This window comes from Pinus tabuliformis, chromosome 7 (assembly GCF_031772625.1).
Source record: "Pinus tabuliformis cultivar Carrire ecotype Pingquan chromosome 7, CPIR1, whole genome shotgun sequence".
Lineage (NCBI taxonomy): Eukaryota > Viridiplantae > Streptophyta > Pinopsida > Pinales > Pinaceae > Pinus > Pinus tabuliformis.
In genome coordinates, this window is record NC_142293.1 from 11,709,515 (window position 1) to 11,853,693 (window position 144,179).

At 38.3% G+C, this 144,179-nt stretch overlaps 1 pseudogene; it reads right to left on the reverse strand.

Moving 5' to 3' along the window:
* Positions 1 to 125,419: 125,419 nt before the first annotated feature.
* On the reverse strand, positions 125,420 to 127,466 carry LOC149244885 (cytochrome P450 86B1 pseudogene; annotated as a pseudogene).
* Positions 127,467 to 144,179: the final 16,713 nt, after the last annotated feature.

Consider the following 144,179-nt stretch of genomic DNA (forward strand, 5'->3'; position numbering starts at 1 on the left):
TGGCAGTGACGTGGCGGGGTGAGTTGGCAGTATGGTGGCAGGAGGCCGACGCAGGCAGATGACGTCAGCAGGTGACGTGGTGCTGACGCAGGAGGGCGGAAGCGGTTTTCGGTTTTGGGCGCACCGCCTTTGGGCAGACGGCGGTATCGGAGGAGGGGCTCTGCCATGGTCGAGAGGGTGACGCGTGGCAGGAGTATGGCGGCAAAACTGCCCATCTCCCGGACGCTAACCATCGGCAGGTTGGGGAATGGGAAGGCCCGCCCACCGTTGATCTCGGGCGCATCAGATCGGACGGCTGGCGGAATGGACGAGTCGGCGGAGGGTTAAAGCTTGGGCTTGCGCGAATATTCGAATCTTCATATAGCGCGGCAGGGTTTCAAACTATGGTTTTTGCGGGTTTTGGGGGTTTATTAGCGAACTGGTTAGGTGTTTTGTGGGCAAGACTTTAGGGTAAAGGCAAAGAAGTGGGTTTTGTAGGGTTAGGGCTAGGGGGAAAGGTTGTTAGCATGACCAGGTGTCAGACTAACCCTTGTAAGGACACAGATGGGCTAATAACAACCCCAGATGGACTGCTATTTCCCAGACTTTAAGAATAGGGCTATAGTGCCAGGGAGGGGGTATTATTATATTTTTGGGATTTTTATATATAGTTTTAGTAGGGGAAGGGGAAACCGATAGAGAACTAGATAATAGAGTTAGGAGTTAATATGGAGATGACAAGAAAGCGCTAAGGTAAGGGACCTTAGGCTACAGAGGGAAAATAGAACTTGTAGAAAAGATATGAGTGCCTCTAAGTAAAGCAGATCTGTTCTTAGGCAAATGTTATGAAACATGATGAGACTAAGAGGCTCAAGCAGATCTTGACCTCTTCAGGGAAATTAGTAAGTGTTTTGGGGATAAGGAAGAATGGGGAAGTTAGAGATGTCCAGCTTGAGCTCCTGCAGATGAAAACTGCCTCCAACTTGTGATCTTAATAAATATGACACTTGACAACATGAAATGGATCACAAGCCATGATTCTGCAACCACACAGCTACCTACCTAGCCTACCTTCCTAACATTTTTTCTTCTTTTTGGGTGGGTGCACTTAGACTTGCAGACCCTGATTATCCTTTTTTTTTTCTTTTTGACTGCCCTCCTATCTAAATCTACCCTTATTTCTGCCAAGGGCCCAGATTAAGCAGTTGGGCTCCTTTGATTCTCTACCTATCTACAAATCTGCCAAGATTAAGCTGCTTGGACAGATATCATTCTCTATATTCTAAAACAAGAAATTGAAACCTAGGGAGGCCAAGATTAAACGGTTTGGCCTTCCCTTTTATAGAAAATTCTTCAAAAATGGTTAAGTCATCAAAATTGGAATACAGCAGTGGCACTTGGACTGGCACACTTTCATGGCCTTTTCTTTGACCTCTTTTGGAAATATGAAACCTTGCAGCATGAAAGATGACATATTTGGCATGTAAAAATGTCAATCATGAAAGATGAACACCTGTTGCAACAGGAGGCTAACAGTGGCTCTACTTGGGGATGGCTTTTCCTTGTGAAAAGCCAAGAACAACAAGTCAGACTGCCTGATCTTCTGTTGTTGTTGTAGATTGAAAAACTTCTTTATGCTGGCTGTTAGATAATTGAAACTTTGTAATATGAACAACCTTCTCCTCAACTGAAATATTGTGAAATGCATAGCACTGCCTGCTTTCTTCTGTGTGCTTGCTATTATGTAGAATGTTTCTTGAGCATTGTGCCTTTGAAACAGTGTCAGAACATGGATGAAAACTAATGTGTTTGCCTTAGCCTCGGTCTAGAAACAGCTGCTGATATCAAACTTAAGACTGCAAGACTACAAACAACTTCTTTTTGCCATGAATTGTTGTGATGTGTCAGTGTTACTCTTTCTGTTTTGTTGAATTTAGTGCAGAGACAGAGCTTTTTAAAACTGGAATACTTGCATTGGCTGTGTTTTCACAAAATTTACTGCTGCTCCTCCACCATTCGGAAAAATAAACAAAGTGCTGATATATACAAATATTACTGTACAAGAAATATATACAGAGCTGCATCGTATCAATTAGAATGGATCATGGTAATGTTTCAGCATACGACCATTAACAGGGCCTTCTTCATCGGAGTTGCCCTCTACAGATTTGAGAAAATATGTGTTATTTCCCTGAACAACAGAAATAACGAATGGCCCTTTCCATAAAAAATCAAACTTGGCATGTTTGCCCTTGTCTTCTCTTCATGAGTCCCACCTTAGAACTTTGTCACCAATGTAGAAATCCTCAGCCTTAACTCTCTTATCAAATATCTTTTTGAGCTTTTCTTGCAAAATTTGAGCTCTGTCATAAACTTGTTCTCTGGTTTGCTGAAGATGAATGGTTTGATTAATCCTTCTTTGAATGTCATTTGGTTCAGCTTGAATTTCCTATAACAGTCTGATAGTAGGGATGCCCAAGGATGAAGGAAATCTGGCCTCCATGCCATATACTAGCTGATAAGGGCTCATCCCAATGGATCTATTTGTTGAAAGTCTGTCTGCCCATAGGGCATTTACCAGCTTTTTGTGCCAGTTCTTCTTGTTTTCTTCTAGCACTTTCTTTATGATGTTGATGAGGCTCTTATTGGATGATTCGGCCAAGCCATTACCTTAGGGGTAATAGGCTGTAGAGTGGCCCAAGGTAATATGAAATTGGTGGCAAAAATTGATCATATTTTTGGATTTGAAGGCAGCGACATTGTCAGTGATGATCTTCTCAGGGCAGCCAAATCTAGAAAGGATATTGCACTCAAGGAATTGGATAATGATGGTGCCATTGGCTTGCCTACAGGGGATGGCTTCAACCCACTTGGTGAAATAGTCAGTGGCTGTTAAAATCCATTTGTGCTGGCCTGAGGAAGAGGGATGGATTTCTCCAATGAAGTCAAGCCCCCATTGTTGAAAAGGTTTCTCGGTTGAGATGGGTTTTAGGGGTAGGGGCAACAACTTTCTTTTTCCCTCAAAGATTTGGCATTTGTGACATGACATGGCAAACTTCTTTACATCTGCAAAAAGAGAGGGCCAGTAGAAACCAACCCTTAAAATTTTATCAGCAATGGACTTCCAATATAGATGTCCTCCACAGTCACCTGCATGGAATTCTTTCATGATATTGTTAGTTTCACTCATGTTTAAACAATTAAGCAATATATCTTCATGATTTCTCCAAAATAATGCACCATCTATGACACAAAACTTTAAAGCCTTCATTTTCAAAAATCTTTTCTTGGTTCTGGACAATCCTGGGGGAGCAAACAGGTTTAACAGTACAAAACATATATCAGCATACCATGGGGATTGCAAAAAGGTTTCACTGATCTGTGGAGTCGCCAGCTCCTGTTCATTGTCCAGTTGGTTAATGTCCAAGGCTTGAAAGTTTGTTTCGGACATAAGTTTGGCTAAAACTTGTCCCTTTATCAGTTTGGTTGGTTTTATTTCTATGTCATACTCAAGGATGTTTGCAATCCACTTGTCTCTTTTTCCTTCTAATCCCTCTTTAGTCAATATGTTTTTTACAACTGCGTTTGGGACATAGGCAATCACATGTGAATATAAAATGTACACTCGGAAATCCTTGATGGCCTTAACAAGTGCATAGGCCTGCTTCTCCATGATTGGGTACTTCAAAGGGGCATCTCTTAAGGCTCGGCTGAAAAAAGCAATTGGCTTTTCAGCTCCCTGTTCATCCTTTTGCAGAAGGACAACAGCTATAGTATGATCAGATGCAAATGAAAATATGATAAAATCTTTGTCAAACTGTGGGCTGGTGAGGACAGGGGTTTGGGTTAAGGCAGATTTTATACTCTCAAAGGCCTGCTTGGTTTCAAGAGACCATTTTACCTTGGCATCCTTTTTTAACATGTTGCTTAATAATCTTATCAGCTCGGCTAGATTTGGAATAAATCTCCTTAGGAAATTGATCTTTCCAAGGAATGCTTGCAGCTCTTTTATGTTTCTTGGATATGGGATTTGGAGGATGGCTTGGATTCTTTCGGGATCAATTCTAATCCCATCTTTTGATATGATGTGGCCAAGTAATTTGCCTTCTTCAAGGCCAAAGAGAGACTTCTTGGGATTCAGGGAAATGCCATACTTCCTACATGTCATGAATATTTGCCTTAAGTGTTTGAGGTGCTCTTGATCAGATTTGGAAAATGGGGTCAAGTCATCAAGGTAGACAACTAGGAAATCATGTATTTCTTTGGCAAATGCAATATCCATTGCTCTTTGAAAGGTAGCACCAGTGTTTTTAAGTCCGAATGGCATCTTTACATACTTAAATGTTCCCCACGGTGTAGTAAAGGCTGTCTTGTCTTGGTCATCCGGGTGAACAAGTATTTGATTGAAACCTAAAAAGCCATCTAGCAAAGAGATTCTAGATGACCCCACTACTCTTTGTAGGATGTGATCCATCTTGGGCAAAGGATAGTGGTCTTTTAGGGAGACTTGGTTTAAATTTCTCAGATCTACACAAAGTCTAATCTCACATGTTTTCTTTCTTGTGGGAACAAGATTGGATACCCATTCAGAAAATCTGATGGGTGCTATGATACCTGCTTCAAACATTCTTTTCACTTCCTTTTCAATCAAAGGGAGAAGCACAGGATTGATTCTCCTCAGTTTTTGTTTGAAGGGCTTTTGGTTTGGTTTTAAGGGAATGGTGTGTTGAATTACTGAGGTTTCATAAGACTTCAAGTCCTCATAACTCTAAGCAAATACATCTTGGAACTCTTTAAATAAATCAATATACTTGGGCTTTTGATCAGGTGGCAAATTTTTGGATAGTTTGATCATTTTTGGCTTCTCTGCTATCCCAATATTGTGTTCCTCTATATCAGAATTCAATGGTTGCATTTTTGGTTTTTTAGGAACATCATTTGCATCAAACATGTCTTCTAACGGAGTTAGGCCGGCAGGCAGAAAGTTATCTTTTAAGTCAATGACTTCGGCCTCTGTTTTGGCTATTTCCTCCAAATGCATTTGTTTCAGCTGTTCTATGTTTGTTTTGTTAAAAACAGTTGGGTTCAGGATTTGTTTGGCTGTTGCAGCTGTTACAGCCCGCTGGTTTTCATTTGTTTGCTGTTGGGCATCGTTCATAGCATCCATGTCAATGTTAATATTTGCAAATTCATGCTCAAGAGTGAGGAAATTATTAATCTGGGCATCATTTTCGAACACTTGCCAATCTTTAACGTTATTTGGGACAGCAGGCCTATGTTTTATTTCAGCTGTAAAATGATGATTTGGCTCAAAGGGAAGCTTGCATGTACTAGCAAAAGTGGCTAGGCTGTGTGCATGAATGTTATGCTCTCTTGAGATCTTGGCCAGCTTGATTTCAGTGAATGCATTGAGTATATTAGTGGCAGCAGTCCTATAGGCCCTCATTCTATTGTCATTGGTAACAAAGTTACCTTTCATCTGTTGTATGATTAAGTCAGAGTCACCTAAAATGGACACTTTTGCAGCTCCTAAAGCTTTGAGCAGTTTAAGGCCTAAAAGCAGAGCCTCATACTCTGCCATGTTGTTGGTGCATTTAAAGTTTTGTTTGTAGGCATGGCCTTCTGCATGATTGTTATGTGTATTGTGAATCCATACACCTGCCCCTGCTCCTAACTTGTTAACAGAGCCATCAAACTCTAAATACCATGTGATTTCTTGCTTGTGGTTAGTACTAAGAGTTTCAGCCCTTTTAGGATTTGGCAGATTTGCAGTTTCTGCTTGGGGAGTTTCTTCTTGTATGATGGTTGCATTAATTGTTCTGACAGCTTCATCAGTATGTGCAACCGATTCTTCATTGATGTGTGCTTGTTGTTCTAGAGCCAAAGGCTCATCATCAGTTGGAGAATTTGTATCATCATTAAACAAAATAAAAGAATCCATATCAGAATGGATTGAGTAAATGGGAAAAATTTCAGGCTTGCTCTCACTACTTACCACATATTTCATGAGTGTTTCTCTGTACAGTCTCTTTGGTTGCCCAAAGACTGAAATAGTGGCATAGGAGAGGTCTAACTGAAGGGATCCTTGGAGCTTTGCTCCCCATGAGATTGATAGGAGCATACCGTACTTTGGTGGGATGTCAGCCACCACCACATCCATGAGGATGGACTTGTTGGGATATTGGACTAAGGAGACACACAAGTCTTTGATGAGGCCTAAACACTTGACTTGACTTGAGTCAAAGAAAAATAGATCTTTTTAGGGTCTTGTGATATCAAGGTTCAGCTTTTCCATAACTGCTTTGGGCATAAGATTGTGCGATGCTCCTGAATCAAACATAGCGTTGTGCAAAACTTTGTCATGTATATGCAAACTAACATAGAAGGGTGAAATAGGTCCATATGTTGACTTTCCATTAACTTCTGGACCAAACAACAGTTCAGGGGTATCATCCAAAACATTTACATCGTCTTTATTCTTTGGGATTTGAAGTGACCTTTGAATTTGTTGCCTATATACATCGTGTTTGGCAAGTTTTGAGAGGGGGATAGATATCTTAAGTTTTCCAATCTCTGCTTCTAAGTTAAATGGCTTTTCCAATGGAGTCTTGGTGTTGATAATGGCAGGTTTTTTTTCTTTTTTTGAATTACCAGCGATTTGCTCTTGTTCACCAGCGTTATGGGAATTGATTGCTTGCAGTTTTTCTGTTTTAGGAGAGCTTTTTGGAATACTGGTCGAATTTTTCTCAGAGGAAGAAGGTGGTAGAGGCTGATCAATAGAAGGCTGCATTTCTGTTATGTCTTCTACAGTCACTTGATGCGGGTTTGGGACAGGTATATCAGCTGGTTCTATTATGAAAACCTTGCTTTTAATCTTGTTGGGCTGTTTGCCATCCTTTGGTTTGCTAGGTTCATAAATGTCAATGGTCCTAGTTCTCAGCTTATATTGTTTGTGGACCTCATACACAGCAGTATCATAACCTTATTTAAAATCAAAAGACTCACCAGACTTAGTCTGGAATTGACTATAGTCATGCTCATCTTGGTCTTCTTGGCTCAGAAAAGTTTGATGCTCACCCTTTAGATCCATCAGATTCATGTGAGTGTCTTCTATGGGTTCACTAGAAGTGGATGCCTCAGCATAGTTTTCTTGGAAAGGGGGTCTTATGTCATGATCTGGGCTTGACCTACCAACATTTGTGTTCTGCGTTTTCCTAAAATTTGGGTTCCTTATGGTATTGGACTGTTGTCCTTCCCATGATGACTTCCTCTCAACACTCTCTACTCTGTCTCCCAGCCTTTGCATGCCACTGATGATAGCATCAAGCTTTTGTTCTAAGGCTGAGGGTTCTTCCTTAAAGGTGGTTCTTCTTTCCATTCTAGCTCTGTTTCTTTTGGCAATTAGGTTGGCCTCTACGCTAACAGCAACATTTTGCATGTCTGCAAGGGTCTGAGGGGCTCTTTCTTTTAACTGGTATGCCATATCCGGGTCGAATCCATCAGGGAATTTATACAAGGCAAGGTCAGGTGGTGGTCTTAAGTTCTGTGGTATTGCATTATAGACATTATTGAATCTTGCACAGTACTCCAAAACAGTCTCTTGAGGACCTCTTTTAATTGTATCATATTCAGCTAGTATGTGCAAGGGGTCTTTCTTTTTCTCCCATCTGTTGGTAAAGGATTGGTAAAGCTCATCCGGAGTGGTTATAGAATTTGTAGCAAGTGATCTGAACCAAGTTCTTACATCACCTGTTAGACTTTGAACAAAAATTTTCATTCTCACGCTATCATCATCTATTTCGTAGTTTTCAAAATAGTCCTGCATCTTCTTGGTATGCTGAAGTGCAGTGAAAGGACCAGTACTATCAAAATATGTAATTTTGGATTGGTAATCTTGAGGCAAGGCCCCAGGATTAGCAGGAAATTGCAGGGGTGCATATCTATTAGCCATATTCACAGGGATAAATGGAACAGCTGGGATAACAGGAACAGCTGGGACAACAGGGATAATAGGAGTAACTGGAACAACAGTAGTGGTAGTTGTAGTATGTGCAGTGAATGGAGGTGTGGATGGAGTGCTTTGAGATGTGGATGATGAACAAGGGGAAGTAGGGGTTGAACGAAATAAAACCTTAACTGGGGTAGGAACACTGCTAGGGTGAACTGTTTCAGGACTCAGATCAGCAAAATCTTCTCTTTGCTCTTGCTTCCTAAGGATCTTTGGGATTAGGTTCGGATTTTCAAAAGCAGCTGGGGGATTTGGGTCTGGATTTGCCCTTGTGTATCGTGGATTCTTCTTGGGAGCCAGCTTCCGAATTGTTTTTGGTATTTTTCTGGGAATACTTTTAGAATTAGCAAGGAACTGATCAAAATTTGGGAACAACTATCTGCAGCTTAAAAATAGCATGAAGATTGACTGAAGCAGCTTTTATTTACTCCTGAAAATGCAAAGCAAGAACAGTTTCAAAGGCTTCCTGGCTGATATTCAGACTTCATATGTAGTTTTAAGGAGCAGACAACACTTGAACAACTGATTGTTCCCCAGTGGAGTTGCCATTATGTTAGCACTCAGGTTGTCCTTTTGATCAGCACAAAAGGATACGACCGCGGTAACCACAGACCAATCTTTGGACTGCAGGTTCTAGCCCACCTACGGCTCTCTCTTTCTGATTTAGCTTTGTTGGAGATGATTTTAGGCTAGTTATTGAGTTCAAGGGGGTTTTGTTTAAGTTTTGGTGGGAAGGATGATACTTTCAGGTAAAGAGGCAGGGATAGCACGAAAGTTTTAGAACCATTGGGCTTGGAGTCAAGGAGTAAGACTGCTGGTGCGTTTTCTTGGTCACAAGAAAAAATATGGAGCAAGATAGCTGCATATGAAACAATCATTCAAGGTAAAAAGATGGATTAAAGGCTAAGGAATGAGAGGCAATTAAGAATCTCTCAGTCAGGTTAGCAGAAAGGAGATAAATGAGCCCTATCTAGGAGCAGTTAAGAATTCCTAGATAACAGTCATTCATATGTGAAATAGATCAAACATGAGCCATAAAGGAATTCATATTTATGCCTAAATCAAGAGGAAAAAATTAATAAGCCACAGAAACTGAGCATAGAGTGTGGCTAAGCAAATTCTAAACCAATCCTTTGTTCTGTAACTTAAGCATATGTGAAATTGGAATAACAGAGGTAAGAAACACTTATTGATTCATACTGCAGCACAAGAATTCCACATTCATTTCTTCAGACCATTAGACATAGAGTAGACAGTCATTGCTCCAAGCTTTTCAGCAATCTTTGATTAAGTAAAACATCTCAGATATCCAGTGCGAGTCTCTAATGAAGACTATCAACCAACCAACCCTTAAAACAATATAGAGGGTGGTATATATAGGGAAAAATATCAAAAACTTGTCTATTACAGCTTGACCTAAACAGGTCCTAAAGAAAAATGATCACTTTAACCTAATCCTATCCAGCAATAAATGCAAGAAAATATCTTTGAGCTGTGCTGAGGGCAGCCGTATCAAAACTGAGTTAATGTGTTGTCCTCGATGGCTTGGTGCAGTGTTTCTGCAATAACTGTGCATGGGTCTTTGGTCCATTGCTGTTCGGCGGCCTTAAATGCTTTAACTGTGATTTGAGAGATTTAATGGGCCTACACCGCTCTATTTGACTTTGTTGGGGGCCATTAAATGTTAACCTGCTTTGGGAACTGCAGATTTCGTTTAAAAATATTCAACTGATACTCTTTGCCACTTCTTCGATGTGCTGTGGTGCTGAAATTGTCAAATCAATATTTAATGGCCGTTGTTCGGCCCTCTGTTTCCTTTAGAACTGTTTTTTGCTCCTTTCTGAATACCTCGCAAAGAAAAACGAGTCATTTTGCGCCTTTCGGGCTTACTGGGGGTTGCGCAATGAGGGTCTTTCCATTTTGGCCCATTTCCCGTAGCCATGCGCGATTAGCGCTAATCGCGCATGAAAAACTGCCTCAGAATTTGAATCCGGGCTTCCTAAGCACGATTTTCGCCTTCGCGCCTTTTTTGCTGATGACGTCAGCATGACATCAGCGGGTGGGACCCAGTACGGCGGATTACGTCAGCAGGGTGACGTTAGCATGTACGACGGGTGATGTGGCAATGACACGGTGGCAGTGACGTGGCGGGGTGAGTTGGCAGTATGGTGGCAGGAGGCCGACGCAAGCAGATGATGTCAGCGGGTGACGTGGTGCTGATGCAGGAGGGCGGAAGCGGTTTTCGGTTTTGGGCGCACCGCCTTTGGGCAGACGGCAGTACTGGAGGAGGGGCTCCACCATGGCCGAGAGGGTGACGCGTGGCGGGAGTACGGCGGCAAAACCGCCCATCTCCCGGACGCTAACCATTGGCAGGTTGGGGAATGGGAAGGCCCGCCCACCGTTGATCTCGGGCGCATCAGATCAGACGGCTGGTGGAATGGACGAGGCGGTGGAGGGTTAAAGCTTGGGCTCGCGCGAATATTCAAATCTTAATATAGCGCGACGAGGGTTCAAACTATGGTTTTTGCGGGTTTATTAGCGAGCGGGTTAGGTGTTTTGTGGGCAAGACTTTAGGGTAAAGGCGAAGAAGTGGGTTTTGTAGGGTTAGGGCTAGGGGGAAAGGTTGTTAGCATGACCAGGTGTCAGACTAACCCCTGTAAGGACACGAATGGGCTAATAACAGCCCCAGATGGACTGCTATTTCCCAGACTTTAAGAATAGGGCTATAGTGCCAGGGAGGGGGTATTATTATATTTTTGGGATTTTTATATATAGTTTTAGTAGGGGAAGGGGAAACCGATAGGGAGCTAGATAATAGAGTTAGGAGTTAATATGGAGATGACAAGAAAGCGCTAAGGTAAGGGACCTTAGACTACAAAGGGAAAATAGAACTTGTAGAAAAGATATGAGTGCCTCTAAGTAAAGCAGATCTGTTCTTAGGCAAATGTTATGAAACATGATGAGACTAAGAGGCTCAAGCAGATCTTGACCTCTTCAGGGAAATTAGTAAGTGTTTTTGGGGATAAGGAAAAATGGGGAAGTTAGAGATGTCCAGCTTGAGCTCCTGCAGATGAAAACTGCCTCCAACTTGTGATCTTAATAAATATGACACTTGACAACATGAAATGGATCACAAGCCATGATTTTGCAACCACACAGCTACCTACCCAGCCTACCTTCCTAACATTTTTTCTTCTTTTTGGGTGGGTGCACTTAGACTTGCAGACCTTGATTATCCTTTTTTTTCTTTTTGACTGCCCTCCTATCTAAATCTACCCTTATTTCTGCCAAGGGCCCAGATTAAGCAGCTAGGCTCCTTTAATTCTCTACCTATCTACAAATCTGCTAAGATTAAGCTGTTTGGACAGATATCATTCTCTATATTCTAAAACAAGAAATTGAAACCCAGGGAGGCCAAGATTAAACTGTTTCTCCCTCCCTTTTATAGAACATTCTTCAAAAATGGTTAAGTCATCAAAATTGGAATACGGTAGTGGCACTTGGACTAGCACACTTTCATGGCCTTTTCTTTGACCTCTTTTGGAAATATGGAACCTTGCAGCATGAAAGATGACATATTTGGCATGTAAAAATGTCAATCATGAAAGATGAACACCTGTTGCAACAGGATGCTAATAGCAGGTTTGTCATCTTGCAAATTAACAGAGTCAGTGGAGGTTTGTTTGGTTTCTAGCTCAAGGGCCTCAAGGATAGGCTTCCTAAATAATTCACTCTTCACCAACTCAACCAGAGGCACATATATTTTCAATTTTTGGACCTCTGACTCAAAGCTGAAAGAAGAAGGTGACTTATTAGAACTTTTTACCTCTTGAACTGGAGCTTTGAGGATGACTGGATCAGCTGTTGGTCTTCTTTGCTTGCCATTTTGAGGTTCTATTTGGACAACAGCTCTTTGTGCAGGATTTTCTTTGACATTCTTTGCATTGGATCTCAGATTATATCTTTGCTGGTCACCAGTTTGTAGAACAGCTCCTCTGTCCCACTCCTGACTGTTTTGTTCTTGCAGCAATGATTCTTCATACTCAGCCAATGTCAAAAATGCAGCACTGCCTTTATCTTCCATGCAGTGAATTTCATCCTCATCTTCTTCAAATTGTTCCTCCTCCATGACTACATTTTGGAAAGGATCTTTTACTTTCTGATCTTCCTTTGTTTCTTCACTCCTTTGCATAATCTGTAACTGCTCATTTGATCTTCTGAAAGGCTTTGGATTTCTAGGAGCAAATGTGTTTTGCTACCTTGTTTTTTCTGAATTCTGCTCAACCTTTAGCTTAGAAATTTCAGCAGCCAATGACTCTATCATCTTAGTCATTTTGTATAATTTAGGCTCTGAAGATGATGCAGAAGAAGTAGAAGCCTGATTTCTCTGTCTTCTTCTGTCTGCTTGACTCTTTAGTTTCTCTGCAGCCATAATATTGGATTCTACGTCTAGGGCTGCATCCTACATGTCTGCTAGCGTAGCGCATCTCCTTTCTCTCAATAACAGGTAGAAATCTGAGTCAAAGGCATTAGCATAAGTGAGTTTGGTAGAGGTGAGGGTAGATTTTACCTTAGCTCGTATCTTGCTATACATTCGATTGAATCTTTTGTTAAAATCAGGTATTGACTCCCCATTTTCCCTCTTCAGATTACCAAACTTAGTATGGTAATACAACAAGTCCTTTTTATCTCCCCATTGCTTCAAAAATGTATCATCTAATGCTTCAATATGTGTTATAGATCTCTGGGGTAATTCTCTGAACCACTTCCTAGCCTCTCCATCAAGGCTCTGAACAGAAACTCTCATCCATACATCATTCTCACTTATATCTAAATTATCAGCATAACTGTAAAAAGCTTCTAGATGTTCTTCTGCTGTTACTCCATCTGTTCCAGTAAATTTAGGCATATATTAGATATCATTTTTTTGGGATTCAACTGCGTTAAGTAAGTCATTCAAACGTATGACCATTTCCATGAGAGGTAGTCGTAACTGACTAATTTCTCATGATTTTTGAATAGTTCACTTAGCAGTCATTGCATATATTTTTTATATTCTCCCACAGGCATAGGATTTAGAGGAACAGGAAACACCAATGGTCCATATCTAGTAGCAACAATTCTTTCTATCCTTGTAGGTGCTTGTTGTCCTGCCATGATTGGAATATTTGGAAGAATAGTAGCAGATGGAGCAGTAGGAAGTAATGTGATGGATGGCAGAGATAAAGGGATGTTTTGGACTGAATGGGAAGCTTTCTTTGGACTGAGATTCAAAGGGGAACTAACTGCACAAGGGGCTAAACTAATCTCTGAAGGTTTTTCTTTATTAATAGTGTTGATTTCTAAATCTTCAATCTGCATATCTTTAGTTACAACTTTATCTTTCAGAGATGAATTAGATTTCTTAGGCTTACTTGATCCTGGTGCCCCTTTCTATGAAGCTTTCTTCGATTTAACAGTCCTCTTAGGTTCAAGCACTGGTTCAACTGGTAGCTTCTGAGGATTTCTTCGAGTGTGTCTCACAAATTGAGCTAGAACTTCGATGTGGAGTCGCCAAAATAAGGTTTTCCACTAGAGGAGTCGCCAAACAGATGATTACAACTAGAAACTGTGTTCAAAACTTGTTTATCATCAAAGCTTGAAGCTATGTCATTCTCCCAGGGAAGCTGAGCTTCAATTCTCCTTTCCCCGGCAATGGCACCAATTAATGTTATCACCCCAAGAAACTCACCTAGGTTGTATATTAGTGATTCTCAGGAACATTACAAACTCAACAAAAATGTTGGATAAATGGTGGATGAATGAAATAAATGCTGCATATTCAAGCCAGATAACCACTTCTACTATGATCGACCCCAGACATGGGTGAACACCCTCAGATTACAAGGATTTTAACCACCAATTACTCACAGTTTTAAAGAAAATGTGATGATGGAGAATGCTAATCACACCAGCAGATGCACAGGACCCTGTGATGGCCAGCTGCAATTATAAAAGAGGTCTGTAAATCTATTCTCTAATACACAGACAGGATGACATCTCTCTGGCATTAAAACAATAGAAACCTGCATACAAATTCAATAATACTAACTAGATTCTAATAGAGAGGTGGGATGACAGCCCCTCTACTGCTAAACATCTAGAGTAAAAGAAAAATGCACACAAGCACAAACTGGAACAAAGAAGAAGTGGAAAGTGAGCAATTAACAACAAAATAAGCTTGTATTAGTTGGAAATGAAGATAGGAGCTGCAGGTTTCACAGTAGTTACAGTCTCCAGAAGTTGAAGCTTACAACAAAATAACACTCATCTAACATTCATCAACCTGATTACATCGTTTTTTTGAGTATATATAGAATCTGTTTACAAAAATCTCTGCTAGGGTATACGTGGAGGTGTCTTAATTGACCACCAACTGCATTTACAAACTATTATGGGCTTCTAATACATTCTGACTGTTTTAATTAACAAATTTGACAATCTCTGGTACTTTGGTGTACTGCTTGAATAGGTGGAATGTTTCTTGCAAAATGTTCATAACTGTTGCATGAATTCTACTGCTCGAGGCAGTACTTTCTCGTCCTTTACCGTGTTGTTCTTGAATGCAGGTAGCTAAAGGTTTGAATACATAGGTTGCTGGATCGATCTCTTCCTTCTTCACGCACGCAAAACAGGCTCAAATCATGAAAAATTCCCGAAAATGGACAATAACTTGGGAATAAATGATGGTCGTTGGATGATTGACATGGACGGCCTGGATCAATTGGCGAGTATCATTGGGAGAAAACAGGGGCGCGATTAAATATTAGCCGTGGATGCAACGAATCAGACGGCAGAGATCGGCCTATGGAAGCCATCGAGGGAAAACAGGAATGGAGGGACAAGGGCCGCCGATCGCGAGTTTGATGATCGCACGGTTGACGGGCAATAGTTAATGCGTGGGGAGCCCAATATGGAGGCAGGAAGCGATGTTATTGCACCGCTTTACGAGGAAGGCGGTAATAGTACATGGAGGGGCGATGTAATAATATGGCGCCGCATGGCAGATGCAATGGCGGGGAAACCACTTTCCCCGAGAGCTAACGGGTGTGCAGGTCTGTGGAGCGGGGAAAGAGACTATCGTCAAATAATGAGATGGGCACAATCGGACGGCGTGGAATCAACATGCATTTTGGAGTGATGTGACATGTAAAGTTGTGGGCCCGGGCTCTATCAAAACTAAGGGTAATGAATTATACTATATGCGCGGTGCTATAAGGGTTAAAACTGTAATGCCGAGGTAAAACAAATAATAAGCTTACATATGGGTATTAATGGAAATAAAACAAAAATGCCCAAAAGCCGTGAGAAATGGGTTAATGCGGGGCCTTTGTAATGTTTAAAACAAAATGCGCGGGCATTTTAGGAAAAAGATTTAAAGGGGTTTAAACGCGTTTTGTGAAGAGATTAAGGGGTAATGAAGGAGCAAAAGGAGGATGAAAGGGAAGAAGAAATCCACTACTGCGAACCTCTTGAAAGCATGACCAACACTGCCAAACCTACTTTTAACCCATCAAACGCTGCAAACTGTAGTAGAGCTAACAATGATGTCTTCTTGGGGGATGACAGTAAGGCTAGAATCATTGGTCGCGGAAAAGTAAAGTTGAACTTGCAAGGTGGAAGGGTTAGAACACTTCCGAGTGTTTTGCATATTCCTGCATTAGGCAGAAACCTGATTTCTATAAGAAAGCTGGATGATGCAGGTGTAAAAACAGTGTTCGAGAAGGATACCTGCAAGATGGTTCGTGGAGCATTGGTATTGATGCGAGGAGTTCAAATTGGAACTCTGTATAAGTTGCAAGGTAGCACTGTTGTTGATGGGTGCAACAGTTCCATGGTTCATGAAAGTGGAGCAGAAAATCTAGTGGTCTCTGGAGAGAAGACCATGTTGTGGCATCAAAGGCTTGGACATATTGGAGAGAAGGGCCTTTGAATACTTCACGGTAAAGGTATGGTAGAAGGTATGAGTAATAACTTTCTGGATTTTGATTTCTGTGAAAATTGTGTATATGGAAAGCAAAATCGGGTGAGTTTCCCCTCAGGTGGTAAGAGGGCGAAACAGATATTAGAGCTTGTGCACAGTGATGTGTTTGGACCTGTGAAGGTTCCATCACTGGGTAAGTCTATGTACTATGTATCCTTTATAGATGACTTCTCAAGGAATACATGGATATATTTCCTTAAGAATAAATCTAAAGACTTTGACAGGTTTAAAGAATTTAAGGCTCTAGTGGAAAGCCAGACAGAGAAGAAGATAATAGTGTTGAGGACAGATAACAGTGGAGAGTTTTATAGTAAGGAATTCAAAAAATTCTGTAAGAAGTGTGGTATAGCATGATAGAAGACTACTCCATACACACTTGAGAAAAATGGAGTTGCAGAAAGAATGAACAAGACGTTGATGGAAAGGGAAAGAAGCATGCTCAGTGGTGCTGGGTTAGGACATGAATTCTGGGCAGAGGCGGTGGAGACAGCATGTTACCTAGTCAACAGATCACCTTCATCAATGTTGGAGGATAAGACTCCACAAGAGGTATGGATTGGTAAGAAACCCTCTTTTTCACATCTGAGGGTATTTGGATGTGATGCATATGTACATGTTCCAAAGGAGAAACAAACCAAGTTAGATAATAAATCTGAAAAGTGCATCTTTATTGGGTATAAGGATGGTTCAAAGGGTTATAAGCTTTGGAACCCAGTAACAAGGAAAGTTGTGTATAACCGAGATGTGGTGTTCAGAGAGGTGAAAGATGTTATTAAACATGAAGTCCAATCAAAGGAACCTAAGAAGATAGAGTTTGAGCTTAAGGAGGAAGAATCAAACTCTATAGCAGAGGAGGAATCATAAGATGACGAGCCACAAAATCCGAGTGTGAGATGATCAGTTCGATAAACAAGATAGCTGGAAAGGTATAGTTCATCTGCTTTTTGTTCAAATTTTTCTTTATCTGTTACTGATGATGATCCCAGAACTGTGAAGGAAGGAGTAGATTCAGAGGATGGAAAACTCTGGAAAGAGGCCATGGTTGATGAAATGGCATCTTTGCACAAAAATGAGGCTTGGGATCTGGTGGAGTTGCCAGCTGGAAGGAAACCCATTGGCAGCAAATAGGTGTTTAAGAAGAAGACAAATGCAGAAGGAAAGGTGGAGAAATACAAAGGTCCGTTGGTAGCAAAAGGTTATTCCCAGGTGCCGGGAATTGATTTTGGTGATCTTTTTTCTCCTGTTGCCAAGGTAACTTCTATTAGATTACTTTTATTTGTTGTTGCTGCTTTTGATTTTGAGATAGAACAGATGGATGTGAAGACAACATTTCTTCACAGGGATCTGGAAGAGGAGATCTACATGAAGCAACCTAAAGGCGTTGCGGTGAAAGGTAAGAAAGAACTGGTATGCAAGTTAAAGAAGTCTCTATATGGGTTAAAACAGTCACCAAGGATGTGGTATCAAAAATTTGATACATTTATACGGGGACTTGGCTTCACCATAAGCAAAGAAGATCACTGTGTGTATTTTAAATTAATTGGTGACCGTGTTATTTATCTGGTCTTGTATGTGGATGATATGTTGCTGGTTGGAAATGACAAAGAAATTATCCAGGATTTGAAGACACATTTGTCCTTCAAATTTGACATGAAAGATCTTGGTGCTGCAAACTATATTTTGGGCATGGAAATTAAAAGAGATCGGACAAAGAGGAAGCTATGGTTAAACCAAAGGAAGTATGTCGAGACAATATTGCAGAGGTTTAATATGCAAGATAGTAAACCGGTGGAGGTTCCTATTCCTTTAGGTGTAAATTTATCTGCTGAATAGTGTCCCAAGACACAAGAAGAGGAAGAGGACATGTCCCGTGTTCCATATGCAAGTGCAGTCGATAGCCTGATGTATGCGATGGTCTGTACTAGACCAGACATTGCACATGTAGTGTGAGTATTGAGTAGGTTTATGTCAAAAACAGGGAAGGAGCATTGGACAACAATGAAGCGGTTTTTCAAGTATTTGCGTGGCACTAGTGATTATGGTTTCTGCTACCAAGGAAGACCAGGATTGGAAAAAGTGTTGGACATTCGTGGCTTTGTTGATGTAGACTAGGCTAGAGATCTGTATCAGAGAAGATCTACAAGTGGGTATGTGTTTAACCTATTTGGAGGTGTAGTTAGTTGGATGAGTAAGAAACAATCTATAGTGGCATTATCAACTACAAAGGTAGAATACATGGCAACCACTCATGCAAGCAAGGAAGCAGTTTGGTTTCAGAGATTGTGTTCAAGTATGGGGTTAGTACAAGGAGCTATAAGGATAGATTGTGACAGCCAAATTGCAATATTCTTGGCAAAGAACCCTGCATATAATTGAAATACAAAGCACATTGATGTTCAGTATCACTTTGTGAGGGATATGATAGAAGACAAAAAGGTGTTGCTGGTAAAGGTGGACACTTTGAAGAATACTGCAGATGCATTGAAAAAATCTGTGAGCTCTGAGAAGTTCTCTTGGTGTAGAGAAATAATGGGCGTTGAAGGGCTGGATAAATGACTAAGCTCTCTTGTGGCCCCCTGTGGAAAGAAAACAACAAGTGGGAGAATGTTGGGTTGTGTTATATTCTTTCCATGACTAGCCCACATAGTTAACTTGGGGGTTAGAAGGGGGGAGGATCCCCTCCTTCGTTGCACCGATTGCGTAGTGGAGGGAGTCACAGGGGGTTTGAGGGGTGCAGGTAACCCCACTCTATGGGGTCCGAGGCAGTGCCCCGGAAAATTTTGGTTTTAGACCCTATTTTAGGTTGGGCGGACCTACCTATGGTTTTGTGCATGTTTTTCACACATGGTTTTGGATGCGATGGTTTTTTGGTCCATGGTTTTGGACGCGATGGTTTTTGGTCCATGGTATTGGATGCTTCGGCATGTATAAATGTGTATTGTAACATTGAAAGGAACATAATGAAAAATCAAGCTGGTAGTCCCGGTTTTGGGATCCAGGGGAAAATCTCTGTGTATATGTGTTTTATGCTCTCACATTGTTTATTTTCTGTGTTTTAGAATTCATATGCAGGTAATTTATGTACGGGGTTAAAAACTACAAATGTGAATAGAAATGAATGGGACCTTAGAATTCCAGTAGTTTTATGGGCTTATAGGACCACATGTAAAAAAATTGACAGGTCAGACACCCTTTAGGTTAGTTTATGGGAAAGAAGCTGTGATTCCCATGGAGTACATCGTGCCTAGCTTGAGGATTGCAACTTTTACAGATATGGCAAACCCTGATATAATGAAGGAAAGAATATTAAAGAGTTCAGGCTTCTGTGATCCATATCAAGATTGTGAGAGATTTTTTAGCGAAAATCACAGTTGCTTGCTTTGAAGGAAGATAGATTTATAGCAGGATTCCATCAGTAGGTACAAAAAGCAAGAGAAAAGTCCTGGCATGACATACATATTAAGCAGAAGAAGTTCCAGGTAGGGGACCTTGTTCTCCTTTATGATAGTAAGTTTATAAAATTTCCAAGAAAATTTAAGATGCATTGGTTGGGCCCATACATTATCAAGCATATTACTTATGGAGGTGCAGTTCAATTAGAAAAGTTAAATGGAGAATTGGTTGAAGGAAGAGTAAATGGAAGCATGTTGAAGTTTTATAGGGACAACCCTACCCCTACAACTTCACTCTGAAAATAAAGGAGAAAAGTCTTAGTGCCATTAAGAGTTGAAATTTGACACTAGACTATAAACTACATTGTAGAAAGAGCTTCGATGTAGGAATTTACTTCGCTACATTTTGGATTATGTCAAATTTTGTAGGAGCCTCAACATAAGAAGGGTTACTTCTTTACAATATGGGATGCGTCGAAGTTTTTCGAGAAAAATATGATCGTTAAAAGGGAAATTTGTCAATGAAACATGCAAAAAGTTACATTTATGAGGACAGATTGACTGAATCTAACGAGAGATATACAATTAATGAACACACTCTGAGCTAATTATGGGGTTAGAAAATTAGTTGCTTGCTTGCCTACCCACACCCCCTGGTAACAGTAGACTAATCGGCAAGGAAGGTCTCGATGCATGAACAAATTCCTTCCGGAGAAACAGTTGGTGCGTGTTGGGCAGTTGCGTATCATCCAGATTTGGCACTTTACTATCTATGGCGCAGAAGTTGCAGAAATTTTCGCTTGAATACCCTGACACCTAAAGAATTTATTCATATATTTAGTAAGAAGGGCTTAGCCGAAATCATGGAAGTAACATTTGATATGCCTGCAGCAACATCACCACCCACAACATCATCATCATGCATGCAATGGATATCCCCACGAAAGAAAATGACTAAAGAGGAGAGAACAAAGAAGAAACAAGACAAGAGACCTATTGAGCCTCAAAAAGAGCCCAAACAAGTGAGAGATAGTGAGGAAGAAGCAGAGAAAGTGAAAATGGAAATGGATGTTGCAACGTTTCCATCACCTCTCCCACCATATATTCCACCAAGAAAACCAGATTCAAAACCAATGAAAGAGTCGAAGGACGCGAAGTATGGCACCTTCACACCTTTATTACCGAAGTCAGTGCGATTTATTGGAGAAACCCTTGGGAAGATTCTGCAGCTGAAGTTCGAAGACAATGATTTCAACAATAGAAATAAATATCTACAGTTCACACCAAAAAAGTATTTAAAACAAGTGCACTACCATGAGAGTGGTGTGACAAGGTTAGAACTGAATCAGTGGGTGGTTGGATTAGCACAATGAGGCTTGATGAATATGTTGAATGTGCCGCACTTTGACAGAAGTCTAGGGAGCACAGCTTATGTGAGAGAAATGCTCTTGATGGTGCATGATGGATGCTTGTGGATGGTTAAGAGGGTCCCTATTGACCTAATATTAATATGGAGAATGACAAGACTGCCTTATTAAGGGTTGAACCCCACAAAGGAGTTTTTTGGGAAATATTAGGATAAAGCCATAAAAGAAAACATGAAGAAGAAGTTTGGATTGACAAAAGGGAAGCGAGGTTATGATATCAACTCAATCAATGACCAGGGAGTTCACTTTGCAACACATATATTGGTTGGAAAAATCATGAGGAAGTGTCGGGCTAATAAAATCCATGCACTTGTGGTTTTATTAGTTGCACAGTGTGCTAATGGGGTTCAGTACAACTGAGCCGCATATCTATGCCAAAAATTTGTGGACAGCTGCTGCGAGTCTCAGGAGAAAGGTACTTTGTTTTATTACACATGGTTAATTTTGATAATTCTGATGTTTGCACGGAGAGAGCTAGAATATTCGCAGTTCCCTCTAATTTCCTTGGGTGTTTGTGAAGTCGCATGATATACCTCGTTGTGGTATACCACTAAACCTGCACAAGCACGGGATAATCGAATGTTTTTCGTATGATACCATATGGACTTACACATGCTGGTGAACCAACAACCCTGCCTTTCACCGAGCCTATACAAGAAGTATAGCTTGGTCGCGAAGTTTAAGGATGACTTCCACAAGATTTACATACAGGCTCGCAGGGACAAAAGGAAGATATGGAATCCCCTACCATATTTAGTGATAGAAGATGATCTCATAGCATAGGTATAGTGGTGGTCTACAGAGTGGATCACTACGCTGGAGACACAAACAAAGGATACTTCGTCAAAGGAGGACACTGGGTGGCACGGGGAAGTGAGTGGGGAGGATAAGGATGAGTTAGAGTCAGAATAGGAGGAGCAACACGATGAGGGTCACCAGGATCCTCGTAAAGGTGATGAGCATAACAAAGAGTCTCAAAAGACAGAGACAAACCCAACTATTGCAAGGAAGAGGAAGGCGCACATCGAAGCAACCACAAGAAGTAAAAGGAAGCATAAGGCAGAAAAGACAAAGGACATAATGACAGTGGTCCTTACTGATGGGGACTTGGACTAGATTGGGGATAGAATTCAAGAAGCAACGACAGAATCATGGAACAAGCTAGAGGATTGCTATGACACACTTCTAACATGTGTCAAGGAGCGCATTGCAGAATTGAAAATATTGGCATAGACAATCAGAAAACCAGTGCAGGCAGAGGAGAAGCTTGGAGAGGAAATACTAGTAGAACCTACACTTGGAGTGTGGATAGTGTTGATACCTATTGGAGCCCTACAGTTTGACTCCACTGAGGTAAAACATCAAGCCAAAGAGTGGAGGTATGTGAACATGAACATCACAGCAGTAAGACTGCAAATATTTCACAAGCTACATCAAGAGATCATAGATGAACTGAATCAATGCAAACAACTTACATCGCAGTTAAACATTCAGGTAGAGAGAGAACGAGTTGCACTGAAGCAGAAGCTCGAACATGTGATCCAAGAAAGGGATCAGGTAGTACAACGACAACATAAGTTGAAGGTGTTAGTGCCTAGATTTACCTCAGGCTGAAAAGGTAGGATCCAAGGCCAACATCAAACCACGCTCAGCCTCGTAGCTAGCCCTACGAGGACAGGAGAGGGCTCTCTCCAGGTCAATCTCAGCAAAAGATAATCGATGGGGCTTGAGATGACAGAAATAAAAACTGCTTTTAGGTTAGGTATGAAGTACAAGGATTTTATTTTATTTTTGGGGATTTTTGTTGGAATCAAGGGAAAGGCATATTTTGGGGTGCGGGGATTGAGCTCAGTTCTGCAGAGATCTCGATGGGGCAAGGTAGGCAATCTTTTTGGCACTTAAATTTTAATGAGATGGAGGGAAAAGACAGGTGAGGTGTTGAAGAGGGCAAGGGAAATCATGAATCCTCCCCAAACAGGTGAAAACATCAAACAACTAAAGCAAAATTCAAGTAGAGCATTGAATTTTCAATGAATTCTACTTACACTCTTGTTTGTTTAGTTCAGAAGAAATAAGATAGATGATGGCATGCATAAAAAAAATCCACAATTACAAAGAGAAGCATTGTACCAATACAAATTGCCACATGAATCAAAAAGAGTGCTGCAAATCTTGGTCTCAATTCCTTAGCCAAAATACTGAAAGTGAATGTACAATGAAGCTCAAGGCTTTCACAAGAGTCCAACCATGCTAATGACTAAAAAAACATAAGATATAGGCAAATAACAACTCATCCTAGCCTCTAGGGGTCGAGATCATGATTTTAGGAGCTGTTCCAACTAATTCTAAACTGAGAATTACAAATTAGGCAGTGGAACATCTTGCCTCTAGAAACTAGGGAACTGATTCATTCAGTTGCAAACTAACATTTTATGGATGAATCTACCTCCATGAGTGAAAATTTGACATAATTACATCAAGATCCATGACTAGCCACTTTTGGAGGCCTTCTCGATGTCCAAATGAGCTCCAGATGTGCTTGTTGGAAATTTCTTCCTGTCTACTTTCCAACTGAAGTGGAATTTTTCAATTTGGCCCCCATTTGCCCCTCCAAAAGTCCATTCCAACATTGCTTCCTGTGTGTCAAAATAGGGATAGTGAGGTCATTTTTTGAGTGTTTTTGACCTCTTTGAGGGCTCAAAACCTACCCAAATTTCTTGGCCATAGGTAGGAAAGCATAATTTTGCATGAAAAATCCAAAAATTCCGAGTTTTTGAGATTTGGAGGCCTCTAGCAAAACAAGCGCCACGTGGCGCGGCGCATAGAGCAGAAAAACCTGTGTTAAAAATTTCTGTGCATAGTGCCTTTTTACAGACCAATTTTGAGGGCCTTCCTGGTGTCCAAATTGAGTGCAAAATAGCTCATTGGAAATATTATTGAGTATAATTTCTAACCCAACTTAAATTGTTCAATTTTGAGTTCATTTGCCCCGTCAAAAGTCAAATCTCCCAAGACTGGTCAAAATATGCAAAATGAGGCTGCCTAGAGGGAGAGTGTTGTTGCAGTCAACTTTTGAAGGTCTTCCTCAACCCCAAATTGAGCTCATGATAGCTCATTGGAAAGCTATTTGTGTCTAATTATCATTTGAATCATCAAGAAAGTCATTTGGCCAACCAAGCTAGGATAAAACTTGATTTTCCCAAGGTCACGTCAGAGGTGCATCAATTCTCCCGAGGCAGCTATATTTTTGACATTTCTCTAAAACCATGACACCTGTGTAAAAAGTGGAGGAGGTTTTTCTTCCTTGGCCTATTTTGAACAAAAAAATCTCTAATTTTTCCCAAATTCATCTTTTATTGCTCAAAAACATCATTTGAATAAAACTTACCCCGATATGTGGAATAGGGGATTTGTTGAAATGAAGCGAAATGAAGGGGATAAGGGGCTTCTAAATTCTTGGGAAAATTCTTGGAAGTAGGGAGGGATGTTAAGAAGTAGGGGAAAGTGGAATTTCAAATATTGACTGAGGGGAAGGGGTCCAAAAGAGCAAAACACAGGCCTAGCCAGAAAATTGTCAAGTTGTAGCAAGAAACTAGGATTTGTGCGAAAATGAGGAATTTGAGAGATATCAGTGATGGGAAGTGTCTAATTAGGTACATTAAGGATAGGGGAAGGTGTATGAACATCAGGAGACAAATTTTGCTGATGATTTGACCATCCAAGAGAAATTACCTTCAAAAACCTAGGAGAGGGAAATGAACCTTACCTAGGCACAACTAAAGTATGAAAAAGGTGTAAAATGACCCATTGGAACCTGACATGATGATGACAACCCTCTGAGTGATGGTACACTCAGCTGAATGGTGACATGAAGCTCTTAGGATAGGTATTAGGGTTTGGGAATTTACACTTGGGATTTTGGGAAAGGGAACTTGGGATAGGGGATTAGTGAATTTAGGGGGTAAGGGAACTTAGGGAATAATGAAATAAATGGACAAATAGGATAAGGGAGTGATGGAGGGATGATAGACTTGGTAACAAAATAGTTAAATACAAAACCCTAGTAGCAATCTCCTTTGAAAATGTTGAAAAAGTAGGGTTTGATTTTTTAAACACTCACCATTCATCAATCACCATGACATATACACCAAACTTGGATAAAAACAGAGATGGAGGCTCTACCTACTTGTATCAAGACCAATTCATGCGATTTGGGGCGATGAGAACGATTTTGGTTAGTTTTTGGGCTCTTTGGTTGTGTGCGCTGCGCCCAGCATATGCACCCGCCCGTGTTGTTTTACACTGCGAAATGCGGCCCAATGCATCGCGCCTCTTGTATGCGCCGCGCCTTTGGATTTGCACAGTTTTGCTTCAAACTTGCTTCCTTTCTCCAACACGACCTTCGCTTGATTAATATGTCTTCTTTGAATGAAAATGAGCTCTTTGAACATGACCAATGAGTTATATACAGGAGATTTTAAGTTTTCACTTATCAACAACCCACTTTGTAATGTTTGCATTTGACTTGCTTTTTAGACTCTATTTTTGGGCAGTTTGCTTTATTTTTGCCTGTGATGAACTAAATGCTTTGATTTTTTGTTTTCCTTGCAGGTGATGGAGCAGCTGAAGCTTAGCAAGGTGACCAAGGTTGCTACTGAAGTGATTTACATACAAGAGAACTGAAATTACATGAATTTATACAACAAAAACCTAGAATACTCTGTTTTTCCTCAAAATAGAGTTTTGAGGAAAAATACATTTTTGAGCAATTGATTATGAATTTTATTAGTACTGGAAACTCCTCATGCACCTTCTGGTTGTTATTGGACCTTTTGAAACTCTTTTTGACAAAACCCTAATGAAACCCTAGACCAAAATGACAACGAAACCCTAGAGACAACTTTTGCAGTTTTCGAGATAAAAGAAAAACTGTATATGTTTTTAAATGAACAAACATGAGCCAGCAGGTAGATAACATGAGGGAAACTATAAGAATGCCACTGCTGTCAGATTATATATGCACCTAATGGAATGCAAATGACTGGGTGAGAAACCTAATATGAAATGCAACAAGAGGATTTGATCTCTGACGGAGGGATGAAAATACCGACTCTAACAAAAGGAGGTGATCAAAGAAGCATGGCACAAGATTATGAACATTGATGTCTGAGAAGAGGAATCAGTGGAGGACAATGTTACGAAGCTCAACCTCGTAATAAAAGGATACAAATATAAGATTGCGGACGTACAATTCACATATGAGATGAATATTAGCGAGATACAGATGAGGCTATAGCCAACCACACCAACAATAGTGCGAGAGCAGAGGGAGGTTGACTTGAAGGCTGCAATTTCCAACATCTCCGCAGCAGTGGCAGATTGTGGGAAGCTATTGGATGAGAGCTTACAGATATGGACTTCGTTGCAAGAAGATCCAAATGCGCAGAAACTACCAGAGGATATTCAGTAGAAGCACCAGCAACTGGAGGAGATTCGGGAAACTGTGAAGACCTTACCAATCTCATAGAAGTTCACAAAGGTCAATGATGGAAATTCCCTCTAGAAGAAGATAAAGGAGTTGAGGAAGGAAGAGAAGACTTTGACAAAGAGAACTCAACCATGGCAGGATGAGGCTCTCTAACTATCCCAAGAAGTGGATGAGAAGCTTCAAGAGGTTTGACAAAGAGAGACAACAATGATGTAGAAGGCTACAAAACCTGTGATACAAGCACTGCCGGAGAGGTGCATAGTGAAGAGAAGTAGGTCACAAACATTATGTAGCAGTTCAATAGTGCCTACAATAGCATTGAAAAAAAGATCAAAGGCAAATCGACTGAGTGACGTGGATGAGTCACATGTGAGTGTTGGGTGCCTATTGGGCGCAATCCAACTTGGCCTAGATTTTGGCAAAGGGTCTGCATTTTGTGGGGTGGAGCGTGCAGTAGAGCACGAAGTGGACTGGATAGTGGAGCATTTTGGATATACCACGTGGTTTCATAAGGGCTTCGGGTGGGTCGAAGCCCCTCCTTTTGTAAAAATGCGTGATTTTTGTAAAGGATCAATGGGTTTTGGGGCCATAGTTGCTTGTTTTAGGGAGTCCATGGTATTTGGATCATGGTATTTTGATGATGTAACCCTTCGACGTAATAGTATATATAAAGTAAAATAATAAGAATAGAGGCATCAAATCAATCTTTGATTCAGATTAGTGTTATGGGTGAGTTATTGTGATTTGTACATTGGTAGCAAAGGAAAGGCTCTATAGCTGAGTGCACAGAGGCCTAAGTCTGCAGCTTAGTGCATAGGCCAAGAACTAGTCGTTGTTCAAAGATTCATTATATTAAGCAAAAATTCTTGTATTGGTGTTTTGATGTGTATATTTGCTTATTATCTATTGTAAAGTAGTAGTTATTATAGTTATATTTTTCTTCAGCACAGTGATGGTTTATGGTTTTATATGGTATGTTTAAGTGATTAATATAATATGGTGAAGTGATTTATAAATACAAAGAATAGAAAACATAATAATACCGCACCCCCTAGTCATTCAAGGCTACAGAAACCTAGTTTTGCATCCTCTCGTAGTCACCTTGTGTGAGACTGTGATCTGCTTGCAGGTTGTTGCTGAAAGGGCTAGTGATTGAGGGTTTTGTTGGTGCGCAGTAAATATTGAACCTAGGTGAGGCGAAACTAAGACAACACCTTCAACCCCACTATGTGTTTACCATTGACATAAGCATACAATAAGGAAGCACACGCATTTACATTCAGATAGAATTATAAAAAATGCTTGAACAATTTTAACATTGTTTTGGAGGCTTCCTGTTGTCATCAAACATGACTTTAATGGGTTGTGGAGCATAATGTTGTGGAGTATAATGTTGTTGTCATCAAACATGATTTTGATGTTTTGTGGAGCATAATGTTGTGGAGTATAATGTATTATAAAATAAACTTACCTAGAATGAGTTTAGTAATATATTTATTAGTAGAATTGTCTATGTGTTATAAATCCATCACCAAATAATATTTGCTCAAAAGGGAATATAAATAATGATATTTAAAAATGAGACTTAAGTTGGAGACAAGAATAACATTTACTTGAAGTTAGAAACAAGAGTAACATTTAATTGGAGACAAGAATAAAATTGAGGCTTTGAAGTTGGCAACGATTTATAATTGAGCATAATTATTAAGTGCCTTACACTTTGGAATGGATAGCATTAGCATTTGATGAGAAGTTGTTGGAAAATAGGTCCTTTTACTCTTCAATCAATTTGTTTAGTTCATTCTTAGAAAAGTTAGCCCAGCCTTAAGTTTTACTTCCTATCAACTACATTTGGATTGACTCAAACTCATAAACAATGTCAAGACATAAGTCACTGATCTGATATTCACCCTATGAGTGACATCAGTTAAAGATTTATTAAACTAAGGTATTACACACTCATGTGCTGGTGCGTGTGTTCTATGTTATTGAAGCAACAGATCGATCAGATTGCCAATACACAGACAATAAAATGGAAAGACAGCAGAGAAATACAGTAAGCAACACAAAGACACAAGAAATTTTAATAAGGAGTTCACCCTATTCTCCAGGGCTACGTCTCTGGTCGAGCTTTTCAATGGTGGCCTTATTTTTATTGTGCCTTTAAGCAGAGAAATTACAATGCAGGGACTCAATGTGAGTTCTCCTGAAGCAGGTTTTTCTTGGTAGGGTGGTTCTTGGATTCCCTAAGCCACTTGAGTACACAGACTTCTTCTTCCTACCAGCTCTGTGACCTTCTGGTCTACAGGGGAGAGCCCAATGTGGTGCTCAGCCTGGACAAATTCCTCTATGGGAAGGCTTGAATCTTCAAGCTCTTTGGTGCTTGATTCTGCCTCTGGTCAACTCAGCCCTCTGTCTCTTTTGCTTTGCTTTATTGTTCTCTGTGTTCAGTCCTCCTCTCTGGGTTCACTATTCCACTTCTTCATCTCTTGACTTTTTGCTGTCTTCCTTCCCTTCTGATTTGACTGTCTTTGTTCATGGATTTAGCCATTTGAACTCTATCTCTGTTCGGTTCCTCTTCCGCCTCTGTCTCTTCACCTTTTGCAGCTGCGCTTGGAAATCCTGGTTCGGCGTCATCATGAATGCTCAGGGAGTGGCCACTTGTCCTCCTATAAACAACGCCAGCACACGTCATCGATTCATTTCTTCAGTTACGTTGTGGATGAATCTTTCCTCCATCATGGTGGTTGAAATAGATTCCAAATCCCTTCTAATATGCGGCGTATTCCCTTTTCGATTCCGCTTCCTCCATCGGGTGGGATCTCAGTCATCTGATTTGGGCCCTCCAGATCCGACACCATATGTACGTTTCGCACGGTTGACTTGCTCGACCGATAGCGTGCCATCAACGATGGTTTTCTCTCACCTCCGCCTGCCACGCGTCAATCATTGTATGGGATCGCTCCACTCTCATCCAAAACCTCTTACCGTTCATGGGCACCTTGATCAAAACCGCCGGTTTCCAGAGTGTGGGTCACGTTGTTTGTACGTTTAGCACTTTTACCTTTTCATCCTGCGGTTCTCCGGCTCTCGATGCAACCAATTGCTCGAGCTTCCCCCATTTCAGCACTGTTCGCCCAACAATGCGTGATTAGCGCTAATCGCGCAACAAAAATCACCTCTTTTTCCCATTTCGGGGCTCCCAGGGGCTACTTTGGCCTCCTACGCGGTCTCCATGGGCCTCGGTCAACGCGCTTTGACCAAGGTCCTCATCATTCCACGCTGGCTGCCATTGCCATTGGTTCAGGGTTTTTTTTATTATTGTTTTGGATTTCTTTAGAGATTTGTTCGACCTGATACAGTCATGGTTCTTTGACAGTCTTCTATGGATCCGATTCAGATCACGACCTTCCCACTGAAAAAGCTTTTGGACTACCAAAAGTTGGTTTTCAAGCATTGACTAAGTGAGTATACTGTTTCTTCACTTGTCCAATCTCAATCCACTTTGCGCTGCTCAGATTTGAACCTTTGAGCCCAATCCTGGGGTACTCCACAATTCCTTGTGCGTCATCCTTACCTTCCTGTCCAACATTGTGTCTTCCTGCAACTCATTAAGATACGCAGGTAGCAGGTCATCGATAGAAGGCAATTGACTTTGCTCTTCAGGGTCCTCAATCAGTGAAGGTTCAAACAATCTCAAGAAATCTGCATTTATGACTGAGTAGATGTGCATGTAAGCTGGTAAATCAAGACGAAAAGCATTTTCCCCAATCTTCTCAAGTATCATAAAAGGTCCATACTTGATGGGCTTTAGCTTTTTACCTTCACCTTGCATCTTGTCCTTGCTGATATACAGCCAGACTTGGTCTCCAACCTGAAAACTATGCTCCATCCGATGCTTGTCATGCCTAGCCTTGTACTTGGCCTGGCTCTTTTCTAGTTGTTCCTGTACTTCCTGGTGGATCTCCTGGATCTGTTCAATGAACCTAGTTGCCTTGTCCACATCACTGTGTCCATCAACCATGGTATCTTTACCAAAGACAAAATCCAAAGGAGACCTTGGTGTGAAACCAAAACAAGTCTCAAAAGGAGATCTCTATGTAGAAGAGTGCTTGGCTCTGTTGTAAGCATGCTGCACATAACACAAATGTTCATCCCAAACCTTAAGATGTTTGCCGCAATAACCTCTCAGTAACTAGATCACTGTCCTGTTTACTACTTCTATCTGGCCATCTGTTTATGGATGAAAAGCTGTGCTTTTCTTCAACTTGGTGTCCATCGATTCCCACAGACTCGACCAAAACTTCCCTACAAATCGGGTGTCTCAATTAGATACAATGGAAGTGGGTAATCCAAAATGAACCCATACATGTTCAAAGAACAATTCTGCAGTCTATTAAATTGTGATCTGTTTACTACAAGGTATCAAAATACACATTTTGTTTAACCTATCCACAAAAACATATAGATAATCATGACCTTTCCTAGATTTAGGCAATCCTCCAACAAAATCCATGGAAACACTTTCCCAAGGGTGAGAGGGAACTGGCAATGGAGTGTACAAGCCTAGTTTTTGTCGCTGGGCTTGCTTTTAGCACACATCGCACACCCTCTTACATATCTAGAAACTGTCTCGTTCATTTTCGGCCAATAACAGAACCTTTGCAGCTGTGCAATTGTTTTACTTACCCCATAGTGACTTGATATCAGAGAAGTGTGTGCTTCCCTAATTATCTTTACTCTCTCAGTTTGTGGAATGCAGAGTTTCCCACAATGGTATAAGAGTCGCTCCTTCATATGACAGTCCAATTCTTCTACTCTTTTGCCTTGACTCAAAGATACATATACATATTTAAAGTCCATATCCTGAGCATATTGTTCTATGTAGCTTTCTTGTAGCACAGAATTATGCTTAAGTATGGTGGATGCATTTATAATGGGTCTAGATAACATGTTTGCAACCTTGTTATGTATGCCCTTTTTATATCTGATGACCAAATGAAACTATTGTAGAAACCCCATCCATCTGTAATGTCTTGATTGCTGCAACTTAGTTTGGGAGTGTAGATATTGGAGTGGCTGATGATCAGTATGTATTACTATCTCTTTTCCCATTAAGTAATGTTTCCACTTTTTCACACTCTGAACTAATGCATACAATTCTTTATCATATGTAGGATAGTTAACTACTGCAGGATTAAAAGTCTCAGAATGATAACATATGGGTTTAATGTGCTGTGTCAACACTGCTCCCATGGCATAGTCACTGGCATTAGTTTGGATCTCAAATGGTCTTTGCAAATCTGGCAATGCTAGTATAGGTGCTGTACTAATTCTCTCTTTCAAGGTGTCGAAGGCTTTTTGATGTTTGCCTCCCCACTGAAACACCTTATTCAATCCTGTTAAAGCATGTAAGGGAGCTGCAATCGAGGAGAAGTTAGAAATGAACTTCCTCCAATATTGTGCTTCTTCTAAGAAGCTTCTCACTTCTGTAGCAGACCTGGGTTTAGGCCAGTTCACAGTGATTGCCACTTTAGAGGGATCTATTTTCAATTCACCTCCCCCTACTATATGACCCAAGTAGTTTAGAGATGTTTTGCCAAATTCACATTTTGAGAGTTTAACATAAAGTTTTTCTCTTTTCAAAACATCTAATGTCTACTTAACATGCTTTAAATTTTCTTCCCACGTTTTACTAAAAATCAGAATGTCATCCAGATACACAATAACAAAATCATCAAGAAAAGGTCTGAGTACATCATTCATTAATCTCATGAAAGTAGCAGGAGCATTAGTTAAGCCAAAAGGCATAACTATCCATTCATACAATCCCTGCTTTGTCTTGAAAGCAGTCTTCCATGCATCTTGCTCTGCAACTCTGACCTGATGGTATCCACTGTGCAAATCCAGCTTGGTGAAATAAGCAACTTCTTTTAATTTATCTAAAAGATCATCTATGCGAGGAAGGGGATAAATATTTTTTTATTGTTATCTTATTCAGTTCTCATTAATCAATGCACATTCTCCAAGAGCCATCTTTCTTTCTCACCAAAACGATTGGTGACCCACATGGTGATATGCTAGGCCTGATGAAGCCCTTCTCGAGCAACTCCTGCACCTGCTTCTTGATTTCAGCATTCTCTAAAGCAGACAACCTGTACATCCCAATGTTAGGCAAAGGAACATCTTGCTGCAAAATAATATCATGTACTATTCCCTTTTTGGGTGGCAGACCTTTAGGTTCTTGAGACAAGACATCATACTCTAAAACAAGCTTTTCTATATCAGCTTTCTGTTCAACATTACAACACTCAAATACATTGGTTTTATCAGGTTTCTTTTCCTTTACAACCATCGGTAAGAATTGTTTGCATGAATTAATCATTCTTTTCATCTGTCCTGAGTTTATGAGAGTATAATTATTCTTGAGCTTATGAGCTCTTACAAAGTATTTGATTCCATCTTTAACAAGTAGATACTTGTTGTCGGCTCTATAGAAAATAGCCTTTCTATCATACAAGTAAGGACTTCCCAAAACAATTCCAAATATATCCAAAGGAATTATGTCTAACTTAACCTCATCTACAAATGCTGACCCAAAAGAAAACTTGAGTTTTCACTGTCTAGTCACTTGTAGTTGTGCTTTATCATTCAACCATCCTAATGGGTATGGTTTCTTGTGAGGTGTAGTTGCTAATCCCAATTTCTTTACAATTGCTTCAGAAATAAAATTTACTTGTGAGCCACTATCAAACAAAGTATCAATCTTTTGATTTTTGGAAATAACTCGAATATGGAAAAGCTCATGTCTTTTTCTCTCATTTTCTTCATCAATAACAGATTGAGCATAATTACTAGTAGATGCTTCAGAATTCTTACCTTTTATACCTGTGGCTGCTATAGTTGTTTCATCTCCTGAGTCTGACCCCAAATCTTTCTGAATAGCTGCAGCTGTCTTCTTCTTCTTGCCCTTGGACTTCTTAGGTCTCAGCTCTAGATGCAGAATCCAACAATGCTCATCATCATGCCCCTCCTTTTTACAGTGAGTGTGTTATCACTTAAGAAGAATTTCAAATTCTGAGCATCAGTTTTTTCCAAAAGAGTGGTGTCAATCTTGGTTTGGTTTTTCTGTGATGTTTTAGAGTCTAAGGTTTTGAATAAGAGTCTTGTTGGTATGTCAAAAGGGGTCAATTATCTGTTCTTGAATATTATTGGTCTCATATCTCACATTAACTCCACACGTCGAAGCTTGTTTCAAGGTTCTTATGTGCTACGAAACTGTCTAGGAGTTTTCATAGCGCAAAACCCAGTCTAGGTGTTTTCATAGCGCAAAACCCAAAATTTACATTGGCTGCGCTACGAAATCGGGGATTCGTGGAGATCCATAGCAAATCTCATCCAGCTGTCAAATCTATCAAAAATCAGTTATCCTTACATCATTAGCGGTCAGTCCATGCACTTTTCCTATCACATTCAACCGCTTATCCTCATCATTAGGGTCGTTAAATGTCTTGGTACGCTCAGATTGCAAGTTTCAAAAAGATAGTCATAACTATGTTTGGGTTCACGCATGAGGAGAAAATTGGCAAGCGTTCAATTTGAATTCAGTGATCAAGCGAGGCAGTGATCGAAGATTGAGACAGTGCCAGTCTTTCAAATTCTCATTCCGCTGGAATTTCATGGAGGGGTCTGCAGAAAGAAAAGAGCATAGGTCAGGCAGATGCCTGAGGAATGAACCTGAGGGTTTAGATGTCATCCTGAAGAACGATGAGGTTGAACAAGCTTTCAAACAGGTTGGCTGTTGGAGGTTTTGCAAAAAACTTCAAGGAGGTCATATGCAATTCACCAAGGAATTTGCCTTAAATTTCACAGGACTGAATTTGAAAGTTGGGGTACTTGAATTGCAAATCTCTCCAGAGATTATATCCACAATCACTTAGATTCCAAGAGGACAGGAACAATGTTTTAAAAATTTTAAGTTTGATATGACCCCCTGCAAGGAATTTCTGAAACCAGAGTTCATTGATTCAAACTTAAACAAGTCAGTACCAAGAAGTTTTGTCAAAGATTCATATGCTAACCTACTTACTTGCATACAAAGGTACTTCACCTGCGAAGGGAGGTATCATAAGGTATATTCTTATCACTTCAAGCTTCTGCTCCATTTCACTGGGAAGATATCACTTGATTTTCCTTTCTACTTGTTTCGTAGCCTAGGCAAAATGTGTGACAAGGTTCAGTTAAAGAAGGAAGCTTGTGAGACCTCGTTGTTTCATCACGGCTTAGTCAAATTGATCGTTTTGCATGAGATCCAGAAAATAGATAGGGAATGGTCCGTGTTCATGTTCATGTCTAGCTTCAAGAATGAAACCGGTCTCAGCCCTCAAGCTACAAAGAGTTCTCCACCAGCAGTTAGTCATCGTGCAGAAACAAGATCTAGGAGATTTGTAAAATCGAAGGCTAGGAAATAGGCAAAGGAACCCACCAGACCACTGGTAATCCAAGACACACCCCAACAGTCATAGAAAGAAAAAACTCAGATCAAAGAGGGTGTACATGAACCATCTACAGGTGAAGCAGTCCAGAGAAGAATAACCAGGAGCCATTTAGCTAATGAAAAAGGCAAGATAGTGGTTACTGAGGAAAGCCCAGTTTCAAAGGGAAGTCTAAATGACTTGCTGCAAGCTATTGATATTGAAGAATCTCCTCTGGTTCGAGCAAACTTGATAGAATTAGGTAAAAAAAAAACCAAAAAGATCAAAGCCTTGAAAAAGCTCAAATTTGATGATCAAGTTTCTAATTTTGTCTTTAATCCAAGAAGACCTGTGACGAGGCGTTCAAAGGAGGTACAAGTGCCAGAAGCAAGTGAAAAAAAGGAGGTATAAAAATTTCATGAAGGACCAATGAATTCATCAAAAACGTCATCTCAGTTGCGTAGAAATGATAGAGGTAATGCAGCTATCTCTCAAAAGGAATGTAGTGTTGAAGAGTTAAAAAAGAAATTAGAATTAGCAAATCTTGAAATTGCCAAACTGAAGAGAACCTCAAGGAAACATGCCATCAAGGAAGCTCATTTTAATAAAATGGAGGCTATGTGGGAAGACAAAACTATTTCAATACCCGAGGTGGTTGACTGTCATGCTCAATACTACACCTGGTCAGTCCCTGCAATAAAGGAAGCCAAATACATCAGAAAAGTCAATACAAGACTGAGAGCTGGGATCAGAATCATGAAGAGGCAAATCGAGGATTTGAAGATACAACTAAGCCTGCGAGAAGGACTTCCTTAGTTAAGGAAAATCACACAGCAAGAAAGGCTAAGTCCAAAATTTTGATAATCTACCTTTTTGAAGTTTTCCTTAAAGAATGGTATCTTTGAATTTAATTTTGAACAGCTTCAGGGCAGATGAAAAAGACATTTAAGGAAAATAAAGCTCAAGATAATCAAATTTTGGCATAAAAACTGTGTTTTTGTGATTACATAGCAGTTTCGTAGCGCGCTACGAAACTGCTGTAGCTGCATGTTATAACTCGAGTAACCAATTTTGAGTAACTAAAGGGAAATATTTTTGAATGGGAATTTCAGAAAAGGATCAATTACAAAATGCAAGCATCCAACAAGGATAAAACAAGCAGGGGAAAGATATATATGAACTATAAGCTATTTGTTATAAAAAATGATCACAGCTAGTGTTGTTCATGATATTTTCAGGCAGCATTAAGAAGGTTTTGTTTTCACACGTGTATATGGAAAAGATCTACAGCGCATGAAAAACATGGCAGTCCAATACATGTTTGTGTTATTTAAGAGAGACAATAGGGATAATTGATATCGAAGACCCTTGTGGACACCAAAAGCAGGAAAACAGGGGCAGTTTCCTAGTTTCCAGGAGCAGTAAAGGGATGAGGCATTAAGGTCCAGCAAAGAATTTCAAACCTCCACCAAATCTAAACTAAAGAAGGCCACTTGTCAGAGAATGAGTTTGAATTGTAATAAATGCTACTACCAACATGATGAGGAGTTATTCTCCTAATTGTACTAGGTCTCTAGAACTGCCAGTTTACAGTCAGTTGTATTTAATAGTTAGTTAAAAGTGTCAATAGGTTTCATAATAGGAAGAATTCGAGTTCCCCTCATGCTGGAGGAGGAATCTTAGTTCTGTAAAGAGCTCTATATATAGCAAAAGATCTGATGTACAAAGGGTTGAAGATTTTTCAAAGAAACTCTCATATTGAGCTTTGTGTAATACTCTGTTTTCAGTAATACAGTACTTGGCTTTACTTCTCAGGAATTAGAAAGAATTCATTGTTCTAGAATGTTTTGTGTTGTCTTCCTCTCATTATCTACAGTGGTATGAATGTGTGATTACTTAGAAATCACTGATTGTGCTCTAACTTCCTTCATGCATTTATAAACTGTGTGGCTCTATATTTTCTGATAAATTCTCTATACGTTGAATTCTTATGCCCTGACTTCTATGTAAAGCTAGCATTACAGACAATACTGAAGCATGTTTGACTCCATAAGCCCAATGGATATTTTCTAAATTGTGTTTCAACCTTCTACAATTTTCATTTGTTTCGTAGAGTTAGCCATCTTATTCATTATCAGAAATCTTTAACTTTGTGAGAGAGCCCTCTCAGGTTGAGGAGGCTAAGCCTCAGCCTAAAGTAGGTTTGAAATAGTTACTCAAGGTCTTCCTGGTCAGCAACCTTCCAGAGACTATTTTTGAGATAACAGAGTGCATGAAGCTTTGGCTTTCTGTGCAGTGTTAGCCTTCCTTGCTTTCCACTTCTATTTTCTTTTCTCCTTGCTCTTGCTTACAGTGGGTTGGGATGGTCCCCCAACTTCTGGATTCCCATTCTTTCCTCTAGCTTCTAGATGAGTAGCTTGTACAGATACCTCATCTATACTAGTGGGATTAAACATGAGGATGTTATGTCTCATGTAGCTGTGTAGACCACCAATGTACTTCAAAAGAGTCTCTGGTGAGTCTAATGAGATACCCAACATCAATGCTCTTTTTCTGAATTCTTGAGTATAGCCTTGCACACTTTGCCCCTTCAACTGTCAAAGAGTTTGCCAACTCATCATGGCTTGTTGCATGTAGGCCAATGGATAGAACTTCTTTTTTATTGCAGAAACAAAGTCACTCTAGACAGAGATGGTCTTACCATGTATTTTCATATCAGCTTGGGTTCTACCTTCCCACCAAACCAAAGTAGTGCCTCCTAGGCATAGGCTTGCCAGCTAAATCTTACTCTTGTCTGAGTTATGTTCTATACCCTGCAATACACATCAATTTGTCTAATCCAATTGTCCAACTTTTCAGCATTTAGCTCTCCATCACATATAAGCAAATCAAATTTAACATCTAACTTAATCAAATATGCTTTCTTATTATGCACAGGGCTGTTAGGAGGTGTGAGAAAGCTTTCCTCTTTCCCCTTTCCTTTGGGGTGGTCATGGCAGTGAGACTCATCTTCTTCTTTCTCTTGCTTAGAGCCTGATGCATCTTCCACCTTTTGCTTTCTATAGTCTATGTACATTTCTTCTACCATAGACTTTATAGCTAGGAAACTCTCTATGAATTGAGGGTCTGGCCCAACAAAACCTTCCTCTGACATTGTCTTTCGAGAACAGACTCTCCCAATTTCAGGATTAGTTTCCACCAACTCTCCTTCTCCTAATTTGAGCTTTAATCTTGTGACCATTCACAGTGAAACCAACACAAGCTTGTCTAACCTTACAGCCTAGTGCTTTGATACTTGATCTGATATTCTCCCTATGAGTGACATCAGTTAAAGATTTATTAAACTAAGGTATTACAGACTCATGTGTTGGTGTGTGTGTTCTGTGTTATTGAAGCAACGGATTGATCAGATTGCCAATACACAGACAATAAAATTGAAAGACAACAGAGAAATAAAGTAAACAACACAAAGACACAAGAAATTTTAATAAGGAGTTCACTATTCTTCAGGGCTACGTCTTCGGTCCAGCTTTTCAGTGGTGGCCTTATTTTTATTATGCCTTTAAGCAGAGAAATTACAATGCAGGGACTCAATGTGAGTTCTCCTGAACCAGGTTTTGCTTAGCAAGGTGGTTCTTGGATTCCCCAAGCCACTTGAGTACATAAACTTCTTCTTCCTACCAGCTCTGTGACCTTCTGGTCTACAGGGGAGAGCCCAATGTGGTGCTCAGCCCAGATAGATTCCTTTATGGGAAGGCTTGAATCTTCAAGCTCTCTGGTGCTCGATGTTGCCTCTGGTCAGCTCAGCCCTCTATCTCTTCTGCTTTGCATCATTGTTCTCTGTGTTCAGTCCTCCTCTCTGTGTTCATTGTTCCACTTCTTCGTCTCTCAAATTTTTGCTGTCTTCCTTCCCTTCTGATTTGACTGTTTCTGTTCATGGCTTTAGCCATTCGAACTCTATGCATGTTTGGTTCCTCTTCCGCTTCTATCTCTTCACCTTCTGTAGCTGCGCTTGGAGTTCCTGGTTCGGCGTCATCATGAATGCTCAGGGAGTGGCCACTTGTCCTCCTATAAACGGTACCAGCGCACTTCATCAATTCATTTCTTCAGTTACGTCATGGATGAACCTTTCCTCTATCGTAGTGGTCAAAACAGATTCCAAATCCCTTCTAAAACACGACGTATTCCCTTGTCGATTCCGCTTCCTCCATCAGGCGCGATCTCAGCTGTCTGATTTGGGCCCTCCAGATCCGACGCCATACACACGTTTCGCGCGGTTGACTTGCTCGACCGATAGTGCACGATCAACGACAGGTTTATCTCACCTCCGCTTGCCACGCGTCGATCGTTGTATGGGATCACTCCGCTCTCATCCAAAACCTCTTACCATTCATGGGCGCCCTAATCAAAACCGCCAGTTTCCAGAGCGCGGGTCCCGCCGTTTGTACGTTTAGCACTTTTACATTTTCAACCCGCTGTTCTCAGCTCCCGATGTGACTGAGTGCTCGGGCTTCCCACATTTCAACCTTGTTCGCCCAGCGATGCGTGATTAGCGCTAATTGCGCATCAAAAATCACCTCTTTTTCTCATTCTGGGGCTCCCAAGGGCTACTTTGGCCTCTCGCGCGGTCTCCATGGGCCTCGGTCAGTGCTCTTTGACCAAGGTCCTTGTTGTTCCATGTTGGCTTCCATTGCCACTGGTTCAGGGTGTTTTTGATCGTTGTTTTGGATTTCTTTAGAGATTTGTTCGACCTGATACAATCATGGTTCTTTGACAGTCTTCTATGGATCTGATTCGGATCGGTCACTAACTAATTGATTTAACTCTTGATAATAAAATGAATTTTCAAATAATTTTTCCATTATATACACAATTTCATAAAATTAATCACAATATTGTATAATATATTAAGTAAATGTCTCAAATTTCACATTCTTACATTTATATTTTATATTTTATTTTTGTTACTTTTAATTTTGACAAGAAAATTAACCACAAGATAACTTTACATATTATGACATTGACCCTATTATTTTCATTTTTCCTTGCTATCAATTTTTAATAAAGAAATCTAATTTTATTTAATTAATCTCTTTTGAGACAAATTAAAATACTTTTTAAATTAATATATAAAAAGTTAAATATATATAGTTTCTGAGAAATCTTTGTCGGTGATAATCACATTAAGATTCATTTGTTGACCCATTTCAAACCAACAAGTGTGGTTCATCGTTAGGACAAGAAGAAGAATCAGATCATGGCAATGAGTTAAATAGAGAGATGAATCATTCCAATGACTAAAATGAAACAACTATGTTTGACTGGGTTATAAATTAAGAGAAGGATTATTTACTTAATAATTTAATTAATCACATAAAATATATCTTAAATGTTATTTTTATGTATAAATCGGAAGTTACTATAATATTCTACCCAATCCATAAAAGGAGGTTGCATTTGACTTGGACTAAGGATTAGGAAAAGCATAATTTCCAATTATAATAAATAAATAACTAAATAATATATATATAATTTAAGATAATTTGGAATAAGGATGAGATTTTACCCATCCTTACTATGAGGCCTAGGATACTTTATTTTAGATAAATTATAAATTGTAAAATAAATTATAGATAATGTGACATAATTATACAACTTGAGTGGACCTAATGGTTAGAGCATATGTTTCCTCGTAAGAGGTCATAGGTTCAAAACCAGAGGGGGGTAGAGTATGTATGTCTTCGTAGACTTAGCAGTCAAATCGTTACACAAAGGTGGGTCCATTGTCCCACAAACAAGGGGGGTCTCATACACCAAAATGTTGGTTGTGACCTTAAATTGGATAATAATTATAATTATAATTGCAAAAATTAACAACTAGAAATCCCAAAAATTAAAAATACAAAATTCCAAAGTCAAAAAGTTGAAAATACGAATAAAAATAACTAAAGTTAGATAATAAAAATAAAAGGAAAAACAACTAAAGGGACAAAATAAATTAACAAAAGGAAAGGGGACCAATGAGGGGTCAATAAACACCAGGGGGATATATATATATGTATATGTATATGTATATGTATATGTATATGTATATATATATATATATATATATATATATATATATATATATATATAAGAATCAAAGATTAAATTTAAAAACAAAAATACAAAGGAAAAACAAAGAAATTGACAAACCACAGGGATAAATAAAGAAAAAAGGCTAAGAGGAAAGGGCATGGATCCAACAGTTGTTGATTTTCCAGTCATCATCCCTGTTGAGATTACTTGGCCTTCTTTCAATTTCAATGGCCTCCCTAAAATTACGGTGATGAAAGAGAGCAATCTTCGTAATAACTTGGGTCTCCTCAATGCATATGTGATGCTTCGTCTTATCGGCATGTTTCACTCTTCAGCTTTGGTGGAACATGCGGATAAGATTAAGCATCACACATGCATTGAGAAGGCCGAGGTTATTTCGAATATTGCTCCCTTTCATCACCGCAAGTTTAGGGAGGTCATTGAAGTTGAAAGAAGGCCAAGTAATCTCAACAAGGATGACAGTTGGAAAATCAGTAGCTGTTGGATTCCTGCTCTTTCCTCTTAGCCTTTTTTCTTTCTTTATCCATGTGGTTGTGTCGATTTCTTTGTTTTTCCTTTGTATTTTTATTATTATTTTTAATCTTTGATTCTTCAAAAAAAAAAAATCTCCCCCTAGGGTTTCTTGACTCCTCTTTGGTCCCCTTTCCTTTTGTTAATTTATTTTGTCTCTTTAGTTGTTTTTCCTTTTATTTTTATTATTTAACTTAATTGATTTTTATTCGTATTTTAAACCTTTTGACTTTGGAAGAAAGAAACAAAAATATATATATTTTTGGGATTTCTTTTTATTAATCTTTGCAATTATAATAATTATGTGACGTTATCTATAATTTATTTTACAATTTATGATTTATCTATAATAAAGTATCCTAGGTCTCATATTGAGGATTGGGTAAAATCCCATCAATATTCCAAAAAATCTTAAATTATATATAATTTATTTAGTTATTTATTTATTATAATTGGGAATTAGTTTTTTCCTAATCCTTAGTCCAAGTCAAACATAACCTCCTTGTATGGATTGGGTAAAATTTTATCGTATTTTCCAATTTATATATAAAAATAATATTGTAGATATATTTTATTCGATTAATTAAAGTATTAAGTAAATAATACTTCTCTTAATTTCTGACCTAATCAAAATTAGTTGTTTCATTTTAGTCTTTGGAATGATTCGTTTCTCTACTCGTTGCCGTGATCCAATTCTTCATCTTGTCCTGACGATGAACCACACTGGTTGGTTTGAAATGTGTCCACCAATAAATCTTGATGTGATTATCGTTGAACTTTTTTTCTCAGAAACTAGATATGGATCACAGAAGCCTAAATTCGATAAATATATTATCTGTTACTAACTAAAAACATATATATAATTTTTTTAAAATTTATTGCTTTATCTATATATATATATATATATATAGCAATACTTATAGCAATACATTTAAAAAAATATATATATATATATATATATATATATATATATATATATATAATGAAGATAAAACCTCTTATATTAATGAGAGTTACAATCGAACTATTCAATATATTAATACAAAATTTCTTAAACATATTCTCTGAAAATTATAAAGTTCTTTAAAATTTCAATAAAATTATTATCTTCCTAAATTATTTTCAGAGTTAGTAATAGAGCCCATTTTAGTTATACATAACTTAATATATTTTCATATCATCACAAAATGTATAAATTTCAAAGATTATTGGATCTATATCCATTGGGGGTATTTTGTTTGCTTCCAACCTTTGAGAAGAGATTGGTTCAAATATGCTTCCTCATTACTATTATTTGGTCCATTCCAATAAAACCAATAGAAAGAATAAGGGCTAGTCATTTCATTAATTCCTTATATCCCAATGAAATGAATAAGGGCTAGTAATTTCATTAATACCTCATATCGCAACCCTTGTTTCAATTCTAGTTTTGGAATTCTAACATCGAACACTCATTTTCTCCTTAACTTCCTTTAGTGTCTCAATGCCATTGTCCTTCCTAATTTCCAACTACAACTACTTCTAAACTTTTCAATATGTGTAGTTGTGTTAATTTTGTCTTTGCATCGTCTACATGGCGCCTTATTTTTTCTGCCACTATATTTCTTCCATCCCTCTCATTTTTCCTCTCATACAAAGAAAGTCATTCTTGGGCTTTATCACAATAACTTGCACTTTTGTGAATTCCTTTACAAAAGTTAGAATTTTCACAAACCCCTGGAAAAACAAAAAAAAAACTATGGCAACTCAAATCTCATGCCCTTTAGAAGTCTCATATTTAGTGAAGTAGAACAACAAAGATTGTAAGAGAATTGAGCTCCAAATTGCTATATACATAAAACCACAAACTTTCAACCATGTCATCTTACCAAAATAAGATGACAAAATTAAAATGCATTCAAACTTGTCACAATGTATATGAGAGTGCATAGAGACTCTAAATTATTAATATCTCATTAACCATCTTCCAAGAATTAGGCCTTTGCAAAAATAAAAATAAAAACTCACAATCTAACAAGTAAAACAACAAAGAATGTGTCTGATAGGGCAATTCAATTGGTGCTCGAAGTAATGTGAAATTTGTGAAAACTAAGAGATCCAAGGTTCAAATCCTCTCGATTGCAACCCGATTTAAGGACAAGAAGACATGTCGTAGAGCCCCACACGTTTACTAATAAATTGCTATATACATAAAATTATATACTTTACACCATGTCGCTTACATAATCATAATTATTAATGTAACATTAACCATCTTCCAAAACTTGATTTCTGGCCCATGTAGGAAAAAATCCATTAATTCCTAATTCACGATTTTGGATTATTCTATGGTATTAACCATGTTCGAAAAATTTAGCCTTTGCAAAAGCGAAAAAAATCCTAACTTTATATATATATTAAACATTTCATTATTCATATAATAGATTTAATACAAAAGCATATAATAAGAATCATACGTTAAACCTTAATAATCTCACATATTAGAACAGAATATATAACAAAAAAATATAATTAATATCTTCAGTGACGTTTCTTTGAAAAAATTGGTGTGAGGCAGCACCACAAACGCACCAAGAAGTTGGCCACTAAGCACCCGGCTAAGAATGACAATACGACCGCGGCTAATCTCCTAAGCACCCGGCTTAGGAGATTTACTAAGCTCCGATTTTTCGGCCTCAACCTGGACTTCCAAAAATTGGAGTTGCGGGGAATAATTTCTAAAAGTACCATGCATTCCTAAACTTTTGAACCTGGCAAAACAAAACAATAAATAGATAAATGTTAAAAGAGATGAAAAGCAGATAATTTTCAGCTTGATCCATTTTAAAAAGAGACACTTTTAGTGTAATTAGATAGTTGAATTTTGGTAAATATTAATATTGTATTTGATATATTTAGATGGAGGGTATTTGTAGTTTTAGATCCATCTTAACTATGGATCTACCAAAAGTTTAGAGGGATCAATTTTTTTTGAAATGCAAACTTCGTTTAGAGTGAAAAGAGTTTTGATTTTTCTCGACACTTGTGGAAGAGGAGTTAAGATGAATCTAGGTTTATTTAATTTCCACATGAATACCATGGGTTCTCATACCATGGGCCAATACCATGAAGTTAGTTTTATTTTAACATTACTTTGTTTTATTAATTTTATTTTACACTCATCTAGTAAAAAAGATTTGGGGAAAGTTTATTATTATTTTATTTTATTTTCACCAAGTTAAAAAATGAATAATTTTATTAAAAAATAAAAAGTATTATATTAAAGAATATTATATTATTTTTTAAAACAAAAATATTACATTTTAAAATATTATATTCAAAATCCGACTCTAGAAACTGTCAATTATAAATTGATTATATTACTTTAACCTTATTTTAATTTATAATTATATATATAAATCCAAAAATCCTATAAACCAACCTAGATCCATGTTAAGCCCAAAATCAAAAGGGATCAAATCTCTTTTGAGTTAACATGGATCGAGGCTAGTTTAATTCACCCATTTAAATAGGTTATATTCCACATGAATACCATGGGCGGATACCATGAAGTTATTATTATTTTTATTTTTATTTTTTATTTTTTAATTTTTTTTTTTTAATTTTGACCAAGTAAAAATGTTTGCATGTTATTATTTTTATTTTTATTTTTATGTAATTTGACTGAGTAAATATATTTACAGGATAGGACATTACAACATCTCTTCCACGCTGAGCTAGCTATCCAATTAGTACGATAACAATCACATTAGTAAATGTAGTTGGGAGTATAACCAAATATAAATTAAATAGTTAATGTTTGGTAACATAGACAATAAGGTCGTGGAGGCGGCGTAGTGGTAAAGTCGGCCTCGTTATGACGGACCAGTTTTGTGTTCAAACCTGAGCAAGGTCGTAGCTCGTCGTGCGAGTAGTTAGTCTAAACTGGGCCAAGCCCACTACCTTTTGAACAGAGGTCTAGGAGGAAGAATGGCGTGCTCTGCTAGGTTCTCCTTGTGTTCCAATGTTTCCCTGGACGGCGCAGCTCGGGCAAGTCTCATCCCTTTCGTGCTTGGATTCCCTGGCTCCGGTTTCGATGTGGCTCTGTTCACTACTCTGGATCCGCTCAGCTCAGAGGCAACAGAAGTCATTTCCAGCGGAAGAGCAGATTTTGGTATCCACGATTTATTTCAGGTTTGCTTAACGAGTGAAGGTGCTTCCCAAGAACCCCACAGGACCATTTCTGACGGCACGAATGGATACGCCTTCTGGTTACAGGGGGAACAACAGCTGCTTGAGATATCGCTTTTAAAGTCTGTGGATACCCTACGCTCTCTCCCAAACCGCTTATGGGCGGGGAGATGGGTCATAGAACATGTATGGTTTCCTCTGGAACAATCCACGTCCCTGCGGTATGCTAGGATGTGGGGATTGGAGGAAAAAAATTCTCCGGGAAACCTTAGTCTCAAAAAATATGCAAAATGCCGAAGCAGGGAGGATGCGCGGCAAGTGTTTGACGAAAGGAAATACAAAGATTTGGTCTCACGGAGGACCCTGATCTCAAGCCACATGCAGAATGGTTTTTCTTAAGAGGCTTTGAGAAACCTTCGTGGGTTGTAATGTTCAGCCACAGTCTGCGCTCAGCTAGGCCCTGAAAAAGATGGCGCGGCGAAGGGAAAAAAGAATCAGACACAGATTGGGCTCTCAGCAAGCAGTGCATGCACCAGATTCCTCTCATCCCAGATCTGCAGAGGAAAGTAGAAAACGGATCAAGCAGCATTCCAAATCCTGATCAGGCTCATCTCTGGCAAAACTCTGCTACAGTGGGTGAGCTCGTCGGATCTTGTGCTGGACCTCAAACATGCTCTGGATATCAAGCTGGGTATACCCTTTGCAGCTCAACGACTTCTCCATGAAGGTAAACAACTCGAGGATCATCTCCCCCTGTCTTTTTACAGTATTAAGAGAAATGCACCCATTATTTTTACCCTACGTCTGAGAGGGGGAGTTGCAAGACAGTCATCCTCAGCTAAGTCGTTTTCTTACAAAGAAGGTGTCCATGCTCAGATGCCTAAGAAAACAGCTCCACCAGCTCAGGCTCCCAAGCCCTTTCTGGTGGACAAACTGGAGGAAACCTCCTCCATCGAAATCATGCACCCAACGCTGGATGAGCTAACCCAAAATCTTGCAGATCACGCCATCATTTGTAGGTTCAATGGGCTATGGCCACGCACAGCAGACCTCTACCAATGGCTTCACTCTAACTGGACCAACGATTGCCAGGTGTTGTTATGCTCAAAGGGCTTCTTCATCGTAGTGTTTGCTCTTGACGTGGATTACCAAAAAGCTTTAACTGCAGGCCCATGGTTCTGGGCCTCAGCAGGTTTATTCCTCACCCCCTGGTTCCCAGATTTCGATCCCGCTACAGCAATCATCACCAAGCTCCCTATCTGGGTCAGACTTCCAAATCTTCCGGCACACCTATGGCATTTTGCTGTATTCCAAGGGATCGGCAATTCTCTAGGACGCTTTCTAGACACAGACGTCTCTAGAGGGGAAAAGGGCCTATACACCTTTGCCAGAATCTGTGCAGAAATAGATATAAGCAAAGGTCTCCCTGACCAGATCAATCTCAAAATCGGAGACTTCCATTGGACTCAGAACTTGGATTACGAGAACACAGCCTTTCGCTGCCGAAACTGCCATCTCACAGGGCACCTTCAGAGTTCTTGTCCCATGATGGCGGCCCAAAAGAAGAAAGTAAAGCCTAAGTAGAAATCCAAAAGTTGGAAGCCTCATGATCCTCCCCCCATGGATGACTTTGATTTCAGCTCAGATGAAGAGGAAGAGGAAGTGGAAGGAATGGAAGCGAAGCCAGCTCAGGATCCGCCTTCGACTGATCCTAAGGATTTATCCGTCCCATCAATCTCATAGAAAAGAATTCATGAATCCTCCACCTCGGATTCAGACAAGGAGCCTTCCCCGACAGCTCAGCTCAGTTTGCAAATCATGCCGGTTCATCAGTCTCCCCCTGATTGGGTCAAAGTTGGGAAAAAGAAAGGGAAAAAATGCTGAATAGTTGATTCTACACATGTTGGGTAGAATCCTCTGTTTTGTTCTCGCTCTTCTGTTCTTCTTGTTTCTCCCTTGCTCAGTTCAACTCTCTTCTCTTCTTCGTTTAGGGGCCGAGGTGGATAGCATATCCTTACCGGCAGCCTGTGTTCTTGCCTCTCTTGGATGTAACTTCTTATTGTACAATATTTCCTCTTAATAGAATTAGTTTTTACAGAGAAAAAAAAAAAAAAAACATAGACAATGTGTTTGTTAACAATCATATTAGTAAATGTAGTTGGGAGTATAACCAAATATAAATTAAATAGTTCATGTTTGGCAACATAGACAATGTGTTTGTTAACAATCACATTAACAAATGTAGTTGGGAGTATAACCAAATATAAATTAAATAGTTAATGTCTGGTAACATAGACAATGTGTTTGTTAATAATCACATTAGTAAATGTAGTTTGGAGTATAACCAAATATAAATTAAATAGTTAATGTTTGGTAACATAGACAATGTGTTTGTTACATGGAGATGGGGGTATCATTAACAAAATCATATAAATTGGCACAACCACATTAATAAATGCAGTTACATAAATAGTATTTTCAACATTTTGTGGGGTATAAAAATGACGTCCAATATATTAACCACATTTGCTAATGTGATTATATTAGTCTATAACTATTAATGTATTATTATAAAATTTTAAAATTTTAAAAAATATTATAAAATTATTAGCATTATTAATAAAGCTAATAAACCTTAAATTTCTTTAATAAATTTTTTTATTAAACTTTCGTAATAACCTTAACCTTCACTATTATTATTAAATTAATAATATTATATTATAAATACTTTTGCTTTATTGAATATTTAAAATTAAATATTTACATTTAAATAATTTTTTAGCTAATTAATTTAAATATAAAGTAAAATTATTAAAATTAAAATTATATTGAAATTGTGCGCCATTAGGTGGTGAAGTATGTGTCAACAAAGGAGAGTGGGGGAGCTTTCCACCTTGACACCTCCCATTGCATTTAAGAGGGGATGGTGTGGTTACCCCACCCCATGTAACCAAACATCTTAACTGTCATAATTCTCATTGTATTAAGATGGGAGTCCTTATTCCATTTGCAAGCTCTTGGCTTGTATGTTGTGGTTCTTGGTTGTTTTTATATCTCTGTGACATTCCCCCAATGCAGATGGGATATTCCCCCCACAACGTTGTCTTTGTGGAAATGTTGTCCATCTATCATGGCTCTGTGTTCTTTCGAAATTTCTATGGTACATGGGCCTGCTACAACTTGGATATCTCTCCCATGGCAATGCCTTTGTGAGAATTCAATTGCTTTAAGGTCTTGGTTCTCTGGAATCCAACTTTCAATTAATGTACCTAATGTCGATCTTGCAAGCACAAAGTAAGATGAGAGCAACTGAAGTGACAACGTATGGGATGTTATACATGGTGACAATAAGGGACAACGCTGCAATGGGAAGTGACTGGAAAAGATTTAGACCTCTTCTACAACATTTCCATGCCTTGTGGGAAAACAACTCTAGGGTAATTTCCTCTATGTCCAATCTTTGTATCCTTTTCATTTTGTTAGTCTCTGAATGGTGGAATCCAGTTCATGGTCTGCAGGGTGTCTTGGTGGTGCATGTGTTTGTTGGTGTGCTTGGGATTTTATGGCAATTGGACCTTTCCTAGAGTTTATTTTTGTTTTTTCAACCCTTGTCACAACTTGCCAATATGAGTTTTAAACCTTTTTGGCAGTTGAGTTTTAACTCTATGCTAATATTGTCCTAGATATTTTCAACTTGTTTCATTAGTTTTCCCTTCTTCTAGGGATCAAATGTAATCGGATCTCTCTTAACTCTAGGTACCATGCCTCGCTAGTGAATGTGGTGTTTCCTAAGGTATGGAGGCAGAGGCCCTCAAGGTTGGCATAAGGCTTAATCCCATGTTTAACACACCATAGCCATATTCCATTCATCCACCCCTCCAAAAATACAAGAGGATGTTCATGAACTAGAGGCCTTAACTACAAACGACCGCCAAGCATACTAAGATTTAGAAATCCAACACAAAGTAGTCAATTGGATTCCCGACCCTAGTCATACCAGGGACTACTGAGCCAATATCTCAACTCCATTACCCTCCATTGGAAAATGAAGACACTCCTAGGTAGTGTCCTAAAGGAAATGCATGCAAAAATTTCACTACTCAAATTCTATTGCAACAACTGGAATTAATTGTTCTAATTGTAAATTAATTTAATAGTTTATTGTTACAACAACAACGAATTAATCACACTACAATATTCACAAAAAAATATCGCAGAAGATAAACCAAAAACTAAGAAAATACTGGCACACACAAAAATATAATATCGTTATTTTTGGACAAATGTCCCCGGAAAAACCCAATGTGGGAAAATCGGTGCAATGACTGAGGGATTTATTATTAAGTAGCACTGAGAAAATTCTGATTACAATAAATGTCGCCAAATTGGTGAATCTATCCAAGAGAAACACTGGAAAAAATTTACAAAGGGATTTTATCTTCTCTTTGATAAATCATGACATTGTCTGACCTCTGAAAGGCTAGTCTTCTAAGTGATCTATGCAGGCTCTGCATCACCCTAGAGTTTCTTGCCACACGTACTGCCTGAAACATCTGTCAATATAGAAATATTGTTTATTGTTGATTGGGAAAATGCTTCTCCATCCCTTTGGAATTGAAAACATCTTCCTCTTCAGCCAAATCAAATTGCTCACGTGAGGCTTTGTGCTACCTCTACGCAACGTCTAGTAGAAAATTTTCGACCTCCTCTTTATGACTCTCTTCAACTGGAAAAATTCCTCTAGACGCAATGTCTTTGCTCCTCTTTGTCTCTACATTCCCTCTCTAGCTCGAACTCTTCTGACAGAATATTGTTGCTCTCTGAAAAATCAAACTGCCCAAGAAAATTGATCTGAAGTGTGTACCTCCATCTACAAATCAACTTCTTCTTTTAATCTCACCGTGGGACTCCAATGGCCAAGATTAAATATTAATAAATGGCTAAGATTATTTCCTAGTCCACCCGTGTGAGTTTCTAGAGAAATATCACCTTCCTCAATTAATTCTATTAATTAATCATTTTCCCTAAGTTAGACTTAGGAAAAATTTAATTACTGATTAATTAATTTAATTAAGGTATTTTTAGGTGGATTTTCCTAAAACCTTGTTTAGGTTATAGAGTCCTCGTGTTTTTTAGCTTCTTTGACAACTGTTGAGACTAGAACACCATACGATGCTACAAAAACTAACACTCCCTCTTAGCGAGGAAGGTGTTCTAGTGTTGAACTCCTCCAACGCCCTGTCTATGCATCACCTTCTGTACACTTTTGATATCTGGTCACTGTGACTACCTCTCACTACCCACCAACCACTATTCAGCTCTAATGTTGCATCTGTGTTGCTTCTGACACTGCTATATTGTTGCCAACTCTGCATCTACACTGCAACTCCCTCTCAACTGTTGTTGCTTCTACTACTACTACTGCAAATGAGAAGCATATGAAATCCTGAATCAACTATGTCTTTGTGCTACATCTGACTCTTGAGCATATGACTGTTACTAGCATCTGCACTGTGCATTCAGAATCTGTGTTGTTGTTAACTCTGCTACTGAGCCTCTGCTCTACTATCAACACTGCTTTGTGTTCCTCAACATCTGACTACCACTAGTCTACAATTGTCACTCTGGAATTTGACAGCATCTACTAACACTAATCTATCCTGCTATTGAATAACGTGGCCCCCTATAGAAGTCTAATGATCTATGAGTAAGACACCTCAATGGACCTTTCCCATACCTCTCTACTACTCTAGATTGTAGCTCCATATCACCCTACCTCAATCCTAGAGGTATAGATGCAAACATGGAAAAATATTCCTCCATCCTAGAGGATAACTTGTTTATCTATGTGGATGGTACCAACTGGTCCTGCTTCTCCTACTTGTTGATCCAAGTCGATGTTGGTGGCCACCCACCTATCCTAATTGGACCCCCACAACTGTCTCTTTCAGTTTTTCAGTTTCCGTAATTGTAGCACACTTTACTATTTTTAGCAGTTTTTCGGGTCCTGAACTTCCGAAGTCGTTTTGAGGCCCTAAACAAAGGTTTTTGGGAAATATGGGAGCAACATGGGTCCATGGATAGATGTTTCTCTTCCCAAAGTTGTAGTGCTCAGATAAATCTTTCTAACGAGCTATTGTACGCATCAAACGAAGATCGGGTGCCAAAGTTACAACCCCAGGAAGTTGATTTACCAACTTACCCAAAACGAGGCCCACAATTTGGCATTTCATCTTCTAGGGTTATGTTTGGGATGTTAAGGGTTTTCCATTGTTTCTCAACAATAAATAGGCCTTCGAGCCTCAATGTAACATAGTTTAGAGGCTTGTAGCCGCCACATCTCTTCTCAGAGATAAGCTATCATCGCCCTAGCTGGTTTATTTCCATTGTTGTTTGTAAGCATATTTCAATATTTTACATTAATGAAATGAAGTATTATTTCTGCTGCATCTCTGTGTTTATGTTTATCTCTGTAATTTGTTGCATTCTTGTTTAAATCCAGATCACTTGTCCTTCTTCCTTTAAGGACACTAGGTACTGTAGTGGCCAAACTTGCCACAACTGAAGCACTCCACCTTGTTAAGAAATTTACTGCATAACATAAATAATTATCGAGAGAAATATATATAATAAAATAACTAGCAACAACCATAAACACATAAACACAAATGTTTATCCAAGAAAACCCCAAATCCAGGGAAAAACCCAGCCTAATAAGATCTCATTAGCATTGGCCAAAACCCTGGCCAATCCAACCAAGTGAGCCTTCACCGCTCACCTCCAGGTCTTGCATTACAATGAAGTCCTTCCAGCCTTTTATAAGCTCCATTACATATAATACCACGGGCAGAATACTATGGGTGCACAATACCATGTGCCCCAAAACCATCACTGTTTCATCTGGTCAACTTTGACTCTATCCCGAGTCAAGTTTATCTAACACACCTTAGATAGGTCCTTATTTTTCTTCTTCTCCACCTATCCTTGATTTGGACCCTTTGATGCAATGGCCACGTTCTCTTCCTCCTCCTCACCCTTTGAACCCTTACTGTTGCTTTCACTAATGGAGGTTTTCACAAGTGTTCGCTTCATCTCCTCCTACTATAGGTGTGACCTCATCTTGTCCCTCCTAGGTAGAGTATCTCATCCCAATATTCCTTGGAAGAAGATCTCCTAGTCCTTTGAGACACTATTTAGTGTTGAACGTACAAGCAATGTGTCTTGAGACGCCTCTCCAACTGTTGTAATTAGATCCATATTTCCTAAGGTCCGGTGAGAAAGGGATCAATGCCTTCACCATTATACATCCTTATGTTTCTCATATTTTCTTTTAGGTGCATCTTCTGTTGCTCGAAAGGATAATGATATATTTGAGTGAGAGTATCCCACATCTCCTTTGCAGTGTTCTTGCCAAATATTTGCGAGACTATATGGTCTCGAAAACCATCCAAGATCATTTGCTTCGCCTTGCCCATCTCTTTCATGTACCCTTTCAATTGATCTACATCAATTGGGACTGCCACAACACTCTCTACAACGGTCTTCAGGCTATGCTCATCTAAAATGAAGGACATCCTAACCTTCTAGATGACATAGTTGGAGGCTCCCTCCAACCTAACCGAATATCTAAGCTTCGTTATGGTCATCTCTGTAGAAACTCGAAACTGGGATGGAAATCTCCCTATTTCTCCTACTTAGATGTTGAATTTTCTATTTGCACTCCCTTCTGGAGTGAGAAAATATGCTTGCAGCTACTATCAGTTGCAACTAGAAATTTGGATTTATAAATTAGAAACCATTTGATAGAAAATATCTTGATGTGTGTGCACTTTCTCTTCCACCTGGTGTTGATTGTGCTACTGCAAAATGCTGCAAAACCTTCTTGTTCCCAAACAAAGAATTTGTTCAACAAAAATTTGAGCTACTAGTGCTCCCTCTTCCTGCTGGAATCACTGAATTTGGCAAGCTGAAGTTTTCGGCAACCCTACACTGAAAAATCGAACAACCTGACAATTTGCACTGCTTGGCCAGGCATTGCATAGCCCTAGAAATATTGTCCTGCTACTTTGTATGAATAGCGAATTTTATTCTTCCACCACTGAGCTTCATCATCTGATCAAGATTGCTCTAATACCATGTGAAACTTGCACTACTAAAATTCTATTGTAGCAACTGGAATTAATTCTTCTAATTGTAAATTAATTTAACAATATATTTCTATGGCACCAGCGAATTAATCACACTGCAATCTTCACAAAAAAAAAATTGTGGAAGGTAAATTAGAAACTAATAAAATACTGGCACACAAAAATATAACACCGTCATTTTTGGACAAATGTACCCAGAAAAACCCAATGTGGGAAAACTGGTGTAGTAGCTGAGGGCTTTTATTATTAAGCAACAATGAGAAAATTCTGAGTACGATAAATGTCACCAAACTGCTAAATCTATACAAGAGAAATACTGGAAAAAGTTTACGTTTCAAAAAGTTGAAATCTATATAAGTCGAAATGATATGTGTCAAAAATATACAATTGAATAATATGGTACAAGAGGTTGTGAAAATGATACATATGATAGTAACCATGAACATAGGCATCATAATAATACATAAAAAAATGATCCATAATGCGGTCTATATGATCATGAATGTCATTAGTCACTATCAACAACTTCCTCGTGATCCTCATCACCATTGTGATCATCATCATCGTCATCTTCTTTTGTATCAACATCGGCCTTTTTTCATCTGTATCCATGTCATCATGACTATCATCTACCATCTCGGCATCAGAGCCAATGTGCCATGGATTTATGTGATTAGGATCATTAGGATCTTTTGGAAGATCCTTGCTCTGCAAAAAAAGCATTTAGAATGAAAATTATTATTTATTTCATGCAATAATTAATTTCTCTGTTATATATCTAATATTACAACATATGAAATGAAACAATAATCATATTACATCATATCAAAGTGTACATATGATAATATGATTTCAAATAAGTTAAAACTAAGATGTTGTAACAACGGATGTTATAACATTAGATGTTGTAACAACAAACCATTTCATCTTGCTTTTCAGAGCTTGAAAGTGGGCAAACAAAGAGGTGTTTTTGCCACCAAACACTACACTAGCACTTGGGGGATCAAGAAAACAAATTGAGAAGCACAAACATAGGTAACAACGGATTGATAAGAATATGTTATAAAAGTAGATGTTGTAACTACAGATGCCATAACAACATGTCAATGTTAAATTTGCTGAAAATGCTATAACACCCATTACTGTTGAAAATGTTGAAACTTCTATAAAAGTTGATGCTATAATAACTGCTACTATTGAAACTACTGAACCAGCTACCATTAGAGTGGATTTGTAACAACAAATGTTGTAACAATTGAGGGGGTATAAAGCCATTTCATTGTGCTTATCAAGCTTTAAAGTGGGTAGCCAAAGAGGAGTTTCTACCAACCAACACTAAACCAACACTTGGGGGATCAAGAAAACAAATTGAGAAGCACAAACATAGGTAACAACGAATTGAGAAGTAGATGTTGTACAATAGATCTTGTAACAACAGATGTTGTAACAAAAATGCCATGAGATATGTTGTAACAATGAATGCTGTAACAACGAGCCATTCCATCTTGCTTGTCAAAGCTTTAAAGTGGACAACCAAAAAGGTGTTTCTACCACTGTTGTGAAGGAAAATCCTCTCTGTGGATAGAGGCGATCTCTCTAGCCCAATGAGCGGGTCTAGAAACAAACTAAACAAACTATTATACACTTTCCTAGCTCAATCCTTTGGAGATGACTTTGATTCCTTTGCTTCTAGGCTCGCTCATTACTTGTTCTTCACGTTTGAGTACCTACAAGAAAGATCAAAGAGAAATACAAGGTACAAGAGAATATATGGCATATATAAAACACAACCTACTTAATAGATCAAGGAGTATTAAGCTCAAATCATAAACATTTACATAATTATGGAAAGTGAACATCAGATATATATATTAATAAGGTAAAAAGGGAATCATACAACCTATGCTTTGATGCTGGAGACCTCCTTTTGGTGGATGCCCAAGTCCAAGCAAATACTCTTCAAACACTCCTTCTCCAAGTTAGAATCGGGAGCATTTGGACATAATCGCAGTATAGGAATGTAGGCAATCAATGATCAACCATTTGAGGATGGAAGGGAGTTGATTTATAGGAAGGGAGAGGGATTTAGGGGTCCAAAAAAGAGGGATGAAGGTTCAAATCTCAAGGGGAAGGCCCATAATGATAAGATCAAGAGCTCCAAATGGGAGAGATCGACCATATCTACAACTGTTGTGAAGGAAAATCCCCTCTGCGGATAGAGGTGATCCCTCTAGCCCAATGAGTGGGTATAGCAACTAACCAAACAATCTAATACACAAATTTCCTAGCTTATGCTGGAAAAATGCAATAAGAAAGAGGAACCTACTTCATTTTGATGCTAATCGCTCGATCCTCAGAGATGGCTTTGAATATTTCTCTCCAGGCCTCGCTGCTAAGTCGTTCTTCACGTTTGAAAACCTTCAATGGAGATCAAATTACTATAAAATACACAAGAGCATATATAACATACATCAAGCATAAACTACTTAACAGATCAAGGAACATTAAGTTAATCACATAAATATTTACACAGTTATGGAAAGTGAACATCAGATGTATATATTAAGAAACTAAAAAGGGAATCATATAAACTATGCCTTGATGTTGAAGCCTTCCTTTGGGTGGATGTCCAAGTCCAAGAAAAGACTCTTTAAGCACTCCTTCTCCAAGCTAGAATGGGAATCATGTAAGCACAATCTCAACATAGGGATGTAGGAATCAATGACCAACCATTTGGGAATGTAAGGGGGTGAATTTATAGGAAGGGAGATGGAGTTAGGGATCCACAAAAGAGGGAGGAAGGTCCACATATCAAGGGGAAATCCCATGATGATAAGATCAAGAGGCCCAAATGAGAGAGCTCAACCATATCAACAACAACCAATATCCAGATCGTTGTTCGCAAAGGCTCTAATGAGCGAAGCTTCTCCTCCAGTTTGGGAAATCTTGCTAGAAGGCGTTCAACACGAGTTTTTCTATGAAAAACCGTGCTAGTAGGCTGAGTGTCCAATCGAGAAACCTGCCATCAACACGGGCAGGCAATGGAGAAAAATGTGTTGATGCCAAAAACTAGGTTTTAAGGCAACTTTCTCTAGAATGATTTTAGGGCAACTTTCCTTTGATTCTTCAAGGAGGTTTTGGTCTGTATATCATGATGGATATTCTACACAGTAGTCAATGTTTTGGTACTCTAGGATATGGCATGGGAAGTGAATAGGAGACATGACAAAATACTTTGTAACAGATTCCCCCTAAAGCATGAAGTCCGAACAAGGAATGATGGCTGAGATTCTTTACAAGTCGGTGCAAGGACGAGAAAAATACCGTCGGGAGACCTTCAAATCGAGCATATACATATACATATCTTAAAACTCTCATGATCATGCCTAACAATACAGGAATAATCATCTAATAATACATGAATCTGCGGTATGGACGCAACCATCTGAATAGGAGAGATCATGTTCAAATATTCTTAGTATGATCACGGCCATCCAAATGAAAAAGGATCATGAATATGGACCCATGGTATGGTCACAACCACCCGTCAAGAGGAAACATGTATTCAATCATGAATGACTCATAACTCAACACAACCTGGATTCTATCAGACAAAATCCAGGGTCTTTCACTCCATCTCGACCCGGTCAATGTACAAATTCTAACATGTGAATAGATGTGTTGAAGTCAAACATGATAGAAAACCACCTGATTGCTAGTCAATGATGTAAACCGTAAATAGGAACGAGAGAAACCACCAGTAATGACAATGGATCTCAAGGTACAATCAATACAATCCATGAAGTGAATAATGGAATTGAATTCGAATACCCATGAAGTCATCCGATCGAAGGTCAATGATGTAAACATGTCATCGAATGCAAAGAACTTTCCATTGAGGCATGGAAGCTCTAAGGTAATGGAAGGGAGTTTCTAGATCATCTTCCTAGATAACGAGTTGAAGTTGACGGGAAGTGATCAGTCGAAGGAGGGCCATAATGATTCCCACATCACCGACATGAACAAAGGATGTAGTAGAGTAAATAAGTATGATTCAGGACTGTGGCAGAAAGTCAGATAATGTACATGCGGAAAATCACTACAGATAGGACTTCTCTTGAACATATCGGTGACACGACTTCGGATTTTGGTAGCATCTGAATCAACATGGGATCAGAGGTCATGATGACAGAATGTTATGATTAGATTTTTTCCAAACCCAGGAAGGCAAGTGACAAAGTGAGGATATCCCAAACTCACATGAGTAACAGATGAGTGTCATTTTCAAGAGCGACATGTTGCCTTTATAAGATACAAAAGATGGACACTTTCACTTTTTCCCCCACCATTTCTGGTGAGTACCCCATATATTTTTTATCACAAGCTTGAAGGGGATAGCATATGCTTTCCATATAAGTTCACCCTTCAGATGAATCCATCCTAGTAAGTTTTACGAGCCCTAGGAAAGAGGAAATCAGTCTCGTCATGGTGACAAGTCCTACATCATTTAAGTTTTATGAGTCCGATGAAGGTGAAACTCGACATCTTTTTCCTCTTTAGAGAGTTTGAAAAAGAAGCGGAAAATAAAACTCCAAAGGACCCTTTTCGTAAATTGTCTCTTGAACCCAAAAAGGTAGAAAACAATATCCAAGAGAACCTGCTAGCCATGTTCGACTAAGGCATTCCTTTTTCGTACAATATTCTATCTTAGTCTGGTAAAGGGTTAAACTTAGACTGATTAGACATCATTTCATTTACTTTTACGAGTTTGAAATGACAAGTACTAGACAATGTTTTCATTTTTTGAGAGTTAGAAAAGTGCTAAAAGATGACCCCTCCTAGAGGAATGAGTGGGATAAAAGGATAGCAACTGGTTCTGGTCATGATGGAAATGCTAAAAACATGTAAAGGCCAAGAGGTTGTCTAATAAGACCACTCATCATAGATGTTCCTTAGGCAAAGGTAAAACAACCAAGTGAAAGTGAGTGATCGGCCAAAGAGATGGTGCTGATGGAATGGAAAAACCAAGGCTCATCTGGAAAAAATCGGTTGATAAAAACTACAATCACGAGATGTAAGGTGGGAATGGTTTCATTTTTACACAAGCTTGAAACATGAGAAACTATGCTTGAGTATACTTGAAGATGGTTTCTTTTTTTCACAAGAGTGAAACATGGGGAAAAGAAAACTATGCTTGGATTTGGTTTCATTTTTACACAAGATTAAAATGGAAACAAAGTATGCTTGGGTTTGCTTTCATTTTTAAACAAGCTTGAAACAATGATAAACTATGCTTGACATAAGTTTTTATGCCCCCGACATAATGAATCAATTCGAGGTACATGCCCCATAAGCTTCATTTCATTCACCTAAGTAGACCACTGGGTACTAAAAGGTGGATGGAGTGAAGTTTCACTTACGAGATCAAGTGAAAGACTCGACTGGGATTTTAGGAGATCTAATCAAAGACTCAAATTGGAAGGGGATTTGTTTCATTTTTTAATGAGCTTGACACACAAAAATAACCATGCTCATGACACCTTGTTTCATTATTTACCGATCTTGACACAAGCAAAGGACCCATGCTTATGGGGACCTATTTCATTTTTTAACGAGGTTGACATAGTAAAAGAACTATCCTCATGGCCCTTGTTTCATTTTTTAACGAGCTTGGCACAAAACAAGGAACTCTACTCGACAGGCCTTGATCACATACCAAAATCTTCCATGGCTTCCAAGAGGTTCTCATTGGATGGGAGAACAACACTCTGGAAGGGATACATGTCCAGGGATCCAAATGAAAAATTGGGCTCCAATTCCCCAGTACATGATGTACTACATCACCTACTAGATCATCAATAGATGTGGGCATGGAACAGGTGACCACGTAATTAACCTGTGGCAGGGGTGATACCACCTGCATATAAGACCCATTTAGGGATGATGGTTGATTGGGAGTTGATTCAAGGCTAATGAATGTAAGTTGATCAATGATCAGAATGCTTCCTTCATGCGAGAAACACGTCACTCGAAAGAGGGAGGAGATAAGAGCTCCCATGACATAAACATATTCACATCCAAGGAGTAGATTAAAATCCAATGGGCCTTGGACAAACATCACGTCTATATAGACAATATTTCCTCCCAAAGTAATAGGTAACTTAGGAAGGATCCCTAATGGTTGATTGGTTCCTCTGTTAAAAGCTAACAAATTTTGGGTGTCAGGGACAAGCTATGGAGAACCTAAAGCTTTCCTAGCAATTGAGGACATAATACTAATAGATGCACCCTCATCTATGACTGTGCTTGGTATGACGATATTGTAAGGTTGTATTGTAATCTAGAAAGGCACATAAGACAAAAGACGATATCCTTCTAGTCGACTCCAACCAAAATAAGTGACTAATATATTCGGAGGGTGTGTCGTAAGAACATGAGAGCTGCCTTCTTTCTCTATGGGAGCAAGAGAACTGCTCTCATGCACCTCAGGAAGGAGAGGATTTCCCTCCAGTTCATTCGAAACTGAAGGCGCTAGAAGAACTTGAGCGATATGAGGTTCACTCTCTACCTAAAAGGTACGGTTAACTGAAGGTGGAGCCAAGTCTACCATTTTCTCAACCAATGGTTGGTTGAGAATGGACTTATGAGACTCACTTTCAGAGAGAGTGGGCTTTACTAGAGTTGGATTCTGATAAATCACTTGATCATTTAGCAAAGGATCACAGGAAAGCTTCCGATAACCAACTGGAATACAGGGTTGGGAAGCTGTAAGGTTTTCCAACTCTTTGGAAGCTTCATCCATAAGAGGACAAAGGTGAATGGGATGATTACCTTCACACATGTTACAGGGAAATTTGAATTTTCCCTTTTTCCCGTGGACCTTATTAGTTGAAGGTTTACCACGAGCATGATCTCCAAAGGCTAATGACAAAGTTCGATGTGAACCTGTGGACCACACTTCTAAGACCTTAGGAATACCAAGACAATTCGAAGAAGGTGGTCACCCTTGCCTAACATGCAAGGGAATTTTACTTTCCGGGGTTGGTTGGAACATTTTTTTACATCAGTTGCATCAATAACAATAATTATTTGGTTTCCCCCTTGCTTATTTGCTTCTTTTTCTTCGTCATCTTCTTCTCCTTCTTCGCTTCCTGGTTACTAGAATCCAGAATTTCACTGGACGAAGAGGAAGAGCCAAGTGAAGAAACAGGTGAAAAAGGTGAGGGGTCAACTTTAGGATCAACATGATGTTGATGTTGTTTAGGTGGAGGAGAACTTGATTGAAAATCAGTTTGGATACTCGAAATCACTGAGGCCGAAAATAACCAAACTGGCAGACCAATGGTCAATCCAGGAAGGAGCAATGTTGACATATATAGAGCACAAGTATTTCCAAAATAGGGAAAAGAACTAGGATTCCTGTCAAAGGGGTTTCCTTGACTGGTAGCCTCAGGAAATGCTGCCATCAGTATCAACCTAAGATCTACTAAGGATTATATCCATAGGAAGGATGTTGTTCCGCGATTAATTAATTGATTTTAGAAATTAACAAAACAAAATAAAAGAGGGGTAAGCTAGGGAAGAGGGTTTACCAAGTATCCGTGAACCGCAATATACACCTTAGCCGAAAATAAGGACTTAACGTACGACGACCAATCTCCATAAATGTTGTGTTTGGTGTATCACATTTACAGGGTGGTTGACTCAGTTACCTATGGCTAAAGGATACCAACCTAGTGGGGTCTCCAAATATATACTCGACGGTATGGGGAGAACAAGTCCATGTTAGCAATATCTAATGCATAACCATTCGGTGAGAGAATTCCCATATACTTTCCATACTAGAGTGCCTCCGATATACCTGAGAGTACTGGAGAACATTCGATATACTTCCATACTGGAACGAGATTTCATCCCCAGGATACAATGCAGGCAGTTAACAACAATTGCTAGGTTTATAGATGCCAGAACACGTCTCTAGCCTAGACCTATAAATGTTTGCATTAAGTTCCAAATTCTCCTTAGGTTAATTGAGTAAATTTTAATGTTTTTCTTGAATTATGTTTCATTTTTGGGCTCAAAACGCTGTCACTTGAATGCCTAAGATGCAACTATATGAGAAAATGAAAACATTTTGTTTCAATGAAAGCTAGACTAATCAAGGGAAGAAATTTCAATCAATAATTGATCAAACAAAATGCATCAAGCAAAATTCCTTTCACTAATTTTCACTTTCGTCTTCTAAATGCAATGCTAAAAGTAAAAATGATTTTCACTTTTCACTATCCTAAATTCAACTTTTTCGAAAGAAAAATTATTTTACTTTACTAAGATGCACTTATATGAATTATGATTTTCTTTTCGTTTTGAATGATTTGATGCACCTAATATAGTTTTTAGCTTTCAATCACCGAAAAATGTGATCTATTTTCAATGATGAATCTCAAAACATAACCTTTCAATGCAACTAATCTAATGCATTTTCATGAAAAGTAAATTTTCAAAGACAAGCTAAAACAAATGCAAAATGATGTTTTCAATGATTTCCACAAAAAACAACTCTCAATCAATCAGCAAAATCAACATCTCAATGACACCAACAAGTAGGAAGCGAAGACCAATTGACTAGAAACCCTAGAACTCAATCATATTTCACTTCAAAGCCAATTAGATAAAATTTTCAAATAAATCACGACAATCAATCAAACACACTGACAAATTCAAGCATACAAGATGGGAAAATACCTCAGGGGCCAAGACACACTGGATTATAAGGCAAAAACCTTAAAAATTCTCACATTCAACGATCAGTGCTACTTTAGATAACAAAACCCGTGCTGACAGGGTCATGAACACTACTTTTCATAGAAAAACCCGTGTTGTCAACACTATTTTTCATAGCAAAAAATGTGCTGGTCTTCAACGCAAGTAAACAATGGAGAAAAGGGTTTTCAAAGCGACTGTAAAGGTAAAAACAAGTGTTGCTAGCGTGACTGTCACTGATAAAACTTGCATTGAGTGAGGAATATGGGCAAAAACAAAAAGGATTTCACAAACACTCCAAACTTATCACTCTAAGGTAGAAATCAGTGATTGTGCAGACCTATATAGACTCAAACTAACTGAGAACTTGATGGTCGGTCAAACTGATCAAGAGATTAGATGGAAAAAGAGGTTAAAAAGGCTATATCTTCCCCACTAGAGTCACCATTTTGTTGTGAAGGCAAATCGCCTCTGCAGACGGAGGTGATCCCTCTAGCCCAATGAGTGGGTCTAGCAACAAAATAAACAATCTAATACTCACTTTCCTAGCTTATGCTTGACAAATGCAATAAGAAAGAGGAACCTACCTCGTTTTGATGCTAAGCTCATTCCTCAAAGATGGCTTTGAATCATTCGCTCCAAGCCTCACTCCTAAGTTGTTCTTCACGTCCAGAAACTTGCAAGAGAGATCAAAGTACTATACAAGACATAAGAGAATATATAACATATATCAAGCATAAACTACTTAATAGATCAAGGAACATTAAGCTTTTCACATAAATATTTACACAATTATGGAAAGTTCACATCATATGTATATATTAAGAAACTAAAAATGGAAGCATACAACCTATGCCTTGATGTTGAGGCCTTCCTTTGGGTGGATATCCAAGTCCAATCAAAGACTCTTCAAGCACTCCTTCTCCAAGCTAGAATGGGAAGCATGTAAGCATAATCTCATAATAGGGATGCAACAATCAATGACCAACCATTTGGGAATGGAAGGGAGTGAATTTATTGGAAGGGAGAGGGATTTAGGGATCCATAAAAGAGGGAAGAAGGTTCGCATCTCAAGAGGAAATCCCATTATGATAAGATCAAGAGTCCCAAATGAGAGAGCTTGACCATATCAACAACAACCAATATCCAGCTCATTGTTCCCGAAGGTTCTAGTGAGCGAAGCCTATGAAAACCAAAATTGGTTGTTCAAGTGTCTAACTAAGCAACCTTCTATCAGCACGAGCAGGTAGTGGAGCGAAACGTGTTGATCCCAAAATTTAGGTTTTAAGGAAAATTTCTCCAGAATGATTTCAGGGCAACTTTCCTTTGATTCTTCAGGGAGGTTTCGGTTTGTATATCATGATGGATATTTTGCATAGTAGTCAACGTTTTGGCACCTTGGGATATGGCACAGGAAGTAAACATGAGACATGAGAAAATAATGTGTAAATATAACAACCAATATCCAACTTGTTGTTCTCGAAGTTTCTAGCATACCAAGTTTCTCCTCCATTTTGGGAAAATCTTTGAGAAGAGGTTCAATACGGGGTTTCATACCAAAACCCGCGCTAGCAGTGCTAGGTTAAAGAAGTGAAACCTGCCATTAGCACGGGAAGGAAGTGGAGCAAAGATCACTAGCCCTAAGAAATAGGGTTTTTAGATAACCTTCTTCAGAATTGACTCAGGGCAATTTTCCTTTGGTTTTTTAGGGATGTTTTGTCTATGTATCATGATGGATATACTTCACAATTTTCAACATTTTGGCACTTCAGGATATGGAACAGGAAGTGAATAGGAGGCGTGAAAAAATATTGCGTAATGAATGCCCTATAAAGCATGAAGGCTAAACAAGGAGTGATGGCTAGGATGCTTTACAAGCCAAGGCAAGGAATAGAACAACACTATCAGGAGACTTGCAAATCGAGCATATACATATACATATACATATCTAACATCTCTGATAAACATGCCTGGTGATACATGAATAGGCATCTAATGATACATGAATCCACGGTATGGATGCAACCATCCAAATCAAAAGGGATCATGTGTATGGATCCACGATATGGTCGTAGACATCCGAAAGAGGACCATATATATGGACCCAAGGTATGGCCACAACCATCCTTACAGAGTAAAACATGTGTACAATCATGAAGACTCATAACTCTATGCAACCTAGATTTTATCAAACATAATCCAAGGTCTTGTGCTCTGTCTCGACCCGATCAATTTACAAATTCTAAATGTGAATAGATGTGTTAAAGACAAACATGATAGAAAACCACCTGATTACCGATCAATGATGTAAACCGTTAACATGCATGTGAGAAGCCACCAATAATGACAATGGCTCTCAAGGTAAAATCGACACAATCCGTGAATGTGAATAATGAAGCTAAAGTCGAACACTCATGGAATCATCTGATCAAAGGTTAATGATGTAAACTTGTCATCGAATGCGAAGAACTTGCCATTGAGGCATGCAATCTCTAAGGTACTAGAGGGGAGTTTCTAGATCATCTTCTTGGATAATGAGATGAAGTTGACAGGAAGTTATCCATCGAAGGAGGGCCATAATGAATCCCACGTAATCGACACGAAATAAAGGATATGGTAGAGTAGATAAGTGTGATCTAAGACTGTGGTAGAAAGTCAGATACTGTATAAGCGGTAAAGAACTACAGATAGGACTTCTCTTGAACATATTGGTGACACGACTTTGGAATTTGGTAGCATTTGAGTCAACATAGGATCAGATGTCTTGGTGACGAAGTGGTATAATAAGTGAGGATGTCCCAAACCTGACACGAGCAACAGATGAGTGTCATGTTCAAGAGTGACATGCTGCCTCTACAAAATACAAGAGATGGTCGCTTTCACTTTTCCCCCACCATTTCTAGTGAGTAACCCATTTTTTCTAATCTCAAGCTTGAAGGGATAACATATGATTTCCATATAATTTCATCCTTCATATGAATCCATCATAGTAAGTTTTACGAGCCCTAGGAAGGAGAAACTCGGTCTTGTGATGGTGACAAGTCCTACATTGTTTCGGTTTTACGAGTCCGATGGAGGGGAAACTTGATATATTTTTCATGTTTAAAGAGTTTGAAAAAGAAGCGAAAAAGAAAACTCCACGGGTCCCTTTTCGTAAATCATCCCTTGAACCTGAAAAAGGTAGAAAACAATATCCAAGGTAACCTCTTAGCCATGTTCGACTAAGGTATTACCTTTTCATACAATATTCTATCTCAGTCAGGAAAAGGGTTAAACTTATACTAAGTAGATGTCATTTCATTTACTTTAACGACTTCGAAACGACAAGTACTCAAAAATCTTTTAATTTTTTGAGACTCAAAAAATATCTTAAAGATGACTCCTGGGGGTCACATTTTTTGTTTATTTTTTATGAGTCTGAAAATGCGATAAAATGAAACTTGTTGAATCAGTCAAAATAAATTACCATCACCACATATAATGGCCTATCGCTGCACAAGTGAACACACATTACCAATTTTCGAGGAAAAATATTTAAAGATAAGTGAAAATGCCCTAATTTTGGTTAAAATATCATTTGAGACTTATAAAAACTTAAAAAAACTTAAAAAAACAAAATACTTTTTCCGTTTTACCAAATTGTAACTTGGAGAGAAAATTTACCCTATTTTACCTTAAACTTCAGGCTAGGAGTATGATCAACCCGGGACACCATTCGCGGAGCCGTCTGCTGCAAGTAAGAGCTTTGTCTCTTCCCTTCATTTTGGTTGCTATTTCATGCATTTTTGTCCATAGATTAGGTTTCTAGGAGGACTGGTAGAAATTTAGGTCGAGGGTGATCAGCGCAGGTCTTTCCCATCGAACCCGCACTGATCACCTTGTGGTCAACTATGCTAGCACGTGGAAATTCACACATAGTCACATTGGCACAGAGGTAAAAATTTCTTGGTGAAATCCTCTATGCTTAATGGTTTTTCTTGAATTTTGTCTCCATGGAAGCTCATGAAATGTTGTTTTATTGATTTTCCACAGGATAATCAGTCCAAAATGGTGATTGAATGGAAGGAATGAGAACATGAAGCCGAAGACCATCAAGAAACTCAAGATCCGAATTGCATTGCTGCTCTTCGAGACTGTGGGCTACTGAAATTCTTTAGGATTCCTAGGATTAGGACCCAACTTGAGTTTTTACAAAATCTAGTTAGCTTGTGTGATGTTGCCAAATGTTCATTATCGGAGATTAGGAGCTCGAGATAGATATCTCGGACATATAATTCATCACTGGGTTATCCAAGAGAGGAGAACAGATTCAACTAGCTGATTCTCATGTTGTTCGGGAGAGCACAGACACATTGATTGCCAGGCACTGCCCAGGTTCCTGAAAGACCAAAAGTGGGAAGATCGATATAAAAATAATAAAAAATATCCCTTTGAGAACTACCTTTCATACTATGGCTTGAATTGTTGGAGCCCAAGCGTTGCATGAGGCAATGAAGTCTAATTTCTAGTATGTTATTGACTGTTTGAACCCCATGATTTTTAACTAGTGCGAGGGTTTGTTGGTCAATATGAAAGACCAACTAACCAAGTGCAGAATAGGAAAACTAAAACAGTTTGGGTACGGTTCCATTTTGGTGACGTTATTTTTGGAATGCGTGCCATTGTTTTGTTATTAGTGGATAAAGGTGGATGCCCCAATGCCCAGAGATCCATGATTACTTAGATGGGGTGAGTTGATGCCTCGACGAGAAGATGGCCAGCAGATGTCATTCCCTCTGACATTATTCAGATGTCTACTTCAGCAGCTAATCATGGTTAATGATTGGGCATATGCAGGCACAAATTTATGAGGAGATCTGGATCTTCCACTTCCACCAAGTGCACATTGGACTGATGCAGGTAAAAACTAATTTTAAAGTTTTTGATTTTTTTTTATGTACTGAGGTTTAACTTATGATGATTTGCAGATGTGGGACCAGAGAGACCTCTAGGGGCTTCTCTGATAGCCAGACAAGTGGCACGCTAGATTGAGGAGGCTCCTTATGAGGAGGGAGCATATTCGATTATCGAGGTAGAGTGTAACCCAGAAGCCTTAACCAGGGGCATTCAAGAGTATGCCTCGATAGACGAGGTTCCATTACGGTACTAGAGACACACTATAGGGGTTTTTTCCAGACTACGTCGGTTGTTGAGTAGAGTTATCAGGGGTATTTCATGTTACCATGAGAAACATGTGGGTGGATAGCCAACTCTAGTTTACTTTATGCACTGATGTAGGCTTATGAAGCCATGTGTCTCAGAATCCATGTGTCTATTATGTAATGTTTTATGATTTACATGCTTCGCAAATGTATATCTAACACATAGTTAGCAAATGCATTTGTTAATGTGTTCATGTGTTTCAGAATGTGATGATAAGTAATAAAATCAAAGTTTCATTCCAAGAGATGAACTCGCAAATACATGCTCAAAATTTGAGGTTTTCTAACTAAATATTGTTTATTAAATTGTAGTACAGTGGGTTGTGAACAATACACACACACACACACACACACACACACACACACACAGGGATGGGTGACCTCCTGGGAAGTCCTGGTTACCGGGTGAAAGCCCCGGAAGTGATGATTGATGCTATGTGATTCGTTCTCCACATTTCACTAGTTTCAATCCCACTTCTTCACCCCTGTGAGCATCACCCGATGCAATGAGTGCTAAGTGAACTATTCGAAAATCATGAGAAATTAGTCAGTTACGACTACTTCTCATGGAAATGGTCATACGTTTGAATGACTTACTTAACGCAGTTTAATCCCAAAAATGATATCTAATATAATGCACTGCGTAAATCCCCCATACTTATATATATATTGTTTATTAAATTGTAGTACAATGAGTTGTGAACAATATATATATGTGTGTGTGGGTGTGTTTTTCTGTTCGTCGTGTCTATTATGTGATGTTTTATTATTTACATGTTTCGCAAATGTCTATCTAACACATGGCTAATGCATATGTTAATCTATTCATACATCTCAGAATGTGATGATAAGTAATAAAATTAAAGTTTCATTCCAAAAGATGAACTCGCAAATAAATTCTCAAAATTTGAGGTTTTCTAACTAAATATTGTTTATTAAATTGTATTACAATGAGTTGTGAATCAAGATTCACAATTAGCTCTCTAATGCCAAGAACAATAGATTTTGATAAAAGTTCGATGACCGCAGTGTATTCGACAATGTTATGTGTCGTATGACCTAAACGTATGTCTTGTAAATTTACTAACTCACTGTTAGGGTCATAGATTGCCCATGTAGAGGAAGACCAATTTTGTGAACTACGACAAGCACCATTAGCAAAACTGATGTAACGGTTCGATGACAGCTGCAAACCAAGTAGAGCACGAGGTAAGCAGAGGAAAAATCGTTTGCAAAAGAAAACTAACACACCAAAACCACACTACACACTATTGAAACACATTAATGTACAAAGGTATTTACATGAGAAATCACACATAATACTTCTTAAGGTAAAGCTCGTTTCAGGGCTCAGCCAAAGAATTTCCTTCATAATAGACTAACTCATAGGCACCTTTTTGTAAGACTGTTTACCAATGTAAGGCCCATGCCACATTGGTTCAAATTTCCCAACTCCCAATTTGTCATTGACTTGATCATATAACAAGACCAAGTCACCCTTAGCAAAAATGCAGGGAGAAACAGTTCTATCGTATTGAGCCTTAACTCATTTCTTTTGGGTTTCAATTACTAACGCAGAAATACAACAAGTTTGATCGAGCCTTTTGAGGTAAAGTAAACGTTCCTCCTTGTGTGAGGTACCAGGGAGTAATTCGACAACTAGTTTCAGTGAAGGAATTTGACACTCAATCAAAAGAGTTGCCTCTAGACCATACACCAGTTCAAAGGGTATGAATCCAGTGATGGTCTTAGCTGTGGTTCGGTAAGCCCATAGAGCTGAAAATAACATGAGATTCCAATTTCATGTATGCATCCTAATGGTGCATTGAAGCATGGTAGCTAATACTTTGTTGACTACCTCAACTTGGCCATTGACTTGTGGATAATAAGGAGTTGAGTTATCATGACACAAACCCAACATAGCAATAATATTTCCATCATGTAATGTCTAACATGAGAGCCATGATTAGTGACGATGGCTGAGGGACACCAAAACGAGCTATGACATGGTTGAAAAGAAAGTGAGCGGCAGTTTTACCGTTAGCAGCATATGTGGGCATCGCCTCGGCCCATTTAGTGAAATAATCAATGACGACGATGATATAACCATGCCCCTCAACCGAGCAAGGGTTACATGTCACGAAATAAATATCCTATTTAGAAAAGGGGCCGACAATAACAACTAGGGGTAAGGGCGTGGGTGGGGCGCGCTGTTTATAGTTGTAAATCTGGCAGGTGTGACATTTTTGGATTGCTAAAATGAAATATTTAAAGATTGAAGGCCAGAAATAACAGACGCGAAGGATTTTATGAGGAATAGCATATCCTGACATATGACCACCATAGACCCCAGAGTGATAGTCATTTAGGACTCTCTCAACTTCTCTAAGTGTCAAACACTTATGAAGGATAGAATCGACACGAACAGGTACAAAATATCACCAATAATCCGATAGGGTTTGGATCGATGTCGAACATTGGGTTTGGAGATAAACATTGATATCCATATAGCATGGGTCAAGAGTTCTGATGAGAAAGAGATTTTCATTAGGACTTAGATCATCAGAAGCCGTAGATGTCATAGAGGGAAGGTCACAAATTAACTCGGTGAAAAACAATGATTTATTTGATTTGGCTATGGCAAATTACAAAAAAAATTACTGAAGGATAACAATCCACTTAGAATACTTTCCCTCGGGAAACTAATGAGTCAGAATGTATGTCATGGGGTTGCAGTCATAAATCACAATGGTTTTCCGCAAGAGAATATAATGTCGAAAGCGTTGAACAACTTGAACAACTGCTAAATCTCATTTTTCGACATGGGCATATCAAGTCTTGGTGTCAACAAGATTTCAAATTAAGTAGTAAATCATGTGTTCGTTTCCATCATCGTCGTCTTGAACCAATACCATGGCAATAATATTGTCAGTTGTGGCCAAGTACAAGAAGTAATCGTGGTGGTACTTGGTGGGATGAAGTAAAGGAGAACTAATGAGGGTGTTCTTTAATGAATCGAAAGATCTTTGAGCAATTTCATCCTGAATAAATGGGATCCATTTCTTCAGTAAATGAGTAAATACCTTGGTAAGTTTAGCATAACTGGGTACAAAACAATGAAGGAAATTAGTTTTCCCTTGCAAGCTCTACAACTGGTATAAAGATGATGGAGGGGGTAAATTCACAATGGCCTCTATTTTGAGGGGGTCAATCTGGATGCCTTCTTTAGATACAACAAACCCTAGGAGACGACCAGATTCGACGCAAAAGACACACTTATGCGAATTCAAACGAATACTGTAGTGTCTACAGTGAAGAAAAATCGGTCGAAGGTGATCAGGATGGTCATGACGCTTAGCAGAATGTGCTGGTAAGTCGTCAAGATATGATTGAACGATGTGTTTATTTCTATTAAAAGCATAAGACATCACTCGTTGAAAGATAACGCCAAAGTTTTTCAAACCAAAAGGGAGTTTTTTATAGGCAAAGGTTCCCCATGGTTACATAAAAGCAGTTTTACATTGATCAATGGGAAGAATGTTAATCTAGTTGTAGCGAGAAAAATTGTCCATAAAAGAAAACATCTCACTCCTGGCACGCTCATCAATGATTTGGTCTATAAAAGGAGTTGGATAATTATCTTTCGGACACACCTAATTGATATCATGGTAATCAACACAAACATGAATAGTCCCTTGTTTTTTTATTCATAGGAACAATATTCAAGACCCAATCTATCAAATGGAATAGGATAAATGAAACCAGCCTTAAGACGTTTTTCAACTTCTCCATTTATAGCGGTTTCCTTTATAAGGTGCTCTGGGTGAAGACGCTGACGAACAAGCTTCGCATTTGGATAAGTAGGTATTTCTTGCACAACTATACTTAGATCTATGCCAGGCATTTTTTCGTATGACCAAGAAAATACATCACAAAATTCCTTGAAAAGGGTAGTGTAAATCTTGATCTCATCTGGAGAACAAGAAACCCCGACATGGATGTTTTCAACAATTTCTCGTTTAACAAAAATATTAACGGGCATTGTAGCAGTAATGTTCCCCATGGTTCCTTCAGACAAAACATCATGCACAAAAATAGGCATTTGAAGTGGATGAGTTGGTGCACGGGAAACAAAGGTATCTAAACATGATGAAATCTCTCCAAGACTCGAGAGAAATGAGGAATGATGATGGGCATCATTCCAGGGAGTTTCTTCAAGAGACATAACCTCGGTGATACTCTCATTAGTTCGAAATGTCTTGTTCAAGGGACCCGAAGAATCCCAAGAACCAAGCCAAGGGGATTGTGAATATGCATTTAGATGCATACTAATATTAGCATGACTTTCAGAAGTGGTCGCTGAAGCCAAAACAACAGCTTGATAGGCTTGTTCTATTGGGTTGAGTGGCATGACATCACCAAAAGAATCAACTTGATTGGGATGAGGAACGATCCAAGGATCGTGTGAAGTGGAGATCATGTTAACGGAAGTTACGTTTGGAGGTGGGAGGGAGAAACTTCCGATAAGAGAAGAGTATTTAAAAGACCTTCCCCAACACTCTTGTAAAGGATGTCAGTATTTCCCACATATGGCACAATGCCATTTGAAGAGCTAGAAGAGAAAAAGGCTAACTAATCAATGGTGACTATTTTCCCCTCATGAGGAAAACGAAGCACACAAAACAACACAAAAACCAAGCAAAATATAGCATGGGTCCAACTTCAACCATGTAGAAGGTTATAATTCAAATTGGCATAAATGACTTCTACTTCTAGATTAACGGTATTCCCTTCCAACATTATGTGCAAGTTTGTGAGAATACTGTATGGATGAGATCCTCTACCATCAAAGGCTTATAAGTTGTTAGGAAACTCCTTGAGAGGCAGAGAGCCAATAGCTTTCCAACATGAGATAGACATGATGCAAGTGGAATAACCCTCATCAACAACAGTCCTATGATTCGTCTTCCCTTCGATAATGACTTGGATTAAAAACACAAGATGATGTGGAAGCTGCAGAACATGATTTTATAGGACAAAGGTAATCAGACTCAAATCAGTAGGGTCAATTCCCCCTATAGCGGATAGTAATTATTTATGTTGCAATGGAAAAATCTAGAGAACTTCCAAGGTAGACATCACCAAAGGTAGTTGAGCTAAATCTTCGATAACATTATAATATTGAGCAACTCGCACATTCAGATTGTATGCTGATTTCCAAAGGACACCCCTGGGAGGTGGTTGGATAACAGAGTCATTACTAGGTCTCTCAATATGAAGAGGACCAGAATTTGGTGGAGTAGAAGTGGAGGGTGTATGAGTAACTTCTTTGTCCATAACCTATTTGGGAGGAGTCGGATAGTCATTTGAACTAGTGGAAACAAAAATAGGTGTCGTTCCACTCATATAAACTTGAGAGCCCGAAGTTGTAGAAGATTGTGATTTCTCTAAAAATTGTGTTTGCTATGATGGAAAAGGTTCTTTTAATACAAATGGTGTCCCTTGGGTGCCTTTTAACAAAATAATAACTTTAGCACGATAGGGACAATCCTTGGTATAGTGATATTCTTTACAAATGAGGCAAGGATATTTGGGCTCACGTTTAGATGCATCATCAATGGATGATTTCGGAGGATCCTTCCAGGTATCAGATTTGGATTTTCATTTACCCTTATTTTTAACTTTTGAGGTTTTGTTTGGTGCGGTAGATTGAACAAAATTAACCTCAGAGGTTTTACCAGGATTTTGAGAAGGATTTGAAGGAGTATTGGATGCAATAGTTGAAACAGATTTCTGCTTCGTAGAAGAAGAAGAAGATTTACTAGAAGTTTGAGTCACTAACCCAATATTATCATCGATGGGTGGTGACTCGGGGGTTTGGAAGATGCAGGATCAATAGACGGTCTCGGAGCATGAGGCAAGAGATCATACAACGTGCCAGATTGTTAATATAACAAATCAGGATATTGGGCACGGGAAATGGCTTTCTCTTCGGTTACACAGCCACCCATAACTATGTCCTTAGAGATTTGATTAACGAATGATTTAGTAAACCATTCAGTTAAAAGTTTGTTAGGAATCACTAGCTTAATCAAAGGACACCGACGTCTCCATTCATGGATGTGATCAAAAATGTGTGTACCGGTTGTCTGTTTCAAAGATGAAAGGAGATGGGTACCATTTTCATATTGAACAGGAAGTTGGAAATGAGTAAGGAAGACCATTTCCAAAGTGTTGAAGTCTTGTAATGCACCTCGAGGTAACTCGATGTACCATTTCGTGGCATCACCCGCCAATGTTTACTGGAAAAGACATAGACAAATGGAATCATCGACCCAAGAATTTGATGAACACCATAAATGGTAAGTCATAAAAATGTGGTCCTGGGGGTCTTCTCCAAAATTTTCTTTGAATTTCGGACAATAGCCAAGAATATTAGTAGGATCCAGAGGCTAATACGACGAATGGAGTATTGGGTCATTTGTGTGCCTTGACACATCTGGTAGTTCCAACGTTGCTAGAAATGGCAATTGTGATTGAAAGGCATGGAGAGCCTTTGATAAGGCCCAATTTATGTATTACAACCTTGTTGGTATGGGTTCTGTTAGGCTCGAAATTGCCTCAGGCTGAGGAAGGCGAAACTCAAGGCAACATCAAACCAAGCTCAGCCTCGTAGCTAGCCCTACGAGGACAGGAGAGGGCTCTCTCCGGGTCTATCTCGGCAAGAGGTCTTCAAAGGGGCTGAGATGACCGATATGACTACTGATTTTAGGCTAGTAAATTGATAAGATAGTTTGATTTAAGATTTTTAGGGTTTTGTTGGAAAACAGGGAAAGGCAATTTTGGGTGCAGGGATGTGACACAGTTTTTGCAGAGGTCTTTTTGGGGCAAGGTAGGCAATCGTCCTGATGTCTTTAAAGGAATTGAATGGATAGAAATGACTGGTGAGGAGCTAAGGAGAGCAAGAAAATTTCAGGAGTTCTCCTTAAACAGATGAAAACATAGATATTAAACAAACTTAAAGGCAGAGCATACAAGATTATGAATTCTGCCTTAACACTTCATTTGTTTAATTTGCAGAAGAGAATAGTAGGAAAATGATACACATAACAAACTTACAAGTACATGAGAGAAACACACCATCAACACAAATAACCACAGGAATCCCAAATAGTGCTGCAAAACCTTGGTCTTTCCTTTGCCAAAATTGCTGAGATACAATGTGTAATACAGTCTAAGCTTATCCCCAAGAGTCCAACCATGAAAATGACTAAGAAGATACATAATATAGGCAAGATAACGCATTTCCTTGCCTCTAGGGGTCGAGCTCATCATCCTAGGCGCTGTTTCAACCAATTCTAAACTGAGCACTACAATCTAGGCAATCAAAACAACTTGCCTCTATAAGCTAGGAAACCAATTCATTCATTAATTTTTTGCCATTTTATGAATGAATCTTATAGAATAGGTAAAAAAGTGTCATGTCAACATGAAAATACATTAATTACATCAAAGAGGGTGAAAAATCCCATAAAAAGTCAAAAATGGTCAAATAGTTGCATTGTCCTGTGCTGAAGATGAAAAACTTAGAAAATACCCTGATGGGTAGCGCACCAAAACCCTACGCGTAGCGCGCCTTTGAGCCCACTTTTGGGTCCCTTCCTGGCATCCAAATGAGGCTCAAGTGGGCTTGTTGGAAAGGTCTGGATGTATACTCTCTAGCCCAAGTGGAATTTCTCAATTTGGGGCCCATTTGAACCTCCAAAAATGCAATCTCCCAAGACTTCTTCCTGTGTGTCCAAAAAGTGGCAGAAGGTCATTTTTTGCTTGTTTTTTGACCTTTTGGGGGCCCAAACCTCAATGAAATGTCTTGGCAGTGGCTGAGCAAGTGTAATTTTTCATGAAAAATCCAAAAATGCAGATTTTTTGTGAAATGGACCTCCCCATCTTCAGGGTAGCGCGCGGCGCGCTACGCGTTGAGGGCAAAAACCTGTTTTTAGCAAAAAAAATTCAAAATTGACCAAAATTGCTCCAAATTTTCTGAATTTTGAGTTGGGGGTGTATCATTGAGCACCATGCTCCTTTAAGGAGGCTTCGGCCAAAATCTGAAGTGGATCGGGCCTTTTCCTCCGTTTTAGTGCCTTGGCCAATCGTCCTTTGAGTACCTTGATTTTCGCTTTGCACACATGCATGCAGGCCCAATAATGATTCTTCATGTGGCGGAGCATATCTTTGTCCCTGTTTGCCTTGGCTAGAAACTTCTCTAAATGAGTGTTCACCCAGATGAGCATAGACCCTTGCTCAATAGGTGTCAAATCATCGAGTCTCTTGCGGGCCAAGTTTCGGTCTTCTCGGATTCGCCGCAACTCATCAAAAGTGTGTTCATCTTCTAGCTGCTTGTTACGCTGCTCCAAGTAGTTGATTGTCCAATTGGCCGTTTCCAATTGCTGTTGCAACAAGCGATTTTCAGCCTTGTGTTGCTGAATGATCTCCTTTAGCTCCGAGCTAGGAGAACTGATGTCAAGGTCAATAATGTCTATGTCCGGATCACCTGATGGTCCCTCATCAATCATGGGCTACTTGCCTCTCTCCTGTACCTGTGCTGCTGTCGAAAGCGAGGCCCCTTCCACCTGATGTGGAGATAACACTCGCTGTGCTGATGAAGAAAGCGAGACCCCTTCCACCTGGTGTGGAGATAATACTCGCCGTGCAGATGCAAATAAGGCCCTGTGGCCTCTCTGATATGTAACACATGCTGGAGTGCTGACATGCTCGGGCTCTGGAATGTGAAACTGATGTGAAGGCCCTCCCTCATCATGGACAATCTCAGGGGGTGGCTGTGGCACCGTGAAGAAGTCGCGAGAGATGAAATCCTCCCAAGCAATACCCTGCTGTGCCAACTGATGCATCACTATGATCTCGATCAGTGCATAATGATATACTCTTGTGTTGCTATGCGGGGTTCTTTCTTTGCACTAAGGGCACCATCCTCTCTATATTTCGGCACATGAAAAATGGAATGTTCATCATTCGTACCCGGGTGAAATGCATCAACAAACGGATATGGTACGAATATAAACGTGAAAATCTGCCCTCACAAGTGAAATAGTGCATAATGAGCCTCATCAAGGGTGCATACTCATCCCTTAGGAATCTGAAGGGAAAAACAATAATTAGGTGTCTCATACACCCGGGTTTAATATATGGTTCATAATAAAATCTGTCTAGTTGCTGGAGCTTGTTCCACTCCTCCCCAACATTTGGTATCCCGGTGGCTTGAGCAACAATTTCGGGTGATAGGGTGAAGTCCACTCCTGCAAGGTTCACCTGACCATTGTGAAAATGTAGGACAAACAAGCGGAATAGTTCTCTGTGATGTTGAATTTGCGAGATCCGCTCACAATATCCAAAGCATGATTGATACTGAAAACATGTCATTGCAAGTGGACAAGCTTGCAACTGAGCCAAAGAAGTGGGCTCCTCCCTGACATGCCGACCACCTTTACCACCCTTATGATGCCTCCTTGGCACTTCTATCTCCGGTGTCGAATCACTGTCATAACTCTACTCATAATCTGATTTGGTTTCTGACATGGTTTTGAAGGCAAGATGGCTGAAATGTATTGCTGACTTTGCACCCAATTAACTGTTGTTTGACTTTTTCAAATGCTGTCACCAAGGGGACATAAATACAAGGGGATTGTTAGGGAAAGGGGAACATAAGGGAATTAGGGACAATAAACATAAATAAGGAATTTAGGGAAGGCAACATGGGAAATCATAATATTGTGGGATTTTAAGGTGAAGTAGGGTTTGGGAATTTAGTAGGTTTTAGGGATTTTAGAGAGGAAGATTATAAAATTTTATGGGAAAATTTGAAGGAGAATGTTGGTGAAGATGAGGGAAAAGAGGGATAAAAAATGGGTAACCTTGGACAACAAAATACTTTGAAACCCTAGCACAACTAAGTCTTTAAATTTTCCACAGCAATGTAGGGTTTTAACTTCTCATTTTCATGGCATTTTTAACATATTAATTTCTCATTCATCTTGCAAAACCAAAACTAGCCATGGAGGAGAGGCCTCCCTGAAATTTGCTTGAGAGAAAAGAGGATTTGGTAGCTTGCTGGCAGTTTATTGGGCGAAAAACCCAACGCGTAGCACACCTTGCCCAACACGTAGCGCCCCTCGGTGCGTAGCCCCTGAGTAAAAATGCGCTGGAAAAGTCGCGCTGATGCGTAGCGCGCCTCAGCTGATGCGTAGCACGCCCCTGAAACTGCCCAATTTGCTCAATGACTCTTGAAATCGCCTTTGCAAGGATTCACTTGGCTTGTGAGAGGCAAATGAGTTGCTATTGAAGAATGATGTGCTTTTATAGGCTCCTTTTTTATTTTTATTTGCCCAAAACCCACTTTATAATGTTTGAGTGTTGACAATTTTTGAATTAATTGGCTCTGACTTCTGGTTTCCTTTTTTTGAAAAAAATTGGTTGAAATGATGATTTCTTCTGAAAATTTTTGCAGGGATGGCTTCTGAGATGCTTTGGTAAAGGAGACCAAGGCTGCGCTTCAACATTTGGAGAATTTGAAATTTTGACAATTTTTTACAAAAACGAGATAATGACCTTTGTTTTTCAAAAACAGAGTTTTGAAAACAAGGTGAAAATTTAGCTGTACAATAATGAGAATTATTGAAATGATGTTTTATGAAGGACATCCCTCTGGCCTGCTGGTCCTTTATGACCTCTCAAGACAAAAATTGACTCAACCCTAGACCTAAGACCTCGAAATTTAAAACAAGATGAATGACCCTTTGAAGATTTTATTTACTTAAACAAACCTGAACCAGCAGTGCCAAATAGGAGGGGAATAAAAGACACAAACTCCTCCACCAGAGTTATGGCATGCCTAACGGAATGAAACATGATCACACTGATGGGACACCTAATCATGAAATGCAAAGAGCTTTGATCTCTGGTGGAGGGCTACTAGACCGACTCTAACAGGTTCTTCCCCCAAAGTGGCCTGTCTTGATCATAATGAGTTTGGTATTGCCCCCACTGATAGGTATTATGACCATTCAAGGGTGGTCCCCACAAAGGTGGGTTTTGACTAGGGTAAGGTTGATACTGACCCATCATAGGCCATTGAGAACCATAAGGTGGATAAATAGCTTGTGAATAGTATGGATTATAAGGTTGTTGTTGCAACGGTTGACCTTGGTGGTAAAATTGCTGACCCTGCTACTGCAGGGGTTAACCTTGTTGCTATAAGGGTTGGCCTTATTGGTTCAAGGGTTGGTTTTGCTACTGCAAGGGTTGACCTTAATGTTGCAATGGATATTGATAAGGCCCTTTTTGCACATAAGGTCCTTGTTGTACATAAGGTTGTTTTTGTTGGAAAGTTCCTTATGGAATTTGTTACGTTCCATGTTGGTACTGATAGGTTCCAGTTTGAAATTGACCAGATGTCCCAAATGACGGATTTGGAACAAACTACATTTGGGGTCTTGCTTGTTGATTAAAAGGTGGATTTTTAGGCCCTTGTGAACCATACAGAGGGTACTATTGTTGGTAGGGTATCTTTGTCAAAAGAGGTTGTTGATACAAGATTTGGCCTGATCCAGATGAAATAGATGACCCACTAGGATAAGGTACACTAGAAACAATTTGACTAACTATAGTAGTGTGACTTTGAGATCCACTCGCATAAGTTCCACCCAAATAGGAACGTACATATGGAGGAGGTGGTTGTTACCCCCCATGCAGTGGGTGATCTGTAATTGATCCAAGACAATTAATAAGGTATTACAAACTCATGTGCATGGATGTGTCTATGTTATTTTATGCAACGGATTGATAAGATTGCGAAATACACAGACATTGAAGAAGTTAAAGAAAACACAACAGGCAAACATATAAACACAACAAGTTTAATAAGTAGTTCACCCAATACTCCTGGGCTACGTCTCTTGGTCCAACCTTCAATGGTGGCCTCTCTATTATGTTTTCAAAGCAAAGTTTTACAACAGTGAGCTCAAACTGAGTCTCACTCAATAGATATAAATCAGTAAGACTGTACTTGGATCCCCCAAGTCTCTGGAGTACACAGACTCTCCCTACTGAATCTCGACCTCTATTGGTCACAATGGTATGAGTCCAATCTGAGACTCAATACATGACAGTCATATACAGAGGAGTTTTCTTGAACCTCTCAAGCCTTCTCTGGAGTACACAGACTCTCTGACTCTCTTTGTCTCTGTCTCTGGCTCAATACTGCCTTTGCTTCTGCAGGTCAGCTTGACTTCTTCTGTTTGTTCTCTGCTCGTAGCTTTCTTAACTCACTTACTGCTTGCTTCTCTCTTTGTCAGTTTGTGGTTTTAAAGCCAATATGCTTCTTGACTGTTCGTTTCTGCTTCCCGGCTTTCCGGTTCCCCTGCCTCTGTCCGTCTGAATCCCTCTATCCTACGTCATCAGTCACTGTATAACGCCTCAGAGGGAGGTGGCCACCTAGTTCATAATGGATGAGTGTTAGTTCTCTTGGACACACTCAAAATGACCATTTTTACTATTAGCTCCAAGAATTCCCACGAAACACGACCTTCTGCCAATGCATCGTCCCTCTCAGACTTCAAATCTTATACAACTTTGTCTGTGAACCTCGTCAAATCCGGTCATCCATCGAAATGCATCTCCACCATTGATCTAGGGCCTCCAAATCCTACGATCATTGTTCATATCGGGCGGCTAAGTTGCATGACGTTTACCCGTCCGACGTGAGCGGTTTTCTCTCTCTTCTGCTGGGACGCGTGCCGATCCCTGTGTGGCATCGGGCAGAACTCGATCGAAACCACTTACCGCTCGAAGCCCCTCTGATATCCTTCCGGTTTTTGTGGGACCCCATTTCTGATGGAATCGGAGTGATATCCATTATATTTTATAATTTTTCGGGTCCGAGTTCTTACGACCTTTCCTTCTTTGAGGGGTTTTCCCTGCTATATGCAATTAGCAACTTGTCGCTTATCGCTAATCACATATCAGAAGCTACCCCCATTTCTTGAAATGGCCTCTAATTTTTCTAATTTGTGACAGCACGTGTTACCATGGGCTGACGATCTACGCACTTGACCAATGGTCCTTGTTGTTCCGTGTTGACCAGAAATTGAAATTGTTACGAGGATATCTTTGATAAGCTTGATCTTTATAAGACTTTGAAACTTCGACATGATTTTTAAATAGTTCATGAAAAATTAGAGAGTGTTCTAGGATCCATTTTGGATCATGGCCTTCCCACTGAAAAGATTTTGGACCACCAAAAATTGGTTTTTAAGCATCGATCAAGTGAGGGTATAGATTCCTCGCTTTCCTAATTTCTATCCATTTTGCACTGCTTGGTTTTGAACCTTTGAGTCCAATCCTGAGGTACTCAACATCCCCTCTGCATGTAGTTCTCACCTTCCCGTCTAGAACTGTATCTTCCTGCAATTCATTAAGATATTCAGTTAACAGATCATCAATAGAAGGCAATTGACTCTGCTCTTCAGGATCTTCAATCAATGAAGGTTCAAATAGTCTCAAGTTTTCTGCATTAACTACCGAATAGATGTGCATGTAAGCTGGTAAATCAAGGTGAAAAGCATTCTCACCAATTTTCTCAAGAATCTTGAAAGGTCCATACCTTATTGGTTTTAGCTTCTTACCTTCACCTTGCATTTTGTCTTTGCTGATATACAGGCAGACTTGATCACCAACTTGGAAACTATGCTCAATCTGATGCTTATCATGCCTTGCCTTGTACTTTGCTTGGCTCTTTTCCAGCTGTTCCCGTATTGCCTGGTGAATCTCTTGGATTTGTTTAATGAACTTGGTTGCCTTGTCCACATCACTGTGTCCATCAACCGCTATGTCTTTACCAAAGACAAAATCCAAGGGAGACCTTGGTGTGAAACCAAAACACGTCTCAAAAGGAGATATTTGTATAGAAAAATGTTTAGCTCGGTTGAAAGCATGTTGCACATCAAATAAATGTTCATTCCAAAGCTTGGGATGCTTGCTGCAATAGCCTTTGAGCAATTGGATCACTGTCCTATTGACCACTTCTGTTTGGCCATCTGTTTGTGGATGAAAAGTTGTGCTCTTCTCTAGTCTGGTGTCCATCAATTCCCACAGACTTGACCAAAACTTCTCGACAAATTGGGAATCTCGATCAGATACAATAGAAGTGGGTAATCCAAAATGAACCCATACATGCTGAAAGAACAATTTTGCTATTTTTTCGTCTGTAATCTGTTTGTTACAGGGTATTAAAATACACATTTTTCTGAACCTATCCACAATAACATATAAATAGTCATGACCTTTTCTAGATTTAGGCAGTCCCCCAACAAAGTCCATGGAAACACTTTCCCAAGGATCAGAAGGAATCGGTAGTGGAGTGTACAGGCCTAGTTTTCTATTGCTGGGCTTGATTTTGGCACACATGGTACACCCTCTTACATATCTAGAAACGGTTTCATTCATTTTTGGCCAATAACAAAATCTTTGCAGTTGTGCAACTGTTTTACTTACACCAAAGTGACCTGATATTAGAGAAGCGTGTGCTTCTCGAATTATCTTTACTCTTTTAGTTTGAGGAATGCATAACTTTCCAAAATGATACAAGAGTTGGTCCTTAACATGATAATCCAATTTTTCTACTTGTTTGCACGACTTAAAGTTGCATATACATCTTTAAAATCTATATCTTGAGCATATTGTTCAATGTAGCTTTCAAGAAATACTGAGTTATGCTTAAGTATAGTAGATGCATTTATGATTGGTCTGGACAACATATCTGCAACTGTATTGTGTATGCCCTTTTTATATCTGATGACAAGATGAAATTGTTGTAGAAAACCCATCCACCTATAGTGTCTTGATTGCTGCAACTTAGTTTGTGAGTGTAAATATTGAAGTGGTTGATGATCAATATGTATAACTGTCTCTTTGCCCATTAAATAATGTTTCCACTTTTTCACACTCTGTACTAATGCATACAATTCTTTATCATATGTGGGATAATTAACTACTGCAGAATTAAATGTCTCAGAATGATAACATATGGGTTTACCGTGCTGCATCAACATTGCTCCCATGGCATAGTCACTGGCATCTGTTTCAATCTCAAATGGTCTTTGAAGATCGGGCAGTGCTAGTACTGGTGCTGTACTAATCTTTTCTTTTAAGGTGTCGAAGGCTTTCTGCTATTTGCCTCCCCACTGAAACACCTTGTTCAATCCTGTTAAAGCATGTAAGGGAGCTGAAATCAAGGAAAAGTTAGCAATAAACTTTCTCCAATACTGTGCTGCTCCTAGGAAGCTTCTAACTTCTGTAGCATATTTGGGTTTAGGCCAGTTTACAATGACTGCAACCTTAGAGGGATCTATCTTCAATTCACCACCCCCTACAATATAACCCAAATAATTCAAATATGCTTTGCCAAATTCACATTTTGATAGCTTAACATAGAGATTTTCTCTTTTCAAAACATCTAGAGTCTGCTTGACATGCTTCAAATGTTCTTCCCATGTTTTACTAAATATAAGAATGTCATCTAAATATACAATGACAAAATCATCAATAAAAGGTCTGAGTACATCATTCATTACTCTCATGAAAGTAGCAAGAGCATTAGTTAAGCCAAAAGGCATAACTAACCACTCATATAATCCTTGCTTTGTTTTGAAAGCAGTCTTCCATGCATCTTCCTCTGCAACTCTGACCTGATGGTAGCCACTATGCAAGTCCAACTTGGAAAAGTAAACAGCTTCTTTCAACTGATCTAATAGATCATCTATGCAAGGAAGGGGATAACGATTTTTTATTGTTATCTTATTCAGTGCTCGGTAATCAATGGACATTCTCCATGAGCCATCTTTCTTTCTCACCAAGTCATTTGGAGACCCACATGGTGATGTGCTAGGTCTTATGAACCCTTTCTCGAGTAGCTCTTGTACCTGCTTCTTGATTTCTGCATTCTCTAAAGAAGACAACCTGTACATTCTGATGTTAGGCAATGGAGCATCTTGCTACAAATTAATATCATGTACTATTTCCTTTTTGGGTGGCAGACTTTTAGGTTCTTGAAATAGTATATCATATTCTGAAACAACTTTTTCTAAATCATCTTGTTGTTTAGCATTACAGCCCTCAAATACATTGGTTTCATCAGGTTTTTTTCCTTTACAACCATCAGTAAAAATTGTTTGCATGAATTTACAATTATTTTCATCTGCCATGAGTTTATGAGAGAACAATTATTCTTGAGTTTATGAGCTCTTACAATATATTTGATTCCATCTTTAACGAGTTGATACTTGTTTTCAGCTCTATAGAAAATGGCTTTTCTATCATACAAGTAAGGACTTCCTAAAACAATTCCACATATATCCAAAGGAACTATATCTAACTCAACTTCATCTACAAACGATGACCCAAAAGAAAACCTAAGTTTACATTGTCTAGTCACTTGTAGCTTTGCTTTATCACATAACCAACCTAATGGATATGGGTTCTTGTGAGGTGTGGTCAGTAATCCCAGCTTCTTTACAATTGCTTCAGAAATTAAATTTACTTGTGAGCCACTATCAAACAAAGTATCAATATTTTTATGCTTGCATATAACTCTAATATGAAAAAGCTCATGCCTTTTCCTCTCATTTTCTTCATTATTAGTAGATTGTGCAAAATTACTAGTAGATGCTTAAGAATTTTTACCTTTTATACCCGTGGCTGCGATTGTTGTTTCATCTCTTGAGTCTAACCCTAAATCTTTTTGAATAGCTGCAGCAGTCTTCTTCTTTTTGCCATTGAAATTCTTGGGCCTCAGCTCCAGATGCAGAATCCAACAGTGTTCATCATCATGCCCATCCTTCTTGCAGTGAGTGCATGAAGGCTTGGTCTTTTGTACAGCATTGGTATTGCTCTCTTTCCATTTCTGCTTTTTCTTTTCCTTGTTCTTTCTTGCAGTGGGTTTTGATGATCCCCCAACTTCTGGGTTCACATTCTTGCCTGTAGCCTCTAGATGTGTAGCCTGAATAGATACCTCATCTGTGCTAGTGGGATTAAACATGAGAATGGTGTGCTTTAAATAGTTGTGTAGACCACCTACATACTTCAGCAGAGTTTCAGGTAAGTCTAAAGAAATTTCTAGAATCAAAGCTCTTTTTCTAAATTCTTGAGTGTAGCCTTGTACACTTTTCCCGTTTAATTGGCGAAGAGTTTGCCAACTCATCATGGCTTGCTGCATATAAGCTAGTGGATAGAATTGCTTTTTAATTGCAGAAACAAATTCACTCCAGACAGAAAGAATTTTACCATGCTTCTTCATGTTAGCTTGTGTCTTGCCTTCCCACCATACCAAGGCAGTGCCTCCAAGGTGTAGGCTAGCCAGTTGAATCTTACTTTTGTCTGAATCAATGCTCTGCACCATGAAATATACATCAATCTGTCTAATCCAATTATCCAGATTCTCTACATTCAACTCTCCATCATATATCGACAAATCAAATTTAACATCTAATTTAATCAAATATGTTTTCTTTTTATTTTCAAGGCTATTAGGAGGTGTAGGAAGCTTTTCTTCTTTCCCTTTTCCTTTTGAATGGTCATGGAGGAGAGATTATTTTACTCCTTTATCTTGTTTGGAGTTTGATGAATCTTCATCTCTACCTTTCTTAAATTCTCCATACATTTCCTCTACCATGGCTCTCATGGTCATGAAACTATCCATGAACTGGGAGTCTAATTCCAAGGGACTTTCTTCTACCATTTTCCTTTTAGGATAGACTCTTCCAATTTCTAGGTTAGCTTCAACCAATTCTCCTTCTCCTAATTTGAACTTTGTCCTAGTTAGCATTCAACAACAAAATCCAGCACAAGCTTGTCTAACCTTAGCAACCTAGAGATCTGATACCACTTGATCCATAATTGATCTAAGACAATTAATAAGGTATTACAGACTCATGTGCATGTATGTGTCTATGTTATTTTATGCAACGGATCGATAAGATTGCGAAATACACAAACACTGAAGCAATTAAAGAAAACACAACAGGCAAACATATAAACACAACAAGTTTAATAAGGAGTTCACCCAATACTCCTGGGCTAGTCTCCTGGTCCAAACTTCAGTGGTGGCATCTCTATTATGTTTTCAAAGCAGAGTTTTACAATAGTGAGCTCAAACTGAGTCTCACTCAACAAATATAAATCAGTAAGACGATACTTGGATCCCCCAAGTCTCTGGAGTACACAGACTCTCCTTACTGAATCTCAACCTCTATTGGTCACAAAGGTATGAGTCCAATCTGAGACTCAATACATGACAGGAATATACAGAGGAGTTTGCTTGAACCTCTCAAGCCTTCTCTGGAGTACACAGACTCTCTGACTCTCTTTGTCTCTATCTCTAGCTCGATGTTGCCTTTGCTTCTGCAGGTCAGCTCAACTTCTTCTCTCTGTTCTCTACTCTTAGCTTTCTTAACTATCTTACTGCTTGCCTCTCTCTCTGTCAGTCTATGGTTTTAAAGCCAATCTGCTTCTTGATTGTTTGTTTCTGCTTCCCGTCTTTCTGGTTCCCTTGTGTCTTTTCGTTTGAATCCCTTTGTCCTGCGTCATCAGTCACTGTATAACGCCTCAGAGGAAGGTGGCCACCTAGTTCATAATGGATGAGTGTCAGTTCTCTTCGACACACTAGAAAAGACCATTTTTACCATTAGCTCTAAGAATGCCCACGAAACACGACCTTCTGCCAACGCATCGTCCCTCTCGGACTTCAAATCTTATACAACTTTGTCTTTTAACCTCGTCAAATTCGGTCATCCATCGAAGTGCATCTCCACCATTGATCTGGGGCCCCCAAATCCTACGGTCATCGTTCATATTGGGCGGCTAAGTCGCATGACGTTTACCCATCCGATGTGAGCAATTTTCTCTCTCTTCCATCGGGACGCGTGGCAATCACTGTGTGGCATCAGGTGGAACTCGGCTGAAACCGCTTACCACTCAAAGCCCCTCCAATATTCTTTCGGTTTTTGTGGGACCCCGCTTCTGACAGAATCGGAGATATATCTGTTATATTTTATGATTTTTTAGGTCCGGGTGCTTGCGGCCTTTCATTCTTTGAGGGGTTTTCCCTGCGATATGCGATTAATCGTTAATCTCATATCAAAAACTACCCCCATTTCTCGAAATGGCTTCTGGTTTTGCTAATTTTTGATAGCACACGTTACCATGGGCTGACAGTCTGCGTGCTTGACCGACGGTCCTCGTTGCTCCGCGCTGACCACAAATTGCAACTGTTATGAGGATATCTCTGATAAGCTTGATCTTTATAAGACTTTGAAACTTCAGCATGATTTTTAAAGAGTTCATGAAAACTTAGAGAGTGTTGTAGGATCCAATTTGGATCAGTGGGATAGGTGGTGGCACATATTTTCCACTTAATGGAGGACCTGAGGAACCTATAGGGACATTAACCATCCCAACTGTCGATTGTATAGGAACTGAAGAAACTACAGTTTGTACATAAAGTTGAGAGGCCACACTTGAAACAAGCAGACAAGAAGTAGGCATAGCACCCAACGGCCAAATGGGATTATGATATAGTGAAGATGCACTTGAAGTACCTGAAACCAGTTGAGCCAAAGAGATGTAACTTGCTGGAAACAAAGGTTCACTTCTTTCAGGCGGTGGTGGAGGTGGCATAATTCCCACATACAAAAAGCCTTCAGGTGGAAAGTTATATTCAGATTCACAGCCAACACCAGGAGTGTGAGTAGCTGAGGCTTCTAGAGGAGGATATCAAGGAGAGGTTGGAATATCACCTTCTTATGCCATAGGTGGATACATTTGGCAACGAGGAATCCATGATGTACCAGGAGAACATTCCAAAGGTACTTTGATGTTATCAAACAGACTATATGGCCGTTGAGGAGATATGACCAATGGATCAAAAAGAATATTCAGAGGGAATAATAAATACCTCTGCAAAACCTCAAGAGTTCCTATATCAGATTCCGAAGATGATGACTCTCGAGGTGGAGGAAAAGAAGCAAGGGGCTGAATACTCAGGATAATTCCAAGTTCAAAACCTTGGGCTTCAAGTGACTGTGAAATATTAGGATGGACTCCTTGTCATGACCCTTCAGTGTCAGATGGTGAAGGGGATATGTAAGGCGAACCCGGTGGTTCAGCCATGATGAGTTTCTCTCAAAAACTTTAGGAGGTGGTTTATTTGAGCTTACAATTAAAATTTACTATTAATCAAGCAATGTGAGGCCAAGGATAAATGCATATCTAAGTCATGTTATCGTGGGCAGTTAAATTTTAGAACTTAAAAACAAGAAATAAATAAAAAAGGGTGTACTAGGAAAGAGGATTTACCAAGTATCCATGAACTACAATATACACCTTAGCTGAAACCAAGGAGTTAATGTACGATGGCCAATCTCCCTGAATATTGTATTCGGTGTATCAAGTTTACAAGGGGGTTGACTCAGTTACCTATGGCTAAAGGGTAGCAACCTAGTGTTGTCTCCCAATATATACAAAATAGTACAGGGATCACAAGTCCATGTTAGCGTTGTTTGATGCATAACCATTTGATGAGAGCGTTCTCATATACTTGCCATACATGGAGCGACTCAGATATACTCAAGAGTACTAGAAAACGATCCTATATACTTTCGTACATGGAATGAGATTTCACTCCTGGGATACAATGCAAGAAGTTAACGACAACTGTTGGGTTTATAGATACTCGAACATGTCTCTAGCCTGGACCTCTAAATTATTGCATTAAGTTCCAAATTCTCTTTAGGCTAATTGAGTAAATTTTAACGTTGTTCTTGAATTATGTTTCAATTTTTTGGCTCAAACGATGTCACCTGAATCCTAAAATGCAACTATATGAGAAAATGAAACTTTTCACTTCAATGAAAGCTAAACTAACAAGGGAAGAGAATTCAATCAATTAATGCATCAAACAAGAGAATGCATCAAAGAACATGCCTCCACTAACTTTTCTTTCCAAATGAAATATGCAAAAGAAAAAACAATCTTCACTATCTTATATGCAATCTATCGAAAGAAAAATGATGTTTACTTCACTAAGATGCACTTTATATAAATGATGTTCTCTTTGATTTTCAGATGCTCTAATGCAATCAAAGCTTCAATTAAAGCAAAAATAAGATTTTGATTCAAATGCTTCTAATGCAAACAATGCACCAATCAAAGCAACACCAACTCAAATCCAAAAGCACTTAAATGAAAATGTCTTTCACTTTTCTCTTTTGAATGAATAAACAATGCACCCTTTTTAGCTTGTAAACCAAACAACGTAATCTATGTTCGATAAATAACAAAGATTATTTTTCAAGTGCAAGATGACCTAATGCAATCGAAAAGCAACTTTTCAAAAGACAAGCCAAAACTAATGCAAATTTACGTTTTGAATGATTTTAACAAATAACCATATCTAATCGATAAGCAAACTACAAATTTAGTAACTCTTCTATTCTCTCTTCCATATGTGTTGCATGTATCTATTTATATAGTATTTCCTTGGTGTATGGGTCTCTTTGTAACACATATATAAAATTCACTAGATTACAAGACATACACACAAGCATTTTGATTTCTTCATGAATTCTCAGCCATTGTTAAGTATACTTGCTCTGTAATGATTTATTCTTTTGAATGAGGTTTATGACTGGATGATAGATGAATATTTGTAATGTACATTCTTATAACCATTTCACCCATTATTCCCATAAAGCTACAAAATGATATTTTCTTCTTTGTGAGGAGATGTCCATAGTCAATAAGCTAAATAGTTAGAGCATCTAGGGGTCTTTCAAACATTAAATCACTTTCAACCATTATGATATCTTATCTCATGGGATGCTCTCTAAATTTGCATGATGAAATGAGAAAGAAACTAATAATGAACATCATGAATATGCGTTTTATAATCTTACTTACATGTGTTGTTATTATGGATGATTGTATAATATATAAATGGCTCCTAAAAACCATCATAGACAAAACTAAGAAGTTTAGGAACCTACTGCAAAAAGTAAATTATTATCAAACTTGAAGCAAAAGATGTCATAGGGCCACCCTATCGATTTACAAAACGAAAATTTTATTTAGACACTAATTATCAATGGAGATAAATCTGTTATATGTTTGGAGAGGAAATATACCCAAGGCTACCATTGTATCTTGATAAGAAAAATATTGATGCCAAGGTGGATCAAGCCATTAGAAAGTCTACCCTTAAAAAAGTTGCACGTAAGATAACTCTAATGCTTTATGCATATGTTATCTCCTAATTAATTAGTCACATAGGTTTCAAGAAAAAACTAATCATGAATGAATAAAGAAAGGTCATCATGTCCATTCAGCCCTTGAACTTGGAAATACATTGCAAGTTTCTTGATACGCAATATCATTTTCATTGATTACCAAGTTTAACAACTTTTTCATAATAAGAAATACCACAAAATTCTAAAAGGCTAGTGTATTATTGAAAAAAAATAGATTATGAAGATGAAACACATATTTAATTAAATTTGGAATTAAATAGTGGATCTAGTATTTCAAAATAACCAAAAAGCTAAATTCTAATCATGTCCTTGTAATAAAGTATTTCCAATTTTAATGAAATATGTGTTATGAGCTTGTATCCAACAACTAACCTTAGAACACCTTATAGTTTCATATTGCATTTCTCAACACCTTGTATAATGAAGAGGATGCAATGCAATTTAGGGAGGGTTGGATCCCATTATTATACAAAGTGATAAAGATTGGGACACTATTCAATTGATCCTCTATTATGTCTACAAGATTGAGGGATGTTATACACACGGTCAAAAATCATATTGTAGAGGTCCCTGCAACATTCTACATGTTTTCATACTGTTATAGACATAATATGTGCGACCAATAGCTTTGGAAGAATGAGGTGGTAGCGGAAACCAAGTAAGAATGAAATCCATTTATATCATTAAACTATGTGGTAGCTTAATTACAAAGTTGAATGCAAAAGGATTTGTGAGAATTTCATGGCTCTAATGTACATGTTAATTTCCTTCAAGCCCGCATAATGTATGATAAATAAATCCATGCAAGTGATAAGCACAATATGTGACTAGTATGTCATAGAGAGTTAGACTTACTCAAAACATATGGAGGCACTTACAACTAAAGGTAATTCCAAACAAATTTTCCATTCATGAGGAAACATATCAAACATTCTTGAATGATGTTGGAGTTTCCTTGGGATAAGATATGTCCCACTTTCCCACTTTGTATAGGTTCATATGGTCTCAAGAATGTCAAGGCCACTAGATAATAGGGTAATACATTAATTTTCTATCATTTTGGAGAAGTTTAAGAACAATTGGACCTCTCAGTGTAGCATCTCTCCCATTGTTCATCATGTAGGTATGCATGTCCTTACCATAATGAGGCATGGAAAGAGGAAGAGTTCATATGAAGATCTAAATCAATTGAAGAGGTATCAATAAGGCTAATCATCAAAGGTAATGAGAATAAATATAAGAAGAAAACACTTAAAGACAAATAAAAATCTAACCAAGAAACAAGAGAGAAAGCAATAGAAGAGGAAAGACTCGAGAAAAATAAGATAGGGCATGAATGGAGATAGAGGGTAGAGCATGAATTCCCTTAGTCTAGGGCATCAAGGCTAAGTGATTTCTCTATTAATGATAACTGCTTGCGAATTATTTTTATTTTAATAGATTAGGATATTCTCTTTAGTTATATTATTATAGTGTTGTTCTTCATCAAATAGATATCGAAGCATAAACAATAAAGAGACAAGCGACACATAATGTAGGCTATCATACAGGGCTAAAAGCTCTCCCACTTGAGAGGAAAAACCCAAACAAATTCGTCTTCTTATAGAGACTTCAATTAATGAATACAAAGACCAACACCCTTAACCTATTTGACCTTTCTAAGACCAAGTTGTCTAGTCAATTTAATGTCTTAAATTGCTCTACATAAATTATCAATCCGGGTATCGTAAACTGATGAAGTGTGGTGCACCATATGTGCTTAGTTAACATTTTTCTTACTTTGTTGTTTTATAAATTTTATTTTGTTTTGGGGTTTTGTTTTTGTTGGTTTCCTAAAGTGTCTAATGCAAATGGAAATCCTAGGTCTTAAGAATACTTTTAAAGGACAAGTATGGATAGAGATTTCAAGACAAGGCCTATGTCCCTAATGGTAACTTCCAAAACTTAGCACTTCAAAAGATCTCAAAACATGTTATTGATGGAATTAGTACTTAAACAAAAGTGTAAATATGCAGCTACATTAATCAAAATAGAATGCAACAACCAATCAATGAGCTAGTGACTATGAAACCCAATATCCTTGTTGCTGTATAAAAAGTAAACTGAACTTAAAGCAATTCAAAAACTGTAAGCAAAGTAAACTAAATCATATTACATCAACCCATATTCTGACCCCTCACCTTTCGACTCGCTCTGGCTATAGGAGGCAATCATAAACAAATCAAATAATCTGATATCTAAATTGCATAAAATGAAATTGCATAAAATGAAACTAAGATCAAACTACGCATTCATACTTCAATCCCTCACCTTTCGACTCGCTCTGGCTATAGGAGGTAACCGAAAATGACATCAGTAATCTAATCACTGACTTGCAGAAAAGTAAACTAAATCATATTACATCAAATAATATTCTGATTCCTCACTATTTGAGTCGCTTGGCTATAGGAAGGTAATCATAAACAAATGGAGTAATATGATATCTAAATTGCATGAAATGAAACTAAATCATACTACATCAAATAATATTCTGATTCCTCACTATTTGAGTCGCTTGGCTATAGGAAGGTAATCATAAACAAATGGAGTAATATGATATCTAAATTTGCATGAAAGTAAATGAGCAAAACAAAACTGAAAGAAATAACAATGCTGGAATTAGAACTCAGAAAATAAATCAGCAGAAGGACAAGATGATTCCATCATGTCATTAGTCATTAAAAAGCTATGTGCATTACTAATCTACAATCAATCGGTTGAACACACTTGCATGAATTAAAATTGCATGAATGAAAAATCTAATCTATCAAACTTGAAAGCAATCAAATGACATAATGAAATCAAAGCAAAATTTACAAAATGAAATCTACTCTACCTTACATTCTAATATGCTCCATGACATCTACTTCACATCTCCTTCCATGTTGAGAACATCAAAGCTTTATTCAAATTCTTCAAAATTACAAAGTACAACAAAGTTCTCCAAAGCTTTCAAAAGCCATCAAGGAAGAACTACAAACTCCAAGCTAAAGACTTAAGAACTCCAAACTCTAAGCTAACAAATGAAGGAGAGAGATCTCCTATTTATACAAAAAGATGAGAAGCCATCTCATTAATGAGAGTCCATGAATCTCTCCCTCTACCTCTATAGTCCTAATCAAAATAGGAACTGATAAGACGCATGTCTTCTTAGAGTTACAATACAATTAGGAGATGTGACACATATCCTCACGATCCCATGATTCTTTCCACTCAAATTCGAATTTGGCCTTAGAGTGCCACATAAGGGTCTTCTAGAAGCCTCCTTTCAACCTACACATGTCAACAATCTCAACCCATTTGTCAGGTATAAGCATATGCACATTATTTTCTAATTTTTAACCACAAATTCACTTAAAAGTCTTAGAATTAATAAAGATTGGAAAAACATAAATGTGGCACAATGATAATGAAAGTGGGATGAATGTGGTGACATAGTAGTGAAATGGAGGTGAAATGGAGGTGATATAATGGACATAATAGTGAAAGTGTAAGGGAAATGAATGACATTTTCAAGACTCAACACAAGTCACAAAGCTTCCTCTTCTTCCATGAACCAACAATAGTCAAACTCCTTGTTTCCTCCTTCTCGGGTACTTAGTAGTGTTTTGCCTCCTAGAACAGACCTGCAACTTTGGCCCTAGTTTAGAAACCCTAGTTGCAATTGTTGGAAAGTGTTACCTTCTAGATAATTCCCTTGACACATTTTCTTAGGATAGAGACTCCTTATAGTTTAATTTTACTTCCCTTTAGACTTGTCCTTCTTCAAATTTGGTTACCCAAGATGAATGCAATTTCTTTCGGCTTCTTCTGCAGCAGATAATGGCTCTCTCCTTTGCAAGTGTGACATCAAAGTAGCCCTAAAAAAATCCAAAATGAACACGGCTTCTAGTCCCTTCGTCTTCCCTTGGAATGAGGTTTTTCTTGTGATCTTCACAGCTTTTCTACTTTATATTGCTTGATCGAATTCCTTATCTTTAAATGAGAGTCGAGTTCCATATTTATAGTGATTTTCCCATATATAAGTTGACTTGACTTGGATACTAGGTCGGCATGCCTTTTGGATATCATCTTGAGGCCGAATTCTTGGAAGGTATATTTAACTCTTTCAATGACTGACATATATTTTTAACATGCCCAAGAAGGGTCTTCCATACATGACATTGACTCAATAGACTTTTATCATGAAACCCATGATTCAAGCATTATAAAAATAATTATATTTTCTTCTTTACATCAATTACATAAAATCATATTTGCACATGTCATTATGAAGACCGAACCTAGTTACACTTTCCAACAGTCCCTCTTAACTAGGGAGGTATTCATAATCCATACAAGATACTTGGAAATTCTCAATATGAGGAATTCTCATAAGAAGAGTCAGATTTGTAACCCATCTGTATAGTGTCATATCAACAAGCATTGTCACATAGAAATTCCTTGACTAACATATCTGTCTCTCCATAAGATCTAAGCTCAATGTTGGTGAGACTAATGATGTATAGACACCCTCATCATTGTCTCTCTCAGAACATACCCCACCCTAGTTCTCAAGGTGTGTTCCACCAGGACTATTCTTATATTGGATTCCAAGTCCTCAAATAATATCGGTCCTCTATGACTACTATTATATTGTATGTCAGATTTTTACCCAATCCTCCATTCTATCTTCCCAAGTGAAGACAAGAATGATGTCTCTCTCTATTGTTATCGGGAAAACTAGTGTCTATTCAGAACTGCTAGTCCCACTACGACAGGTAACTATCTTAGAAACAAACAAACTATAGTCACTTGTGTTTTCCTTTACGAGAGATAGATGAGAAAGAAGAAGAGAGTAACAACCTCAGTCTTTCACTTGGCTCCTTGCTTGTTTCCTTTCCCCTTTGACAGAATCTCGCCACTCCTTCCTTACTTGTCCTGCTTCAAAGAGCGCCTGTAGAGTCAAAGCAGCATAATACCATCAAAGCATAGAGATCTATCACTGTAAACAATATAGGATCAGATATATATTGACCATATAAATTCATATATCAAAACAATATTCAGAGATACACAAGAATATGGAGGAAAACTCAAATAGCTTTATTAATAGAAGTAGTAGAAGAGAGGATTACAACCACTTGGTCTGACCCAGAACCATCCTCCCAGCATGAAAGCCCTCTTCACCTCATACAAAGCAAGATCACCCAACAATGTCTTCAAAGAGAAACCAACAACACTTCCTTGCAAATTACAAAATTCTAGCCTCCTGGATCTCTGGGATGAGGGATCCGTATATAGATGTTTGCAGGGGGGTGAGTCGGCTTCTGGGATTTTTATTAGTGTCATCTCTCTGATATTTCTTGGTTCCACTTGGAGATTTCATGATCTCTTACTCATCCTTGGGCGAATTCAGAGAGGCAAGTGTCAAATGAGCAGCTTCTAGAAGATTCTCAGGGTCTCCACCTAGCAAACTGCTTGTGCCATTTGTCTGCTCTCGCTCATCACACCCTACAGAAGGGCTTTCCAGTATGCATCGCACTTTTTGCATGTGGCAGGTGAGATGCATCACACCCTTAGCACTCGGTAGTCTATATGGTCCTGCTTTGACCAGTTCTGAGTAGTTTTTCATGGAGAACTTCTGGGAGATGATGTAATCAGCTGACCTTGCTCCTTTAGGGTATGAAACAACACTTTTAGGGACTTAGAAGCCCTTGGTTTATGGACATATATGATTGGGGTTGCAGTGCCCAAATATGTCTATAACAGTTGCCCCCTAAAGCATGAGGTCGTAAATCTTTTGATGTCGGGTGAAATGCTTTATTATGAGGATCCGAGGTTTTTCGAACTGGAAGGTGACCTGTAATAAGACACAATACAATACATTATCTTCATAATATTTTCATGATCTACCATAAGCAGGCATTCCCATGCTCAGCTTTATAAATTCATTTTCATGTACATAGGACAGAAAACCATCTGTGTGGTAGACTGATGATTCTGGTAGAGCCATCATCCCTTAGTTTGGATGATTATATTTGTAGCAATGATGTACATTTGATGTCTTTATTTTCCTGAATATATCACAGCCCGGATGGATGAAACTAGATCCGGGGTCTTCAAAACTCGTTAAATCTTCGCCCGAAAGTACAAGTCGATCCATGTGAAAAGATGTTCTGAGGTTGAACATGGAAAGGCATTGCTTGATTACCAGCCAATGATTAAGTTGTTAATAAGCACAAGAGGAATCACCGATGATGATAATGACCCTCAAGGTACTGCAGTACAATTCACGTGGTGTGAATACATGAGTTGATGTCGAACAACACGCAAAATCTTTCAGTCGAAGGCCATTAATGTAAACCTGTAGCTGGAAGTGAGAAACTTTCCTTTGAGGCATGCAAGCTTCAAAGTATTGAAAGGGTTGTTCCTAGGTCGAATTCTTGGATAATGAGCTGATGTCGACAAGAAGTGACCCATCGTAGGAGGGAATTAATGAATCCCACATCTACAACACGGAACGAAGAAAATGATTTTGTGGAGGTGAAAACGATCTGATGATATAAGGTTCAGGGTGGCAGTCGTGAAAGAATGAAGCGTGAAGGTATTGCAGCAGATGAGACACAAGATGGGTAGGTGAATTCTATGAGCGACTTCTCTTGAACATATCGGCGACACTGAAATGGATTGGCAGCGTTAACCCCAAAAGTGGATGGTACGGTGGACCAATGGTGATATGACCAGTGAATGGAATAACCCAACCTGACTCAATCATGGTGATGGAGTGAAAGTGTCATGTTCAAGAGTGACCTGCTACCAATAAATTTTCTTCAAGTTTTCTTCCCAATTTTCCCCAGTGATTTTTGACCAGTACCTCTTTATTTTTGTCAAGCTTGAGGAGGATAACATATGCTTGTTCTATAATTTTCCCTTCAGGAAAACCCATCACTATGTTTTAACGATCCTAGCAACAATGAGACTCGCTCTTGTCTGAATGGACAAGTTTTTCGCTATTTTTTTAACGAGTTTAACGACAAGGATAACTCGGTTCATTTCAATTTTAAAGAGTTTGAAAAGAGATGGAAAGGAAACTCCAATATTCCTTTTTCGTAATATAATCCCTTAAGTCCAAAAAAGTATAAAAGAATTCGAAAGGGATGACTTTTCGATAGTTATAACAAGCCGAACAAGACAAACGCTCGATCTTTTTGTGTAATAATCGCTCAAGTCCAAAAAGATTAAAATCTAGATGATGGATGGCACTTCCAATCACTTTAACGAGCTGGAGAGGCCAATTGCTCGGTAATCTTTTCATATTTTACAAGTCAGATGAAAAGAGCTTAAAGGAGACTCGTTTTTTGAGGAATGAGTGATGTTCTCGGATAGCAACTGGTTCCAAGTAATGTTTGGGACTTTTCAATCACGGTAGTATAAAGAAGGTGGCTAATAGGATCACTCATTGCAGCGGTTCCTCAAAAGGGGTAAACAATCAAACGGAGGCGTATGATCGGCTAAAAAAGAGTGGAGGTGATGGTAAGAATAGGACCAAGGCTCAAAATCTGATAATAATGCGATCGCACTGGTTATTTACCGAAGGTGGGTTCATTTTTTAACGAGCTTAAACTCTGGTGGAACATATGCTCATTGCTAGGTTTATTTTTTAACGAGCTTGAACTTCGTGTAAAACTGCTCGTGATAATGGTCATTGATATTCGATTCACCGTTAACACTATGTTCTTTTGACGGTCATACTACCTATTCAATTGCTCCATCAAACTGATTAGAAATGAGGACATATGCTTGAAAAATGAGTTTAAAAACTAATACCCTACTTAAATTATGTGAAAAGTAACTTAAAAATAGTTTTTTACCCCTCATTTTACCATTTCATTTGGAGTTGTGATTGTTGGAGCTCTGGAGGTGTTTTCCCCCTTGATTTTCATCAACTGATTCTAGAATATTCTGTGGACTATTTTCGGCGCCGTCTGGACCAGGTAGGAGCTAAACCTGAGCTCTTCAATTGCATTCTTTCCTTTTTGAATTCTAAGCATGTTTTCCTGCTTTTCTGGGCCCCTGGGGTTTGAACATTTCTTTCTGCCACCATCGCACCTAGTATACATCGAAAGGTGTGATGCATCCTAGGCTGGCCGTTGGCCAGTCAATATGCATCTCACCTAGTACACAGCTAGGGTGCGATGGGCACAAGGAGGAAAAATTTTGCACTGATTTTTCATGGAAATTTTGTTGTTTTTTTCCAAATCAGGATCCTAATTCTTCTCTTGTTTGTTTTTCATAGATTCACTGGAGCAAAAATGGTTGTTACATGGTGTGAACATGAGCATGAAGAAGAGGACATGGTTTCCCTACATGATCTGGATATGGTAACTGCATTGCGGAACTGTGGCTTGCTCAAGTTCTTCCTCATATCTAGCATGAGGCAACAAATCAACTTGTTGCAATATTTCCTCGATGCATGGGATCCTACCAACCAAGTGTTCCAGATAAGAGGCAAATCCATCCCCATGGCTGTTTAGGACATTTAATTTTTGACCGGTTTATCGAGGCGTGGTGCCCCTCTCTCATTATTAGGTTTTGCCCATGGGGGTGAATCCGTGAGGGATTATATTCGTCGATAATATAGAGAAGGATCTCGCCAAAGCAGGGACGGCAAGATCAGTATCCGAGATGTCACAGACTAGTCCTTGAGGACTATTTTATTCACCTTTGCTAGATTGGCTGGTAGCGCGGCCCTTTACTTGGCCAACAAGTCCTATATGCAGTACGCCTTGGAATGCCTTGAACCCAAGGTATTCAACTGGTGTGATGCAGTGCTTCCAGTGATCAAAGAACAACTTACCAAGGTGAAAAATGGAAGATCCAAGAACTTTGGCTATGGTTCTATTCTGACCGCTTTCACCTTGGAGAAGATCCCACTGATGCAGCCACAGTACATCTCACTTGTCCTACCACTACCGACTGAGCCACGGATGTAGAGATGGGTTGACCTTATGGCCAGACGTGCTGGTCAATCACACGTTTCATTCTCTGATGCTTTCTTCAAGTGGTTCAACCATCAGCAGATGATTTATGTCGAGTATCTATATGTTGGGATGGATTTCCGAGGTGACCCAGATTTGGTGCTGCCGGCCGGCGAGCAGTGGGGTGTCATAGGTAAAAATCTCTGACCATATCTTTGTTTATTTCTTTTATAATGTTCTTGTTCTTTTCAAATGTTTATCAAGACTAATAAAAACTCATGTGCTTATGCAGATATCGGGCCAGTGCGACCAGTAGTGCACCCGCGAGCAGCAGCTACTGTTCTAGCAGTCGAGGTTGTAGGGAGGGCCATTCTTCGCGACCTGGATGTATCCGAGACCCTTGTAGTGTTGCAGGATCAGATCAAGGGTCTCACCCTCGGTATTCCAGATGTGAGGACCGATGAGCTGCCTTTGAGATTACAACGCCATACCACTGGCGTGCCGAGCCGATGGACTAGGCTCTTATGCATGATTGCACAGGCGGTGACTAGTTATCACTAGCACCATTAGATTAGGGTGTCCCCTTGCATTTTGACTTTTTGGGTCATATGACTGATTTTGTCCTAGACACAGAACACTATGTACAAACTATAAACAGTTATATATATTTTTTATTTTCGGAGCTTTATTTTGGTTAAGTTATATGATCCTGATGCAGTTATTGATGAAATGCTTTTCTTTTACAAATGTTGCAAATGTCTATCTAACACATAATTTGCTAATGAATCGGTTAATGTGTTTAAGTTTCTGGAAATATGTTGATATTGAATAGAATTGAACTGCCTTTCCAAAATCTTGACCCTTAGGAACATACGATAGATAGCTGGATTCCGAACGAAATAGATGTCGGTAAGCTGTAGAATGACAAGCTGTGAGTCTAGCCTAACGACAAGTCAGCGTATGCCATGCGCGATGGCATCAGAGAGGAGCTCTATCAATGCACTATATTCAGCGATGTTGTTCGTTGATTGACCAATACACACCCCTCTGAAACTCACTAACTCGCCGCTTGGATCAAAGATGGCCCAAGCTATAGAAGATAGGTTCCGCGTACTACGACTCGCCCCGTCGGCGTATCCAACAAATGATTCCAATAGGTTCGACATCTGCAACAAAATGCAAAATTGGATTACCTAACCAAAATGATCACTCTTAACGAAAACAAAAATGTAACAAAAGCATATGTAGAGGTTACCATGCCAAGTCAAGCATAGTAATGTTTAAGGTACAACCCGTTTCGGGGTTGTGACAGTGGAATCCCATCATAATCTACTAGCTCGTAGGCTCCTTTTGCTAATACATTCTTAACAATATAGGGACCCATCCACAAACAATGGAACTTACCTGCTTCCAATTTATCAAATTCCTGATCGTAAAGCAAGACCAGGTCGCCTTTTGAGAAAACGTGGGGTTTGACATTCTTGTCAAATTGTGCTTTAACTTGTTTCTTATGTGCTTCGTTGGCCAAGGCGGCATCACGACGGGTTTCATCCAGTTGGATTAGCTCTAAGAAACGAGCCTCTTCCTCTAAAGTTCCGGGGAGGAGGTCAACTGCGAGCTTGAGAGATGAAATTTCGCACTGAACAGGTAAGATCGCTTCCAGGCCATACACCAGCTAAAAGGGCGTAAACCCAGTCACATTTCTCACCGATGTTCGGTATGTCCACGAGGCTGAGTACAGGATTAGGTGCCAACTCCGTTTATGGACTCCAATCATCCTTTGCAGCATGCGTTTCAGGACTTTGTTGAGCACCTCAACTTGCCCGTTAGCTTGCGGATAATACGGAGTAGAGCTGTCGCGAGACAGTCCTAATTTGGCAGCCAATTCAACCATCATGTGATTGCGAAAATGCGATCCATGATCTGTGACTATAGCTTGCGGAACGCCGAACCTGGAAACTACATGATTGAAAAAGAAAAGAGCGGCCATTTCACCGTTGTTGCTTAATGTAGGCATCGCCTTGACCCATTTCGTAAAATAGTCAACTGCGACTATGATATACCCATGCCCCCCGGCCGAGGTGAGGTTACATTGCATGAAATCTATGCCCCATTTGGCAAATGGCCCAACAACAACTACTGGCTACAGAGGTGCGGGTGGTATTCTGGTTTTGCAGTTGAAGATTTGACAAGCATGGCAACTTCTGACTGTGGTTATGTAATCTTTGAACATCGTTGGCCAGAAGTATCCTACTCATAAAATCTTTTGTTCTGTAGCATAACCAGATTGATGCCCCCACATGCGCCTGAATGACAATCATTCAAGACTTTTTCGGCCTCCTCATGGCTGAGGCACCTTCGCAGAACTGTATCGACACCATGACGGTAACGTGTATCACCGAAGATCATGTAGTCTTTTGCTTGGTATTGAGTACATCGTTGTTCTGAGCGAGAGGTATTGGACCTATATGTTTGGGTTTGGAGAAAAATTATTATATCTCCATACCATGGATCGCTTGAAGATATCAGAAACAAATATTCATCCACGATTGTTGCTTTGGATGTTGAATCATTGGACGACGATGGGAAATCACATAGTAACTCCGCGAAAACTAGAGCTTTCTTTGATTTGGATTTTACGAATTCCAGATCAAACTCTTGAAAAATTGCTATCCACTTTGAATATTTTCCCCCAAGCAACTGTCGCGACAAGATGTAAGTCATGGGGTTGCAATCTGACAAAACGGTAGTTTTTCGAAAGAGAACATAGTGTCGAAATCTCTGTATTGCTTGAACAACTGCGAGAGCCAGCTTTTCAACATAGGAGTACTTGCTTTCTGTATCATTTAAGTTTCGACTTAAATAATAAATAGGATGTTCAATTCCATTGTCTTCTTGAACTAAAACCATTGCGATGGTTGTATCTGCTGCAGCCAGATACAGGTTAAAGTCTCTTTGATAATTAGGAGCGTACATTAATGATGCTTTTATTAGGGATTCCTTTAGAGCATCAAAGGAAGCTTGCGCAACCTGATCCTAGTTGAAGGGTACTTCTTTTTTCAACACACGCATATAACCTTTAGCAAGTTCAGCATAATTTGGAATGAACCTCCTCAGAAAGTTTGCTTTCCCTTGGAGTTTTTGAATCTGAAGCAAATTTGAAGGTGGAGGCAAATCGATGATTGATTGAACATTGCACAGGTAGAGACGAATTCCATCCTTTGAAACTACAAATCCAAGTAAATGACCAGAACCGACACAAAACACACACTTGTGCGGATTGAGTCTTATTTTATAGTTTTAGCAACGTAGAAATATTGCTCTCAAATGCTGCGGATGATTGGTCCGCTTTCGCGAATGAGTCGGAAGATCGTCGAGGTATGGTTGAATGATGTTCTTGATGTCGTGGAAGGCATAATTCGTTGCCCTCTAAAAAGTTTCCCCTACGTTCTTTAAACCAAAAGGTAGCTTATGGTACGTGAATGTGGGCGGATATTTATTTGATTATACCCGGAAAATACATCCATAAACGAAAAGATTTCGCATCCAGCGCATTCATCAATTATCTGGTCGATGAAGGGTGTAGGCTAGTTGTCCTTTGGACAAGCTTGATTTACATCCCTGTAATTGACGCACACTCTAATCGTTCCCTGATTTTTCATCACAGGAACAATGTTTGATACCCAATCAGTTAGAGGAACCAGGTATTTGAAACCAGCATGGAGAAGTTTTTCAACTTCTGCCTTGATGGCAGCGGCTTTCTTTGGGTGCACCTGCCAAAGCCGTTGTCTTACTGGTTTGACATCTGGATACATCTTAATTTCGTGTTCAACTATGCTCGAGTCAATTCCTGGCATTTCTTCATATGACCATGCAAAGACATCTCTAAACTCACGAAAGAGAGCGTAATATACTTCCAGTTTTGAAGAAGAACAAGATTTGCCGACATGAATATTCTCTACAACATCTAGTTTGGTCGAGATATTTATGGTGATAGTTTCTTCAATATTGGACAGATTTCGCTCGGAATCCACCATATTTACAGTATTTGATAGAAAATCAAAAACTAATGGATGATTAAGGTTGCTAGAGTAATCTTTGTTGTAATCCGGAAGATGGGAATGATGGTGGTAATCTTCCCATGGTGCCCCCTCTATGATCATTGACTGAACAATTCCTTCGTCTGTAGGATGTACATGCAACCAAGGATCCGAAGAGGTACCATACTCTTTTGACCTATCTACCCAAACGCTTGATGAGCGTTCATTTGGGTTTGCCTGCCATGCCGAGAACATTGATTGCTACAATATTTCTATTGGGCTTGGAGGCAATACCTGGTGATGATCCATGTTAACATCGTGTTCGGACATCTTCTGAATGGAAGATACCATATTGCAGGTTCCCACTGTGGCCACTTCCGCCAGGTTGTTTGGAGGCGGTAGGGCAAAAGTACCCATCAATGTAGGGTCTTTTAGCAGGCCTACTCCAATATTTTGAAGCAACTGAGAGCTTCCGTGGATCATCGGGATGCTTCCCGTAACTTGTGAACTATTGGGGAGAAAATTTTGCTGGTCAACGATTGTAATTCCTCGAAAAGGAAATGCAATATTTTTGAAGTACGTTGACACAACAACGGCCATAGCATAAATCCAAGGCCTTCCTAGTAGGATGTTATAATCGAGATTTCCATCGATAACTTCAACATCAATTTCTACTGTTTTTCCCCCCAATTCAACTTGTAAGTTACTCAAAATTCCGTATGGAGTGTATGATCGTCCATCGAATGCTTTTAACGACGTTTACGATCGCGACAAGGGTGGTGATCCTAAAGTTTTCCAGCAACTCATTAACATAATACATGTAGATGCCCCCTCATCAATAATTGTTCGGTGAACAGTTTTGTTGAGGGCTTTCACTTGAATGAGGAAAGCGAGTTGAGCTGGTAACTGAGGTTCATATCCTTTATGATTAAAGGCCACAAGATTGGAATCCGCTAGGTCAATCCCACCTATTGTTGATAATAGACCCTGCTTTTGGGTGGGGAAATTTTGCAGTACTTCAAGTGTCGACATAGTGGACGACGATTGGGCCAGGTCCTCTACTATATTATAATTTTGTGTCGCTCTGGCATGAGGAATAAATGTTGATTTGTGTACTACTCCCTTCGATGACTTTATCGTTAGCTTAGGAATGATGGGTATCACAACTTCGGTCGAAGTTGTTGTCGAACTACTAGGTTGATTAGTAGCCTTGTTGTTCGACAGTTGTGGATTCCCGTAATATTTATTCCTTATCGATATCAAAGCATCATTTTTCTGTTTTGAAATGGACAACATAAGAACTTAGGATGGGGAAGCATTGTCACTAGCAACCAGATTGGTTCCTGGGTTCAGAAATGGGTCAATCAATACTACTGAAGTTCTTGAATTCTTAAATATTTTCTTAACTTCAACTTTATATGGACAATCTCTCGTCCAATGATCCTCATCAAATATGAGGCATGGCTGACTAGGTTTCTTTTGCCCATAAGGGTTTGCAGAAGATTTTTCAAGAGACGAATCATCCTGTTTCTTCTTTTTGCTCTTCCCTTTCTTCTTGCCCCTGGTTTCTTCGGTTCTTTTCCTTTGTCGTTCAACACAGCATTAACCTCCGAGGCTAGAAGTTCTTCATTTTCATTTTGACCATAAACCTTACGGGCTTTCATAGATGTAGCCTTTGTCGATTTCATGCTTGTCGTACCTATCACGCTATTGCCGACATGAGAGTCCTTGTTTGATTTAGGAGGAGGAACGAAAAATTTTGGTCTGGGAGCATTAGGGATTTTGTCATAGAGCATGCCAGACTGAGTATAGATCAAGTCTAGATATTGCGCATGAGCAATGACTTGCTCTTCGGTGACGACTCCTCCCTTTGCCACATCTTCTGTAATAGAAGGTAACAATGACTTAATAAACCATTCAGCTAGTAGCTAATTAGGAACATATGTTTTTACCATTCTACGACGACGTCGCCACTCATGAATATGATCAGATATGTGAGTGGCCGTCATCTGCTTGAAATTGGTAAGAAGCTCTATTCATGTTTGTACCTTATTGGTAATTGAAAATGGGTTAAAAAGGTGGTGGCAAGGGCGCTGAAGTTATCAAATGAAGCTCTAGGCAATTCGATGTACCATTTTGCTTCCGGATCAGTTAACATTCACTGAAAAAGGCGAAGCCTAATCGAATCATCATTTAGAGTATTGGAGGAACACCATAGATGAAAGGTCATCACATGATTCGATGGATCTTCACTCGGATTTCCATTAAATTTAGGAATATCTGACGGAATTTTATGAAGAATTGCTGGCCACCAAGGGGCATAAGCAATTGGATCGTTTGTTAGCTGATTTAGATCTGGTAACTCTAAAGTTTCCACGAAGGGCAACTGTTGATTCAGGTTCGACAAAGCATACCCAGGATAAGATGGGATTGCCTGAGCGGTGGGCCTTTTCATACCAGCATAATGCATTTGATGCTGATAACTTTGATAAGGTTTCTGGGCATAACCAATTTGGGATGATTGATGATAACCGTTTTGAATATATGGCTGCCCATTACTTGCAAAGTTTTGTTGCTCAGGCCCTTGGTACACTTGCTGGAATTGCGGTTATTGATGTTACACTAGCCATGGTTGTGAAACCATTTTTTGTTGCCCAATACTGGATGTTTGATGAAGATGAGGGGTAATAGTACCCGTTTGAGCCTGAGTCTCTCCAGTTAAGGAGCCACTAACCTGCGATTGCGGTTGTGTCGTGGAGATAAGAGGCTGTTGTATTACGACCTTAGAAACTTGAGGCTGGTATACAACAGGCAACACTTGTACTTGCGACACTATCACAATAGCTGGTGTAGTGGGGATATTCGACACAGGTAGACTCAGTTGCATTGAGTATACAACTCTTGGTTTTTGAGGCAGTTTTGGCACCCAACCACTGGATGTGATTCCAATTTGACCCAAATTCGGTTGTGAACTCTCATATGGTTGTTCTCTAGGAGGGAACAATGAAAGGGAATACTACCCCCATACAGCGACAATCCAATGCTCACAGGAAAGATTGGCCTTTGGAGACCGAACTGCCCAAATTGATACTATTGTGAGGGATCAATTTGCTGAGACTCAACATAAGAAATTCCAGATATCATTCCGGACAAACAAACGGGAACAAACCATACTGTTGAAACAGTCCCTGGGTGGACTCCCTCTAGCAGTTAAGAGCTAGTTGAGACAGATGGTATGCCAACGAACATCGTCGAAGTGGTGGCAGGAGGTTTTGCTACTGCTGTATTGGATGACACAGTCCTAGATGTCGATGGTTGTCCAGACATATCGAGTCTATCCAAAAGACTTCCTAGCAATTCTACAGGATCTCGCGATGAAGGGGTATTAACTTCTGAAGCATAAGGATATAGGTGGATCCCAGTTCCAAAATGCGATGGAGTACTGGATGGAAGATCCTCCGTAATCTCTTCTATAGAAATCAATCCAAGTGGAAGAGGTAGACCGTCAGGTCCGTAAAATATTTTTGGTGCCGAAGAAGGTATAGATTCTGCAGCGACAGATGCTAGAGGGGTAACACCTTCCGAATCAACTCTAGATGGAGCTGGTTCAGGAATAGAAGTGTTTACTGTTACACTAGGATCAGTTCTAAAGTCCTCTTGTAACTGCAGAACTTCTTCTGTAGAGCCAGGGATACTAGAAATGGTTGGAGTAACTAGAGCCTCAGAGGATGTTGAAACACAAGTTTCAAACAAACAAGGAGACTTTGACCCATTTAAATGAGTTCACTTGGCCCGGAATGGTTTCGTTTCCGGAGTCAAAGACGGTTGACTCGTCAGTCTCCGTAAACAATGGGGTTTTGATTGAATTTCTTCCACTATTGTGGATTATTTGATCAACTCAAAATAGGAGGGGAAAATGTTATTCCGAATTAAGTGAATTTTAAATGCTTTGACACAACTTGCTTTTTCAATTTTTAAGAGTCGATAAAAAGCTAAAGATGACTCTAGTCGCCTTCGATTTTTAATGACCCTGAAGTGACAAGTGCTCAGATGGACCTTTTCCTTTAAGGACTCTAAAAAGGAACGAAAGAGACTACTTTGGAAATCTAGACAGAGGGATTACCAAACCAATCGCAAAACTACAGAATACTTTTTGCGCTACCGCAATCAATCTTCCCGAACGCTGTGTTTAGTGCATTGCGATCGATAGGGTGGTAGACACGGCTTCCTAAGGATAAAGGATATAGCCTATTGTGGTCTCCCAAAATATACTTGACGGTACATGGGAGCACAAGTCCATACTGGCACTTGTCGTCTCAAAGAGGAGGAATCACCCAACCTACGATGAAAGTGACAGTTACCAGGCTTTACGACACTAGAATACGTCTCTAGCCTAGACTTCTAGATGTTGTGCGTTAGGTTCCAAAGCGTTTTTATGTTCATTGAATTTATTTTACAGTTGATCTTTCTTAAGAAGTTTTCTTTTAAGGTTCACCGCGTGATGTAGATATAAAACTCCTAAATATGAAATCTAAGATGATAAACAGTCGTTTACTCTTCTTTTTGCAATGAAAATCCTAGCTACTAAGAAAAGAGAAGCGAAATCCTTTCAACATAGAGCAGAGAGCACACACTAGATGCATTGTACTAAATCAAAATCAACAAGTAGTATAAATACAAACGCAAATGCATGTATTTTTTTTCCGCTTTCTTAATATGTGAATGAAAAAAGGAATGCTAAATACAAATCTAAATTATTTCTTCTTTCAAAGCGACTGTACTAACGATTTTCTTTTCAAAAAAAATGAAAAGGAAGACAAGACGATACTTTGCAATTTTGAATTGAAAACTGCTTTCGACACTTGAAATACTATTAATTCATATCAAATACAAGAGTAACAGTGTAATGTACTATCAAAAAGAGAAGGATTCTTTTCTTTGACTGAAAATGACACTTGCGACACTTTCAAATCAAAAGACGACAGCTTGATTAAGTTACTATTTTGTAAAGGAGAATTGTAAATGGTGAAAAATACATAAAAACATTCACAATTCTTTGTATACTGGAGGCTGAATAGTGTAAAGGAAGGGGGTTTCAATAGTTGTATAAATAGAAAAACTCCTGAATAAAGCTGAAGACAGTGAAGAAAAACCAAAATCTGGAGGCAGAAATAGTCTTACCTGATCATCGCACCTTTAAAACAGGGAAACAGGGATGCATCCCACCTACTGTACACGGGAGGTGCGATGCATCCAGTCTGCCAAAAGGAGACAGTGCGATGGTCTAGGGATGAGACTTTAACTTGGTTTTTGGTCACAGTTTGCAGCTTAGTTCATGGGTTTAGGCCGAGCTAATGATAGTCAGTAAATACAAAGTATAGGGGCTGATCTAATGAGGTTACTTGAGCTACCTCTAGGACACTTAGGATGTTTGCAAGTCAGTTGTTTAGTTCATAAACAAACCCAGAGATTGACTGAAGCAGTGTTGATCTACTTTGCACTTGCATTGAAAATGCAGTTCGAAGGCTAGCTGGCTTAACTTCAGGCTCCGTCTATAGTTTATGAAGCAAAAAAATAGAGACAAGCAATCAAACTATTCTCTCCCCAGCAGAGTCACCATTTTGTTATCGGGAAAACTAGTGTCTATTCAGAACTGCTAATCCCACTAAGACGGGTAGCTATCTTAGAAACAAACAAACTAAAGTCACTTGTGTTTTTCTTTATGAGAGATAGATGAGAAAGAAGCAGAGAGTACCAACCTCAGTCTTTTGCTTGGTTCCTTGCTTGTTTCCTTTCTCCTTTGACAGAATCTTGCCACTCCTTCCTTACTTGTCCTGCTTCAAAGAGCACATGTAGAGTCAAAGCAGCATAACACCATCAAAGCATAGATATCTATCACTGTAAACAATATAGGATAAGATATATATTGACCACACAAATGCATATATCAACACAATATTCAGAGATACACAAGAATATGGAGGAAAACTCAAATAGCTTTATTGATAGAAGTAGTAGAAGAGAGGATTACAACCACTTGGTCTGACCCAGCGCCATCCTCCCAGCATGAAAGCCCTCTTCACCTCATACAAAGAAAGATCACCCAACAATGTCTTCAAAGAGAAACCAATAGCACTTCCTTGCAAATTACAAAATTCCAGCCTCATGGATCTCTGGGATGAGGGATCCATATATAGATGTTTGCAGGGGGGTGAGTCAGCTTCTGGGATTTTGATTAGTGTCATCTCTCTGATAGTTCTTGGTTCCACTTGGAGATTTCATGATCTCTTACTCATCCTTGGGCGAATTCAGAGAGGCAAGTGTCAAATGAGCAACTTCTAGAAGATTCTCAGGGTCTCCACCTAGCAAACTGCATGTTCCATTTGTCTGCTCTCACTCATCGCACCCTACAAAAGGGATTTCCAGTATGCATCGCACTTTTTGCATGTGGCAAGTGAGATGCATCGCACCCTTAGCACTGGGCAGTCTGTATGGTCCTGCTTTGACCAGTTCTGAGTAGTTTTTCATGGAGAACTTTTGGGAGATGATGTAATCAGCTGACTTTACTCCTTTAGGGTATGAAACAACACTTTTAGGGACTTAGAAGCCCTTGGTTTATGGACATATATGATTGGGGTTGCAGTGCCCAAATATGTCTATAACATCTACCTCTTAAATAGGGAGGACATACCCATTCTAATGAAGGAATGTACTCATTCCTATAGAAGGAATATACCTAAGCTCCCTCTTGGCTTACGAATTTTCTTTCAATTTTCTACCAAATTAGAAACTTATTTCTAGGCCCCCTCTTAATTAGGGACCTACAACAACTCTTTAGGTGGAGATGATGGGACAACCGGTTGCTTGAAGAACTCCTCCTCACGATGTCATGAACTTCTTTTCTTTATTCATGAGTCTTCATGTTTTGGGACCTCTTCGTAGGGCACATACCATCCATCATTTTCATCCATGAATCATTCATGTCATTATTCCTTTCATCATAAAGTGATCGATCAGTTCATATCTAGCCTTCCTTCATGCCATGTTGCCTTCTTCATGCCATGTTTCCTTAAGGATCTTTCATTCTACAACATGGAAATCATGGGTGGAAGATAACAGAGATCTTCACTTTGCATCCCTGCATAAGCCCACCCAGATCTCATTGAAATATAAAGGAATGAAAATTAAATCATTATTTCCTTTGTGATGGTCTTTCATCATGACATCTTCTAGTTCGCATCAGCATCCTACATAAGTATTGACAAATCTCCAAAATATATGTATTGTCAAGGGTATCTTTCTTTTCCAAAATTCATCAAAGTATTCATATCTTTCATGGATATATCCTAGTCAAATATCTTAGTCCTCAGATGTTGATTTCCTTTTACATAGTTGCATATTTCATGATCTCTTCCTTTCTCTCTTCACACATTTCCTTCTAGGAATTTTGAGTCATAGTTCCTCAAATTTGTATACCACCTCATATTCCATATGGGGACATATTATGTTGATTTCATCCTGACAATATGTGACTCATGCCTTCCTGCATCTTTTCAAAGGAGGAGATCCGTTCTTTTGATCATGCTCTCAAGATAGAGAATTTATCCATGATACCTGCAACCATATGACATGACTCTATAATATCGAATACATGAATACAATAGTTCATTTTCCTTTAGGTTATCTTAGACTTTCTTTCAGTAGCTTCCTTGATTGAAAGAACTTCAATCCCTTGATCTGCTTCACATATTTTGTCATCATACCATCATCCCATGAATTTCACAAGTTGGAATTCTTGATGAAACATTTGCTTCCTTTTGATTGATGAACCTTTCAATGAAGATTCCAATAGAGGATCTTGGGTATCCTCCTCTATAAAATGTTTCCTTTCGATTGGTGTATGATGAAATTTGTACTAGATGACCTTTCATTCCTTTTCCCATAAGTGCCACTTATGCTTCTAATGAGGTTACAAAGAGCTATAGCCCTCCATAGACTTATATTTCAGTCATCTTTCATGCTTCTCTATGATTATGTCATGACCTCTTTCTTTTAATGCTTTTGTGATGCCATGATGCATCCTATCATTTTCCTTAGTGACTCATGATAGCCATACCGTATAATAGAAAACTTGAAAATAACTAGGCAAGGAAGATTATCTCAATCATAGTAGAGATATATTACTTCCTCTTTCTTTGAATTTTTCTTATAGCTTCCTCCACTTCTTCAGTGATATGGGCTTCTTATCTACCTCTTTTATTATTTTCCTTCTTAATATTAGGACAATCTCTTTTGTAATGCCCATATTCTTGACATCCATAGGATTGAATCTTAGCCATGTTCCTTTTCTTTTTCTGAGGACCTAATTTCCTAGATTTTCCTGTTCTCCTTGTCATAGTAGCGTATGATTGATTTTGATCACTTGATCCCACATTAGGTTTTGCCTTTAGTATCGTTTCTTTAATCTTGCATAATGACCATATATCCTGGAATGGAGTAGCTTCTTTCTTCCCATAAATGCTTAATGTAAAGTTACCCCACTCCTTTGGTAGTTCATTTATTAATACGATGGTCATCTCCTTGTCAGACATTATTTCTCCTAGATATTGAAGTTGATCCCTTATTTTGGATATCCTCATAAAGTATGAGGCTATCCCTTCTTATTTTGATATCCTTATCTTGTAGAGTTCTTTTCTTAGAGAGATAAATTCTCTTGTAGTGCTTACAGAAAACAACTCTACCAATTTTTCATATATTTCTTTTGAGCTATCAAGTTTATATACATATGGAATGAGGGGATCCATGATGGATTCTATGAGCATCCTTTAAGCCCTCACTTCCCCTTTCATAAAATTTGTAAGTGCTTGAGCATATTATTTCGTTGGTTTGGTGATGGACATGATCCATCACCTCATTTTCAATGAGATTTAGATTTGTCCTCTTCTTCCATGCAATATAGTTTGAAGCCCAAACCAATTTGTGGCTTTCCTTGCAAAAAGACACTTTGAAAGATTCAAACATAAATATACTTACTTGTGAATATGCTTCTTTCACTTGCTACCTCCTTGAATTTGATGATAATATAGATGATCGTGAAATTTTCCTTGATGAAGATAGATCTCTTCAAGAGTGATCCTTGGCTCAAAAAATAAGGAGATCACTTTAGATCCTTTGATAGTGATGTCCTCATTGATAATGATGACTTATTGATGCTTCTTGGATGATCTTCTTCAATGGTAAGGTTCTTGCTTCAACAAGAGGAAATTTCCTTAGAGCTTTTGAAGATGATGACAACATCCTTGATCTTGCTTCTCTAGGATGAATAGTATTCAAGAAACATGATTTATAAGTCCCTTCAACTTGAGTAATGTCTTTCTGGCCTTTTGAGGATTCCAAGACTTCTTCTTAGTGTAGACTTCTTCTTCGATCTAGGGTTTTGATACTTCTTTGTAGATATTGAATTCACTTGGATATCCTTCAATTTTCTTTGATTTGATCCTTGAGTGTCCCTTGATAATATGACCTTCCTTGACTTTGTTAGGTCCTTAGCTCTGATACCATGTTGAGAAATCTAGGGCATCAAGACTAAGTAATTTATATATTAATGATAACTTCTTGTGAATGCTTTTTACTTTAATAGATTAGGATATTCTCTTTAGTTAGATTATTATAGTGTTCTTCTTCATCAAACAACTACCAAAGCATGAACAATAAAGAGATAAGAGACATAAAATGTAAGCTATCAGCCAAGGCCAAAACCTCTCCCACTTGGGAGGAAACACCCAAACGAATTCTTCTTATAGAGACTTCAATTGATGAATACCAAGACCAAGACCCTTGATCTATTTGAACTTTACAAGACCAAGTCACAAAGCGTCCTCTTCTTCCTTAAGTTAACTATAGTAAAACTCATTGTTTCCACCTTCTCAGCTACCTTGCAGTGTTTCAGCTCCTAGAATAGACCTGCAAATTTTGGCCCTAGTTTAGAAACCCTAGTAGTAGTACTTGGAAAGTGCCACCTTCTAGATAATCCCATTAACACCTTCGCTTAGGATTGAAACTCCTTATAGTTTAATTCGACTTCCCTTTAGACTTGTCCTTCTCTAAATATGGTTACCCAAGATGACTGCAGATTCTCGCAGCTTCTTCTACAGCAGGTAATGCCTCTCTCCTTCGCACTTGTGACATCAAAGTAGCCCTAAGCAGATCCAAAATGAACTCTACTTCTAGTCCCTTCTTCTTCGCTTGGAAGGAGGTTCTTCTTGTGATATTCACACTTTTTGAATTCAGATTGCTTGACAAAATTACTTATCTTAAAATGAGAGTCGATCTTCCTATTTATAGTGATTTTCCCATGTATATAAGTTGGCTTGACTTGGAGACTAGGCTGACATGCCTTTGGAGATCATCTTGAGGTTGACTTCTTGGAGGAGCTTGAGCTTAGCCTTGGAGGGTCTCTTTGACTCTTTCAATGACTTACATATATTTGTAACATGCCCTAGAAGGGTCTTCCATACATGAAATTGACTCAATAGACTTTTATGACTTGATGAAAAACGTAAAGGCTCACAATGGGAACCTTAACTAAAATAAAATTCCTTGATCATCAAACCCATGATTAAAGCATTGCAAAAATAATTATACTTTATTATTTAGATCAATTACATAAAATCATATTTACACTTGTCATTATGAATATTGAACCTAGTTACACTTTTTAACAGTCCTTGTTAACTAGAGAGGTATTCATAATCCATACAAGATACTTGGAAATTCTCGAAGTGAATAATTCTCATAAGAAGATTCAGATTGGTAACCCATCTTTATAGCATCATGTCAGCCGGAATTGTTACATAGAAAGGCCTTAACTAACATCTCTATCTCTCCACAAGATCTAACGTCAATGTTTGTGAGACCAATGATGTATAGACACCCTCATCATTGTCCCTCTCATAACATACCTCACTCGAGTTCTTAGGGAGTGTTCCACCAGGACTATTCTTATATTTGATTCCCATTCCTCAAAGAATATTGGTCCTCTACGACTACTATTATCTTGGATGCCCTAACTCATCCCCAAAGAGCATCAAATGCCAGATGCTTACCCAAAACTCCATTTTGTCTTCCCAAGTGAAGACAAGAATGATGTGTCTATGTCTCCCTCCTAATTAGGGAGTACATACCTATTCTAAAAAAGGAATGTACTCATTCCTAAATAAGAAATGTACCTAAGCTCCCTCTTGGCTGAGGAATTTGCCTTCAAGTTTCAACCAAGTTAGAAACTTGTTTCCATGATCCATCTTAATTAGGGACCTACAACAACTCTTTAGGTAGAGATGATGAGACAAATAGCTTCTTGAAGAACTCCTCCTCATGATGTCATGAACTTCTTTTCTTTATTCAGGAGTCTTCATGTTTTGGGACTTCTTTGTAGGGCATAGACCATCCATCACTTTCATCCATGAGTCAGTCAAGTCATTATTCCTTTCACCATAAAGTGATCAAATAAGTTTATATCTATCCTTCCTTCACGCCATGTTGCCTTATTCATGCCATGTTTCCTTAAGGACATTTCATCCTACTACATGGAAATCATGGGTGGAAGATATCCATAGATATTCACTTGGTATCCTTGTATAAGCCCATCCTGATATCATTCAAAATTAAAGGAATGAACATTAAATCAAAATTACCTTTGTGATGGTCTTTCATCATGACATCTTCTAGTTCGAATCAGCATCATGCATACAAATTGACACATATCCAAAATATATGTACTGTCAAGGGTATATTTCTTTTTCATACTTCATCGAAGTCTTCATATCTTTCATGGATATATCCTAGTCAAATCTCTGAGTCCTCGGATGTTGATTTCCTTTCCATAGTTGCATATTTCATGATCTCTTCCTTTCTCTCTTCACACATTTCCTTCTACGAACTTTCATTCATAGTTCCTCCAATTTGTCAACCACCTCATATTCCATATGAGGACATATTATGTTGATTTCATCCAGACAATGTGTGACCCATGCCTTCTGGCATCCTTTCAAAGGAGGAGATCCTTTCTTTTGATCATGCTCTCGAGATAGAGAATTTATCCATGCTAGTTGCAACAATATGACATGACTCTATAATATCGAATACAAGCATAAATACCTCATTTTCCTTTAGGCCATCTTAGACTTCCTTTCAATAGCTTCGTTGATTGAATAACTTCAATCCCTTGATATGCTTCACCTCTTTTGTCATCATACCATCATCCAATGAATTCCACAAGTTGGAATTCTAGATGAAACCCTTGCTTCCTTTTGATTGGTGAACCCTCCGACAAATATTCCAATAGAGGATCTCAAGTATCCTCATCCAATAAATGTTTCCTTTTGATTGTTGTATGATGAACTTTGTACTAGATGACATTTTCTTCATTTTCCCATAAGTTCCACTTATGCTTCTAATGAGGTTACCAAGATATATATCCCTCCATAGACTTCTATTTCAACCATCTTTCATGCTTCTCTATGATGATGTTACGATCTCTTGTTTTTAATGCTTTTATGGTGTCGTGATGCATCCTACCATTTTCCTTAGTGACTCATGATATCCATATCTTACAACAGAAAAATTGAAAAGAAGTAGGCGAGGAAGACTATCTCAATCATAGTAGAGATCTCTTACTTCCTCTTTCTTGGACTTTTTCTTTTTAGCTTCCTCCGCTTCTTCAGTGATATGGGCTTCTTCTCTACCGATTTTATTATTGTCCTTCTTGATCTTAGGGAAATATCTTTTGTAATGTCCGTATTCTTGACATCCACAGCATTGGATCTTAGACATGTTCCTTTTCTTTTTCTGAGGACCTAATTTCCTAAATTTTCCTCTTCTCCTTATCATAGCAACATATGCTTTATTTTGATCACTTTGTCCCACATCAGTTTTTTCCTTTAGTCTGGTTTCTTTAATCTTGCATAATGACCATAGATCCTAGTATGGAGTAGCTTCTTTCTTCCCATAAATGCTTGAAGTAAAGTTACCTCAATCCTCTAATAGTCCATTTAATACTACGGTGGTCATCTCCTTATCAAACATTATTTCACCCAAATCTTGAATTTGATGCCTTATTTCAAATATCCTCATAAAGTATGAGGTTATCCCTTCTTCTTTTGATATCATTAGCTTGTACAGTTCTTGCCTTAGAGAGATAACTTCTCCTGCAGTGTTTACAGAAAATAACTCTACCAATTTTTCATATATTTCTTTTGAGGTGTTGAGTTTAGATACATATGGAATGAGGGGATCCTTGATGGATTATATGAGAATCCTTTGAGCCATCACTTCGCCTTTCATAAACTTTGTAAGTGCTTGAGAATCTTCTTTCGGTCATTTGGTGATGGATTCTTTGACATGATCCATATCCTCATTTTCAATGAGATTCAGATCTTTCCTCTTGTATGAAATATGGTTTGAATCCCCAACCAATTTGTTGAATTCCTTGCAAAAAGACATTTTGACAGATTCATACATAAATATACTTACTTGTGAAGATGATTCTTCCACTTGCTGCCCCCTTGAGTTTGATGATAATATAGATGATAGGGAACTTCTCCTTGATGAAGGTATATCTCTTCAAAAGTGATCCTTGACTCCAAAAAGAACGAGATCACTTTAGATCCTTTGACAGTGATGTCCTCATTAATAATGATGACTTCTTGATGATGTCTTGATGCTTCATGGGTGATCTTCTTCAATGCTAGGGTCATTGCTTCAACAAGAGGAAATTGTCTTAGAACTTTTGAAGATGATGACAACTTCCTTGATCTTGGTTCTCTAGGATGCATATTCTTCAAGAAACTTGATTTATAAGTCCCTTCAACTTGAGTAGGGCCTTTGTGGTCTTTTGAGGATCCCAAGTCTTCTTCTTGGTGTAGACTTATTCTTCGATATAGAGTTTTGATACTTCTTTATAGATATTGAATTCACTTCACTTGCATATGCTTTCATTTTCTTTTATTTGATCCTTGAGTGTCCCTTGATAAGCTTCCTTCCTTGACTTTGTTACCTTAGCTCTGATACCATGTTGAAAAATCTAGGGCATCAATACTAAGTGATTTCTCTATTAATGATAATTGCTTGTGAATGCTTTTTACTTTAATAGATTTGGATCCTCTCTTTAGTTAGATTATTGTAGTGTTCTTTTTCATCAAAAAACTACCAAATCATAAACAATAAAGAGATAAGAGACATCAAATGTGGGTTATTAGCTAGGGCCAAAACCTATCCCATTTGAGAGGAAAATCCCAAATGAATCCTTCTTCTTATAGAGACTTCAATTGACGAATACCAAGACCAAGACCCTTGACCTATTTGACCTTTCCAATACAAAGTCACAAATCTTCCTCTTCTTCCTTGAGTCAACGATAGTCAAACTCCTTGTTTCCTCCTTCTCGTCTACCTTACAATGTTTCGGCTCCTAGATTAGACCTGAAACTTTTGGCCCTAGTTTATAAACCCTAGTTACAACACTTGGAAAGTGTCACCTTCTAGATAATGAACTTGAAACCTTCTCTTAGAATAGAGATTCATTATAGTTTAATTTGAATTTCCTTTAGACTTGTCCTTCTCCAAATTTGGTTACCCAAGATGACTGCAATTTCTCTCGACTTCTTCTGCAATAGATAATGCCTCTCTCCTTCGCACATGTGAAATAAAAGTAGCCCTAAACATATCCAAAATGAACTCAGATTTTAGTCCCTTCTTCTTCGCTTGGAAGGAGGTTCTTCTAGTCCCTTCTTCTTCGCTTGGAAGGAGGTTCTTCTAGAGATATTCACACCTTTTCTACTTAAAATTGCTTCACCGAATTCCTTATCTTCAAATGAGAGTCTAGCTGCTTGTTTATAGTGGTTTTCCCATGTATATAATCCAACTTGACTTGGAAACTAGGTTGACATGCATTTTGGAGATCATCTTGAGGTCGACTTCTTGGAGGAGCTTGAGCTTGGTCTTGGAGGGTCTCTTTGACTCTTTCAATGAATTACATATATTTGTAACATGCCCAAGAAGGGTCTTCCATACATGACATTGATTGAATATACTTTTATGACTTGATGACAGACCTAAAGGCTCACAATGGGAACCTTAACTAAATTAAAATTACTTGATCATGAAACCCATGATTCAAGCAGTACAAAAATAATTTTATTTTCGTCTTTACATCAATTACATAAAATCATATTTACACATGTCATTATGAAGATCGAACCTAGTTACACTTTTCAACAGAGGGAAGGGATGAATTATTGAGAGAAAAAGAAGCAAAAAATATGACACAAGTTAAAGAAAAGAAAGAATTAAACATCAAATAATATCTCAAGAATCTTAGGTTATGAGGAAAGAAGATGAAGAAATAAAGGCTAAAGAAAAGGAGCCAAAAAAAGGGAAAAAGAAAAAGAAGAGAGAAATGTTATTGTGATTGACAAGAAGAGAACCATCCAATTTAAAAACAACAAATCCTTGAGGCATACTAGTTGTGACCATTATGCAAGCCATTACTAGTGGTCACTTTCCACTTCATGAGTTAGGCTTGGGACAGCTTATGCTATTAGAATTAAAGTTGATTGTAGGTATAAGGCCATTTGTCTTTGATGGAAAGAAAAATTGTACGGTAATGAACTTCCAACAAGTGTTGGATACATGAAAAAAATCAAGTCTAATATTGTCAAGCTAATAAGAAAAGTAGAGTAATATAAAAGAAGGATAAGCATTCTAAGATCATGTAGCACACTACAAAGTGAAATTGACCAACTTATTTAGGTTCAATGTGCGTTCTTTCAAGATACAAGATGAGTCAGAGATAGAAAAAAGACAACTCTATAGTAGTATATAAGATCTCCAAGTTTATTACTCTTAGCTCTTAACCTTCATGAACAAAGTGAAAGATAAAAGGGAAAATGTAAAGTGAATCCAAATGGTGTTAGAAAATGTTTTAAATTCCAAGATGACAAGAGTTATGTCAAAATAGACCTACCAAGATTGAGTAAGAAGGTGGCTCATTGCAATATCAAGCACTAACAAACTACAAATATGTATCACTAAATTTAGTCATCTATTCAATATAAAATTTAGATTGAATTTTGTAGACCTGTATCCCTAAATTCACATAATCTATTTTAAGATTAATTGTTGTAAAGTATTCATGACAACTACAATAAAAAGTTAATTCTCTCCTAATATAGATTTAATAGTGGCCAACTTTGGAATTTTGCATGTTGTTAAAATTATATTATAGTAAATTGTTTATAATAAAATGAGAAACAACAAATATTGTAAATTATAGCACCTAGTAAATGGTTAGAACCTTATAGGGTGTTATAACATGTTTTATGCTTTTAGATCAATTTCATGGACCCAAACCTTAAAATATGGATATGAGAATTGAGGCCCTTCATTTCCTCCTCTTCCCATGGTTAAGACCTTGAGACCCATCATTATTGCACAACACCTCATAATCACATGTGTATCCCAATTGGAAGCCAAATATCCCATCTAAAGGGTCTCTATAGTCGTTCAAGAAATTATTCATGATTCATAAGCCTTGTTGTACCTCTATAGACAATTCTAGGTTAAGGAATTATGCGAGAGCATCTAAAATGTTTTGTTTTGTTTGGATTTTTGGATGACCAATGCTTTAAACTATTAAATAGGTGCAGACTCTTAATTATTTATGATATATTAAAAGGGTTGACTGTTCACCTTTAACAGAATTTAGCTTTGAAAAGATTTGGTTGAACTTAAGAAGATATATAATCCATTAAATATTCAAACAGAGTATTTAACTAATCATATACAGATGATGCATGTAAAATCCTTTTACAGCCAAACAAAATATATTTAAAGCTTAAAGGGAAGTGACAATTAAAATATGTAGAGGAATTAATTAAAATAGAAAGTTCTAATTAACTAATCTCTGTAATTGATTATAACTTCATAGGGGTTTTCAGATACACTGATATTCAGTCTTATCTTACCCAAATTTCTCATTAATTTCAAACATATGCATAATTAAACAGAATGAAAACATAAGTAACAAAGAAATACTCACAGGAACACAAGTTGTTTCAAAATGAATCCGAAATCCTTCAATTAATCTCAGAAAATAAACTCAGAGGATTATAATTATGCTTAATAGTTTATCACAAGGGTTCAACCCTTCATACTTCGAGCTACAAAGTATTTATACAACTTTCTTCAAAATATCTTGATTTAAAAATCAAGATTTATTTACAAAATATCTTTAAAACTAATTACAAAAATAGAACTATAAAATAGAAAAATTGAATTGCTTGGACATCTTTGCACAAAATTTGAGGCTTCTAGTTATCACTGAGGCTATAAAAGCGGTTGTTTTGTTGCCTTTCCTAATCATTTGTCATTTTTCTCCCATAAAGCTACATCCCGTTGTTGAAAATATGTTGCATGTTGCTGGAAACCTATTGTTTGTTCAGTCAATTAGCCGACATATATTTTCCCATCTTTCTTCATCAGGAATGGAATATTTTATTAATTTTTTGTAAGTTTCATCCACTTCGGTATATTTTTGAAAGGTGGGTTTGACTACGAACAAATGTTTGATATCATGTTGGATTAACAAATCAAAGTTCAAACCTTCAATAAAAAATTTCCCTGTAATGGTTCGATTGATTTTCACAAATTTTGATTTATCTACAACTATAGAATGTAGTCTACACTAGTATTCTTCAAGGGGAACTAGTCTGTCTCTCATTCCTCTCAAACCTATAACTCCTTTTTGATGTAGCACATTACACTTTTTATGAAACTTATGGATGTTAGCTTCTAAATTATAACACTTATTTTCTAATTGAAACATTAAATTTCTTTTGGTAAGTATCCTTCTGGCTTCCAGAACAGTTTCATTTTTTCCTCAATGTCATAGTCTTCTAGCTCTTCTTTTGTTTTCGAATTCAAAATTCTGATCAACATTGTTGCATCTTCTGGTTTATGACTCAAATCTTTCTTTAATTCTATTATTACCTCCTTTGACCTTTCCAATAATTCTTCTTGCTCAAAAATGATTTCAATTGATTCATTGATATCTAGCCAAATATTCTCTTTCGCTTGTGCAATGGTTTGAGAAATCGCAGACTCATTTTCAAGGGTCTTTATTCTCTGAGTCAATCTGTGGCTTTTCTTAAGATCTACTAAGTAAGCACTATCAGTTTTGATCTTCTACTCCTTAATATTGTTGAGTTGAGTCTTTAGCTTTTTAATTTATTGACCTTTAATAGATGAATCTCCCATTAATTTTACTAAATCAGTTGTTGAATATGTGGAATATGTTTCCACTGTTATGGCTACTGCAATAGAAGTCCCTGTTGTTGAAGTAACTGCAGTAGAAGTTGTTTCTATGGGAATAGTTGTTGATACATTAACTTGTTGTTCTTTTTCCTTTAATAAATATTCTAATTCAGTCTCCTTTTGTATATGAAAATTATGTTCAACAATGATCTTAAACATGATTTATTTCTCTTTCTTCAATTCACCAACTTCTTTGGTTTGTGGATCTTTTGTGGTGGAGTTTTAGTTGTTTTCTTAATGCTAGGATATCAACATTTTTACTCCTGATCATTTCTTCGGTAGCCCTGACATTACTAGGATCATATCCCAATTTAATTACCAGATCTTCTAAGGATTTTATCTTGGTATCCTTGCCAAGGATGATATATTTTCTAACTTTAGCTATGACTAAATATTATTTAATGAAACCTGCAACTTGGATGTTTCCATTGTTGAGCTAATCAAGGTGGAGTAAATCATTTCTCTAGCTTGCTTGTGTAAGTCAATCTGGTCAATAAGATGAATTTGTTTGGTATCAAAAGGAAAAACAGATTTTTTGTAGTCTTCTGTAGTCCTAGGGAAGGGAATTTTAGGCTCTAGGAGGGCCATCTGAAACTGTCATTTCTCAGTATTTAGTGCAAAAAGAAGCTTGTGCCGAGAAGCTGAAGTCTGCTTCCAGAATTCAGAATAGGTGGTGGCCTTTAATGCTTCATTTTTATTTTTGATTTCCCTATATCTAACAAAGATACTTGGTTATGTTACACTGTGAGTTAGCTCTCATGTCTGGGTTGTTTCTAATGGGTATTGAAAAACTGAGGATACATGAGAACTTTAGAAAATCTCCTCAATCCTTGGAAAATTTGTAGCATGGGGACCTATTAGAACCAATGTAGTTTGATCATGTGAGGTTTCTTCCTGGAATTGTTCTCCAAGGGGATTATTTTTCTTCTTGTTCTTGTATAATATAAAATTTGTCTCTTGAATTTTTGAAACTAAAGGGGAAACACTTTCCCTTGTTCTCTTAGCTTGCTTCTCTTGTGGAACTAGAGTTTCTAATGTTGTTGGAATAAAGACCTTATGTTTTGCTTCCTGTAATTTATTCTCCTGCCACTCTTATTTATTCATGTACTGTTCAATTTCTAGCCTGGGAGTGTGTGCATAAGGAGTAGTTTTATGTTCTACTCTTAACTTAGAAATAATCCCCAAGGGCTCATAAGACCAGGTTAAGCTTAATTTAAATTTCATTTGTTTCAAAAGAAGATCTACCTCCTTCGCTGCTGCTTTGGTGTTGCAAATGAATGGCCCAATATGTGCCTTTGGGACTTCTTCTTAGCTGACGCAAAATGCAACTCATCCATGTTCATCATTCACCTGATATACTCTAATTTATATGGAGGAAGATCACATCCATATACTCTGATTTTTGTGTAGTTTTGATATAAGTACCAATCTCCGGTCTTTGTCTGCTCACTGAGGTGAAGAATTCTTTTGATTCCAGGTGAAATCTTAGGAACAACATCACTACTTATCGAGCATGAAACCATATATAGAAATTGATTTGTATAATCACTGAAGGAAAATTCATTGGTGTTTTTCCTCACTAAGGAAGTCTAATGAATCACAGACTGAGGATTTCCTTCTTCATCTAACTTCTGTAATGAAACTAAAATTTATCTGCTTGATAAAATAGGAACAACTATGCAAGAACTGATTGGTATTTAAAGCTCCTTCAGTAGAAAACGTCAAGAAATGATCATGGATAGATTATGACAGAAATTCACTATAATTGAAGATAATTAATGGTTTTTCACCTACTGAAAACACTGATAGAAATCCTAGAATAATTTCATCAACCACTGATTAGTTGGATAACCTAATAGACGAGAAACCATTGAAACAACCTATCTAGTCATCTCTGGAAACATCGAGGAAGGGTGTGGAGGATTTGTTCTTGGTAATTCTACATTTTCAGGTAAAAATATCTCAAAAAACTTGGCTCTTTTAGGGAAAGTGGGTTTCTTATAAATTTCCATGATGGAATCTACATAAAAAGGATGCAGAGGGGTTGAAGGTTTAATCTGAAGTACTTAGCACATAGACTCAGGGTATACTGAGAACAAAATATAATTGTTTTGGGCAATAATGGCTCTTTGACATGGAATGTACCTAAAATGACACCAGACTACAAATTCTAGAAAGGAATAAGCCTGAGGGAAGATGAATTGAGGTAGGAAGGAGTCCCATATGATCAATTCATCGCCAACATCAGAGAATTTTTGTTTGGCCCAATTGTGCAGTTCACAGAGATCAAACTCACATTGGGTCTCAGAAATTTTGTACTGCTGGTCAACTAAGGGTAACTTGTCCAAGTCTACAACTTGGAGCAGCATTGGATTATCTTCAACTACTTTAGATTTTCCTTTAGAAGAATACATGTTGAAGATGTAATTAGGTAAGGGTTGTCGTTTTACCAGGTGATTAGTTGATTGATGCAGTGATGAATGCTTGTGCGTTGGTTATGGTTGTAACAACCTTGTGCATGCAACTGCTAGACGAAAATAAGAAAAAGGAATGGATAAAACTTCTATGTTTTATTTGTTAGATAAGGATTAAACTGTTTGAGGGACAACCATTGATGGGAGCTAGGTATTTATTGCAGGAAGGCAAAGGTTATGGTGGAGTGATCGAAAATATAACGGTTAATATATGTACGAATGGGAGTTGGACAAATGGCAGAGGCGGAGTGACATTTTTTTTTGCGGGAGTGAAAATGGTCGATTGGTGGTTTTCGGGGAGGGATGGATGGTAAATGGTTTTGGAGAGAGGGGGTCCAAAATGAACAAGAGGAGGACATGTCGGTGACAACGGGTTTGTGAATTCATCGTTTCAGAACCACCCCCCCCAGCGCCCCCCCTCCCCCCGATTGAATGTCGGAAGTGAAGGGGGGGGGTCCCAAACGTTCCCCAACTGTTGATCTGGGTGGGGAATATCTCGATGGTCCACAATAGCAAGATCATTACAATAAATGGCAAAAGGTCAAATCGCATTATATTAAAGTATTTTAATTAGGTGCTAATTGATGTTTAAACTAATTAACAACTAATTCATTATATATGTGGCGGAATTTAGATTAGCACACCTTCTGCACCAGATTTATTTCTTTTTTTTTCTTCTTATTTTCCTATTTTTTTTATATCCCTTTTCTTTTTCTTTATATATTTTTTCTTTTTTTCAACAGATAAAATGTAAAATACAAAGTAGATTACAATAAGCCTTAAAAACTTAACTAATGTCCTAAAACCTTTTATTGTCTCCCATAACCATGGTTAAAGTCTCTAGACCATGGTCCCTATGCTTATATGAAAAGTCTCTTAATAATACCCATATCCAACTAAGAGACTAATGTCTCTAGACCATGGTCCCTATGCTTATACGAAAAGTCCCTTAATAATACCCATATCCAGCTAAGAGACTAATGATCCAATTTTGTGTGGTGGTTTGAGAGCTAATTTAAAGACCAAAGCAATAGAAGCTTCATTTTAAGCTAAAGACTTGAGAACCATCTCTTTTAATGTCCATATCCTAAGGACAAAGGAGTTCTTCTAAAAGAAAATTGTAGTGATTTGAAGAATTTTTTATTTCCCCTATGACTTAAAAGATTGATTAAACCTATAAGGTTTATTAGGTGTCGTGGACATTATTCCAACACGAAAAGGGTTATGTTACCCTTGCTTAGTGTTTACATTGGATGATAATGAACATTGGTGGAAAAGGCCTAAAGAAGCTTAGGAAGAAAGGGGTGCACATTTTGCATGTATGGCGCTGTGGAATCGGAAAAACATTTCATTTTAGAATGTGATGCATTCAAAGACATCAAAGAAAGTTATCAAAACATGTTAGCATCAATGTCTTGGCATTGTCTTTTAGCGGGGAGATTGTTGAAAAATTGGATCAGCTCATTATCAATTTGAATCAAAGAGACTCTTTCAAATCAATTTTCAACTTCTTTATTACATAATTTTCACAACATTCTCATTAAAATTTCAACTCCTTTATTACCCGAAATGTTCACAACACTCATTAAAATATCGAGTGACCTATAATCTTATCACACAAATGAAAAGGACTTACATGAACAATCAAGACAGTTCGAAGCATGACGACAACACTGAAAAGATGCCCAACACATTATCTTTCTGCTGGTGTTACGTCAGCCGAACCGCTAATTTTGCAACGGGACAGCGACGTGTCTGGGCTGCAACGTCACCTTGAGGCCGTGTTCCATGAAGATGGTGAGCCCGAACTTGGGCTTCACGGGATGCTCGGGATCGACTCTCATTCTATAACGCAGAAGAAGATGAGCAGCCACACACTTCATATTAACATAAGCCATCTCTCTTCCCAGGCAAAGGCGAGGCCCAGCATTGAAAACGGGATACTTGTAATCTGATTCCTTCATGCAAATCCCCTCCCGATTAATCCATCTCTCCGGCTTGAATTCCGCGCAATCCTTTCCCCATACGCTCACCATCCTGTTGGTGGCGTAAATGAAATACAGAAGCTTTGAGCCCTTGGTCACGTGAGTCCCATCTGGTAAAAACACGTCGCGCACTGCTTGCCTGTAGCTCACGGGAACAGGAGGATAGAGCCTCATAGCTTCAGAGAGAGCAGCATGCAAATAATGCATGCGTTTCAGATCATCGTGACCAAAGCGAACAGTATTGATATCATAAGAGTTATTGCTGAATTTAGCCTTCAAGATTTGGTAGAGCTCTGACATAATTTTGGCCTCTACATCTGGATGTTGGTTTAGCAGCCAGAAAAACCATGATAATGCCAGAGAAGAAGTATCTCTGGCAGCGAGAATTATGCTGAGACACAGATCCCGTACAGATTTCAGAGAAGGAGAACGCCCTTCTTCTTTCTCCAGGTGAATAAAAGTAGACAAGATGTCTCTACACTGTGCGCGTTTTTCATTGCTCATTTTGTTCAGCTCCGCCATTTTGAAACTCACAAGCTCTGAAGCATATTCAAGTATTATACCCTTGGCTCTTCTGTGCTTTCTCTCGAACCCAACATTGAGAAACTTCATCACTTTTGATATAAATGGCGGAATAACGAGACGGTAAGTGCAGGACTCAATGGCTTCATCAAAGGCTCCGGCAAAAGGAACCTCTGGAAGATCCGGCAGCAGGAATCCGGCGTCTTTGCCGGCTATAGCCAAACATATGATATCAAAATTCAGGCGGAGAAAAATGTCCTGTATATCCAACGAAGATTTCTTCTTGCGCGATTCTTCTAGGACTGGAATCAGTCTTTCCAGGATTGAACTCTGTATCTGATTCAGGTTCTGGTCGCGCAAACTGGTGCTGCTCATGGCTATGGCCACGGCCTTTCTCTGCCTCCTCCACAGTTCGTCATCTGCCACGAACAGACCGTCGCCGAAGATATCGCAGAAAACGGATTTGAAACTGGGACCTCTAGGGAAATTGGTGAAATCATCTTTGAGAATGTATTCTAGATTTGACGGACTGGATGTCACAACTTCGAAAAAATGCTTGCTCCCCACAGGTCCCTTGAATGCGAAAGTTCCACCATTGCGAATCAGTATTCCCGTTGCCCATTCGTATGCGTTGCTCAGATTCCAGAGCAGCGAAGGCATCATGCCCACAACTGGCAAATTCACAGGATCCCCTTTGTTTTTTCTCGATTTCATCCAATACAATATAATAACCACGCTCACCATGAGCGCAGTGACGAATCCACTAGAGAAACTTTCCATCTTTAACTGTAAAAAGCAGGATTTCAGCTGCAAACCTGTAAGAAAACAATTCTCAACTCCAAAAAACACCGTGAGGGCAAAAACATATGCAACTGAACAATCAGAAACCGATCCCTCAAATGAAACCAGACTGACAAGAGAAGTGGAACTTGCACTCTATTATAGGAACCCAAAATAAAAGCGAAAGGAAAGAAGATATAGACCCGTGATAAAGATGGTACCAGGCCAACCCAGATTTATTGTTCAGCGATATCATCTTCAGTTCGGTGGGTGAATTATATCCACAAGAAAACAACCTCGCGGATTTTTCGCTGAAGCTCAACATTACTGCCGGACAAATATTAAAAAGAATGTAACGGACGAAGGGCCAAACCTCACCTAACCACCACTCCAAGCATGGGCATGTGATGTCACTGAAAAGACAAAGGGCCGATACTCGTAGCGTGGGGACATGTGCTGTCATTTGCAGATGTAACGTTGATTGCTGCCTTCACATATAGTCAAATGTAAAACCTAAAATATATCGTACTGGCCTATTACTGCAACTATTTTAAGGTCCACGAGGTTAAAAAGAAGGTTGAATGAATGAAATTTTTTTAAAATGTTTAAAGAAGCCATTGGTCTTGTATTCCAATCATGAATGAAATTATTTTAAAAATAATTTGTCTAGTACTCCAATCATGAATGAAATTATTTTAACATCTAGATACTAAAGAAGCAATTTTGTATGTCAAGGAAAAAATATTTTAATTATTTTAGAATTTTTGGTTTTTTTTTAGAGCTATCTAAGTTGTAAAATTAAAATATTTTGCATTTTAAATGTTTAATCTAAAATGACAATTTTTCGAATATATCATCAAATTTGAATCAAAACTTAAGTAAAATAAATATTTAACCTAATTTAATGAATGAAATTGTTTTCACGTTCAAAATGCTAAAAAGTAACTTGTCTAGTACTCCAATCATAAATGAATGAAATTATTTTAAAACCTATGATACTAAAGAAGCAACTATCATTTAAAGAAGCAACTTTGTTTTCACAGAGAAAAAAATAAAAAAAATAAAATAAAAAATCTTATTTTAACTATTTTAAACTTAAGAATTCACCTACGATACTAAAGCAGCCACTGTCATTTAGAGAAGCAACTTTGTCTGTCATAAAAAAAAAAACTTATTTTAATTATTCTAAAATTTCGAATTTTTAGCCCATTATTTTAGAGTTATGTAATTTGTAAAATTAAAATATCTTTCATTTTAAACAATAAAAAATCACAATCTTTCCATTATATCATCAAATTTGAACCAAAACTTAAGTAAAATAAATATTTAACATAATTTAATGAATGAAATTATTTTAAAGTTCAAGATGCTAAAAAAGTAACTTGTCTAGTACTCCAATCATAAATGAATGAAATTATTTTAACACTTATGATACTAAAGAAGCAACTTTGCTTTCAGAAAAAATCTTATTTTAACTATTCTAAACTTAGGAACTTTTGGCCCTTTTTATAGATCTATGTAATTTGTAAAATCAAAATATCTTACATAAAACTCCAATCATAAATGAATGAAATTATTTTAACACCTACCATACTAAAGAAGCAACTTTGTTAGAAAAAAATCGTATTTTAACTATTTTAAATTTTAAAATTATTGACCTATTTTTTTTGAGCTATATAATTTGTAAAATTAAAAAAACTTACATTTTAAACCATCAAAAATCACAATCTTTCCAATATATCATCAAATTTGAACCAAATTTTAAATAAAATAGATATTTAACCTATAAAATAAACATTTTAAATCATCAAAAATTACAATCTCTCAATTATATCATCAAATTTAAACCAAAATTTATCCCTAGCGTAAAATAATTAAACAATTTCTGTTATACTCTATGGTACCATATTTTTCTCCTTGGAAGTGGAGGACCATGACCATGAATTGATTGATATTGTTGTTGTTATTCATTTGTCCTACCAAGTTATTAAGATTCAACGCTCCTCCTGGTCTTTCCGGAATCCAAGGTTTAGTAATGAAGTCACCAACCAGCTGCTTATCATGGTTACTGCACTCATTATTATTATTATTATTAAACGAGAGACGGTAGTTCTTTACATGGCATTGGCATTGGTGTGTCACAACGCAAGGGTGGGAAGGTAGGGAGAATAATAAATGAGAATGAACAACTTATTGTATCGGTGCATTATAACTCTAGGGAAGGTAACCATAATAAATGAGAACGCAAGACCTCAGAATGAGAGTTGCCATTATAGAACTATTTCATGTTTTATGCTGTTTAAAAATCTTTGTAAAAAAGTTTTAAAATGATGGTGAGCGGTAAATTTCCCTTTTTTATATTATATTTTTCATTTCCCTTTTTTGGTCGATATTTTATGAATGCATTTTTTTAATTAAAAATAAATTTTAAAATAAGTCAACTATTAAAAATTAACTTTAAAACTTGTATGAGTTCATTAATTGCAGATACACTATTTAGTTCAAATATTTAGTTATCATAATTCAGAAGGGCAATGACAATTAACTATAATAATATTATAAATAATATGAAAATATAATAAATTTAATTAGGCTTTTTGATTCACAAATACTGAGAAATTTTTTGGTAAAAGGTAAATAAGAGATTTTTAATGAGACTATTTTTTTGTCCTAAAAAAGTTTAGCAGTAATTTTTGTAAATCTAAGTTATAGTTATTAAACTTCAAGATTTTGATGGTGCTAGATCTATTTCCACCATCAAAAACATGATTCAAACATTGTTACTTTTGGATATCCAGGGAATTCCTTCACGCCTCAATAAATGACGTGTATATATATATGGAGTTGTCTTTAGTGCAATTTTTTGGAGTTTTCGGGTACCCGAATTTGGCAAAAAAATTTGAGGTGAAATCGTGATTTGTGTTATTTAAATTGGTTTTTTGACTGTATATATGGATTCAACACCGTGAAAAACCTACAACACTTCAATTTTATAGGGTTACCCATCAAGTTCGTGATTTCAATAAATTATTGTGTTTTAGAGAAATTAGACGAGAAAAACCCACCGGAAAAACTTCCAACTAAAAACAACTCTTGTACATCTCTCTCTCTCTCTCTCTCTCTCTCTCTCTCTCTCTCTATTTATATATTTATATATTTACACTATTCTATTAAAAAAGTAAAAAGAATGCAACACAAGTAAAGCATCATAAGGTGTAAAGCACGCGGGTAAGTGATTTTAGCATATTTTATAAGTTTCAATCAAATTTTTTACCAAATTATCTTCAAAGTTATTTTTAATCTCGTATATTTTATAATAATAAAAATGTTTTTAAAATTTTTTTTTTATATTTTATTTTATGATGATGATGATGTGGTGGTGGTGGTTAATGTCCACTGAGACCAAACTTTGGTCTATCGGACCTAAAGAAACAAATTATTTAGTTTGATTTAAGATTTTATTCCTATGCTCAAACACCTTGGAGAGAAGCCTCCCGAGCTCACTATAATTTTGACAACGTAAAAGGCTAGGAAGGTTAGTATTGCAACAAATATTTTGAACTGAGATCTAATGTGGTTGTACGCGGGGCACTCTAAGAGGAAGTGATTTTCATCCTCAATGTTCGTATTCTCACATAGATGGCAGAACATTTCCATCCATGGTGTTTTAGGAACTGCCCAATGACCCGTTTCACTATGGAGCTCATGAGAGTTTGTTCTAATCTTGGCTATATTAATTCTCTTCTTTGAGCTAGTTAAAACAGAGAGATACTCTTGATCTTCTAGGGTGGTGTTGATGACCTCCTTATAATATCTTAATTTTATTTTAGCTGCTAAATCTTTCTCTCACCACATTTTTTCTTTGAATTTAGAAGTAACAATATTTTTAATGTTATTAATGTTTTGCAATGCAACATTCTTGTCGATCTCCCAATGGTTTAACCAGGCCCTGGTGTCTTTATACCAACCTCATTTGAGCATTAGGTGGTTTTGGCTGGAATTTAAAGCTAGCTTAGGAAGTCTATGGTCTCCTTTGTTATTGAGTTTGTGCTTGTACAACAGAAGCCTAGTCATAGCTAGGCTCTCGATAGGGGAAAGACCCACTTCTGTAAGGAGAATAGGATAGGGTGTGTTGCTTTTAATTTTGAGGTTATGCATTATAAAATGCTTCTGGATTTGCTCAATCTTTCTCTAGGATTCTCTAGAGATGCTACAACCCCAAACCTCACATCCATATAAGATAACCGGAGTGACTAAAGTTTCAAAGAGGAACTTCTTTCTATCCCACATTATGAGGTTTGTCGTTTTACAATTATTTTCAAGACCAAAATAAGCTTTCCATCCCCCATTAATCATTTTCTCAATGCTATAGTTCCAGTTGAGCTTATGATGAATGTCAATTCCTAGGTACTTGTAGGAAGACACTTCCTCCAAGTTACTATTGTCATACATAAATTAGCGTAAGTGTCCTTCTTGGATTTGATAATCATAACTTCTATTTTGTCAGTGTTGACAATCATACCCATGGTAGAGCAGAAATCCTTAAGAAGTATAAGTTGCTTATCAAGATCAGATGGGCACCTGTGAGAAGAACAATATCGTTAGCATACAGAAGAAGGATGATGACTATCCCAGCTAAAATCGTGCCAACACATCCTGCTTCCTCTAAACAACCTTCTAGCTTGTTGATGTAAATGCCAAATAAGGTAGGGGAGAGGGGGCAACCTTGTTTAACTCTGATATTACACTTAATATCTTTCGACCACCCCTCGTTGCTCTTTAACTTGGCAACTACATTCTTGTATAACCTTATAGCGACAACTCTCAACTCAAAAGGAACCTTTAGCTCTTCTAATCTATTTCAAAAATTATTTCTAGAAACCGTATTTAATAATATAAATTTTTTACACTTAATTATTTATAAAATTTAAATTTGAATTTAAATAATTATTTTAAAATTTGAATATTATTATATTAAATAAGTAAATCATTTTAATTTTATTATAATTAAAAATTTAATTTTTATATATATATATATATATATATATATATATTCTCGTTAACATTTACATAAACCAATATAAAGCCAATAATATATATGAAATATGAATGATAATGGTAATTGTCGGGGCTTCCCATGGAACAAAGGCTCCAAGCTAAGTTGGATTTCAAATGATGTTGATATTATTTTGCTTGTTGAAACTTGGGAGCACGAAGAATCTAAGGTCCCTAACATAGATGGCTTTACGCTATGGTCTACCTGGAATAAGCGATCCTCCCATAGAGGCATTGGGGGAATAGCTTGTTACATTAAGAAGAACATCTCCCCCCATGCTAGGATTTATAAAAACGACCCTCACAACCAATATAGTTGGATAGAGATCAGAGACATTAATAATAAAAAGTCCTACATAGCAATATGTTATTTTCCCCCCATCAATTCTAACTTCTATAAGAAGAAGAATATAGATAAAACTAACCCTTACAATGGTTTAGAGAATGATATTTCTAGCCTAAGGAATGACAGTAATATCCTTTTAATAGGTGACTTTAATGCTCGAACTTCAAACAACCAAGCTATTATTCTAAGCAATCATTCCAACCCTAATCCTCTTTGGTTAGACGAAGACCCTACTCTGGCTAGTAGGTACAAAAGGAGCTCTGAAGACCTCGGGGAAAATTTGTTTGGGTCGGAGCTAGTCAAGCTCTGTAGTGCTCAAGATCTCATAATTTGCAACGGTCTAAAGAAGTGGCCCAATTCCAGCAAGATGACCTGCATCCATGGACTTGGTAGCAGCATGGTAGACTACGTTATTTCCGATCTCCCATTATACAATGAAATAATAAATTTTGACATCTTAAACGACCACGAACCTGACTCTGATCATAGGCCTTTACTTATAACTCTCAATTTGTCATGCATAGAGTTCCCACAGAAAATAATACTTACAGCCAAAAGAACTTAATATTTGATAGAAATAAAAATGATCTCTTGCTAAATGAATTAAAAACTAATTTGCTTCCTCCATCTAGTATAGACAACATAGAAGACCTCTATCATAAATTTACTACAACCCTCTCATATTCTATTAACAAGTTCTCAATTGAAGTTTCAAATAATAAAAGAAATAGCAAAACCAATCCATGGTATGACAAAGATTGTAAAAGTGCGAGGAGAGCAATTAAGGAAGCTGTTGATGAATCTCTTAAAATGGACAAGATAAAAATATACAAAGCCCTAACTAAAAGGAAAAAGAGGCAGTACATTCGTCAAAGACAGGAGAATCTCTTACACCTCTCTAAGGTAGCTCCTAAGAAATTTTGGAGGCAGATTCTGACTAGGAAGACTAAAGATAATAATAAAATTACTCTTCACGATTGGAATTCCTATCTTAAAAAGCTTTATGAATCTCCAAATGTCATGGATAATTTGGAAACCCTGCTCACAATGAAAGAAGTTTTCTCTTTAGAAGACATTAAGTTTGGGGTTAATCGTCTCGCTAATGGGAAAGCTAAGGACATTGAAGGTTACCAGGCGGAAATCTTAAAAATTCGAGGTCCTGTCCTATCCCCCACCTCCACAAGCTTTTCAATCAAGCAGTCAAGCAAGGGTTCCCTAAACCTTGGACTGAGAGCCTCATTATCCCTATTTTTAAAAGTGGGGATACAAATAACCCCTCTAATTATCGGACAATTATGATTAGCCCTCTCTTAGCCAAGTTATATGGTAGTATTTTGGAAAAGAAGTTAAGCATATGGCTTGAAAGTGAAGGTAAGTTGGCGAAAGGCCAAACAGATTTTAGAAGGCATCACTCAACAACAGACCACCTCGTTATGCTTAGGATCATCGCGGAGGAATGTCATAATGATAAATCCAATTTATTTTGTTTCTTTGTGGACTTTAGAAAGGCTTTTGATACGGTTCCTAGATAAAACCTTTGGAATAGATTAGAAGAGCTAAAAGTTCCTCTCGAGTTGAGAGCTGTCGCTATAAGGTTATACGAGAATGCAATTGCCAAGCTAAAGAGCAATGAGGGGTGGTCGAAAGATATTAAGTGTAACATCGAAGGTAAACAAGGTTGCCCCCTCTCCCCTACCCTATTTGGCATTTACATCGATAAGCTTGAAGGCTATTTAGAGGAAGCATGATGTGATGGCACAATCTTAGCTGGGATAGTCATCATCCTTCTTCTCCATGCTGACGATATTGTTCTTTTGGCAAGGTGCCCATCTGATCTTGATAAGCAACTCAGGCTTCTTAAGGATTTTTTCTCTACCATGGGTATGACTATTAACACTGACAAAACAAAAGTTATGATTATCAAATCCAAGAAGGACACTTACGCTAATTTTATGTATGACAATAATAACTTGGAGGAAGTGTATTCTTACAACTACCTAGGAATTGATATTCATCACAAGCTCAACTGGAACCATAGCATTGAGAATGTTGGAAATAATACTGAGAGGGGGGGGGTGAATCAGTATTATCAAGACAAATATTTCCTTTTTCAACTTCAGATAATATACACTACTTCAATTAATAAAAACCACGTATATACGCAACTTCAGATAAGGAAAACCGCGTATATAAAGCAGACTTATAATTTGATTTATCTTTCAGATGTCAGTTATTAATCTGTGAATCAGAAGCAAATAAACAGTACTAGAACCAGTGAAACAAAGCAGAAGACAGTCACACACATGAACACAAGATATAAGGAGGAAACCCAATGTGGGTGAAAACCCCCTACTGCAATTCGTCTCTATCTCCTTTTTAATTAGAAACTTCTCTTTACAATGTTTTGCATTGGTACAGTCTTTACCAGTACGCAGGCTGCAACCTGTAGAGAGCTACAATTCTCTCTCGTTCTCCAGCTTTCCTAGAAGGAGCTCCAACCCCCTTAGTTCTTGTACTAGCTTGAGATACTAGTATGCAAGCTCCTACCTGCAGAAGGTTGCAACCTTCTCTCTGCTTTCAGGGACCTCGTTTCATTAATTTTCAGACTGGATCCACAAGTAATATCAATCAAACATCAAGTATTTCTGCATCAACCAAACCCCTTTCACCAATCAAAACTGAATCAGATAAACAATTCTCTGTCAGTTGTACCCACAACACAGTAACTGTAATCAAACACCAATTCTGAACCCAAAACACTACAACAATAAAACAGAAGCAGCTAGAACATAAATCAAGATATGTACGCTACTTCACTATTCATCAATCTGTGTGTATACGCTTCTGTACCACAACCAACCTGCGTATACGCTTCTTTCATTCACAGAAAAAGCGTGTATACGCACCTGCACTTCACTAAACCTGTGTATAGATCTATAAAGGATAATTTATTCTTTTAAACATTCAGACATTAGTTAACCCATATTTATAGATCAAGAGTGCGCCACATATAACAGATCAAAATCATACAGAGATATCAATGTTCAAGCCTTGAGATTTTGATCCATCAATAGTCCTTATCCTTCTCGCGCTCAGGTTCCTCCTTCATTCAGATCTAGATATGCACCATAACCCAATCACCAGTATTCCATATCTAGCACGATATCAGATATTCAATAAATCAGATTATCTTTGCCATATGATCTCCTTCCTCTTTTATAGTTTTAGCCCTTCCACAATACCACGGTCCAAAACCATAATAAACCAATACCAAGGGCCCAAAACCTGGGGTCAACACTTCTGACGAGATACCATGGTCCAAAACCATAGGTTCAAATTCCAAGGACTAACAACCACGGACCAAAAATAAGTTTCCCACCATGTACGCGCTTTTCTATGCATAAAAGTGCGTGTATACGCATATGCGACTTTTGAACGTATAACCCGCGTGTATACGCGTCTTCGGCAAGGTGAACCTGCGTATACAAGATTTCCTTCATTCTGAGCACCTGAACTGAGATCTGTCACCAAAGTGAGTTGCCATCAAGGACAACACCTGTACCATAGCGCCACACCAGTGCCAAAATGCCAACAATCTCCCCCTTTGGACTTGATGGCAATCCCAAGATCCTCAAAGTCATTCTCCCCCTTTTTCATCAAGGGAAAAGGGCTGTGCTCCCCCTGAGTACATGCTGATATCTCTGCTTTGCTGTGCTGAACATGCTCCCCCTGACTCTAGGCAAGATCTGCAAAGAGGTGTTCTTCAAGAAGAACCATGACTTATACATCATAAAAGACCTTCCTATCACCAACAGACTCAATACATACAACCATCACCCAACCAAGTGGGGATCATCCACCCAACCAAGTGGGGATACATCAGAAATTTACATATGACAACCAATTGCATCAATCATCCCAGGCATAGTGGGGAAACCAAAATAGGCCGTTACATGACCTTGATAAAAAAAATATACATGACATAGAGACGAAATATCAAGACTATGCAAATCACCAATAACTACTATCAGCAACATCTGACAATCACTGTATATATCAGCAACCATGTTCCCCTTCTGTTCTTCTTTCTGCAGCTGATCCACCTGAACCAAAAACAACTTGAGTACTAGAACCAAGAGCTTCTAAGGTAATGCCAACAATGCATTATTAGAAGATTATCTGCTCCCCCTGAACCTGTGCCTGATGGTCTCTGACAGACCCATATCAAACTCTCTTCAACCAGAGTCTGTCCTTGCTGATTTTCTTCAGAACTCCATATACGCGATTGCACCTGCATAAATCAGCGTATGTACGCGGATTCCCCTCATCCAACTCGCTTACACCAACTTTTCTTTGAAACAGACAAGCTTCAACAGCAGGATGAAGCATCAACTACTCCCAGCTTCTGTCTGATATATTCAAAAGTTTCCCTGGGCAGTGGTTTGGTGAGGATATCAGCAATTTGTTCCTTAGAAGGAACATACTCCAACTTCACTTTTTGCTCAAGCACTTGTTCCCGAAGAAAGTGATATTTGATAGGTATGTGCTTGGTCTTTGAATGCATGACAGCATTCTTTGAAATGCTTATTGCACTTGTATTATCACATAAGATAGAGACAGGTGGAGTACAAGTGATTTGAAAATCCTGCAAGGTTTGCATCATCCAAAGAAGTTGAGTGCAACAAGATGCAGCAGCCACATATTCTGCTTCAGCTGTAGATAAAGCAATCGAACTCTCTTTCTTGCTGAACCAAGATACTAATTTGGAACCCATAAAGAATGCACCACCACTTGTGCTCTTCCTGTCATCCACGCTTCCGGCCCAATTTGCATCTGTGTAAGCATGAAGTGTGAGATCTGTATCTCTAGGGTACCATAATCCATAGTTTTGAGTTCCTTGAAGGTACTTGAAGATTCTCTTGACTGCCTGAAGATGAGTTTCCTTTGGATTTTCCTGAAATCTTCCAACTATTCCCACTGCATGCATGATGTCTGGTCGGGTACCTGTCAAATAAAGTAGACTTCCAATCATAGATCTCTAGGTTGGTTGATGTACTGCTGTCGATTCATCATTTGCACTGAGGCTGCATCCTGTAACCATGGGGGTACATACTGGTTTTGAATCTTCCATGCCATACTTCTTCATAATCTGCTTGAGGTACTTGGTTTGAGACAAGAAGATACCACCTTCATTTTGTTGGATTTGCAATCCAAGAAAGTATGTCAGTTCTCCAAGCAAAAAAATTTCGAATTCTTTCTGCATCACCAAGGCAAATCTTTGACTCATAGCTTCTTCATTGCTTCCAAAGATAATATCATCGACATACACAACAAGTATTAGTAATTTGTTATTTTCAATTTTTATATAGAGATTTTTATCTGCTGATCCTTTTGAGAAACCTTGTTGATGAAGGTATTTATCCAAATGATAGTACCAAGCCCTTGGAGCTTGTTTAAGCCCATAGAGAGCCTTTTTAAGTCTGTATACAAGATTTGGATCATTCCCAAGGATGAAACCATCTGGTTGCTCGATGTATACTTCTTCTTCTAAGTCTCTATTCAGAAAGGCTGACTTCACGTCCATTTGAAATACTTTGAACTTCTGAAAGCTTGAGAGAGCAAGGAACATTCGAATGGCTTCAAGTCTAGCAACGGGAGCAAAAGTTTCTTCAAAGTCTATTCCTTCTTGTTGAGCATACCCTTTACAAACAAGCCTGGCCTTGTTTCTAATAACTTCCCCATTTTCATTCAACTTGTTCTTGAAGATCCATTTTGTTCCTATGACATTCTTATCTTTTGGTCTAGGAACCAACTCCCAAGTGTTGTTCTTTTCGATCTGCTCAAGTTCTTCATCCATTGCCTTGACCCAGAATTCATCTTTGCAGGCCTCTTTTATATTTTGTGGTTCAGTGGAGGAGAGTAATGCCAAATAGCTTGAGGCTTCTGCAATTGTTCTTCTAGTTTGTACACCTGTTTCTTTCTGCCCCAAAATCTGAGATTCTGGATGATTTTTCTGAACGTACCTGGATGGAGTCTTCTCTTCTATCCTTGTCTGTCCCTCTAGTGCCTCTTGAGGTTCTTCTTCATCATTTGTCTGATTTGGAGAGTAGTCTTCATCCTCATCGATATCTTCATGATTTACTTGCCTAGGGATGTATCCTTTTTCATCAACCACTACATCAATGCTGTCAAAAATTCTTCCAAGTCTTTTATTGTAACACTTATATGCTTTGCTGTGAGGAGAATAACCAAGGAGAATGCCTTCATCTGCTCTAGGTTCAAGTTTGCCAAGTTGCTCATCAGTATTCTTAATATAGCATTTGCTCCCAAAATTTTTGAAATGCTTTACTGAAGGAGTCTCACCATACCAGAGCTCATGAGGAGTTTGAGTGTTGTTCACTCGGACATTTGTTTTGTTGAGAATAACAACCGCAGCATATGCAGCTTCACCCTAGAAGGTTGTGGGAGTTCCAGACTCATCAAGCATAGCACGAGCCATTTGTTGGACTATTCTGTTCATCCTTTCCACCACTCCATTTTGCTGAGGAGTCCTAGCCATAGAGAATTCCCTTCTTATTCCATGTTCTTCACAAAAATCGAAAAATTCATTTGAGGTAAACTCCCCACCTCTGTCGGATCTGAGGCACTTAATTTTGTAATCTGATTCATTTTCAGCCAAGGCTTTGAAGGATTTGAATTTTTCGAATGCTTCGTCTTTTTGCTTCATAAGTCCTAACCAAACAAACCTGGAGAAGTCGTCAATGAATAATATCAAGTATTCTTCTCCTCGAGGTGACCTTGTCCTAAATGGACCACATACATCTGTATGGACTAGCTCAAGACGCCTGCTCGCTGATCCTTCCTTCTCAGGAAAGTTAGTTCTAGTTTGCTTACCAAACTGACATGATTTGCATATGGTGTTGTCTGGTATTTTGATATCAGGAAGACCACGAACTGCCTGGTATTTGCATGTTTTCCTTATTTGTGAAAAGCTTAGATGCCCCAACCTCCGGTGCCATAACCAGTGTTCATCATCCTTGCTCAAATAGCATTGTTGTTGTCCTTCTTCAAATATGTATAGATTATTTGGAGTTTTTCTGCCTTTGATCACTGTTTTTCCTGTATCAAGATCGGGAACACTACATCCATTTGATTGAAATATTACCTCGGTTCCTTGATCGCACATCTGACTAACACTTAGTAGATTATGCTTCAAGCCATCAACATACAAAACATTTCCAGCTTTGACCTTTTCTTTCAACTGAGCAGTGCCTTTTCCTTTTATGGCTGCAGGGGTATCGTTTCCAAAAGACACCTTCTTTCCCTTTTCTAATGCAGTATATGATTCAAGTTTTTCTTTATCCCCTGTCATATGCTTCGAACATCCGCTGTCGATATACCATAGATTTTCCTGTCCTTCTGCATAGAAAGCTATCCCACATCTTTCTGGTTGTGGTTCCTTCATTCTCCATGTTCTGGCACTTGAGGTATGTTCCTTCTGAGTTGTCTTCCAAAACCTGCTCCTGCATTCAGAATCTTCATGACCAAAGTTATTACAAATAGAACATTCAACTTCATTTTCAAGGGCCGAAAAGTTGTTATAAGTCCTTTTCGTGATTCCAGTCATATTCCTTTGTTTTTGAGCTTCTCTAGTCATGATTGTCTTATAGGAAACACATTGAGCTGCTTTGTGACCAAAATTATGGCAAGAGAAACATTGGCCGTTGAAGAAACTCCTGCAATTATCAAATCTATCATCCAACCGATTGTAGTTTCTACTGACATCCATTCTTGAGGCAAGTTGGGAAGATTTTACTTGTGGCTGATTGTAGCTTTTGTTTGTCCTTAAGGTAGCTTGTCCCCGATTTTCTTAATAGTCTTTATTCGTTCTTGAGGTAAACTGTCCCTAATTTACCTGATGATTTCTATTAGGCCTTTGCTCGCTCCTCCTTGCTGCATCAAGATAACTTTTGGAGGTAGAAGCTTGAGATGTTTCTCCATTATATCCCAAACCTGTCTTGATTAGTGGAGAACGCTGCACATTGATAATCTCATCCAGAGTTTCAGATCCTTTAACAAATTTAAGATTAATAGCTTTTGTTTTCTCAATCTCCTTTCTAAGACAAACAATTTCACATTCCAATTTTTCAAGATGTTTTTCCCTTTCAGCCAGTTGACATTGTAGAGAATCAATAATTGCATTTTTCTCTTCTAAGCAGATTTTGAGATTAGTCATCTCTTCACAAAAACCTTCTACATCTATAGCATCCATGTAGTCATCATCTTCAAAAGCCATTAAAAGTTTATATTCATTACCTCGTTCATCTTCGTAACTATTTGAAAAACCATCACTATCTTCATGAGTGTAATAGCTTTTCTTATTTGCATTATGTTTCTTGTTCCATCTAACAGGTTCCTTTCCCTTGTCAATCTTATCCTTATGAGGACATTTGGCAGCATAGTGACCTACTCTTGCACAAGCAAAGCACTTGAAAGGTAACTTACCTCGGAAACGTCCGACACCGCTTTGAAGATTTTTGACAAAATTTGATTCTTCTTCTTCTTCTGACACGTGTCCTGATTCATAGTATTCTCCTTTGCCTGAAGCCTTGAAGGCAACTTCTCTCCTGTTTGATGGACCTTCTTTCCTCATTTCATAAGCAGTAAGAATTTCGTGCAGTTGTGACATTTTAAGACTTTGTAGATTCTCCTTTTCTTCTATTGCAGAAACTTTAGATTCAAACCTAGGTGACAAAGATCTTAGAACTTTTTCAACCACAATAGCCTCTTTTATTTCTTCTCCCAAGTTTTTCATACAATTAACAATCTCATCTACACAAAGAAAATAGTTAGCCACACTTTCATCATTATACATCTTGAGATTTTCATACTGAATCCTGAGGGTTTGAAGTTTTGCTCGTTTACCTGATCATCTCCTTCATAGCTTAGGACAATCTTGTCCCATATTTCTTTTGTTGATTTTAACTGCATAACTTTCATGAATTCTGATTGAGATAGACATCCTAGAAGAGTATTGACCGCCTTTGCATTTGTTTCATATTTCTTCTTCTCAGTTGGATCTGTAGGGGTAGCTGATGGAAAAGTATACCCTGTTTCTATGATGTCCCAGACTTCTGTACCTAGAGATTGAAGATAGGCAGTAACTCTTACCTTCCAATATACAAAGTTTGTCCCATCAAAAACCGGTGGCCTAATTGATGCTTCCCTCTCGTAGTTGCTCATGATGAAAGATCTTCCTTCAAGCGATCAAGCTTCTTTAGAAGGACCTGCTCTGATACCAATTGTTGGAAATAATACTGAGAGGGGGGGGGGTGAATCAGTATTATCAAGACAAATATTTCCTTTTTCAACTTCAGATAATATACGCTACTTCAGTTAATAAAAACCGCGTGTATACGCAACTTCAGATAAGGAAAACCGCGTATATAAAGCAGACTTATAATTTGATTTATCTTTCATATGTCAGTTATTAATCTGTGAATCAGAAGCAAATAAACAGTACTAGAACCAGTGAAAAAGAGCAGAAGACAGTCACACACATGAACACAAGATATAAGGAGAAAACTCAATGTGGGTGAAAACCCCCTGCAGCAATTCGTCTCTATCTTCTTTTTAATTAGAAACTTCTCTTTACAATGTTTTGCACTGGTGCAATCTTCACCAGTACGCGGGCTGCAACCTGCAGAGAGCTACAATTCTCTCTCGTTCTCCAGCTTTCCTGGAAGGGAGCTCCAACCCCCTTAGTTCTTGTACTAGCTTGAGATACTAGTACGCAGGCTCCTACCTGCAGAAGGCTGCAACCTTCTCTCTGCTTTCAGGGACCTCGTTTCATTAATTTTCAGACTGGATCCACAAGTAATATCAATCAAACATCAAGTATTTCTGCATCAACCAAAACCCTTTCACCAATCAAAACTGAATCAGATAAACACTTCTCTGTCAGTTGTACCCACAACACAGTAACTGTAATCAAACACCAATTCTGAACCCAGAACACTGCAGCAATAAAACAGAAGCAGCTAGAACATAAATCAAGATATGTACGCTACTTCACTATTCATTAATCTGCGTGTATATGCTTCTGTACCACAACCAACCTGCATATACACTTCTTTCATTCACAGAAAAAGTGTGTATACGCACCTGCACTTCACTGAACCTGCGTACATATCTATAAAGGATAATTTATTCTTTTAAACATTCAGACATTAGTTAACCCAGATTTATAGATCAAGAGTGTGCCACATATAATATATCAAAATCATACAGAGATACCAATGTTCAAGCCTTGAGATTTTGATCCATCAATAGTCCTTATCCTTCTCGTGCTCAGGTTCCTCCTTCATTCAGATCTAGATCTGCACCATAACCCAATCACCAGTATTCCAGATCTAGCACGTTATCATATATTCAATAAATCAGATTATCTTTTCCATATGATTTCCTTCCTCTTTTATAGTTTTAGCCCTTCCACAATACCAGGGTCCAAAACCATAATAAACCAATACCAAGGGCCCAAAACCTGGGGTCAACACTTCTGACGAGATACCATGGTCCAAAAACATAGGTTCAAATTCCAAGGACTAACAACCATGGACCAAAAATAAGTTTCCCACCATGTACGCGCTTTTCTGTGCATAAGAGTGCGTGTATACGCATACGCGACTTTTGAACGTATAACCCGTGTGTATACGCGTCTTCGGCAAGGTGAACTTGTGTATACAAGATTTCCTTCATTCTGAGCGCTTGAACTGAGATCTGTCACCAAAGTGAGTTGCCATCAAGGACAACACCTGTACCATAGCGCCACACCGGTGCCAAAATGCCAACAGAGAAAAGGATTAATGGGGGGTGGAAAGTTTATTTTGGTCTTGAAAATAATTGTAAAACAACAAACCTCGTAATGTGGGATAAAAAGAAGTTCCTCTTTGAAACTTTGGTCACTCCTATTATCTTATATGGCTGTGAGGTTTGGGGTTGCAGCATCTCTAGAGAATCATGGAGAAAGATTGAGCAAATCCAGAAGCATTTTATAACTTATAACCTGAAAAGTAAAAGTAATACACCCTATCCTATTCTCCTTATAGAAGCAGGTCTTTCCCCTATTGAGAGCCTAGCTATGATTAGGTTTCTACTGTACAAGCACAAACTCAATAACATAGACAATCATAGACTTCCTAAGCTAGCTTTAAATTCGAGCCAAAACCACCTAAGGCTCAATCAGGGGTGGCATAAAGACACAAGGGCCTGGTTAAACTATTGGGAGATCAATGAGAATGATGCATTGCAAAACATAAATAACATTAAAGATATTGTTACTTCTAAGTTCAAAGAAAAAATGTGGTGTGAGAAAGATTTAGCGGCTAAAAGAAAATTAAGTTATTATACGAAGGTCATCAACCCCACCCTAGAAGATCAAAAGTATCTCTCTATTTTAACTAGCTCAAAGAAGAAAATTAATATAGCAAAGATTAGAACGAATTCTCATGAGCTCCATAGTGAAACAGGTCATTGGGCAGTTCCTAAAACGCCATGGATGG